The 144179-nt window shown below is 46.0% G+C and overlaps 2 protein-coding genes and 1 pseudogene across 2 annotated transcripts; 1 reads left to right on the plus strand and 2 right to left on the minus strand.

Moving 5' to 3' along the window:
- Positions 1-4814: 4814 nt before the first annotated feature.
- Positions 4815-103390, plus strand: LOC125553474 (anthocyanidin 3-O-glucoside 6''-O-acyltransferase-like; annotated as a pseudogene).
- Positions 103391-104877: 1487 nt separating this feature from the next.
- LOC125550471 (malonyl-CoA:anthocyanidin 5-O-glucoside-6''-O-malonyltransferase) lies at positions 104878-106494 on the minus strand. The gene has a single exon (XM_048713470.2). The coding sequence runs from the start codon at positions 106400-106402 to the stop codon at positions 105032-105034; it is 1371 nt and encodes a 456-aa protein (XP_048569427.1). The 5' UTR covers positions 106403-106494; the 3' UTR covers positions 104878-105031.
- Positions 106495-109890: 3396 nt separating this feature from the next.
- Positions 109891-111543, minus strand: LOC125550470 (phenolic glucoside malonyltransferase 1). Its single transcript, XM_048713469.2, has one exon. The coding sequence runs from the start codon at positions 111476-111478 to the stop codon at positions 110099-110101; it is 1380 nt and encodes a 459-aa protein (XP_048569426.2). The 5' UTR covers positions 111479-111543; the 3' UTR covers positions 109891-110098.
- Between the last annotated feature and the right edge of the window lie 32636 nt (positions 111544-144179).

A 144179-nucleotide genomic window follows, 5' to 3' on the forward strand; every position in this document is an offset into this window, starting at 1 on the left:
TCCCCTTGGCAACCGCCAAGCTTGGGGGAGTGCCCCGGTATCGTATCACCATCACCTTTATCTTTACCGTTTTCTTAGTTCGATCCTTTTGATAATATCTTGATCTACTAGAATAAAGTTTTAGTATGATCTAGTTGTGGGTTTTGCTTTATGATCCTTCTATGTAATCGAGTCCGTGAGCTATATATAATAAATATTAGTGTTGAGTCAAGGGCTTGATTATCTTGCTATGATCATGAGGGAATAAATAAAAGACAAAGAATAAAAGAAATAAATAGATCATATGGATCTTATGGAAAGTAATGAGCTCACATATAAAGATTAGGATGAATAAAAGTTGTTGAGAGTTGACAAACATAGTTTTGGTTATCGTTGCAATTAATAAGAAGTAATAAAGAAAGAGAGGTCTTCACATATAAATATACTATCTTGGACATCTTTTATGATTGTGAGCACTCATTAAAGTATGATATGCTAAAGAGTTGATGTTGGACAAGGAAGACAACATGATGGGTTATGTTTTCTTACATCTGAGATAAATTATATTGTCATGGATCATCCAACATGTTGATCTTGCCTTTCCCTCTCATGCTAGCCAAGTTCTTTGCACCAAGTAGAAATACTACTTGTGCTTCCAAATATCCCTAAACCCAGTTTTGCCATGAGAGTCCACCATACCTACCTATGGATTGAGTAAGATCCTTCAAGTAAGTTGACATCGGTTCATGCAATAAAAATTGCTCTCTAAATATTTATGACCTATTAATGTGGAGAAAATAAGCTTTATACGATCTTGTGATGTGGAAGAAATAAAACGACGGATTGCATAATAAAGGTACACATCACACGTGGCAATGTAAAGTGACGTTCTTTTGCATTAAGATTTTGTGCATCCAACCATAAAAGCGCATGACAACCTCTGCTTCCCTCTGCGAAGGGCCTATCTTTTACTTTTTATCTTCTACCTTATATAAGAGTCATGGTGATCTTCACCTTTCCTTTTACATTTTATCCTTTGGCAAGCACAATGTGTTGGAAAGATCCAGATATATATAACTATTTGGATGTGAGTTTTCATGAACTATTATGGTTGACATTACCCTTGAGGTAAAAGGTTGGGAGGCAAAACCATAAGCCCCTCTCTTTCTCTATGTCCGGCTAAAACTTCATAACCATAAATATCGCGTGAGTGTTAGCAATTGTGGAAGACTAAATGATAGTTGAGTATGTGGACTTGCTGAAAAGCTCTTATATTGACTCTTTCCTATGTTATGATAAATTGCAATTGCCTCAATGACTAAGATTAGAGTTTGTTAGTTTTCAATGAAATTTATGATTCATACTTGAAATTGTGATTGAATTGTTACTTTAGCATAAGAGATCATATGACAATATCTAAGAGTGATCATGATGCCATCATGTCAGCATTTTATTTTTATCGACACCTCTATCTCCAAACATGTGGACATATTTTTCGATTTCGGCTTTCGCTTGAGGACAAGCGAGGTCTAAGCTTGGGGGAGTTGATACGTCCATTTTGCATCATGCTTTTATATTGATATTTATTGCATTATGGGATGTTATTACATATTATGTCACAATACTTATGCCTATTCTCTCTTATTTTACAAGGTTTACAAGAAGAGGGGGGATGCCGCAGCAGGAATTCTGGGCTGGAAAAGAAGCAAATATTAGAGACCTATTCTGCACATCTCCAAAAGTCCTGAAACTCCACGGAAGCACTTTTCAGAATATATAAAAAATATTGGGCGCAAGAAGTACCAGAGGTGGGCCACCCACCAACCACGAGGGTGGGGGGCGTGCCCTACCCCCTGGGCGCCAGAAAATAGTCTTGATAACCCACAAGTATAGGGGATCGCAACAGTTTTCGAGGGTAGAGTATTCAACACAAATTTATTGATTCGACACACGGGGAGCCAAAGAATATTCTCAAGTATTAGTAGCTGAGTTGTCAATTCAACCACACTTGGAAACTTAGTATCTGCATCAAACTGTTTAGTAGCAAAGTAATATGATAGTAGTGGTAACGATGGTAAAAGGTAACGATAGCAAAAGTAATATTTTTTGTGTTTTATAGTGATGAGAACAATAGCAACAGAAAAGTAAATAAGCGAAGAACAATATATGGAAAGCTTGTAGGCAATGGATCGGTGATAGAAAATTATGTCGGATGTGATCGATCATGTAATAGTCTTAACCTAGGGTGACACAGAACTAACTCCAATTCATCAATGTAATGTAGGCATGTATTCCGAATATAGTCATACGTGCTTATGGAAAAGAACTTGCATGAAATCTTTTGTCCTACCCTCCCGTGGCAATCGGGTTCTATTGGAAACTAAGGGATATTAAGGCCTCCTTTTAATAGAGTACCAGACCAAAGCATTAACACATAGTGAATACATGAACTCCTCAAACTATGGTCATCACCGGGAGAGTTCCCGACTATTGTCACTTCGGGGTTGCCGGATCATAACACATAGTAGGTGACTATAGACTTGCAAGATAGGATCAAGAACTCTCATATATTGATGAAAACATAATAGGTTCAGATCTGAAATAATGGCACTCGGGCCCTAGTGACAAGCATTAGGCATAGCAAAGTCATAGCAACATCAATCTCAGAACATAGTGGATACTAGGGATCAAACCCTAACAAAACTAACTCCATTACATGATAAATCTCATCCAACCATCACCGTCCAGCAAGCCTACGATGGAATTACTCACGCACGGCAGCGAGCATCATGAAATTGCTGATGGAGGAAGGTTGATGATGATGATGGCGATGGATTCCCCTCTCCGGAGCCCCGCACGGACTCCAGATCAGCCCTAAATCCTTCTAGCTACCTCTTGAGCACTGCGTTTGTTTTCCCTTGAAGAGGAAAGGGTGATCCAGTAAAGCAGCGTAAGTATTTCCCTCAGTTTTTTAGAACCAAGATATCAATCCAGTAGGAGACCACGCGCGAGTCACCTCGTACCTACACAAACAAATAAGAACCTCGCAACCAACGTGATAAAGGGGTTGTCAATCCCTTCACGGCCACTTGCAAGAGTGAGATCTGATAGAGATAATAATAATAAGGTAAATATTTTTGGTATTTTTATGATATAGATTGAAAGTAAAAGATAGCAAAATAAAGTAGATGGGAAACTTGTATGATGGAAAATAGACCAGGGGGCCATAGGTTTCACTAGTGGCTTCTCTCAAGATAGCATAAGTATTACGGTGGGTGAACAAATTACTATCGAGCAATTGATAGAAAAGCGAATAATTATGAGAATATCTAGGCATGATCATGTATATAGGCATCACGTCCGCGACAAGTAGACCGAAACGATTCTGCATCTACTACTATTACTCCACACATCGACCGCTATCCAGCATGCATCTAGAGTATTAAGTTCATAAGAACAGAGTAACGCCGTAAGCAAGATGACATGATGTAGAGGGATAAACTCATGCAATATGATATAAACCCCATCTTTTTATCCTCGATGGCAATAATACAATACGTGTCATTTCCCCTACTGTCACTGGGATCGAGCACCGCAAGATTGAACCCAAAGCTAAGCACTTCTCCCATTACAAGAAAGATCAATCTAGTTGGCCAAACCAAACTAATAATTCGAAGAGACTTGCAAAGACAAACCAATAATACATAAAAGAATTCAGAAAAGAATCAAATATTGTTCATAGATAATCTGGATCATAAACCCACAATTCATCGGATCTCGACAAACACACCGCAAAAGAAGATTACATCGAATAGATCTCCAAGAGAATCGAGAAGAACTTTGTATTGAGATCCAAAGAGAGAGAAGAAGCCATCTAGCTACTAGCTATGGACCCGAAGGTCTGAAGTAAACTACTCACACATCACCGAAGAGGCCATGGAGTTGATGTAGAGGCCCTCCGTGATCAATGCCCCCTCCGGCGGAGCTCCGGAAAAGGCCCCAAGATGGGATCTCTCGGGTACAGAAGGTTGCGGTGGTGGAATTAGGTTTTCGTGGTGCCCCTAGATGTTTGGGGGTACGTGCATATATATAAAGGAGGAAGAAGTACGTCGGTGGAGCAACGAGGGGCCCACGAGGGTGGAGGGCATGCCCAGGGGGGTAGGCGCACCCCCTGCCTCGTGGCCTCCTCGGTTGTTTCTTGACGCCTACTCCAAGTCTCGTGGATCACGTTCGTTGAGAAAATCACGTTCCCGAAGGTTTCATTCCATTTGGACTCCGTTTGATATTCCTTTTCGGCGGAACTCTAAAATAGGCAAAAAAATAGCAATTTGGGCTGGGCCTCCGGTTAATAGGTTAGTCCCAAAAATGATATAAAAGTGTAAAATAAAGCCCATTAACATCCAAAATAGATAATATAATAGCATGGAGCAATCAAAAATTATAGATACGTTGGAGACGTATCAAGAGTCAAGAGCAGGTTCGAATGGCTAGCTAGCTAAGCTAGTTTGTTTTTTCTCACATCAGGCAAATAGGGCATCGTAACCACTGGAAAACTCGAAATCTACAGTCCCGAAATTCACTAGCAGTAGAATTTTCTCAAAAAGAAACTAGCATTGGAAAAGTCATACATACTGTATTTACCAGCTCCGCAGAGCACCGCCACCAAACTGGCACGTTATCATCGGAGATGGCGCCATGCAAGGCCTTGGCTAGCCTGGGTCTGGGAGTATTAAGATGGTGTCAGTACTTGAGCAGGACATACAACACGACGAAGCTAGCTAGCCCATATATAGCTGCTCTGCTTCATCACCAAGTACACATACCTAACAACGGCAATGGCGCCAGTGCAGCAAGCCTCGCCACCCCCGATTCTCAGCGTCCTCGACACCACTCTCGTAGCGCCCTCGATGAGCACCGGCGCAGCCCTGCTGGAGTCCTCCCTCCCGCTCACCTTCTTCGACGTCTTCTTCCTCGACCTCCCACCCGTCGAGTGTGTCTTCTTCTACCACCTCGTCGCCGATGCCGACATCCCCGCCATCCTCTCCAACCTCAAGGCCTCAATCTCCCAAGCCCTCCACGCCTACTACCCGCTTGCCAGCCACCTCCGACTCGTGCCCGGCACGGCTGACCGCTACGAGATCCACTACCAGCCGGGCGATGGCATCACCTTCACCGTCGCCGAGCATTGCGACCATGGTGACGTCGACAACCTCGTTGCTGACAAGCCGAGGGAGATCACCAGGATTGCGCCGCTCGCATCGCCGCTCCCTGATAACCCAGAAGTATAGGGGATCAATTGTAGCCTCTTTCGATAAGTAAGTGCGTCGAACCCACCGAGGAGCTAAAGGTAGAACAAATATTCCCTCAAGTTCTATCGACCACTGATACAACTCTACGCACGCTTAACGTTCTCTTTACCTATAACAAGTATGAAACTAGAAGTACTTTGTAGGTGTTATTGGATAGGTTTGCAAGATAATAAAGAGCACGTAAATAAAAAGTAGGGGCTGTTTAGATGAAGACACAACTAAGTTAGTTTTAGTAGAGAGCTTGTTGTCACACAAGAAAGTTATTTGTCCCTAGGCAATCGATAACTAGACTGGTAATCAGTATTGCAATTTTATTTGAGGGAGAGGCATAAGCTAACACACTTTCTCTTCCTGGATCATATGAACTTATGATTGGAACTCTAGCAAGCATCCGCAACTACTAAAGATCATTAAGGTAAAACCCAACCATAGCATTAAAGTATCAAGTCCTCTTTATTCCCATACGCAAACAACCTACTTACTCGGGTTTGTGCTTCTGTCACTCACGCCACCCACCATAAGGAAATCATGAACATATTACAAACCCTACAACGGGGATCCCTCACGCTTGCGCAACATGGAGAGCACCACAGGACAACACCAATAATAAAACATGCAACTCAAACCAATCACGATCATCAATTAACCCATAGGACAAAACAGATCTACTCAAACATCATAGGATAGCCATACATCATCGGGAAATAATATATAGCATTGAGCACCATGTTTAAGTAGATATTACAGCGGGTAAAAGAGGGGTTACACCGCTGCATAGAGGGGGAAGATTTGGTGATGACGGCGGTGAAGTTGTTGGTGTAGATCGTTGTCGCGATGATGGCCCCGTCAGCGTTCCGGCACCACCTGGAGAGAGGGAGAGAGAGCCCCCCTTCTTCTTCTTCCTTAATATTCTCCCTAGATGGGAGAAGGGTTTCCCCTCTGGTCCTTGGTCTCCATGTAATGGGAGGGGCGAGAGCCCCTCCGAGATTGGATCTGTCTCTCTATCTCTCTTTGTTTCTGCGCTCCCAGATCTGGCCTTTCACCATTTCTTATATTCCCAGAGATCCATAACTCCGATTGGATTGAAACTTGAACACGATTTTTATCCGATATTAGCTTTCTTGCGGCGAAAGAAGGGCAAAAACCACCTTACGGGGTTTCCACGAGGGTCAGGGGCGCGCCTGCCCCCCTGGGGCGTGATAACCCACAAGTATAGGGGATCGCAACATTTTTCGAGGGTAGAGTATTCAACCCAAATTTATTGATTCGACACAAGGGAAGCCAAGGAATATTCTCAAGTATTAGCAACTGAGTTGTCAATTCAACCACACCTGGAAACTTAATATCTGTAGCAAGGTATTTAGTAGCAAAGTAATATGATAGTAGTGGTAACGGTAGAAAAAGTAATATTTTTGGGTTTTGTAGTGGTTGAAACAATAGCAACAGAAAAGTAAATAAGCGAAGACCAATATATGAAAAGCTCGTAGGCATTGGATCCGTGATGGAGAATTATGTCGGATGCGATCGATCATGTAACAGTCATAACATAGGGTGACACAGAACTAGCTCCAGTTTATCAATGTAATGTAGGCATGTATTCCGAATATAGTCATACATGCTTATGGAAAAGAACTTGCATGACATATTTTGTCCTACCCTCCGGTGGCAGCGGGGTCCTATTGGAAACTAAGGGATATTAAGGCCTCCTTTTAATAGAGTACTGGACCAAAGCATTAACACATAGTGAATACATGAACTCCTCAAACTACGATCATCACCCGGAGTGGTCCCGATTATTGTCACTTCGGGGTTGCCAGATCATAACACATAGTAGGTGACTATAGACTTGCAAGATAGGATCAAGAACTCACAGATATTCATGAAAACATAATAGGTTCAGATCTGAAATCATGGCACTCGAGCCCTAGTGACAAGCATTAAGCATAGCAAAGTCATAGCAACATCAATCTCAGAACATAGTGGACACTAGGGATCAAACCCTAACAAAACTAACTCGATTACATGATAAATCTCATCCAACCCATCACCATCCAGCAAGCCTACGATGGAATTACTCAGGCACGGTGGTGAGCATCAAGAAATTGGTGATGGAGGAAGGTTGATGATGACGATGGCGATGGATTCCCCTCTCTGGAGCCCCGAACGGACTCCATATCAACCCTCCCGAGAGAGTTTAGGGCTTGGCGGCAGCTCTATATCGTAAAACGCGATGAATCCTTCTCTCTGGTTTTTCCCCGGACACGAATATATGGAGTTGGAGTTGAGGTCTGTGGAGCGTCAGGGGGCCCACGAGGCAGGGGGCGCGTGATACGTCTCCAATGTATCTATAATTTTTGATTGCTCCATGCTATTATATTATCTATTTTGGATGTTAATGGGCTTATTTTTACACTTTCATATTATTTTTGGGACTAACCTATTAACCGGAGGCCCATCCCAAATTGCTGTTTTTTGCCTATTTCAGTGTTTCGCCGAAAAGGAATATCAAACGGAGTCCAAACGGAATGAAACCTTCGGGAACGTGATTTTCTCAACGAACGTAATCTAGGAGACTTGGAGTGGGCGTCAAGAAACAATCGAGGAGGCCACGAGGCAGGGGGCGCGCCGACCCCCCTGGGCGCGCCCTCCACCCTCGTGGGCCCCTCATTGCTTCACCGACCTACTTCTTCCTCCTATATATATCCATGTACCCCCAAACATCCAGGAGCACCACGAAAACCTAATTCCACCGCCGCAACCTTCTGTACCCAAGAGATCCCATCTTGGGGCCTTTTCCGGAGCTCCGCCGGAGGGGGCATTGATCACGGAGGGCCTCTACATCAACTCCATGGCCTCTCCGATGATGTGTGAGTAGTTTACTTCAGACCTTCGGGTCCATAGTAGTAGCTAGATGGCTTCTTCTCTCTCTTTGGATCTCAATACAAAGTTCTCCTCGATTCTCTTGGAGATCTATTCGATGTAATCTTCTTTTGCGGTGTGTTTGTCGAGATCCGATGAATTGTGGATTTATCATCAAGTCTATCTATGAACAATATTTGAATCTTCTCTGAATTATTTTATGTATGATTGGTTTATCTTTGCAAGTCTCTTCGAATTATCAGTTTGGTTTGGCCTTGTAGATTGATCTTTCTTGCAATGGGAGAAGTGCTTAGCTTTGGGTTCAATTTTGCGGTGCTCGATCCTAGTGACAGAAAGGGAAACAACACGTATTGTATTGTTGCCATCGAGTATAAAATGATGGGGTTTATATCATATTGCATGAGTTTATCCCTCTACACCATGTCATCTTTCTTGAGGCGTTACTCTGTTCTTATGAACTTAATACTCTAGATGCATGCTATATAGCGGTCGATGTGTGGAGTAATAGTAGTAGATGCAGAATCGTTTCGATCAACTTGTCACGGATGTGATGCCTATATACATGATCATGCCTAGATATTCACATAATCATTCGCTTTCTATCAATTGCTCGACAATAATTTGTTCATCCACCGTAATACTTATGCTGTCTTGAGAGAAGCCACTAGTGAAACCTATGGCCCCCGGGTCTATTTTCCATCATATTAATCTTCCGTCAACAAGCTATTTTTGGCACCATTTATTTTGCTTTATTTACTTTCAATCTATATCATAAAAATACCAAAAATACCTATCTTATTATTATCATCTCTATCAGATCTCACTCTTGCAAGTGGCCGTGAAGGGATTGACAACCCCTTTATCGCGTTGGTTGTGAGGTTCTTATTTGTGTGTGTAGGTACGAGGTGACTCGCGCGTGGTCACCTACTGGATCGATACCTTGGTTCTCAAAAACTGAGGGAAATACTTACGCTGCTTTACTGCACCACCCTTTCCTCTTCAAGGGAAAACCAACGCAGTGCTCAAGAGGTAGCAGCGCGCCCCCACCCTCGTGGACAGGGTGTGGGCCCCTGATGTGGATTCTTCTTCCAGTATTTTTTATATATTCCAAAAATAATCTCCGTTGATTCTCAGGTCATTCCGAGAACTTTTATTTCTGCACAAAAATAACACCATGGCAATTCTGCTGAAAGCAGCGTCAGTCTGGGTTAGTTCCATTCAAATCATGCAAGCTAGAGTCCAAAACAAGGGCAAAAGTGTTTGGAAAAGTAGATACGATGGAGACGTATCAACTCCCCCAAGCTTAAAACTTTGCTTGTCCTCAAGCAATTCAGTTGATAAACTGAAACTGATAAAGAAAAACTTTTACAAACTCTGTTTTCTCTTGTTGTTGTAAATATGTAAAGCCAGCATTCAAGTTTTCAGCAAAGAATATGAACTAACCATGTTCACAATAACATTTAGGTCTCATGTTTACTCATATCAATGGCATAATCAGCTAGCGAGCAATAATAACAAATCTCGGATGATAACACCTTCTCAAAACAATCATGATATGATATAACAAGATGGTATCTCGCAAGCCCTTTCCAAGACCTCAAAACATAAATGCAGAGCACCTTTAAGGATCAAGGACTGACTAGACATTGTAATTCATGGTAAAAGAGATCCAGTCACAGTCATACGCAATGTAAACTAACAGTAATGGATGCAAATGATAGAGGTGCTCTCCAACTGGTGCTTTTTAATAATAGGATGATGACTCGACATAAAAGTAAATAGATAAGCCCTTCGCAGAGGGAAGCAGGGCTTTGCAGAGGTGCCAGAGCTCGGTTTTGAAATAGATATGAATAATATTTTGAGCGGTATACTTTCATTGTCAACATAACAACCGAGAGATCTTGTCGGAGTAATGGGCCACGGGAAGGCCGACCCGAGCCCCAGAACCTTTCAAGACATCGGGGCAGGATGCGCCCCTCAAGACCCCAGGACGTAGAGCCGCCTTCTGAGGAAGCAACGGCAAAGGTGGCCGACTGACCACTCACGGCCGAGTCCCAGGGACGACTTCAAGGAGAGCCGACTTCCAGAGAAGCCGGCTTCGGGGAGTCGGCCTGCGACTCCAACACCCCCCATGACCTCATCAAGTGGGACAGGGCAGGGGAGTGGCGATAATGAAGCCCGCTCCTGCCCCTTACCAAGGCCAGGCATGGCTACAGCACGCCGTACCCCAGAAGATCTCCGTGCGGCGTGGCACTGTTGCCATGCCAGCCCTAACATCAGCACCGCAGGACCGAATCCTGCACCCACGGCGGCTTGTCTGTACGGCCTAGAGGCAGCAGGTCCCACCAGTCGGTGAGACCCCAGGAGACGGCAAGAGGACCACCAGTCGGACCCGTCGGGAGTCGGCCCGGGGGAGTCGGCCGAGCCCTTCCCCGGGGCCCACGTGCCATTTAATCAAGATGTGATGGGGAGTGGCGACAGTGATCGCCCGCCGGGCGGCGGGGCTGTTGCCACGACCTCATGATCAAACCCACATCATTAGAAGCACGGCTACAGTAATCAGCAGCCGGAAAGACCCGCCCGCGGCGGACGTGGCCTGTCGGCTCCGTACCAGGCCAGTTGGCGGGCCCCAGCGGTCGGTAGAGAAGACGGAGGCCAGAGGCACTGACGACTAGGCCCGCGTTTAGCCGGATTACCATTGTACCCCTGGGGGTAGGCCTATATAAACCCCCCAGGGCACCCATGCAAAGGGTTGGAACCCATTAGCTCTAGACCAGATCATATAGAAGGGAGAGAGCTAGCCTTGCCCTCTCCTACCTCCAAGAAACAGCTCAAGGAGCAACCGTGTAAACACTTTGCCATAGTGATCATGCAGAGACCCCGCAGAGCAGCAATAGGGGTATTATCTCCTCGGAGAGCCCTGAAGCTGCGTAAGATTCGCCGGCGTGCATGTCTTCGCCTCATCCCGTTTCCAGGCACCAGCGACATTCTACTCGCCCCCACCATGATAAGCCATCCTTTGGCATATGTCGCACCAAACCCCCGACATTTGGCGCCCACCGTGGGGCCTGGTGCACTGCCGTCCGGAGATCTGTTCTAGACGGGAACCCTTTTCCTCCCTGGCGAGCGCAGCCAGCCAGGCATGCCAGACGGAGTTTGCGCCGACGCGCTAAGCGGCATTGAGATCGCTTGCGCGGCTAGCTCCTTGGCCGAACTTGTCGGCGAGGTCCGCCTCTCCGATGAACCTGCATCCAACGCAGGCACGGGCGGCCCCGAGAACCTCCTCGCGGGCCTCCTCGATCAACTCCACGTTTCCGGCGAGCCTGCCATAGACTTGGAGTCCGTAGGCTCCACCGACCCGATGCTGGTCGACTCTGACACCGTGTCGCTCGACGCGTTCCCCACCAATGTGGTGGTCTACGACGAACCTCTCCCCCGTGCAGAGAGCAACGGAAGCACCGTCACCGAGGTGCTAGTCATCAGTCATGGCGAGCTCCCCGGCGGAGGAGCGCACAACTCACTCGGCGCGGTGCTGCAAGACCTAACTGCGCCCATTCGGCAAGACGCTGACGCAGAGACATTGGAGGCGCGCCGCCTTCAGCTCGTTGAAGGCGCAAAGAAGCTGGCCAGCATGAGGCGCTTGTCAGAAGCCTACCAGCGGGAGATGGATCGCACCGTCGGCGGCTCGCCGGCCCCGGCGGGGCCCAGCCGCTTCGGCACGGTCTAGCAGCGCGGCGTAGCCATCGCCAACCTGTTTGGGGCAAGCCGCCCTATGTACGCTACACCAGCGGAGAACATCCGAGCCGCCGAGGCAGCGGCGGATGAGCTGGACAATTTCGAGGGCGAAGAGCGCCGCCTCATGATGGAGCGAGTCCAGCGCCTCCTCGACGCGGCTGCCATGCAGAACGAGGCCGGCTGCCGCACGGAGGCGCCGCAGCGGCAAAACAACGACCTTAACCGAGATCAAGGCACGACATCTTGGACGCCGACTGGCGGCGCCCGAGGAAGAAGAGACAAGGAGCCGGCTGTCAGCCACAGTCGGACTCGCATTACCATAGAGCGCGACCAAGACGGCCGCCCAAGAGCAGTGGAAAGACGGGACGACTGTCCGCCTCCCCCTCCCCGCAAGGAGAGGCGAGTCTCCCCGCCGCCTGTTGACCATCCGACTCTCGGTTACCGCCTTGGCCGCCGAGAGGGAGTTGGAGAGAATGACGCCCACCACCGGATCGACCGACTTCACCGGTCCTTAGCGCTGGAAGAAGGCGAGATGGGTCCGCCTTGTTTCGGGCCCCGCATTCGGGACGAGCCCTTTCCCAGAGGGTTCACGCTCCCAAGAGACACGCCCAAGTATACCGGCTCCGTGAAGCCGGAAGACTGGCTAGTTGACTACTCCACGGCTGTCAGCATAGCAAACGGCAACAAGCGTGTCGCCGTAAAGTATGTTCCGCTCATGGTCCAGGGCACGGCCCGGACATGGCTGAACAGCCTAAAGCCCCGCAACATCAACAGCTGGGTCGACTTCACCGAAGCATTCGTCCGCAACTTCACCAGCACATACAAGCGTCCTCCCAAGCCTCGTCAGCTCTCCTTGTGCGTGCAAGGCCCCGACGAGTCGACTCGCGATTACCTCATGCGTTGGGCCGAGCTCCGGAACTCCTGCGAGGGCGTGCATGAGGTGCAAGCCATCAAGTACTTCACAGCCAGGTGCAGAGAAGGCACCCTCCTCAAGCACAAGCTCCTTTGCGACGAGCCAGAAACCCTCGACGAGCTGCTGATCATAGCGGACAAGTATGCCACGGCCGACTCCTCCATGAAGGCGGAGATTCAAATCAGCACAACTGGCAAATGGCCCCTCAAGCTCCAAGAACTCCGGCGGCAGACGCCAGCCGACGACAACAGCAGGGCGACCACAAGCACAAGGGCCCGCAGCCGGCTTCCAGCAGCTAGCAGGTCGCGACCGTTGAAGCCCAGCAGCCAGATGAGCAGCCCCCGCCCAAGCGACAGAAAGGCGGCAAGCCAAATTGGTTGTCGGCCTTCTCCTATGAGCAGACCCTGGATGGACCTTGCAAGTTCCATAGAGGCGCGAAGCCGTCGAATCACACCACCCGGAAGTGTCCTGCCTCCCCCACCTGCTGGGCAGCCGCCTCCGCCTCCGCCCCAGCAGCCGGCTGTCAGGCCAGTCGGCGCAGTACAAGATGAATACCCTGAAGAGCACGGAGCCTATGTGGTGTTCACTAGTGTGGCTGATGATCGACGCAGCAGGCGGCTGCAGCGACAAGAGGTGAATGCAGTAGCGTCGGAGACGCCAGAGTTCATGCACTGGTCTGAGAAGCCCATCAGCTGGAGCAGGGCTGACCACCCAGAAGTGATGCCGAGTCCGAGCTCCTATGCCATGGTCCTGGACGCCACCTTTTCCACAGACAGATGAGCCGCACGTTTCTCGCGAGTTCTGATAGATGGAGGCAGCAGCATCAATATCCTGTACCAGGACACCATGGAGAAGTTAGGAATCAAGCAAAGACAGCTTCAGAACAGCCGGACTGTGTTCCACGACATTGTTCCTGGGCTTTCCTGCTCACCAATCGGCAAAATCCTGATGGACGTCCTCTTTGGAGACAAATATCACTTCCGCAGAGAATCTGTTTGGGTTGAGGTGGTGGACCTTGAGAGCCCATACCATGCACTACTTGGCCAAGTTCATGGCGGTCCCCCACTACGCCTACCTCAAGATGAAGATGCCCAGTTCCAAGGGAATTCTGACTGTGGCTGGCGACTACCGGAAGTCGTCTGCTTGCGCGGCTGAGAGCAGTCGGCTGGCCGAGTCCCTGGTAATCGCGGCCAAGAAGCGGCTCCTCACGCGAGTTGTGGCGATGGCCGGCAAGCAGCCTGAGGTGCCGCCCAACCCAAAAGAGTCGGAGGCTGAGGGTTCGTTCAAGCCAGCCAAAGAGACAAAGAAGATACCCTTGGATTCGGAGCACCCAGAGAGGTACGCCGTCGTAGGTGCAAACCTCGACAGCAAATAGGAAGGCGAGCTCGTCGATTTCCTCTGTGAGAATCGGGACATCTTCGCATGGTCCCCCAAAGACATGCTAGGTGTACCGACGGAATTCGCCGAGCACAAGTTACATGTCCGATCTGATGCAAAGCCAGTCAGGCAGCCCCTGCACCGCCTGTCAGAAGAAAAGAGAAGAGTTGTCGGAGAAGAGATAGCCCGACTCCTAGCAGCCGACTTCATTATGGAAGTGTTCTTTCCAGAATGGCTAGCAAATCCGGTCCTGGTACTAAAGAAGAACAAGCAGTGGCGAATGTGTATCGACTACACGAGCCTCAACAAGGGCTGCCCCAAGGACCCATTTGCTCTACCAAGAATCGATCAGGTGATAGACTCCACAGCCGGATGCGAGCTGTTGAGTTTTTTGGATGCATACTCAGGATATCACCAGATCAAGCTGAACCCGGCTGACAGACTGAAGACCGCCTTCATCACGCCGTTTGGAGCCTTCTGCTACCTCACCATGACGTTCGGCTTAAGGAATGCCGGCGCCACCTTTCAGCGTTGTATGCAGAAGTGCCTCCTCAAGCAGCTCGGCAGGAACGCCCACGTCTATGTGGACGATGTGGTGGTGAAGACGGAAAAGCGTGGGACACTGCTGGAAGACCTCAAGGAGACCTTCGAGAACCTGCGCCGATTCCAGATTAAGCTCAACCCCGAGAAGTGTGTCTTCAGAGTACCAGCCGGCCAGCTCCTTGGCTTCCTGGTCTCTGAACGCGGCATAGAATGCAACCCAGTAAAGATCAAGGCCATTGAGAGAATGGAGGTACCCAGCCGACTGTTGGATGTGCAGAAGTTCACCGGCTGCTTGGCGTCCATCAGCCGATTCATCAGTCGGCTGGGCGAGAAAGCTCTCCCCTTATACCAACTCATGAAGAAGACCACTTTTTTCGAGTGGAACCATAAGGCGGACGAAGCTTTTCTCCAGTTGAAGAAGATGCTGACTACTCCACCGGTCCTGGCGGCTCCGACTCCAAAGGAACCGATGCTCCTGTACATCGCTGCCACCAGCCGGGTAGTCAGCATGGTCATTGTAGTGGAACGCAAGGAGGAAGGCAAGGCGCTACCTGTACAGAGACCGATATATTACCTGAGCGAGGTACTGTCGACCTCCAAGCAGAACTACCCCCACTACCAGAAGATGTGCTATGGCGTACACTTTGCTGCCAAGAAATTGAAGTCTTACTTTCAAGAGCATCCAATCACGGTGGTCCGCACGGCCCCACTTGCCGAGATCATCGGTAGCCGAGATGCTTCTGGTCAAGTGGCCAAGTGGGCCATAGAGCTGGCTCCTTACACCATCCACTACCAGCCCTGCACCGCTATCAAGTCACAAGCACTGGCCGACTTCCTCATCGACTGGGCCGAGACCCAGTACCTACCTCCAGCGCCTGACTCCACCCATTGGCGGATGCATTTCGACGGCTCCAAGATGCGCACCGGCTTGGGAGCCGGCGTCGTCCTCACCTCTCCCAAAGGTGATAAGCTCAAATACATGCTGCAAATCCACTTTTCCGCCTCCAACAACGTCGCCGAGTACGAGGCGCTCATTCACAGGCTCCGGCTTGCCAAAGAACTTGGCATCCGCCGAATCTTGTGTTATGGCGACTCGGACTTAGTGGTTCAGCAATCATCTGGCGACTGGGACGCGAAAGATGCAAACATGGTGAGTTACCGTTTCCTCGTGCAGCAACTCAGCGGGTATTTTGAAGGGTGCGAGTTTCTCCATGTGCAAAGAAATGACAACGACCAAGCAGATGCCTTGGCGCCAATCGGCTCCACCCGCCAAGCAATACCATCTGGCGTCGCCCTTCAATGCCTCCTCAAGCCGTCTGTCAAGCCTTCACCGGAATCAGACTCCATTTTTGTGCCGGCTCCTCCCGAAGATGTCGGATCCGACTCCAGAGCTCCGGCAGTCGGTACGGGGATTTTGGCGGATGACTCCAAAGCCGCCACAGTCGAATCCGGCCCGGGGACTGCGGTGGCGGACTCGAAGACTCCAGAACTTGGCCCAAGGACCGCGCCAGTTGGCCTGGGGATTTCATTAACCCAGCAAGCGGTTGTTGACTCCATCCCACCGCCTCCCAGCCCAACCGCCCTCGTCCAAGTCGCAGTTCTGGCAGTTGAAGAAATAGCAGCACCGTCATGGGCCTAGCCCATCCTCAAATTCCTGGTGAACAAAGAGCTGCCGACTGAAGAGACCTTAGCTTGGCAAATACAACGCCGGGCGGAAGCCTACACCATAGTCAACAGAGAGCTGGTCAGGCGCAGCGTCACTGGTGTCTACCAGCGCTGCGTAGAGCCAGAGCAAGGCCAAGCGATTCTCAAAGACATCCATCAAGGCAAGTGCGGCCACCATGCGGCTTCAAGAGCACTCGTCGCCAAAGCCTTTCGACACGGTTTCTTCTAGCCAACTGCCTTGGAAGAGGCCAAGGAGTTGGTCCAAAAATGCAAAGGGTGCCAGAAGTTCAGCTCCAAGCCGCACCAGCCAGCTTCTGCACTCAAGACCATCCCCATTGCCTGGCCTTTCGCAGTTTGGGGTCTAGACATGGTGCGACCATTCAAGATAGCACGAGGTGGTTTAACTCACTTACTTGTCGCAGTGGACAAGTTCACCAAGTGGATAGAAGCAAAGCCAATCAAGAAGCTGAACGGTCCGACTGCCGTAACTTTCATCTCCGATATCACAATTCGGTACGGCATACCACACAACATCATCACCGACAACGGCACAAATTTTGCCAAAGGCGCCTTGGCCCGTTTTTGCGCAACACGGGGCATCCGACTGGACCTAGCGTCCGTCGCCCATCCACAGTCAAACGGCCAAGTGGAGCGAGCAAACGGCCTCATCCTGTCCGGCATCAAGCCTCAGCAGATCGAGCCTCTGGAGCGCTCGGCTGGCTGCTGGCTCGACGAGATGCCAGCCGTCCTCTGGAGTCTGCGCATGACTCCAAACAAGTCAACCGGCTTCACGTCCTTCTTCCTCGTCTACGGTGCCAAAGCCGTCATCCCAACGGATATAGAGTTCGACTCCCCACGAGTCACCATGTACACCGAGGAGGAAGCAGAAGAAGCACGACAAGACGGCGTCGATCTGCTGGAAGAGGGCCGGCTGTTGGCACTCAGTCGGTCCAGCATCTACCAGCAGAGCCTGCACCGATACCACAACAGGAAGGTCAGGCCAAGATCTTTCCAAGAAGGCGACCTTGTGCTCCGGCTGATCCAGCGAACAGCCGGCCAGCACAAGCTGTCGGCGCCTTGGGAAGGCCCTTTCATCATCAGCAAAGTACTGGGCAACGACTCCTACTACCTGATTGACGCTCAGAAGCCTCGAGCATGCAAGAGGGATGACTCCGGCAAGGAGACAGAGCGGCCATGGAATGCAAATCTCCTCCGAAGATTTTACAGTTGATGCAAAGCCGCAGCTCGCAGACCGACTGTACGGTGGGCAGAGGTAAGGTAGAATGGGCGTTCGCATGAAAAATGGTTAAGAACTCAAAGCATAAAACATAGCTCAAGACTGCTTCCAGCTTTTCTCGCAAACCGACTCTCGGATAGTCGGATTGCCGCCTACTATTCAACTTGCTCAAAAACTCTTAAAAACGGCTAAGTACTTGCTTTCCCAAAGTAGCCAAGCACTTGATCCCGCGACAGTCCGCAGAGCGGCTGTCCAATTGGCAAGGCAGGCAACTAAGAGAAAGCGGCAAAGGAAAAAAAGCCAAAAGAGCAATGAGCAAGAAAAGATAGAACTCGGATAAATATATTTACATAACATAGGCCCTTGGCCGAATTTTTGAGCAGAGGTTCAAAATACACCCCGCGGGTGGAATTGTGTGAATTAACAAGTTCTTCAAAGACTACTGAAGCAGATAAAAATAAAGCGGCAGCTTAGGAAGCAGCAGACGGATTCGGAGGGTCGGAGGAGGCGGCAGCATCAGGCGTCGGGGCGGCCGGCTGGCTAGTCTCGGCTTGATCGCCTCCGGCAACAGTCGGGTCAGTCGCACGGGGCTCGTTGCTGGAGGCGCGGTCGAGTTGAGGCTGGCCGTCTGCTCCGTCTTCTGGTGCCTCCGCCTCGCCTCCGTCCTCCGCCTCGCCTTCCTCCTCGACGCTGGAGCCAATCACCTCCGCCGAGTCCTCGCCGTAGTCTGGGTTCATCCCAAACCACTCTGGCGGTACCTCCTTGCCATCTTCGGACCGCTCTGGGACGAAGAAGCTGGTGTCGGTGTACTCGGCGATCGCCGCAGCACGCTTGACGAGGGCGTCTTCCACAACCGCCAGCTCCGGCTGGGCCTCCGACCGAAGTGTGGCTAGCCGGTCTAGATCTAGCCCCGGATACCATGCCTTGATGAACTCCAAGGCCCGGCGCGCTCCAGCTCGGGCCGAAGAGCCGTTCCAGGCCTCAAGACGACCAGCCGCGACCTCTAGCCAGTTGGCCGTCAGGCTGGGGGTGCACGGAGCCTGCATATCCGGCCACAGGGTGGCAATCTCCTGGGCACCAACACGCTGAAGCCGGCGCAGCATCCGGTGAGCCGGCCGAAGGCGAGCCTCGATGCTCAGGATGTGCTTGTCAAGAGTTCGGGGGGCGTCGGCTGCAATCTCTGCGCCCTCCGCCCTCCGACCTTGACGGTCAGCCTCGATGGCTTGGATAGCGGCCTACGACTGCCCAGGAAAGAAGTCTGCAAAGACAGGAAGAAACGAAGAAGCAAGTCAAAAACCAGGAGTCGGCACGACTTAAATCGGCAGCTCGAAGAAAGAAAATAAAGAAACTCACCATCAACGATGTCTTCAATCTCGTGGAAGCCGGAGGACAGTAGCGCCTCCTTGTCAGACCAGGAGGAGCGCTCGCTCGCGAACTCGGCCAGGAGGGCGGTTTCCGTCTCCTCCGCCTCCCTCTGCGTCTTCACAAGAAGCTCCTTCTGCTCTGCCAATTGAGTGGCCAGCAGATCGCGCTCTGTGGCGAGCTTGCTGCACTCCTCCTCTTTGGCGCGCAAAGCGGAGTTGGCGTCGCTCAGCTGCTGTTGAAGAGCAGCGTTGGCCCCTGAGAAGAAGAAAGAAAGAAGGCGTTGAGTCATCAGGAAAAGATGGTCGCCAGGGAGATCCGACCCGACTGCTCAGCAGTCGGCCCGAATCTCGGGGACTACAGCCCGCGGGTGCGCCAGCGCGCCCCCGGGAAGAAGGAAAAGGACTTACTCCGGCTCTCCGATAGATCAGCGGTCCGCTTGCCCAGCTCTTCAATGTTACGGTTGAAGGAAGTGATGCGGAGGTTGTGGTAATCCTGCGACGAACGTTTCAGACAAAAAGTTAATACCCAGAGTTCATCAATTGGAGTTCCGGCCTGCCTGCTCAGCAGCCAGCCCAATACTCGGGGACTACACCCAGTGGGTGCGCTGGCGCGCCCCCACAGAGAGGAACAAGAAAAACAAAGACCAAAGGGAAAAAAACATAACCGGACGGCTGCCCGTGACGCCAGGAACGCCTTGGTGCAACTCTGGAGAGCGTCGCCCTCAGCGTGAAGCTTCGCCTGGACGTCCAGGAGCGCCTGGTTCAGCGGCCCGGTGCCGCCTCCTCGCACCCACCCAATGGGAGCGGCGCTTGTCGCTTCGGCGTCTCGGATCGCCGAGGTGGCGGTGCCGGCTTCCAGGGGGCGGGGTGCCGAAGTCGCCTTCTCCAGACGGCGGTGCATTGGCGAGCCGACTTGGAGGAGTAGCCTCGCCATGGCCTTGTCTTGCGGAGTAGCACCGGAGGGTCCGCTGTCTGCTTGCCTTGCGCACCTTCAGACGACGGCGGAGGCGGCGGCGGAACGTTCACGTCCGGCGTAGAGGGGTCGCCGCCTTCCCTCTCCACAACGGGTTTCTCCCCGCCGGCTTCCCCAGTCTGCCCCGTGAACTCGGGAGGCGGCGGCGCAGAATTCAACGGGGTGACGAGCACCGTCGACTGGCGGCGTGCGGCTTCCTTAGCCTGCCGCTTCGTCGCGGCGGCGGCTTCGGCCTCCGCCAGTTTTTTCTTGGCGGAGGCCTCTGCCCTGTCGGCCTCCGCCTTCTCCAGGCGGAGGGCCTCTTCTTCGTTGCGCTTCTCCTGCGCATTCCGCTCCGTCGCCTCCCGGAGGTCAGCAGCGGGGTCAATCCGCCGAGTGGTGGCGGACGTCTCCGCTGACCCCATGACGGAGGCGGCGGTGACCCTCTCAAGAGTGAGGGGAGCCCTGAAGCAAGAGGAGCAAGCGAAGACTCAGACAAAGTCACAAAGAAAGAATAAAACTTTGAAGACAGAATACTCACGCGGAGACCAATGGCGGCTTCTTCACTTCCTTACGGAAGCGGATGGCCTTCGCAGCCGCCTCGTCCCGCCGAGTCGCCGCAGCCGAGCCCTTGGGCTTCTTTGGCTGACTGCTGAACAAGGTCGGCACGGCCCTGCGCTTCTTCCCGCCGCCTAGAGCGCCCGGCGCGGCAGAAGAGCCTGCGCCTGGCTGGCTGGCTCCTGGCCGATGGCGAGGGGTGATTTCGCCCTCGGCGTTGTCGTCAGGCCAGTCGGCAAAAGTGGCCGAAGGCCTGAAGTCGCCTGCCGTTCCTCCTCCTCCCTCGGTGTCGTCCTCCAAAGCCGCCGCCCCCAGATCAGGGTCATCGACGTTGCTCTTCGCCCGGTCGGCGAGGAACTCGCGGGCCGGCCCCGAGGTGCCGGCTAGTGGGTGGAGGAGGGGATTCTGACCAAAGCCGACTGGTCAAAACAAAACTCGGCAAGAAAGAAGACAATCCAAAGAAAGAAAGGAAAGGCGACTCACCACGGGCGGGGGGTTGGCGCGGGAGTACGGCTCCTTGCCGAACCACCAATCCTCCAGGAGCTTGCTGTCCGAGAGGTAGTTCACCATGAAGGACACCTCTTCATGAGGCATGTCCTTGGTGCACATCCGACTCGGGTCGCGGGGCCCGCTCATCTGGCATATCATATGGGGGAGGCCTTGGAGTGGGAGAACTCGGCGCGCCACGAAGGCGGCCAGCAGGTCCGGACCAGTCAGACTCTCCGACTGCGTCAGCACTCGGAGTCGCGTGATGGCGCCGGCACCCGCAGGCGTCAGCGACTTGGCCCGGTATGACCAGTTGGGCAGTCGCCCAGCCGGCGGGCCGGCTTCGAAAGCCGGCAGGTTGACCCAGTCCCCCCTCGCGGAGGCGTTCCTAACATAGAAGTAGGATCTCTGCCACATCTTCACCGACTTTATCAGCGAGATGGAGGGGAAGGGATTGTCGGCCCCCGACCTTCGCACAACGATGAAAGCGCCGCACTGAGCCGGCACGCCCGCAGCCTGGGTGCCGAGCTTGGAGAAGAAGAACTCCCCCCAGAGCTTGAGGGTGGGGAGGACTCCGAGGAAGCCTTCACACATGGCCACGAAGGCGGACAGCAGCACCACTGCGTTGGGGGTGAGGTGGTGCGGCTGGAGGCCGTATAACTCCAGGAAGGATCGGAAGAAACTGCTCGCCGGCAGCCCCAACCCGCGCAGGCAGTGCGAGCGGAAGATAACCCGCTCGCCCTCCTGCGGTGCGGAGGAACTGGATGTGGTCTTCATGAACTTCGGAGCCGTCCCAAGTGCCAGAACGCACCGGGGGAGGCGCGGCGGCGGAGGAAGAACTCATCGCGAGCTGTCGCCGCGGCGTTCGCCGTAGCTTGGGCGTGCGGCGGAGCGAAGAAGAAGAAGAAGGAGGAGAGCGAGGAGCAGTGAGAAAGGAGAGAACGAGGAGTGGAGGGAAGGAGGGGCGCGCGTGCCCCCCTCTTCCCCCTACTTATAGCCTCGTGGGCTGCGAAGCCAAGGGGGCGGACATGGGGATTTACTGCGCCCACGGCCCCACGTCCCCCTCTTTCCACGATAAAGTTACTGCGTGCAGTAACTCCACGGGAATCCCAACCGTCCACCGGGGCCGCAGCGGATCCGCTCGGGCGCCGAGGCGCGGTAGTGGCTGGCCCCGCCTATGGGCCTGTCCCGTCGCTCGCGTAGGCTGGCAGGACGGCCCGGCCACGTGCCATCGCGTGACAGGCCTAGAACGGGCGGCGGCCTGGAGTCTTAGCCAGCACGCCACTTGGATCCCGCCGCGACGTTCGAAATATTGTGCGAGTCAGAAATTGAGTGAGTCCGAATCGAGCGAGTCCGACTCCTCCTAGTCGGCTCGGGAGAAGTCGATCAAAGACCATGTGTTGAGCACCCGGAAAGAGAAACTGTTGAGGCTTCTCGGCCGATCGTCCGCGGCGCCTCACTAGCTTCGGGGACTACTGTCGGAGTAATGGGCCACGGGTAGGCCGACCCGAGCCCCGGAACCTTTCAAGACATCGGGGCAGGATGCGCCCCTCAAGACCCCAGGACGTAGAGCCGCCTTCTGAGGAACCAACGGCAAAGGTGGCCGACTGACCACTCACGGCCGAGTCCCAGGGACGACTTCAAGTAGAGCCGACTTCCAGAGAAGCCGGCTTCGGGGAGTCGGCCTGCGACTCCAACACCCCCCACAACCTCATCAAGTGGGACAGGGCAGGGGAGTGGCGATAATGAAGCCCGCTCCTGACCCTTACCAAGGGCAGGCATGGCTATAGCACGCCGTACCCCGGAAGATCTCCGTGCGGCGTGGCACTGTTGCCATGCCAGCCCTGACATCAGCACCGCAGGACCGAATCCTGCACCCACGGTGGCTTGTTTGTACGGCCTAGAGGCAGCAGGTCCCACCAGTCAGTGAGACCCCAGGAGACGGCAAGAGGACCACCAGTCGGACCCGTTGGGAGTCGGCCCGGGGGAGTCGGCCGAGCCCTCCCACGGGGCCCATGCGCCATTAATCAAGATGTGATGGGGAGTGGCGACAGTGATCGCCCGCCGGGCGGCGGGGCTGTTGCCAGGACCTCATGATCAAACCCGCATCATCAGAAGCACAGCTACAGTAATCAGCAGCCGGCAAGACCCGCCCGCGGCGGACGCGGCCTGTCGGCAGGGCCCGCCAGTCGGCGGGCCCCAGCGGTCGGCAGAGAAGACGGAGGCTAGAGGCACTGACAGCTGGGCCCGCGTCTAGCCGGATTACCATTGTACCCCTGGGGGTAGGCCTATATAAACCCCCCAGGGCACCCATGCAAAGGGTTGGAACCCATTAGCTCTAGACTAGATCATATAGAAGGGAGAGAGCTAGCCTTGCCCTCTCCTACCTCCAAGAAACAGCTCAAGGAGCAACCGTGTAAACACTTTGCCATAGTGATCATGCGGAGACCCCGCAGAGCAGCAGTAGGGGTATTATCTCCTCGGAGAGCCCTGAAGCTGGGTAAGATTCGCCAGCGTGCATGTCTTCGCCTCATTCCGTTTCCAGGCACCGGCGACGTTCTACTCGCCCCCACCATGATAAGCCATCCTTTGGCATATGTCGCACCAAACCCCCGACAGATTTCGATATCTTCCATGCTACACACATTATAGGCAGTTCCCAAGTACAATGGTAAAGTTTATACTCCCCCACCACCAACAAGCATCAATCCATGGCTTGCCCGAAACAACGGGTGCCTCCAACTAACAACAATCCTGGGGGAGTTTTGTTTGCATGTATTTTGATTTGATTTGCTTAAAGCATGGGATGGGCATCCCGGTGACCAACCATTTTCTCGTGAGTGAGGAGTGGAGTCCACTCCTCTTGAGAATAACCCGCCTAACATGGAGGATGCAGACAACCCTAGTTGATATTGTTGGAAATATGCCCTAGAGGCAATAATAAATTGGTTATTATTATATTTCCTTGTTCATGATAACCGTTTATTATCCATGCTAGAATTGTATTGATAGGAAATTCAGATACATGTGTGGATACATAGACAACAACATGTCCCTAGTAAGCCTCTAGTTGACTAGCTCGTTGATCAATAGATGGTTACGGTTTCCTGACCATGGACATTGGATGTCGTTGATAACGGGATCACATCATTAGGAGAATGATGTGATGGACAAGACCCAATCCTAAACCTAGCACAAAGATCGTGTAGTTCGTATGCTAAAGCTTTTCTAATGTCAAGTGTCATTTCCTTAGACCATGAGATTGTGCAACTCCCAGATACCGTAGGAGTGCTTTGGGTGTGCCAAACGTCACAACGTAACTGGGTGGCTATAAAGGTACACTACAGGTATCTCCGAAAGTGTCTGTTGGGTTGGCACGAATCGAGACTGGGATTTGTCACTCCGTGTAAACGGAGAGGTATCTCTGGGCCCACTCGGTAGGACATCATCATAATGTGCACAATGTGTTCAAGGAGTTGATCACGGGATGATGTGTTACGGAACGAGTAAAGAGACTTGCCGGTAATGAGATTGAACAAGGTATCAGGATACCGACGATCGAATCTCAGGCAAGTATCGTACCGATAGACAAAGGGAATTGTATACGGGATTGACTGAATCCTTGACATCGTGGTTCATCCGATGAGATCATCGCGGATCATGTGGGAGCCAACATGGGTATCCAGATCCCGCTGTTGGTTATTGACCGGAGAGTTGTCTCGGCCATGTCTGCATGACTCTCGAACCCGTAGGGTCTACACACATAAGGTTCGATGATGCTAGGGTTATAGGGAAAGTATGTACGTGGTTACCGAATGTTGTTCGGAGTCCCAGATGAGATCCCGGACGTCACGAGGAGTTCTGGAATGGTCCGGAGGTAAAGATTGATATATATATATGAACTATGGTTTTGGCCACCGGAAGTGTTCCGGGCATCACCGGTAGTGTACCGGGACCACCGGAGGGGTCCAGGGGTCCACCGGGAGGGGCCACCAGCCTCGGAGGCTTGCGTGGGCCATAAGTGGGAAGGAACCAGCCCCTATGTGGGCTAGGGCGCCTCCCACCAAGGGCCCAAGGCGTCCTCAAGAGGAGAGGGGGCAAACCCTAGGCGCAGATGGGCCCTAAGGCCCACCCTAGGTGCGCCCCCTCTCTCTCCCCCTTGGCCGCCTCCCAGATGGGATCTGGGGGCTGCCGCCACCCCTAGGGAGGGAACCCTAGGTGGGGGCGCAGCCCCTCCCCTCCCCCTATATATACTTGAGGTATGGGGCTGCCCAACACACGTGATTTGCTCTCCCTGTTGGCGCAGCCCTACCTCTCTCCCTCCTCATCTCTCGTAGTGCTTGGCGAAGCCCTGCTAGAGTCCCGCACTCCTCCACCACCACCACGCCGTCGTGCTGCTGCTGGATGGAGTCTTCCCCAACCTCTCCTTCTCCCCTTGATGGATCAAGGCGTAGGAGACGTCACCGGGCTGTACGTGTGTTGAACACGGAGGTGCCGTCCGTTCGGCACTAGGATCATCGGTGATTTGGATCACGACGAGTATGACTCCATCAACCCCGTTCACTTGAATGCTTCCGCTTAGTGATCTACAAGGGTATGTAGATGCACTCTCCTTCCCCTCGTTGCTAGATTACTCCATAGATTGATCTTGGTGATGCATAGAAAATTTTGAATTTCTGCTACGTTCCCCAACAGTGGCATCATGAGCTAGGTCTATGCGTAGTTTCTATGCACGAGTAGAACACAAGTTGTTGTGGGCGTCGATTTTTTCAATTTGCTTGCCGTTACTAGTCTTATCTTGATTCGGCGGCATCGTGGGATGAAGCGGCCCGGACCGACCTTACACGTACTCTTATGTGAGACTGGTTCCACCGACTGACATGCACTAGTTGCATAAGGTGGCTAGCGGGTGTCTGTCTCTCCCACTTTAGTCGGATCGGATTCGATGAAAAGGGTCCTTATGAAGGGTAAATAGAAATTGGCATATCACGTTGTGGTTTTCGCATAGGTAAGAAACATTCTTGCTAGAAACCTATAGCAGCCACGTAAAAACTTGCAACAACAATTAGAGGACGTCTAACTTGTTTTTGCAGCATATGCCTTGTGATGTGATATGGCCAAAAGGATGTGATGAATGATATATGTGATGTATGAGATTTATCATGTTCTTGTAATAGGAATCACGACTTGCATGTCGATGAGTATGACAACCAGCAGGAGCCATAGGAGTTGTCTTAATTTATTTATGACCTGCGTGTCAACATAAACGTCATGTAATTACTTTACTTTATTGCTAAAGCATTAGCCATAGTAGTAGAAGTAATAGATGACGAGACAACTTCAAGAAGACACGATGATGGAGATCATGATGATGGAGATCATGGTGTCATGCCGGTGACAAGATGATCATGGAGCCCCAAGATGGAGATCAAAGGAGCTATTTGATATTTGGCCATATCATGTCACTATTATTTGATTGCATGTGATATTTATCATGTTTTTGCATCTTGTTTACTTAGAACGACGGTAGTAAATAAGATGATCCCTCACTAAAATTTCAAGAAAGGTGTCCCCCCTAACTGTGCACCGTTGCGAAGGTTCGTTGTTTCGAAGCACCACATGATGATCGGGTGTGATAGATTCTAACGTTCGAATACAACGGGTGTAAGCCAGATTTACACAGCAAAAACACTTAGGTTGACTTGACGAGCCTAGCATGTACAGACATGGCCTCGGAACACGGAAGACCGAAAGGTCGAGCATGAGTCATATAGAAGATACGATCAACATGAAGATGTTCACCGATGTTGACTAGTCCGTCTCACGTGATGATCGGACACGGCCTAGTTGACTCGGATCATGTTTCACTTAGATGACTAGAGGGATGTCTATCTGAGTGGGATTTCATTAAATGAACTCAATTATCATGAACATAGTCTAAATTGTCTTTGCAAATATGTTGTAGATAAATAGCTCACGTTGTAGCTCCCTGTTTCAATACGTTCCTAGAGAAAGATTAAGTTGAAAGATATTGTAAGCAATGATGCGGACTAGGTCCGTAGTCCGAGGAGTGTCCTCACTGCTACACAGAAGGCTTACGTCTTTGATGCACCGCTCGATGTGCAAACCCCTACAACGTCGTCTGTGGATGTTGTGAACACCTGACAGACACATCCTGATGACTACTTGATAGTTTAGTGCACCATACTTTACGGCTTAGAATCGGGATTCCAATGACGTTTTGAACGCCATAGAACATATGAGATGTTCCAAGAGCTGAAATTGGGATTTTAGGCTCATGCCCGTGTTGAGAGGTGTGAGACCTCTGACAAGTTCTTTTGCCAACAAGATGGAGGAGAATAGCTCAGCTAGTGAGCATGTGCTCAGAATGTCTGGGTGCTACAATCACTTAAATCAAGTGGGAGTTAAACTTCCAGATAAGATAGTGATTGATAGAGTTATCTAGCCACTATCACTAAGCTACTAGATCTTCGTGATGAACTATGACATGCAAGGGATGGAGTTGATCCCGGAGCTGTTCGCGGTGCTTAAGACCGCAAAAGGTAGAAATCAAGAAGGAGCATCAAGTGTTGATGGTTTAACAAGACCACTGGTTTCAAGAAGGGCAAGGGCTAGAAGGGAAACTTCATGGATGGCAAACCAGTTGCCGCTCTAGTGAAGGAACCCAAGGTTGAACCCAAACCCAAGACTAAGTGCTTCTATTGTAAGGGGAACGGTCACTGGTAGCGGAATTACCCCAAATGCATGGTAGATAAGAAGGCTGGCAACTTCAACAAAGTATATACGTGTTATTAATGTGTACCTCGCTAGTACTCCTGGTAGCACCTGGGTATTGGATACCAGTTCAGTTGCTATTACTGGTGACTTGAAGCAAAAGCTACGGACTAAACGGAGACTGGCTAAGGGCGAGGTGACGATGTGTGTTGGAAGTGTTTCCAAAGTTGATGAGATCACCATCGCACGCTCCATCTGCCTTCGGGATTAGTATTGAACCTAGATAAATGTTATTAGGTGTCTACATTGAGCATGAATATGATTAGATCATGTTCATTGCAATACGGTCATTCATTTAAGTTAGAGAATAATGGTTATTCTGTTTGCATGAATGATACCTTTCATGGTGATGCACCCTATGTGAATGGTTCATTGAATCTCGGTCGTGGTAATACACATGTTCACACCAAAAGATGTAGAGTTAATAATGATAGTACCACTTTCTCGTGGCACTGCCGCTTAGGTCATATTAGCGTAAGATGCATGAAGAAACTCCATATCGATGGATGTTTGGAGTCACTTGATTTTGAATCACTTGACACATGCGAGCCATGCCTCATGGGCATGATGACTAAGACCCCGTTTTTAGGTACAATGAAACGGGCAAGTGACTTGTTGGAAATCATGCATGCTGATGCGTGTGATCCAATGAGAATTGAAGCGTGCGGTGGATATCGCTATTTTCTCATCTTCACCGACGATTTGGGTAGATGTAGGTATATCTACTTAATGAAGCACAAGTCTGAAACGTTTGAAAAGTTCAAGCGATTTCAGAGTGAAGTTAAGAATCATCATAACAACAAGATCATGTTCCTACGATCTGATCAAAAGGGGATTTTCTGAGTTATGAGTTTGGCAATCACTTAAGACATTGTGGAATTGTTTCACAGTTGAAGCCACCTGGAACACCACAAGGTAATGGTGTGTCCAGACGTCGTAATTGAACCCTATGAGATATGGTGCAATCTATGATGTCTCTTACCAATCTACCGTTTTCATTTTGAGGTTATGCATTAGAGACAACTGCATTCACTTTAGATAGGGCACCATCTAAGTTCGTTGAGACGACGAATGAACATTGGTTTGGCAAGAAACCAAAGTTGTCATTTCTTAATGTTTGGGGATGCGATGCTTAAGGCTTCAGCCGGAGAAGCTCGAACCCAAAAGTGGACAAACACATCTTCATAGGATACCCAAAGGTGACAAGTTGGGTATACCTTCTATCTCAGATCCGAGGGCAAATTGTTTGTCGCTAAGAACGGGTCCTTTCTTGAGAAGGAGTTTCTCTCGAAAGAATTGAGTGGGAGGAAGATAGAACTTGATGAGGTTGTCAAACCTTTACTTCAACCAGAGAGTGATGCAACATAGAAAGATGTTTTCTGTGAAGCCTACGTCTGTTGAATAGGAAGTTAATGATAGTGATCATGAAGCTTCGGATCAAGTTGCTATCGAACCTCGTAGGTCGACAAGGATATGTACTACTCCTAAGTGGTACGGTAATCCTGTCTTAGATATCATGTTGTTAGACAACAATGAACCTACGATCTATGGAGAAGCGATGGTGGGCCCGTATTCCGACAAATGGTTAGAAGCCATGAAATCCGAGATAGGATCCATATATCAGAACAAAGTATGGACTTTGGTGGACTTGCCCGATGATCGGCAAGCCATTGAGATAAATGGGTCTTTAAGAAGAAGATGGACATGGGCGGTAATGTTACCGTCTATGAAGCTCGACTTGTGGGAAAGAATCTTTTCACAAGTTCAAGGAGTTGACTACGATGAGAATTTCTCACCCGTAGCGATGCTTAAGTCTGTCGGAATCATGATAGCATTAGCTGTATTTTTCGATTATGAAATATTACAGATGGATGTCAAAACAAGTTTTCTTACCAGTTTTCGTAAGAAAAGTTGTATGTGATACAATAAAAGGTTTTGACGATCCTAAGGATGCTAAAAGGTATGCTGGCTCCAGCAATCCTTCTATGGACTAGAGCAAGCATCTCGGAATCGGAATATATGTTTTGATGGAGTGATCAAAGCTTTTAGGTTTATACAATGTTTGCTAGAAACTTGTATTTACAAGAAAGTGAGTGGGAGCACTACAACATTTCTGATAAGTATATGTGGATGACATATTGTTGATCCGAAATAATGTAGAATTTCTGGAAAGCATAAACGGTTTGTTTGAAGAGTGATTTTCAAAGGAAGACCTGGATAAAGCTGCTTACATATTGGGCATCAAGATCTATAGAGATAGATCAAGATGCCTGATGATACTTTCAAAGAACGCACACCTTGACATGTTTTGAAGGAGTTCAAAATAGATCAGTCAAGGAAGGGGTTCTTACCTAAGTTGTAAGGTGTGAAGTTGAGTAAGACTCAAAGATTGACCACGGCAGAAGAAAGAGGAAGGACGAAGGTCGTCCCCTATGATCTTGTCATAGGATCTATACGGTATGCCATGCTGAGTACCACACCTGATGTGTGCCTTGCCACATGTCTGGCAAGAGGGTACAAAGGTGATCTAGGAGTAGATCACCAGATAGCGGTCAAAATTGTCCTTAGAGGAATAAGGAAATGTTTCTCGGTTATGGAGGTGATAAAGAGTTCGACATAAAGAGTTACGTCGATGCAAGCTTGACACCTATCCGGATAGCTCTGATTAGAGATACCGGATACGTATAATGGAGCAATAATTTGGAATAGCTCCAAGTGGAACGTGGTAGCAGCATCTACGATATAAAGTTTTGCGAAATACATAGGGATCTGAATGTGGCAAGACCCGTTGACTACAACCTCTCTCACGAGCATAACATGATCAAACCCAGAACTCTTTGAGTGTTTATCACATAGTGATGTGAACTAGATCATTGAGTCTAGTAGACTCTTGGATGTTGGTCACATGGCGATGTGACCTGTGAGTGTTAATCACATGGCGATGTGAACTAGATTATTGACTCTAGTGCAAGTGGGAGACTGTTGGAAATATGCCCTAGAGGCAATAATAAATTGGTTATTATTATATTTCCTTGTTCATGATAATCGTTTATTATCCATGCTAGAATTGTATTGATAGGAAACTCAGATACATGTGTGGATACATAGACAACAACATGTCCCTAGTAAGCCTCTAGTTGACTAGCTCGTTGATCAATAGATGGTTACGGTTTCCTAACCATGGACATTGGATGTCGTTGATAACGGGATCACATCATTAGGAGAATGATGTGATGGACAAGACCCAATCCTAAGCCTAGCACAAAGATCGTGTAGTTCGTATGCTAAATATTTTCTAATGTCAAGTGTCATTTCCTTAGACCATGAGATTGTGCAACTCCCGGATACCGTAGGAGTGCTTTGGGTGTGCCAAACGTCACAACGTAACTGGGTGGCTATAAAGGTACACTACAGGTATCTCCGAAAGTGTCTGTTGGGTTGGCACGAATCGAGACTGGGATTTGTCACTCCGTGTAAACGGAGAGGTATCTCTGGGCCCACTCGGTAGGACATCATCATAATGTGCACAATGTGATCAAGGAGTTGATCACAGGATGAAGTGTTACGGAACGAGTAAAGAGACTTGCCGGTAACGAGATTGAACAAGGTATCGGGATACCGATGATCAAATCTCCGGCAAGTATCGTACCGATAGAAAAAGGGAATTGTATACGGGATTGACTGAATCCTTGACATCGTGGTTCATCTGATGAGATCATCATGGATCATGTGGGAGCCAACATGGGTATCCAGATCCAGCTGTTGGTTATTGACCGGAGAGTTGTCTCGGCCATGTCTGCATGACTCCCGAACCCATAGGGTCTACACACTTAAGGTTTGATGATGCTAGGGTTATAGGGAAAGTATGTACACGGTTACCGAATGTTGTTCAGAGTCCCAGATGAGATCCCGGACGTCACGAGGAGTTCCGGAATGGTCCGGAGGTAACGATTGATATATAGGAAGTATGGTTTTGGCCACCGGAAGTGTTTCGGGCATCACCGATAGTGTACCGGGACCACCGGAGGGGTCCGGGGGTCCACCGGGAGGGGCCACCAGCCCCGGAGGCTTGCGTGGGCCATAAGTGGGAAGGAACCAGCCCCTATGTGGGCTAGGGCGCCTCCCACCAAGGGCCCAAGGCGTCCTCAAGAGGAGAGGGGGCAAACCCTAGGCGCAGATGGGCCCTAAGGCCCACCCTAGGTGCGCCCCCCTCTCTCTCCCCCTTGGCCGCCTCCCAGATGGGATCTGGGGGCTGCCGCCACCCCTAGGGAGGGAACCCTAGGTGGGGGCGCAGCCCCTCCCCTCCCCCTATATATACTTGAGGTATGGGGCTGCCCAACACATGTGATTTGCTCTCCCTGTTGGCGCAGCCCTACCTCTCTCCCTCCTCATCTCTCGTAGTGCTTGGCGAAGCCCTGCTGGAGTCCCGCGCTCCTCCACCACCACCACGCCGTTGTGCTGCTGCTGGATGGAGTCTTCCCCAACCTCTCCTTCTCCCCTTGCTGGATCAAGGCGTAGGAGACGTCACCGGGCTGTACGTGTGTTGAACACGGAGGTGCCGTCCGTTCGACACTAGGATCATCGGTGATTTGGATCACGACGAGTACGACTCCATCAACCCCGTTCACTTGAACGCTTCCGCTTAGCGATCTACAAGGGTATGTAGATGCACTCTCCTTCCCCTCGTTGCTAGATTACTCCATAGATTGATCTTGGTGATGCGTAGAAAATTTTGAATTTCTGCTACGTTCCCCAACAGATACATGAGCTATTCGAGCATACAAAACAGAATGTTTATTTGAAGGTTTAGAGTTTGGCACATAGAAATTTACTTGTAACGGCAGGTAGATACCGTATATAGGTAGGTATGGTGGACTCATATGGAACAACTTTGGGGTTTATGAAGTTGGATGCACAAGCAGTATTCCCACTTAGTACAAGTGAAGGCTAGAAAAGACTAGGAAGCGACCAGCTAGAGAGCGACAACAGTCATGAACATGCATTAAAATTAATCAATACCGAATGCAAGCATGGGTAGGATATAATGCACCATGAACATAAATATCATAGAGGCTATGTTGATTTCGTTTCAACTACATGCGTGAAAATGTGCCAAGTCAAGCCACTCGAATCGTTCAAAGGAGGATACCACCCTATCATACCACATCACAACCATTTTAATAGCATGTTGGCACGCAAGGTAAACCATTATAAGCTCCTAGGTAATTAAGCATGGCATAAGCAACTATAATCTCTAATTGTCATTGCAAATATGTTTCTTTCATAATACGCTGAATCAGAAATGATGAATTAATCATATTTACAAAAACAAGAGAGGTCGAGTTCTTACTAGCTTTCCTCATCTCAATAAGTTCATCATATAATCATCATTGCTGCCTTTCACTTGCACGATTGAACGATGTGGATAATAATAATAATAATAATAATAATAATAATAATAATAATAATAATAATAATAATAATAATAATAGTGCACGTGCATTGGACTAAGCTGGAATCTGCAAGCATTCAATTCAAGAGAGAAGACAAGGTAATATATGATCTTTGTTAGATCAACAATAATGCATATAAGAGCCACTCAACAACTTCATCATGGTATTCTCCTATCGACCCCCAAAGGAAAGAAAAGAAACAAAACTATTTACACGGGAAAGCTCCCAACAAGCAAAAGAAGAACGAGAAATCTTTTTGGGTTTTGTTTTTAATTACTACTACTACAGGCATAGAAGGTAAACTAACTAAAAGCTACAACTAATTTTTTTGGTTTTTCTTAAGGTTTTTCAAACACAAAAGAAGAAAGCTTTAAAGGAAAATAAACTAGCATGGATGATACAATGAAAGAGTATGAGCACCGACAACTGGCATGAGTGTGTGAACATGAATGTAATGTCGGTGAGAGATACGTACTCCCCCAAGCTTAGGCTTTTGTCCTAAGTTGGTCTATGCCCATGTATGGCCTGGTGGATATCCGAAGTTGAAGCTGGGGTCGTACTGGGATGCATCAGCTACTGCCTGAAGAGCTGCAGCATGGAGGCGGGCTACCTCCGCCCTCCTCTCGTACTCGGTCGCCTCCTCCCTGGTTATAACATATCTCCCTTTTGCCTGAAAGTCAAAGAAAGTAGGAGCAGGGAGAGCGACGTGATAGGTGCGTCGTCTGTCAAAGATTAGTCGGTACTAGAGGAACTGATTGTTCCTCTCAACAAACTGATGACGAACCATGTCATTATAATCTAAATAAGCAGGAGGCAACTCAATATCATCTCCATGTATGGGTATCTCAAGAAAATCAGCTAAACGGGTTGCATAAATTCCACCAAAGAAATCTTCATTAATTTTGTTATTATGCAACCTGCGTGCAACAATGGCCCCCAAGTTATATTGTCTATATCATACTACAACACTCTTGAGAACACTAAGACCTGGCACACACATGTGACATGCCTCATCCTTACCATTTATGCATCTACCTATAAAGAGAGCAAAATAATGTATAGCAGGAAAATGAATGCTCCCTATGGTAGCTTGCGTGATTTCCCTAGATTCCCCCACAGTTATTGAGGGAGTCCTTGATTAGGGGGTCTCCGGACAGCCGGACTATCTCCATTGGCCGGACTGTTAGACTATGAAGATACAAGATTGAAGACTTCGTCTCGTGTCCGGATGGGACTCTACTTGGCGTGGAAGGCAAGCTAGGCAATACGGATATGGATATCTCCTCCTTTGTAACCGACCTTATGTAACCCTAACCCTCTCCGATGTCTATATAAGCCGAAGGGTTTTAGTCCATAGGACAACAACCACAACATACAATCATACCATAGGCTAGCTTCTAGGGTTTAGCCTCTCCGATCTCGTGGTAGATCTACTCTTGTACTACCCATATCATCAATATCAATCAAGCAGGACGTAGGGTTTTACCTCCATCAAGAGGGCCCGAACCTGGGTAAAACATTGTGTCCCCTGCCTCCTGTTACCATCCGACCTAGACGCACAGTTCGGGACCCCCTACCCGAGATCCGCCGGTTTTGACACCGACATTGGTGCTTTCATTGAGAGTTCCTCACCGTTAGGCTTGATGGCTCCTACTATCATTGATAGCGATGCGGTCCAGGGTGAGACTTTTCTCCCCGGACAGATCTTCGTATTCGGCGACTTTGCACTGCGGGCTAATTTGCTTGGCCATCTGGAGTAGATTGAAAGCTACGCCCCTGGCCATCAGGTCAGGTTTGGAAGTTTGAACTACACAGCCGACATCCGCGGAGACTTGATCTTCGACGGATTCGAGCCACAGCCGGGCGCGCCGCACTGTCACGATGGGTATGACCTAGCTCTACCGCCGAACAGTACCCCAGAGGCCGCGCCCGCATCAGCTCCGACCCTTAGCCCGGAGTCCACTACGCCAATCGACGACGGGTGGTTAGACACCGCCTCAGTGGCTACAGTCTCAATGGCGATCGAGCCGAACACCAGCCTAACCCTCTGCGCAGCCCGTGACTCCAAGGTGCCGGACTCTTTTTCTGACTCCGAACCGCCCGCGCCCCTGCCAATCGAATCCGATTGGGCGCCGATCATGGAATTCACCGCCGTGGATATCTTTCAGCACTCGCCCTTCGGCGACATTTTGAATTCACTAAAGGTCTCTCTCTTTGTCAGGAGAGCCCTGGCCGGATTATGGCCAACAGGATTGGGATGCGGACGACGAAGAAATTCGACGCCCACCCACCACCCACTTCGTAGCCACTGTCGATGATTTAACCGACATGCTCGACTTCGACTCCGAAGACATCAACGGTATGGACGACGATGTAGGAGACGAACATGAACCAGCGCCTATAGGGCACTGGAAAGCCACCTCGTCATATGGCATATACACGGTGGATACACCCAAAGAAGGAAATGGCGACGAGATAGCGGAGGATGACCCCTCCAAGAAACAACCCGAGCGCCGACATCACCGGCGCCGCTCTAAGTCCCGCCAAAGCAAAAGTGGTGATACCGGCACAGGAGATAATAACACTCCGGATAGTGCCGAAGACAACAACAATCCCCTCCAGCATGATTTAGAGCAGGAGGATGGAGGAGCCAGCTCTCCTAAGAGAGCGGCAGACAGAGAGGCAAGCCTCGGCGACGGTGAATCTGCCGTACCAGAGGATCCCGTTGAACAAGAGCGCTTCAAGCATCGGCTTATGGCCACGACAAATAGCCTGAAGAAAAAGCAGCAACAGCTTCAAGCTGATCAAGATCTGCTAGCTGACAGATGGACTGAAGTCCTCGCGGCCGAGGAATATAAACTCGAGCGCCCCTCCAAGAATTACCCAAAGTGCAGGTTACTACCCCGACTTGAGGAAGAAGCGTATGATACAGTTGATCGGCCACCTCGTGGCCGCGATAGAGAGGCATTCCAGCCAAAAGCTCAGCCTCCACCCCGACGCCATTCAAATAAAAAGGCATGGGGAGATACACCAGACCTGCGAGATATATTGGAGGATAAAGCAAAGCATGCAAGATCGATCTACGGATCACGACGGCGTACCACTCTGTGAGACGATAAATGTCATGCCGGATACAGTAAAAGCAAATCCGGCCGGGCCGAACACAGCGGGCAAGACCCATTCGAGCTGCGTCGCGATATAGTCCAATACAGAGGCGCCGCACACCCCTTATGCTTCACAGAGGAAGTAATGGAACATCAATTCCCAGAAGGTTTTAAACCTGTAAATATTGAATCATACGACGGCACAACAGATCCCGCAGTATGGATTGAGGATTTCCTCCTCCACATCCACCTGGCCCGCGGTTATGACTTACACGCCATCAAATACCTCCCACTAAAGCTCAAAGGACCAGCGCAACATTGGCTTAACAACTTGCCAGCGGACTCCGTCAGCTGTTGGGAAGATCTGGAAGCCGCATTCCTCGACAACTTTCAGGGCACTTATGTGCGACCACTAGACGCCGATAACTTGAGCCACATAATTCAGCAGCCAGAAGAGTCGGCCAGGCAATTCTGGACTTGGTTCCTTACAAAGAAAAATCAAATCGTCGACTGTCCGGATGCGGAGGCCTTAGCGGCTTTCAAACACAACATCCGAGACGAGTGGCTAGCCCGGCACCTTGGTCAGGGAAAGCCGAAATCTATGGCAGCTCTCACGACGCTCATGACCCACTTTTGTGCGGGAGAAGACAGCTGGCTGGCTCGCAGTAATAACATATCAAAGAACCATGGTACCTCAGATACCAAGGATGGCAATAGCAGGTCACGTCGCAACAAACATAAGCGCCGCATTAACAACGAAAATACTGAGGATACGACAGTCAATGCCGGATTCAAAGGCTCTAAACCCGGTCAGCGGAAAAAGCCATTCAAACAAAGTACGTCGGGTATGTCCAGCTTGGACCGTATACTCGATCGCTCGTGTCAAATACACGGCATCCCAGACAAGCCAGCCAATCACACCAATAGGGATTGTTGGGTGTTCAAGCAGGCCGGCAAGTTAATTGCCGAAAACAAGGACAAGGGGCCGCGTAGCGATGACGAGGAGGAGCCCCGGCAGCCGCACACTGGAGGACAGAAGAGGTTTCTCCCGCAAGTGCGTACGGTGAACATGATATACGCAACCCACATCCCCAAAAGGGAGCGGAAGCGTGCGCTCGGGGACGTATATGCGTTGGAGCCAGTCGCCCCAAAGTTCAACCCTTGGTCCTCCTGCCCGATCACCTTCGATCGCAGGGACCACCCCACTAGTATCCCTCATGGCGGATTCGCCGCACTGGTCCTAGACCCAATCATTGACGGATTTCACCTCACTCGAGTCCTTATGGATGGCGGCAATAGCCTGAACCTGCTTTATCAGGACATAGTGCGCAAAATGGGTATAGACCCCTCAAGGATCAAACCCACAAAACGACCTTTAAGGGCGTCATTCCAGGTGTAGAGGCCCATTGCACAGGCTCAATTACACTGGAAGTGGTCTTTGGATCCCCGGATAACTTCTGAAGCGAAGAGTTAATCTTCGATATAGTCCCGTTCCGCAGTGGTTATCACGCGCTGCTCGGGCGAACCGCATTTGCTAGATTCAATGCGGTACCGCATTATGCATACCTCAAGCTCAAGATGCCAGGACCTCGCGGAGTTATTACAGTCAATGGAAACACAGAGCGCTCTCTCCGAACCGAGGAGCACACCGCAGCCCTCGCAGCAGAAACGCAAAGCAGCCTCTCAAGGCAATCAACCAGTTCGGCGCTTCACAGCCCGAACACCTTCAAGCGCGCTCGGGCAATCGGAAAATAGACCGCCTGGCGCGATCTGAGCTCGTGTAGCAATACGACGGCCACCCCAATCCCATCCCAGCGGTAAAACTCGTGCCGCGCGTACATAATTATGCATTAAAAATACCATGGGCACAGGTGGGGAGGGGGTACAACTGCGGCACGCCCCAAGACGCGGCCTAAACCGCACTAAGGGCTTCCCGTTTGGTTATTTTTCTTTTTCTTTCAGGACCTTAATCTCTGGAAACACTGTCCGGCAGCATTATTGCCGAACACATGATGCAGCAACCAAGGAGGCAGACAGCTACGTTATACCACGGAATTCCCAGGTTCATTATAGTAACAAGTGAAATATTCAATTTAATATCATTCTTCAGCTTGCCCTTGGAAGGGACATAGTCCTACTCTTTGCTTATCGCACTATCTGTGATGAATTAAGACCATGTATTTCTTCAACAGGAGGTAAACTCTTAACATCTTCAGCTTTTATACCATTCTCTTTCATAAATTTTTTGCTTCTTGCATATCTTTAGGACTGAGAAATAGAATACCCCTTTTCTTCGGAGTTGGTGTAACATCCCAAATTTTCAATTTGGAATGTTATACATAGTGATCCATGCATATCATATTTTATTCGCATTTCGTCTCGCGATCCTCGAAATCCTAAGCAACTCAAGGACCCTCGGAGAGAGTTGGGGATTTCCCGGTTTTCAAATTTGATCTCTATCAAATCTTGAAAACGAGGATTTTTGGTTTTAATTATTTTCTCTCCAAAAATATTTCACACTAAAATATATGAGAGGAGATAATATGACTTCTCCAAGATAAATGAAATATTGGAGGAAAAATATTAAAACCAAATAAATGTTTTATTTGGATTTTATTGCAATTTTGTTTGCATTAGAAAAATTGCACTTTTTCCAAAATTGCATTTTAGGGCCAAGAAAATGTTCATCTCGTTCTAAATATTTTATTTAGACAGTGAAAATTTATTTTGGCATTTTTAGATTTATTTTTTTTAGGATTTATTTCGGTCGGCGAAATTCTTATTTAAAAAAAGAGATTCCCGCGCTGACTGGGCCTAAGGCCCAGCCACGCCAGGCCGCCGCCGCCGCCTTCCCTGCGAGCGCCGCCGCCGCCGACTCGGACTAGGAGTCCGAGCCGGACTCCTCTCTGCCGCCGCGTCTTGCCCCCTCCTCCAAGCCGCCCCGCCCCACCCTTATATACGCTGCCACCCCCGCCCCAACACCCCACCACACCACCGCCGCCCGCGCCGCAGCCAAGCCGCCGCCGCCTACCGCCGCCGCCGCCTGCTGCCGCCGCCGCCGCTGTCCGCGCCGCCGCCGAGCATCGCCGCCCCCTAAGCCGCCGCCCCGCCGGACCTCTCGCCGGAGGTAGCCGCCGCGCCCCGCCGCCGGTTTTTTTATAAAGACCGACCGGTTTTTTAGAACCCTAGATCCATTTTTTTAGGATTCGCCGGTTTTTCTCAATTCTTCTATTTGGCGGACGTTCGTCCGAATGATCGTTTTAACGAACGGTTCTTCGCCGTTAGAAACAGCCAACGAACGCTCGTTCGTTAGTCTGTTCGTCAGTTTTCTTTTATCAGATTTATTCCGCGATTTTCTCTGATCGCGATTTCTGATCCGATCTTAGTTTCTATTTTTCTTTTCGCTCGTTAGTCGGAATCAGGCGATTCAAGCGCCTGGAGTTTCATCTCGAAACCCTCTTTCCTCTTAACCAACTCAAACAAGTTTTCTCTACTGTAAAATTTGACCTAGTTTCAGATTAGTAAACGAAGCTTTTTTTCTTTCACCGTTTGAGTTTCGTTGCTCCATTTGATTTGATTCTTTTTGCGAACCAGAGTTCTTAAGTTGAAACTTCTGGTCAAGCTCTTTTGTTTGAGTTTTGCTTGTGCATCGTTGCTTGTTACTTATGTATGCTATTGTTTGCTTACGATAGAACACCCGGAGTGCGAAGCATGCTACTACGAGTCCCTAGGTTTCACAGATCGTCAGCAAGGCAAGTAACACTTTGATCATATCCCTTTGATCACCCAGTTTTTATGCATTAGTCTCAATCCTCAAACATTGCATTGATTAGGATGTCATTAACTTGTGGGTTGGGAAGTAGTCGATGAGGTAGAACCTATTGCCCTGTTATATTCAAACCCTTGGGAGTTACCTCTACGCGTTGCTTATATATACTATGCTATGCTATGCTCGTAGGCGTGGTTTGGGTTTGAGTGAAATACATGACAGATGTGAGCTTGTTAATTAATGGTTCAACTTAAGGTGGCAACTTAATCAAACATCTGGGTGGATTGAGGCACCTGGAGTACCCAGTGTTGCCTGTATTTTTTGGAAATCCCGGAGTACCCGTGTGATCTTCCTATGGACCGCCACCCGGGCTCAAAGGGAACTAAGATGATTCATGCTAGAAATTTCCGTGTGCAGCCACAAGCTATTATGGGCTCTAGCATAGTTGAGTAAGTTACGTGAAGCTCTTGAAGAGACAGATCAGTAGGTAGTGGGATGTAGGTTTGGTATGGTCTGTCCGGAGTAGAGAGTTAATGTTTCTGAAAGACTGTGTCTCGGTCATCCGTTTCTCAAACACCATGTAGTGCGAGAAATCAAATGGAGGCGATCGAGTCTTGTGGGGAAAAGTGCGCAAACCTTTGCAGAGTGTACAATCTAATCATGGTTAGCCGTGTCCCCGGTTATGGACAATTCTTGAGTATCTAGTACTTGGATTATCACAAGAATCTCATCACTCTTAATTAATATTGTTGGGTTGTTAATCACTTTAATTGGGATTGAGTTGGAGGAACCTTCTCAATGATGTTTCAACTACCATGATAGTTAAATAAAATCTATTCCTTTGTTGTCGGGAAAAATTGGCTTTTCACAAAACTGTAACCATAGAGCTTTCCACCAGCCAAATATGCATGTAGTGATAGCATTATTCTGTTCTTGCTCTACTGTGTTACATTGCCAGCATATTCCATGTGCTGACCCGTTTTCAGGCTGCAACGTATTATGTTGCAGACTTTTCAGACGAGGAGTAACGTTCGTTAGGTCGTTGCCGTGCAGCTCAGCTATGCCGTTCGAGTTGATGGACTCACTTTATCTTCCAAGCCTTCCGCTGTTATCGTATTAGATGGCCTTAAGCCATATTATAGTAATAAGTTCTCTCTTGAGACATTCGATGTAATAAGTGTGTGATTGCTACTCTGTTATAAATCCTTCGAGTACTGTGTGTGTCAGCATTACTGATCCAGGGATGACACTGAAGCACAGAGACTTGACCATCTGAGGTCGGGTCGCTATAGTTGGCTTAGGAGTTGGTTCAGGAAGTGTCCAGTTATTTTCATTAGTCAACATATTATTCAATAGAATTTCAACTTGATCAACTGTTCTTTCCCCGAAAACACAACCAGCACAACTATCCAGGTAATCTCTGGAAGTATCGGTTAGTCCATTATAAAAGATATCAAGTATTTCATTTTTCTTGAGAGGATGATCAGGCAAAGCATTAAGTAATTGGAGAAGCCTCCCCCAAGCTTGTGGGAGACTCTCTTCTTCAATTTGCACAAAATTATATATTCCCTTAAGGCAGCTTGTTTCTTATGAGCGGGGAAATATTTAGCAGAGAAGTAATAAATCATATCATGTGGACTATGCACACAACCAGGATCAAGAGAATTAAACCATGTTTTAGCATCACCCTTTAATGAGAACGGAAACAACTTAAGGATAAAGTAATAGCGAGTTTTCTCATCATGAGTAAACAGGGTGGCTATATCATTTAATTTAGTAAGATGTGCCACAACAGTTTTAGATTCATAGCCATAAAAAGGATCAGATTCAACCAAAGTGATTAACTTAGGAGCAACAAAGAAATCATAATCCTTATCAGTAATAAAGATAGGTGAAGTAGCATAAGCAGGATCATATTTCATTCTAGCATTCAAAGGCTTTTCTTTCAGCTTAGCTAATAGTTTCTTAAGATCACTTCTATCATTGCAAGCTAAGAAGTCTCTAGCAGTTTCTTCATCCATAACATAACCCTCAAGAACAACGGGCAATTCATATCTAGGGGGAGAATCTTCATCATCACTTTTATCAATATTATCAGTTTCAATAATTTCATTCTCTCTAGCCCTTGTGGACAGGGTGTGGGCCCCCTGACGTGGATTCTTCTTCCAGTATTTTTTATATATTCCAAAAATAATCTCCGTTGATTTTCAGGTCATTCCGAGAACTTTTATTTCTGCACAAAAATAACACCATGGCAATTCTGCTGAAAATAGCATCAGTCTGGGTTAGTTCCATTCAAATCATGCAAGTTAGAGTCCAAAACAAGGGCAAAAGTGTTTGGAAAAGTAGATACGACGGAGACGTATCAGGGCGCGCCCCCTGCCTCGTGGCCCCCTCGGGCATCGTCTCGCATTGATTCCACTCCCCAAAATTAACATATATTCCAGAAAAAATCTCCATCAGTGTTTATCCCATTTGGACTTCGTTTGATATGGATTTTCTACGAAACAAAAAACATGCAATAAACAGGAACTGGCACTGGGCACTAGATCAATATGTTAGTCCCAAAAATAGTATAAAATGTTGCCAAAAGTATATGAAAATTGTATAATATTGGCCTAGAACAATAAAAAATTATAGATACGACGGAGATGTATCAGCATCCCCAAGCTTAATTCCTGCTCGTCCTCGAGTAGGTAAATGATAAAAAAGATAATTTTTGATGTGGAATGCTACCTAGGATAATCTTGATCATGTAATCTAATCATGGCATGAATATTAAGACACGAGTGATTCAAAGCAATAGTCTATCATTTGACATTAAGACAATAATACTTCAAGCATACTAATAAAGCAATCACATCTTCTCAAAATAACATGGCCAAAGGAAGTTATCCCTACAAAATCATATGGTCTGGCTATGCTCCATCTTAACCACACAAAGTATTCAAATCATGTACAACCCCGATAAGCCAAGCAATTGTTTCATACTTTTGACGTTCTCAAACCTTTTCAACTTTCACGCAATACATGAGCGTGAGCCATGGACATAGCACTATGTGTGGAATAGAATATGATGGTGGAGGTTGTGTGGAGAAGACAAAAAGGAGAAAGTCTCACATCGACGCGGCTAATCAACAGGCTATGGAGATGCCCATCAATTGATCTTAATGTGAGGAGTAGGGATTGCCATGCAACGGATGCACTAAGAGCTAGAAGTGTATGAAAGCTCAAACTGGAAACTAAGTGGGTGTGCATCCAACTTGCTTGCTCATGAAGACCTCGGGCATTTGAGGAATCCCATCATCGGAATATACAAGCCAAGTTCTATAATGAAAATTCCCACTAGTATATGAAAGTGATAACTCAAGAGACTCTCTACATGAAGAAGATGGTGCTACTCTGAAGCACAAGTGTGGTAAAAGGATAGTAATATTGCCCCTTCTCTCTTTTTCTCTCATTTTTTTGTTTTTTTGTTCCTTTTTTTGGTGGGCTTATTTGGCCTCTTTTTTTGTGGGCTTCTTTGGCCTCTTTTTTTTGTAAAGTCCGAAGACTCATCCCAGCTTGTGAGGGAATCATAGCTTCCGTCATCCTTTCCTCACATGGGACAATGCTCTAATAATGATGATCATCACACTTTTGTGTACTTACAACTCAATATTACAACTCGATACTAGAACAAAAATATGACTCTATATGAATGCCTCCGGCGGTGTACCAGGATGTGCAACGATCTAGCGTAGCAATGACATCAAAAAAGGGACAAGCCATGAAAACATCATGCTAGCTATCTTACGATCATGCAAAGCAATATGACAATAAATGCTCAAGTCATGTATATGATGATTATGGAAGTTTCATGGAAATATATCTCGGAATGGCTATGGAAATGCCATAATAGGTAGGTATGGTGGCTGTTTTGAGGAAGATATAAGGAGGCTTATGTGTGATAGAGCGTATCGTATCACGGGGTTTGGATGCACCAGCGATGTTTGCACCAACTCTTGAGGTGAGAAAGGGCAATGCACGGTACCGAAGAGGCTAGCAATGATGGAAGGGTGAGAATGCGTATAATCCATGGACTCAACATTAGTCATAAAGAACTCACATACTTATTGCAAAAATCTATTAGTCATCGAAACAAAGTACTACGCGCATGTGATACGTCTCCAACGTATCTACTTTTACAAACACTTTTGCCCTTGTTTTGGACTCTAACTTGCATGATTTGAATGGAACTAACCCGGACTGACGCTGTTTTCAGCAGAATTACCATGGTGTTATTTATGTGCAGGAGCAAACGTTCTCGGAATGACCTAAAACTTCATGGAGACACTTTTCAGAAAATAAGAAAAATACCTGCCAAAGATGAAGGCGAGGGGGAGCCACCACCTTGCCACGAGGGTGGGGGCGCGCCCCCTACCTCGTGGGCCCCCTGTTGCCTCTCTGACTCCAACTCCACCTCCATATATTGAGTTTCAGGGAGAAAAAAATAAGAGAGAAGAAATCATTGCGTTTTACGATACGGAGCCGCCGCCAAGCCCTAAAGCCTCTCGGGAGGGCTGATCTGGAGTCCGTTCGGGGCTCCGGAGAGGGGAATCCGTCGCCATCGTCATCATCAACCATCCTCCATCACCAATTTCATGATTCTCACCGACGTGCATGAGTAATTCCATCGTAGGCTTGCTGGACGGTGATGGGTTGGATGGGATCTATCATGTAATCGAGTTAGTTTTGTTAGGGTTTGATCCCTAGTGTCCACTATGTTCTGAGATTGATGTTGCTATGACTTTGCTATGCTTAATGCTTGTCACTAGGGCCCGAGTGCCATGATTTCAGATCTGAACCTATTATGTTTTCATCAATGTATGAGTGTTCTTGATCCTATCTTGCAAGTCTATAGTCACCTATTATGTGTTATGATCCGTTAACCTCGAAGTGACAATAATCGGGATACTTACTGGTGATGTCCGTAGTTTGAGGAGTTCATGTATTCACTATGTGTTAATGCTTTGTTCCGGTTCTCTATTAAAAGGAGACCTTAATATCCCTTAGTTTCCGTAAGGACCCCGCTGCCACGGGAGGGTAGGACAAAAGATGTCATGCAAGTTCTTTTCCATAAGCACGTATAACTTTGTTCGGAATACATGCCTACATTATATCAATGAACTGGAGCTAGTTCTGTGTCACCCTAAGTTATGACTATTACATAATGAACCGCATCCGGCATAATTCTCCATCATCGATCCATTGCCTATGAGCTTTCCATATATTGTTCTTCGCTTATTTACTTTTCCATTGCTATTGCTATCATCACTACAAAATACCAAAAACATTATTTTTACCATTGTTACCTTTTGCTACCGTTACCACTACTATCATATTACTTTGCTACTAAACACTTTGCTGCAGATATTAAGTTTCCAGATGTGGTTTAATTGACAACTCAGCTACTAATACTTGAGATTATTCTTTGGCTCCCCTTGTGTCAAATCAATAAATTTGGGTTGAATACTTTACCCTTGAAAACTGTTGCGATCCCCTATACTTGTGGGTTATCAAGACTATTTTCTGGCACCGTTGCTGGGGAGCATAGCTCTATTCTTTGAGTCACTTGGGATATATATATCTGCTTATTATTATGAAGAACTTGATAGATCCAAAAACCAAGATCTATCCCTCAACTACGAGGGGAGGTAAGGAACTGCCATCTAGCTCTGCACTTGATTCACCTTCTGTTTTGAGTAAGCTTGCGACACCTACACCTGCTTCTGCTATTCGTTCTAATATGTCGCATGTTATTGATGATGCCACTTCTGCTATGCATGATACTTATGATGAAACTACCTCTATGCCTGATACTACAATGCCACTTAGTGCTTTTCTTGATGAACAACTTGCTAGGGCTAGAGAAATTGAAAATATTGAATCTGATGATACTGATGAAAGTGATGATGAAGAACAACTTGCTATTCCTAAGGGTTATGTTTTTGACCAAGATGCTTCTTTAGCCATTTTAGCTTGCAGAAATAGAACTGGACTTAAAAAATTATTAACTAAATGGAGTAAGCAATCTCTAAATGCTAGAATGAAACCTGAACCTGCTTTTGATACTTCACCTATCTTTGTTACTGATAAGGATTATGAATTCTCTATTGATGCTGATATAATTACTTTGGTTGAATCTGATCCTTTTCATGGTTATGAATCTGAAACTGTTGTGGCACATCTTACTAAACTGAATGATATAGCCACCCTATTCACTAAAGATGAGAGAACTCGCTACTTTTACATCCTTAAAATATTTCCGTTTTCATTAAAGGGTGATGCTAAGATATGGTTTAATTCTCTTGATCCTGGTTTTGTGCATAGTCCCCGGGATATGATTTATTACTTCTCTGCTAAATATTTCCCTGCTCATAAGAAACAAGCTGCTTTAAGGGATATATATAATTTTGTGCAAATTGAAGAAGAGAGTCTCCCACAAACTTGGGGGAGGCTTCTCCAATTACTTAATGCTTTGCCTGATCATCCTCTTAAGAAAAATGAAATACTTGATATCTTTTATAATGGACTAACCGATGCTTCCAGAGATTACCTGGATAGTTGTGTTGGTTCTGTTTTCAGGGAAAGAACACCGGATGAAGCTGGAATTCTATTGAATAATATGTTGACAAATGAAAATAATTGGACACCTCCGGAGCCAATTCCTGAGCCTATTCCTAAACCAACTCCGAAGAAGAGGGGTATTCTATTTCTCAGTCCTGAAGATATGCAAGAGGCAAAGAAATCTATGAAAGAAAAAGGTATTAAAGCTGAAGATGTTAAGAATTTACCTCCTATTGAAGAAATACATGGTCTTAATTTACCGCCTGTTGAAGAAACATATAATCCAAATCCTTTACCTATTGAAGAAACTCATGGTCTTGATAACCCGACACAGGTAGTAAAGGTAAATTCTCTCTATAGATATGATAAAGCTGTAATCCCCTTTACTAAAATTGCTAGCCCATGCTTAGATGAGTTTGATAAATTTATGGCTAAGCAAGAAGATTTTAATGCTTATTTTGGTAGACAACTAAAATATAATTAAAATATGCTTGGACACCAGGGTGATTATATGGCTAATGTCAAAGGTGAACTTAAACTTATTAGTAAACATGCTTCTATGGTTACCACTCAAGTAGAACAAGTACTTAAAGCTCAAAATGATTTGCTCAATGAATTGAATAGTAAAAATAATGATAATGTTGTTAGAGTGGCTACTAGAACTGGTAGAATGACTCAGGAACCTTTGTATCCTGAAGGCCATCCTAAGAGAATTGCGCAAGATTCTCAGAGAAATAATATAAATGTACCTAGTTCTTCTAAAAGAGGAAAAAGAAAAATGATAGGACTTTGCATGCTTCTAGTGATCCTATTGTTGAAACACCTGAGAATCCAAATGATATTTCTATTTTTGATGCTGAAACACAATCTGGTAATGAACCTGAAATTAGTGATAATGTCAATAATAATGTTCATGATGATGCTCAACCTAGTAATGATAATGATATAGAAATTGAACCTGCTGTTGATCTTGATAACCCACAATCAAAGAATCAACATTATGATAAGAAAGACTTTGTTGCTAGGAAACATGGTAAAGAAAGAGAGCCTTGGGTTCAGAAACCCATGCCCTTTCCTCCCAAACCATCCAAGAAAAAGGATAATGAGGATTTTGAGCGCTTGGCTGAAATGATTAGACCTATTTTTTGCGTATGCGATTAACTGATATGCTCAAAACTAATCATTATGCTAAGTACATGAAAGATAATATTACAAATAAAAGAAATATACCGGAAGCTGAAATTTCCACCATGCTTGCTAATTATACTTTTAAGGGTGGAATACCAAAGAAACTTGGAGATCCAGGAGTACCCACTATACCATGCTCTATTAAAAGAAACTATGTTAAAACTGCTTTATGTGATCTTGGAGCCGGTGTTAGTGTTATGCCTCTCTCTTTATATCGTAGACTTGATTTGAATAAGTTGACACCCACTGAAATATCTTTGCAAATGGCTGATAAATCAACTGCTATACCTGTCGGTATTTGTGAGGATGTGCCTGTTGTAGTTGCACACGTTACTATTTTAACGGACTTTGTTATTCTTGATATTCCCGAGGACGATAGTATGTCTATTATTCTTGGAATACCCTTTTTGAATACTATAGGGGTTGTTATTGATTGCACTAAAGGCAATGTCACTTTTCATGTTAATGGTAATGAGCACACGGTACACTTTCCGAGGAAACAACCTCAAGTTCATAGTATCAACTCTATTGGAAAAATTCCATCGATTATATTTGGAGGTTTTGAATTTCCTCTTCCTACTGTCAAGAAGAAATATGATATTCTTATTATTGGGGATGTGCATATCCCCGTTGAGGTAACATAGTGTTATTCGAAATTTCTCCGGTTCCATGTTATTCGGAATGAGTTCGTTAACAAGACTTGATCAACCTTGTTAGTGGATTCCTTTTGATGACCATGAGATGGATGAAACTAGAAGGCACAACCTTCTGTATCCCACTTTTACTTTCTGTTATTTATATTAAATAAAATAAAATAAACATTTGTCTGTCTGTTATCTGATTATTCGTGCAATATAAAAATACCTCGAAAATAAAAGTTCTCCAAATGCCCTGAAATTTAAATATGATTTTTTCTAGAATATTCGAGGATTTATGGAACAGAGAACACACTAGGGGGGCCAACCACCTGCCCACGAGGGTGGAGGGCGTGCCCCCCTACCTCGTGGGCCCATGGTGGCCCTCCTCCACTCATCCTTTCACCCATACACTTCATCTTCCTCCCCCAAACACGAATAACCAGCTCAAACCCGAGTCCAAGCTCGATTTGCTGCCATTTTCGATCTCCGTGCTCAAAGCACCTCTCACAAAACTGCTTGGGGAGATTGTTCCTTGGTATGTGACTCCTCCATTGGTCCAATTAGTTTTTGTTCTAGTGCTTTATTCATTACAAAATTGTGTTGCTTAGGTGACCCTGTTCTTGAGCTTGCATGTCAAATTTATATGGTCAAAAGTAGTTTTGAACTTTTGATGCATGATGTAGGCCCTAGGCACTTGTAGGAGTAGTTAGTATCAATATTATTGAATTTTTTAGAAAATGATGAGGAGACTTTTGAGGGGCTCATTGAGCCAGAGCTCAAAGGAAAAGGCACCGAAGCCTAAGTATAATCTGCCCCGCACCGCGGAGGTTCGGGCGTGTGAATGGCCTTCCGAGGATTTCTTAAGAGCAGCCGGGATTTATGAAGATTTTCATGAGTTGGCTCAGACTGCATGCCTTACCGCTTTCCTCCACGACCAATGCGATCAGTATCTCTTGCTCACAAATACCTTTGTGCAAAACGTTCATTTTCATTCTAGGAACTCACCACCTACGGTGGAGTTTCATTTATATGATGAGCATAAGGAGATGTCACTTTATGATTTCTATCAGATTTGTTTAGTCCCTTTTGAGGGCAATACAGAAGAACCACATCGTGATGATGTGGAGGGATTTATTGACACTATCACTGTAGGGAAACAAGGAAGGTTTCCGATGCACGAATCACTAGCATACACTTTCCTGTTTTACGTTATTTTGCATTATTTTTTAGTCGCTGCTTAATTGGTCGCGGAAACTGTGGAAACCTGAGTATCCCTGATATTATTATTTTGCACCACGGTTTATACGGTGATAACTCTTTTAGTATGGGCGGCATTATTGCCAAACAGTTAAGTCTGAACCGTACCAAGGGCCCCATCTTTGGAGGCATCTATGCTACACGCCTAGCTGCACATTTTAACATACCTATTAGGCATTCTGAGAAGGAAGAAAAAGTGCTGCCTCGTGTTTATTTAGATTACAAAAGTATGGTGGCACATGATTTTATTGTTAAGAATAGGGAAGGAGAACTTAAATATCAATTGTTCTTTAACAAACATCATCCTGAGACTATTACCTTGCCTGCTCCTTGTTTGTTTGATTTGACTGTAGGCACGTACCTTGTTCCGTTGACGGCTATTCACGCCTACCAGAACCCTGCACCAGCCGAGGAGCCAGAGACGGAACCACAATTTGATCCTTCACGACAGTGTAATTACCAGTGGGATCCGGAGATGATTGTCAGCCAGTGGCAATCGAAGTCTTCCTCGTCTGCATCACAGTACGACCCCAACTATTATTATGGATATCCGCCAGGCCAGCCATGGCCATAGACCAAGTTAGGCCAAAAGCCTAAGCTTGGGGGAGTACGTATTTCCCACCGACATTACATTTATGTTCACACACTCATTGCTAGATGTTGGTGCTCATACTTTTCCATTGTATCATCCATACTAGTTTATTTTCCTTTTATTATGCTTTCTTCTTGTGTGTTTAATAAACCTTAAGAAAAACCAAAAAAATAGTTGTAGCTTTTAATTAGTTTACTTTCCATACTTGTAGTAGTAATTAAAAAGAAAACCCAAAAAGATTTCTTGTTCTTCTTTTGCTTGTTGGGAGCTTTCCCGTGTAAATAATTTTATTTCTTTTCTTTTCTTTGGGGGTTGATAGGAGAAGACCATAAATAAATTGTTGAAGTGGCTCTTATATGCATTATTTTTGATATGACAAAAGAGCCCATATTGCCTTGTCTTCTCCTATTTATTGAATGCTTGCAGATTCCAGCTTAGTCCAATGCATGTGCACTATTATTATTATTCACACTATTTGGTCGTGCAAGTGAAAGGCAATTATGATGATATATGATGGACTGGCAGAGATGAGAAAAGCTGGTATGAACTCGACCTCTTTTGTTTTTGTAAATATGATTAGTTCATCGTTCCTGATTCAGCCTATTATGAATAAACATGTTTGCAATGACAACTAGGGATCGTAGTTTCTTGTGCCATGCTTGATTAGCTATGAGTTATAATGGTTTACCTTGCGTGCCAACATGCTATTAAAATGGTTATGATTGAATGAAATATGCCCTAGAGGCAATAATAAAGTTATTATTTATTTCCTTATTTCATGATAAATGTTTATTATTCATGCTAGAATTGTATTAACCGGAAACATAATACATGTGTGAATACATAGACAAACAGAGTGTCACTAGTATGCCTCTACTTGACTAGCTCGTTAATCAAAGATGGTTATGTTTCCTAACCATGGACAAAGAGTTGTTATTTGATTAACGGGATCACATCATTAGGTGAATGATCTGATTGACATGACCCATTCCATTAGCTTAGCACCCGATCGTTTAGTATGTTGCTATTGCTTTCTTCATGACTTATACATGTTCCTATGACTATGAGATTATGCAACTCCCGTTTGCCGGAGGAACACTTTGGGTGCTACCAAACGTCACAACGTAACTGGGTGATTATAAAGGAGCATTACAGGTGTCTCCAAAGGTAGATGTTGGGTTGGCGTATTTCGAGATTAGGATTTGTCACTCCGATTGTCGGAGAGGTATCTCTGGGCCCTCTCGGTAATGCACATCACATAAGCCTTGCAAGCATTGCAACTAATGAGTTAGTTGCGAGATGATGTATTACGGAACGAGTAAAGAGACTTGCCGGTAACGAGATTGAACTAGGTATTGGATACCGACGATCGAATCTCGGGCAAGTAACATACCGATGACAAAGGGAACAACGTATGTTGTTATGCGGTCTAACCGATAAAGATCTTCGTAGAATATGTAGGAGCCAATATGGGCATCCAGGTCCCGCTATTGGTTATTGACCGGAGACGTGTCTCGGTCATGTCTACATTGTTCTCGAACCCGTAGGGTCCGCACGCTTAAGGTTACGATGACAGTTATAATATGAGTTTATGCATTTTGATGTACCGAAGGTTGTTCGGAGTCCCGGATGTGATCACGGACATGACGAGGAGTCTCGAAATGGTCGAGACGTAAAGATTGATATATTGGAAGCCTATGTTTAGATATCGGAAGTGTTCCGGGTGAAATCGGGATTTTACCGGAGTACCGGAAGGTTACCGGAACCCCCCGGGAGCCATATGGGCCTTAATGGGCTTTAGTGGAAAGGAGAAAGGGGCTGCCCAAGGTGGCTGCGCACCTTCCCCCTCCCCTAGTCCTATTAGGACTAGGAGAAGGTGGCCGGCCCCCCTCTCCCTCTTTCCCCCTCGGGGAATCCTAGTCCAACTAGGATTGGGGGGGGGGAGTCCTACTCCCGGAAGGAGTAGGACTCCTCCTGGCCGGCGCCCCCCTCCCCCTTGGCTCCTTTATATACGGAGGCAGAGGCACCCCAGCAACACACAAGTTGATCCACGTGATCTATTCCTTAGCCGTTGCGGTGCCCCCAGCCACCATAGTCCTCGATAATACTGTAGTGGAGTTTAGGCGAAGCCCTGCTGCTGTAGTGCATCAAGATCGTCACCACGCCGTCGTGCTGACGGAACTCTTCCCCGACACTTTGCTGGATCGGAGTCCAGGGATCGTCATCGAGCTGAACGTGTGCTCGAACTCGGAGGTGCCGTAGTTTCGGTGCTTGATCGGTTGGATCGTGAAGACGTACGACTACTTCCTCTACGTTGCGTCAACGCTTCTGCAGTCGGTCTGCGTGGGTACGTAGACAACACTCTCCCCTCTCGTTGCTGTGCATCACATGATCTTGCGTGTGCGTAGGAAATTTTTTGAAATTACTACGTTCCCCAACAGTGGCATCCGAGCCTAGGTTATTTATGTTGATGTTATATGCACGAGTAGAACACAAGTGAGTTGTGGGCGATATAAGTCATACTGCCTACCAGCATGTCATACTTTGGTTCGGCGGTATTGTTGGACGAGACGACCCGGACCAACCTTACGCGTACGCTTACGCGAGACCGGTTCCCCCGACGTGCTTTGCACACAGGTGGCTTGCGGGCGATTGTCTCTCCAACTTTAGTTGAACCAAGTATGGCTACGCCCGGTCCTTGCAAAGGTTAAAACGGAGTCTATTTGACAAACTATCATTGTGGTTTTGATGCGTAGGTGAGATTGGTTCTTACTTAAGCCCGTAGCAGCCACGTAAAACTTGCAACAACAAAGTAGAGAACGTCTAACTTGTTTTTGCAGGGCATGTTGTGATGTGATATGGTTAAGGCATGATGCGGAATTTCATTGTATGAGATGATCATGTTTTGTAACCGAGTTATCGGCAACTGGCAGGAGCCATATGGTTGTCGCTTTATTGTATGCAATGAAATCGCGATGTAATGCTTTACTTTATTACTAAGCGGTAGTGATAGTCGTGGAAGCATAAGATTGGCGAGACGACAACGATGCTACGATGGAGATCAAGGTGTCGCGCCGGTGATGATGGTGATCATAACGGTGCTTCGGAGATGGAGATCACAAGCACAAGATGATGATGGCCATATCATATCACTTATATTGATTGCATGTGATGTTTATCCTTTTATGCATCTTATCTTGCTTTGATTGACGGTAGCATTATAAGATGATCTCTCACTAAATTATCAAGATGTTTTCTCCCTGAGTATGCACCGTTGCCAAAGTTCGTCGTGCCCAGACACCACGTGATGATCGGGTGTGATAAGCTCTACGTCCATCTACAACGGGTGCAAGCCAGTTTTGCACACGCAGAATACTTAAGTTAAACTTGACGAGCCTAGCATATGCAGATATGGCCTCGGAACACGGAGACCGAAAGTTCGAGCGTGAATCATATAGTAGATATGATCAACATAACGATGTTCACCATTGAAAACTACTCCATCTCACGTGATGATCGGTTATGGTTTAGTTGATTTGGATCACGTAATCACTTAGAAGATTAGAGGGATGTCTATCTAAGTGGGAGTTCTTAAGTAATTTTGATTAATTGAACTTAAATTTATCATGAACTTAGTCCTGGTAGTATTTTGCAAATTATGTTGTAGATCGATAGCTTGCGTTGTTGCTTTCATATGTTTATTTTGATATGTTCCTAGAGAAAAATTGTGTTGAAAGATGTTAGTAGCAATGATGCGGATTGGATCCGTGATCTGAGGTTTATCCTCATTGCTGCACAGAAGAATTATGTCCTTGATGCACCGCTAGGTGACGGGCCTATTGCAGGAGCAGATGCAGATGTTATGAACGTTTGGCTAGCTCAATATGATGACTACTTGATAGTTTAGTGCACCATGCTTAACAGCTTAGAATCGGGACTTCAAAGACGTTTTGAACGTCATGGACCATATGAGATGTTCCAGGAGTTGAAGTTTCAAGCAAATACCCGAGTTGAGAGATATGAAGTCTCCAACAAGTTCTATAGCTAATAGATGGAGGAGAATCGCTCAACTAGTGAGCATGTGCTCAGATTGTCAGGGTACTACAATCGCTTGAATCAAGTGGGAGTTAATCTTCCAGATAAGATAGTGATTGACAGAATTCTCTAGTCACCATCACCAAGTTTGTAGAACTTCGTGATGAACTATAATATGCAAGGGATGAACAAGACTATTCCCGAGCTCTTCGCGATGCTGAAAGCTGCGGAGGTAGAAATCAAGAAGGAGCATCAAGTGTTGATGGTTAACAAGACCACTAGTTTCAAGAAAAGGGCAAAGGGAAGAAGGGGAACTTCAAGAAGAACGGCAAGCAAGTTGCTGCTCAAGTGAAGAAGCCCAAGTCTGGTCCTAAGCCTGAGACTAAGTGTTTCTACTGCAAAGGGACTGGTCACTGGAAGCGGAACTACCCCAAGTGATTGGCAGATAAGAAGGATGGCAAAGTGAACATAAGTATATTTGATATACATGTTATTGATGTGTACTTTACTAGTGTTTATAGCAACCCCTCAGTATTTGATACTAGTTCAGTTGCTAAGATTAGTAACTCGAAACGGGAGTTGCAGAATAAACAGAGACTAGTTAAGGGTGAAGTGACGATGTGTGTTGGAAGTGGTTCCAAGATTGATATGATCATCATCGCACACTCCCCTATACTTTCGGGATTAGTGTTGAACCTAAATAAGTGTTATTTGGTTTTTGTGTTGAGCATGAATATGATTTGATCATGTTTATTGCAATACGGTTATTCATTAAAGTCAGAGAATAATTGTTGTTCTGTTTACATGAATAAAACCTTCGATGGTCATACACCCAATGAAACAAGTTCATTGGATCTCGATCGTAGTGATACACATATTCATAATATTGAAACCAAAAGATGCAAAGTTAATAATGATAGTGCAACTTATATGTAGCACTGCCGTTTAGGTCATATTGGTATAAAGCGCATGAAGAAACTCCATGCTGATGGGATTTTGGAATCACTTGATTATGAATCACTTGATGCTTGCGAACCATGCCTCATGGGCAAGATGACTAAGACTCCGTTCTCGGGAGCGAGCAACTGACTTATTGGAAATAATACATACTGATGTATGCGGTCCGATGAGTATTAAGGCTCATGGCAAGTATCGTTATTTTCTGAACTTCACAGATGATTTGAGCAGATATGGGTATATCTACTTGATGAAACATAAGTCTGAAACATTTGAAAAGTTCAAAAGAATTTCAGAGTGAAGTGGAAAATCATCGTGGCAAGAAAATAAAGTTTCTACGATCTGATCACGGAGACAAATATTTGAGTTACGAGTTTGGTATTCAATTAAAACAATGTGGAATAGTTTCACAAACTCATGCCACATGGAACACCACAGCATAATGGTGTGTCCGAACGTCATAACCGTACTTTATTGGATATAGTGCAATCTATGATGTCTCTTACCGATCTACCACTATCGTTTTGGGGTTATGCATCAGAGACAGCTGCATTCACGTTAAATAGGGCACCATCTAAATCCGTTGAGACGACACCATGTGAACTATGGTTTGGCAAGAAACCTAAGCTGTCGTTTCTTAAAGTTTGGGGTTGCGATGCTTATATGAAAAAGTTTCATCCTGATAAGCTCAAACTCAAATCGGAGAAGTGCGTCTTCATAGGATATCCAAAGAAAACTATTGGATACACCTTCTATCACAGATCCGAAGGCAAGACTTTTGTTGCTAAATTCGAAAACTTTCTGGAGAAGGAGTTTCTCTCGAAAGAAGTGGGTGGGAGGAAAGTAGAACTTGACGAGGTAACTGTACCTGCTCCCTTATTAGAAAGTAGTACATCACAGAAAAATGTTTCTGTGACACCTACACCAGTTAGTGAGGAAGCTAATGATGATGATCATGAAACTTCAGAACAAGATACTACTGAACCTCGTAGATCAACCAGAGTAAGATCCGCGCCAGAGTGGTACGGTAATCCTGTTCTGTAAGTCATGCTACTAGATCATGATGAACCTACGAACTATGAAGAAGCGATGGTGAGCCCGGATTCCGCAAAGTGGCTTGAAGCCATGAAATCTGAGATATGATCCATGTATGAGAACAAAGTATGGACTTTGGTTGACTTGCCCGATGATCGGCAAGCCATAGAAAATAAATGGATCTTCAAGAGGAAGACGGACGCTGATAGTAGTGTTACTATCTACAAAGCTAGAATTGTCGCAAAAGGTTTTCGACAAGTTCAAGGTGTTGACTACGATGAGATTTTCTCACTCGTATCTATGCTTAAGTCTGTCCGAATCATGTTAGCAATTGCCGTATTTTATGAAATCTGGCAAATGGATAAACAAAACTGCATTCCTTAATGGATTTACTAAAGAAGAGTTGTATACGATGCAACTAGAATGTTTTGTCGATCCTAAAGGTGTTAACTAAATATGCAAGCTCCAGCGATCCATCTATGGACTGGTGCAAGAATCTCAGAGTTGGAATATACGCTTTGATAAGTTGATCAAAGCATATAGTTTTATACAGACTTGCGGTGAAGCCTGTATTTACAAGAAAGTGAGTGGTAGCACTACAACATTTCTGATAAGTATATGTGAATGACATATTGTTGATCGGAAATAATGTAGAATTATTCTGCAAAGCATAAAGGAGTGTTTGAAAGGAGTTTTTCAAAGAAAGACCTCGGTGAAGCTGCTTACATATTGAGTATCAAGATCTATAGAGATAGATCAAGACACTTGATAAGTTTTTTCAATGAATACATACCTTGACAAGATTTTGAAGTAGTTCAAAATGGAACAGTCAAAGAAAAGGTTTCTTGCCTGTGTTACAAGGTGTGAAGTTGAGTAAGACTCAAAGCCCGACCACGGCAGAAGATAGAAAGAGAATGAAAGTCATTCCCTATGCCTCAGTCATAGGTTCTATAAAGTATGCCATGCTGTATACCAGATCTATTGTATGCCCTACCACTGAGTTTGGCAAGGGAGTACGATAGTGATCTAGGAGTAGATCACTGGACAGCGGTCAAAATTATCCTTAGTGGAATAAGGATATGTTTCTCGATTATGGAAGTGGAAAAAAAAGGGTTTGTCGTAAAGGGTTATGCCGATGCAAGTTTTGACACTAATCTAGATGACTCTAAGTCTCGGTCCAGATACATATTGAAAGTGGGAGCAATTAGCTAGAGTAGCTCCATGCAGAGCATTGTTGACATAGAAATTTGCAAAATACATGCGGATCTGAATGTGGCAGACCCGTTGACTAAGATTCTCTCACAAGCAAAACATGATCACACCTTAGTACTCCTTGGGTATTAATCACATAGCGATGTGAACTAGATTACTGAATCTAGTAAACCCTTTGGGTGTTGGTCACATGGCGATGTGAACTATGGGTGTTAATCACATGATGATGTGAACTATCGATGTTAATCACATGGTGATGTGATCTAGATTATTGACTCTAGTGCAAGTGGGAGACTGAAGGAAATATGCCCTAGAGGCAATAATAAAGTTATTGTTTATTTCCTTATTTCATGATAAATGTTTATTATTCATGCTAGAATTGTATTAACCGGAAACATAATACATGTGTGAATACATAGACAAACAGAGTGTCACTAGTATGCCTCTACTTGACTAGCTTGTTAATCAAAGATGGTTATGTTTCCTAACCATGGACAAAGAGTTGTTATTTGATTAACGGGATCACATCATTAGGTGAATGATCTGATTGACATGACCCATTCCATTAGCTTAGCACCCGATCGTTTAGTATGTTGCTATTGCTTTCTTCATGACTTATACATGTTCCTATGACTATGAGATTATGCAACTCCCGTTTGCCGGAGGAACACTTTGGGTGCTACCAAACGTCACAACGTAACTGGGTGATTATAAAGGAGCATTACAGGTGTCTCCAAAGGTAGATGTTGGGTTGGCGTATTTCTAGATTAGGATTTGTCACTCCGATTGTCGGAGAGGTATCTCTGGGCCCTCTCGGTAATGCACATCACATAAGCCTTGCAAGCATTGCAACTAATGAGTTAGTTGCGAGATGATGTATTACGGAACAAGTAAAGAGACTTGCCGGTAACGAGATTGAACTAGGTATTGGATACCGACGATCGAATCTCGGGCAAGTAACATACCGATGACAAAGGGAACAACGTATGTTGTTATGCGGTCTAACCGATAAAGATCTTGTAGAATATGTAGGAGCCAATATGGGCATCCAGGTCCCGCTATTGGTTATTGACCGGAGACGTGTCTCGGTCATGTCTACATTGTTCTCGAACCCGTAGGGTCCGCACGCTTAAGGTTACGATGATAGTTATAATATGAGTTTATGCATTTTGATGTACCGAAGGTTGTTCGGAGTCCCGGATGTGATCACGGACATGACGAGGAGTCTCGAAATGGTCGAGACGTAAAGATTGATATATTGGAAGCCTATGTTTAGATATCGGAAGTGTTCCGGGTGAAATCGGGATTTTACCGGAGTACCGGGAGGTTACCGGAACCCCCCGGGAGCCATATGGGCCTTAATGGGCTTTAGTGGAAAGGAGAAAGGGGCTTCCCAAGGTGGCTGCGCACCTTCCCCCTCCCCTAGTCCTATTAGGACTAGGAGAAGGTGGTCGGCCCCCCTCTCCCTCTTTCCCCCTCGGGGAATCCTAGTCCAACTAGGATTGGGGGGGAGTCCTACTCCCGGAAGGAGTAGGACTCCTCCTGCGCCCTCCTCCTGGCCGGCGCCCCCTCCCCCTTGACTCCTTTATATACTGAGGCAGAGGCACCCCAGAAACACACGAGTTGATCCACGTGATCTATTCCTTAGCCGTGTGCGGTGCCCACAGCCACCATAGTCCTCGATAATACTGTAGCGGAGTTTAGGCGAAGCCCTGCTGCTGTAGTGCATCAAGATCATCACCACGCCGTCGTGCTGACGGAACTCTTCCCCGACACTTTGCTGGATCGGAGTCCGGGGATCGTCATCGAGCTGAACGTGTGCTCGAACTCGGAGGTGCCGTAGTTTCGGTGCTTGATCGGTTGGATCGTGAAGACGTACGACTACTTCCTCTACGTTGCGTCAACGCTTCCGCAGTCGGTCTGCGTGGGTACGTAGACAACACTCTCCCCTCTCGTTGCTGTGCATCACATGATCTTGCGTGTGCGTAGGAAAATTTTTGAAATTACTATGTTCCCCAACAATGATGTGGTATGATAGGGTGGTATCCTCCTCTGAATGATTTAAGTGACTTGACTTGGCACATGTTCACGCATGTAGTTGAAACAAAATCAACATAGCCTTCGATATTTATGTTCATGGTGGATTATATCCTACTCATGCTTGCATTCAGTGTTGATTAATTTTAATGCATGTTCATGACTATTGTCGCTCTCTAGCTGGTCGCTTCCCAGTCTTTTGCTAGCCTTCACCTATACTAAGAAGAAATACTGCTTGTGCATCCAATCCCTTAAACCCCAAAGTTATTCCACATGAGTTCACTATACCTACCTATATACGGTATCTACCTGCCGTTCCAAGTAAATTTGTAAGTGCCAAACTCTAAACCTTCAAATAAATATCATGTTTTGTATGCTCGAATAGCTCATGTATCAACTAGGGCTGTCTGTATCTTCCATGTTAGGCGGGTTATTCTCAAGAGGAGTGGACTCCACTCCTCACTCACGAGATAAAGGGCTGGTCACCGGGATGCCCAGTCCCATGCTTTATGCAAACTAAATCAAAATAATTGCAAACAAAACTCCCCCTAGGACTCTTGTTAGTTGGAGGCACTCGTTGTTTCAAGCAAGCCATGGATTGATGCTTGTGGTGGAAGGGGAAGTATAAACTTTACCATTCTGTTTGGGAACCACCTATAATGTGTGTAGGATGGAAGATATCGCCATCTCTTGGTTGTTATGTTGACAATGAAAGTATACCGCTCAAAATATTGTTCACCTCTGATTCAAAACCGAGCTCTGGCACCTCTACAAATCCCTGCTTCCCTCTATGAAGGGCCTATCTATTTACTTTTATGCTGAGTCATCATCCTCTTATTAAAAAGCACCAGTTGGAGAGCACCGCTATCATTTGCATTCATTACTGTTAGTTTACATTGAGTATGACTTGACTAGATCTCTTTTACCATGAATTACAATGTCTAGTCAGTCCTTGGTCTTTAAAGGTGCTCTGCATTTATGTTCTGCGGTCTTAGAAAGGGCTAGCGAGATACCATCATGTTATATCATATTATGATTGTTTTGAGAAAGTGTTGTCATCCGAGTTTTATTATTATGGCTCGCTAGTTGATTATGCTATTCATATGAGTAAACTTGAGACCTATGCGTTATTGCAAATGTGGTTAGTTATAATCTTTGCTGAAAACTTGAAAGATGGCTTTACATATTTACAACAACAAGAGCAACCAGAGTTTGTAAAAGTTTTTCTTTATCACTTTCAGTTTGTCAACTGAATTGCTTGAGGACAAGCAAAGGTTTAAGCTTGGGGGAGTTGATACGTCTCGAACGTATCTACTTTTCCAAACACTTTTGCCCTTGTTTTGGACTCTAACTTGCATGATTTGAATGGAACTAACCCGGACTGACGTTGTTTTCAGCAGAATTACAATGGTGTTATTTATGTGCAGGAGCAAACATTCTCGGAATGACCTGAAACTTCACGGAGACACTTTTGAGAAAATAAGAAAAATACCTGCCAAAGATGAAGGCCAGGGGGCCACCACCTTGCCACGAGGGTGGGGCCGCGCCTGCCCCCCTAGGGCGCGCCCCCTACCTCATGGGCCCCCTGTTGCTTCTCCGACTCCAACTCCACCTCCATATATTGAGTTTCGGGGAGAAAAAAATAAGAGAGAAGAAATCATCACGTTTTACGATACGGAGCCGCCGCCAAGCCCTAAAACCTCTCGGGAGGGCTGATCTGGAGTCCGTTCGGGGCTCCGGAGAGGGGAATCCATCGCCATCATCATCATCAACCATCCTCCATCACCAATTTCATGATTCTCACCGCCATGCATGAGTAATTCCATCGTAGGCTTGCTGGACGGTGATGGGTTGGATGGGATCTATCATGTAATCGAGTTAGTTTTGTTAGGGTTTGATCCCTAGTGTCCACTATGTTCTAAGATTGATGTTGCTATGACTTTGCTATGCTTAATGCTTGTCACTAGGGCCCGAGTGACATGATTTCAGATCTGAACCTATTATGTTTTCATCAATATATGAGTGTTCTTGATCCTATCTTGCAAGTCTATAGTCACCTATTATGTGTTATGATCCGTTAACCCCGAAGTGACAATAATCGGGATACTTACCAGTGATGACCGTAGTTTGAGGAGTTCATGTATTCACTATGTGTTAATGCTTTATTCTGGTTCTCTATTAAAAGGAGAGCTTAATATCCCTTAGTTTCTGTAAGGACCCCGCTGCCACGGGAGGGTAGGACAAAAGATGTCATGCAAGTTCTTTTCCATAAGCACGCATGCCTATGTTCAGAATACATGCCTACATTATATCAATGAACTGGAGCTAGTTCTGTGTCACCCTACGTTATGACTATTACATAATGAACCGCATCCGGCATAATTCTCCATCATCGATCCATTTCCTACGAGCTTTCCATATATTGTTCTTCACTTATTTACTTTTCCATTGCTATTGCTATCATCACTACAAAATACCAAAAACATTACTTTTACTATTGTTACCTTTTGCTACCTTTACCACTACTATCATATTACTTTTCTACTAAACACTTTGATGCAGATATTAAGTTTCCAGGTGTGGTTGAATTGACAACTCAGCTCCTAATACTTGAGAATATTCTTTGGCTCCCCTTGTGTCGAATCAATAAATTTGGGTTGAATACTTTACCCTCGAAAACTGTTGCGATCCCCTATACTTGTGGGTTATCAGCATGCTCCTGGGGGGATAGATTGGTAGGAAAAGACCATCGCTCGTTCCCGACCGCCACTCATAAGGAAGACAATCAATAAATAAATCATGCTCCGACTTCATCACATAATGGTTCACCATACGTGCATGCTACGGGAATCACAAACTTCAGCACAAGTATTTCTACAATCCACAACTACCCACTAGCATGACTCTAATATCACCATATTTATATCGCACAACTATTGCAAAGAATCAAACATATCATATTCGGTGATCTCCAAGTTTTATGTAGGATTTTATGACTAACCATGTGAATGACCAGTTCCCGTCATCTCTCTAAATAGATATAAGTGAAGCAAGAGAGTTTAATTCTTTCTACAAAAGATATGCCCACACTCTAACAAATATAAGTGAAGAAAAAGAGCATTCTACAAATGGCGGTTTTCTATGTGTAGGGAAACAGGCAATCCAAACTTCAAATGATATAAGTGAAGCACATGAAGCATTCTATAAAGCCATACTCAAAAGATATAAGTGACGTGCAATGAGCATTCTATAAATCAACCAAGGACTATCTCATACTAGCATGATGCATAAAGAAAAGTGAAAACTGAATGCAAAAGACACTCCAAGATTTGCACATATCGCATGAACAAAACGAATCCAAAAACATATCGATATTTGTTGAAGAAATATGGGATGCCTTTCGGGGCATTCCAAGCTTAGACACTTGAGCCTCCTTGAATATTTACTTGGGGTGCCTAGGGAATCTCCAATCTTGAGCTCTTGCCTCTCCTCCTTCTCCTCACATCGAGACCTCCTCGATCTTCGAACACTTCATCCACACAAAACTCAATAGAAAACTCGGTAAGATCCGTTAGTATAATAAAGAAAATCACTACTCTAAGTACTATTGCAAACCAATTCATATTTTGTTTTTGCACTGTAGCTACTGTAATATAACTTTTCCATGGCTTAATCCACTGATAGAAATCGATAGTTTCATCAAAACAAGCAACTATGCATCAAAAACAGAATCTGTCTTAAACAGGACAGTCTGTAGTAATCTGAATATTCACCATACTTCTGTTACTCCAAAAATTCTGAAATAATTAGGAAAAATAAACAATTTGTATAGAAAGACAGTGCAAAATGTTTCAGAACCGTTTGATGTTCCAGTAAAAATGTAAAATCACGCACTACAGCCAAAGTTTCTGTCTTGCACAGCACAAACCAACAAGCAATGTAAACATCCTAAAGGCAAATCTTGGTACATTATTTTTATTTTTTAAATTTTATAAAAGCACATGATGTCTACTACACAACCTTCTTATTGTAGACGTTGTTGGGCCTCCAAGTGCAGAGGTTTGTAGGACAGTAGCAAATTTCCATCAAGTGGATGACCTAAGGTTTATCAATCCGTGGGAGGCGTAGGATGAAGATGGCATCTCTCAAACAACCCTGCAACCAAATAACGAAGAGTCTCTTGTGTCCCCAACACACCCAACACAATGTTAAATTGTATAGGTGCACTAGTTCGGCGAAGAGATGGTGATACAAGTGCAATATGGATAGTAGATAATGGTTTGTGTAATATGAAAATATAAAAACAGCAAGGTAACTAATGATAAAAGTGAGCGTAAACGGTATTGCAATGCTAGGAAACAAGGCCTAGGGTTCATACTTTCACTAGTGCAAGTCCTATCAACAATAATAACATAACTGGATCATATAACTATCCCTCAACATGTAACAAAGAGTCACTCCAAAGTCACTAATAGCGGAGAACAAACGAAGAGATTATGGTAGGGTACGAAACCACCTCAAAGTTATCCTTTCTGATCGATCTATTCAAGAGTCCGTAGTAAAATAACATGAAGCTATTCTTTCTGTTCAATCTATCATAGAGTTCGTACTAGAATAACACCTTAAGACACAAATCAACCAAAACCCTAATGTCACCTAGATACTCCAATGTCACCTCAAGTATCCGTGGGTATGATTATACGATATGCATCACACAATCTCAGATTCATCTATTCAAACCAACACAAAGTACTTCAAAGAGTGCCCCAAAGTTTCTACCGGAGAGTCAAGACAAAAACGTGTGCCAACCCCTATGCACAGGTTCATGGGCAGAACCCGCAAGTTGATCACCAAAACATACATCAAGTGGATCAATAGAATACCCCATTGTCACCACGGGTATCCCACGCAAGACATACATCAAGTGTTCTCAAATCCTTAAAGACTCAATCCGATAAGATAACTTCAAAGGGAAAACTCAATCCATTACAAGAGAGTAGAGGGGGAGAAACATCATAAGATCCAACTATAATAGCAAAGCTCGCGATACATCAAGATCGTATCACCTCAAGAACACGAGAGAGAGAGAGAGAGAGATCAAACACATAGCTACTAGTACATACCCTCAGCCCCGAGGGAGAACTACTCCCTCCTCGTCGTGGAGAGCGCCGGGATGATGAAGATGGCCACCCGAGAGGGATTTCCCCCTTCGGCAGGGTGACGGAACGGGTCTAGATTGGTTTTTGGTGGCTACGGAGGCTTCTGGCGGCAGAACTCCTTATCTATTCTGTTCCCCGAAGTTTTTAGGGTATATGGGTATATATGGGAGGAAGAAGTACGTCGGTGGACCCCCGGGCTGTCCACGAGGCAGGGGGCGCGCCCCCACCCTCGTGGGTAGCCCGGGACTCCTCGGTCCATCTCCGAAACTCCGTGGGCTTCTTTTGGTCCAAAAATAAGTTCCGTGAAGTTTTAGGTCAATTGGACTCTGTTTGATTTTCCTTTTCTGCGATACTCTAAAACAAGGGAAAAACAAAAACTGGCACTGGGCTCTAGGTTAATAGGCTAGTCCCAAAAATCATATAAAATAGCATATAAATGCATATAAAATATCCAAAGTTGATAATATAATAGCATGGAACAATCAAAAATTATAGATACATTGGAGACGTATCAGCACACAACAGAAATAAATGGCTCTCTAAAACTTCCGGGTTGTCTCCCTGGCAGCGCTTTCTTTAAAGCCATTATGCTAGGCATATAGTGCTCAAGTAATGGATCCACCCGGATCCCAAGGTATATCAAAGCCAATTTTAATTAACAATGATCTGTGATTTAGTAGTGAGCACAACTAACATATATCATGTAATGATGAAGTCTAACTCTTCCTATGCATCGGCATGTCATAAAAGAACAATTCATGGACACAAAGTAAAGGCCAATGCATAGTATAAATATTTTCTTGCAATTTTATCATATTGGACACATGCAGAGGTAGAGATGTAGTTCCTCTCTCATAATAATCGCAAGTAGGAGCAGCAAGCACATGCATATTGTATCTAACAAAATCATCATGTTTAGTAGTGAAATGCAACCCATCAATATAATCCCTAATAAGGGCAAACTTCTTCGATATAGTGTGGTCGGGAGAATTCAAATAGATAATAGGACTATCATGCGTGGGTGCAATAGCAACAATTCATGTTTAACATAAGGAACTATAGCAAGTTCATCTCCATAAGCATAATTCATATTGGCATCTTGGCCACAAGCATAGCAAGCATCATCAAAAAGGGATATTTCAAAAGAATCAACGAGATCATAACAATCATCATAGCAATCATCATTCGGTAAGCACGAAGGGAAATTAAACAATGTATGAGTTGAAGAGTTACTCTCATTAGAAGGTGGGCCCGGGTAGCTAATCCGCTCTTCCTCCTTTTGTTCTTCTCTCTTCTCATCATCTTTTTCATCCAATGAGCCCACAGTTTCATCAATTCCTTCTTCCATAGACTCCTGCAAAATTAGTCTCTTCTTGGACAGTGGAGGAGTCCTCGATATATGGTTTAACATAGGAATTAGAAGCATAATTATCATAACAATATTTAAGTATGGCCAAATTTTTAGATTTGTAGAGGGTAGTATCACACTCTTCAATAAAAGAAACAATTTCACAAGTACCCCTAAAAGCAACAAATTCTTCAGTTTGTTGAACATCATAGTAATTATAAACACCCTTAGTATATGAAGATATGATTCCATTATCACTAAACTCACATTGGTAAGGAAGGTGTTTCTCAGGGTCTTTAGAACAACAAGTACAATCATATATTTCACATAAATTCCAAGCATAGCATTGCAAACGATGAATTTGATCCAGTAAAAGTTTCCCTTTTTCAGATATGCGGTGTCGCACATAACAAGCATGTGATACGTCTCCAACGTATCGACTTTTCCAAACACTTTTGCCCTTGTTTTGGACTCTAACTTGCATGATTTGAATGGAACTAACCCGGACTGGCGCTGTTTTCAGCAGAATTACCATGGTGTTATTTATGTGCAGGAGCAAACGTTCTCGGAATAACCTGAAACTTCACGGAGACACTTTTCAGAAAATAAGAAAAATACCTGCCAAAGATGAAGGCCAGGGGGCCACCACCTTTCCACGAGGGTGGGGGCGCGCCTGCCCCCCTAGGGCGCGCCCCCTACCTCGTGGGCCCCCTGTTGCCTCTCTGACTCCAACTCCACCTCCATATATTGAGTTTTGGGGAGAAAAAAATAAGGGAGAAGAAATCATCACGTTTTACGATATGGAGCCACCGCCAAGCCCTAAAACCTCTCGGGAGGGCTGATCTAGAGTCCGTTCGGGGCTCCGGAGAGGGGAATCCGTCGCCCTCATCATCATCACACTACAAAAAAATACACTTCTATGATGATACGTGTTTGTCAGAGTAGGTCACGTTTTTTGTCATGCATGTACATCCATGAAAAATTTATGACAGAATCAAGATAGTCATACCTGTGCTGTCGTAGAAGTGTTCCATAACATTACCAAAATTATCATCACGGAAGTGTCCACTTCCATGACGATAAATCGCGCTTCACAAAAGTGCTTTCGTCAAGGGTGACCGACACGTGGCATCCACCGTAACGGAACGCCGTTAAGCTATCGTGTCGGGTTTTGGATCCGATAACCCATTAACAGCCCCGACCAATGGGAAATTTCCACGTGTAAAATTCTTATTGGCCGGATGAAACATGTGTCAGCTCGTCAGTGGGTCAGATACCTATGATACATCGACACATGGCACGGCCCCAATAGAGGCCCATTCCTGTGAAAAGGCCGGCCTGTTTGACTTGGTCAAAAGGTGGTGGGCCGGCCCATGGAAAGCCTGTTAACGACCTGTTCGCATATAGCCCATTTACAACCCGCTAACCCAAGGCCTGTTACACCCTATCCGAATTAGGCCCAGTAGCATCATCTGGGCCATCCAATATGATTCCAGTCCGTTTTCACTTCTGGCCCATGTATGGCCCATGACGTCTTTCGGCCCATATGAGGCCCTATGTAACTCTTGGCCTATTAACGACCCGTCGTGAAACTGGCCCGTAATGAACAGTGTATCACTTTATACACATTAACAGCCCGTTATTCCATTGGGCCGTTTCCAGCCCATGCATCTTTCGGCCTTCTCAGAGCCCATTTATTCTTGGGCTCATTTCTAGCATTCGTTTACTTACGGCCCGTTATTATCATTTTCTGCTTGTGGGCCAAATTCAGCCCGTGGTTACAGTCGGCCCGTTTGTGGTCTGTCAATACGTTGGGCCGTTTTCATAGCGTCATCAAATATGGCCTATTAATGATGGCCCGTTACGGTCGGCCCATGAACGGACGATTCCAACTCTAGCCCGTTTACGGCCATAATGCGGCCTGTTATTGGCCCATGTTTGGCCAATCGATCATACGGCCCGTATAAGGCCCATTGATGATACGGCCCGTAGAAGGCCCATTGTTTCTACGGCCCGTAGAAGGCCTACTGTTTCTACGGCCCGTAGAAGGCCCACTGTTTCTACGGCCCATAGGAGGCCCCGTGTCACTACAGTAAATATTACCCCATGGTTATTGTGGCCTAGTTTTAAAAAATAGGTTATTGCATCCACTAGTTAATCGTGGAAAAAGAACTGCAATGACTACAAGCAAACAAATAAACAAGACAACAAGGAAATAAATAAGCAAACAACTAGCGCTAGGCTATCACGGCTATTACACATATTACATCCACTGGGCATCAAAGTTCGCCACCAGTGCAAATATAGGGAACAAAGCAGCATATCATATACACTGGCCGTCAAAATTGGCCACCAGTGCAAATAAACACGGCAGCAAAACAAGAGCATAACTGAAACAACTTTAGAAGAGCTCAAGAAACGTTATCCTGGGTATCCACCATGCTGGTAATAAGCTTAGCAAGCTGATTAGCTTTGTCCTATTTGGCGCTAAAATCCTCCAACGCTTGCTGTTGCACCAGAAAGTATGCATCTGAATGCACCAGGGACTTCCGCAGTCCTTCCGCTTCTTGTCGCAGCACATCTGATCGATGTCTTTCAGCTTGTAGTTGAGACTCAAGAAACCGAACTGATTCGGACAGTGAGTTTGAATAGCTTGTGCAAGCGGTAGTGGCCAGTAACTCCAACACTAAACCAAGACAGGATGTGTCACTATCCTGAACCTTATCTGCATTACTTCCTTTACCGTTGCTTAATAAGGCACTCTTCCTCAATATTCTGTCAGCATTCTAAAAGAAGAAACAAGCAGACACATAACAAGTTTAGCATGTACTAGTATATGAAACTCATTTCGGTGAACCAGTTCATTAGTAAGGTGGACAGGATTAAACTACCAAGTCTTCTATTGCCAAGTACTAGTACATAATAAAAGCATCAAACAAACATATATCTATGTCCTATGGTAGCAATGGAATCTTAAATTAGAACAGCTGTTCTTCAGGTTTAGGCACTTGTTCTACATGAACAGAGTACAGTAAGACGCAAGAATATAATACTTAAAAATATAAAATGAGCTTATAGACCTTACCACATTCTTGGTTCGGGACCAGTATAGAACAAGGCATTCCCAGTCATCGTCCAGTAAATGTGTCTCAGGAGAACTTAAGGGAATTTGATAAGTTTCTTTGCCGGTGAAGTATGTTTTCTTCAGGTAATTCTAATACTGCCACCAAGCATTCTTGAAGATAGCAGAGGTATTAGCACAGGTTACCTCATCCTGAGTTTCCAAATCGGTCCTTCTCTATAGAGAAAAATGGGAAAATTTGCTATATTATAACCATCATGGAGGTAGGATGTATGGGACGAAGCAAAGTAATTGCCATGGATAACATTACTTACACATAACTCTTGGACAAACACCTACAACTGACATTTTCCTTCATCTTCAGTATAATATTTCCAAGATGGGAAGATACGCACATACGATTTAACAACATCAAATGTGATAGATGCTAAACTACGACTAGCTGGTTGTGCTTCCTCCATAGGAATAGGCGTACTAACTGGTGGAGTTAGGGTTCGCCGTGATAGTACTGGCCCTTTGGGCACTGGAGCTGCCTTACTAACTGCTCTTGTTTGGGAGCTCTGTGGTGGAAATGGTGTTGTGTCAACAGGAACTGGGTTACTATCGGCTGGGGTTGGGGTTAGATTGGGTGAAGCTGGTTCTTTGTCCATCGTAGTAGGGGTACAATCTGCGAGAGTTTGGGTTATGTGTGGTAGGGCTGGTTCTTGTGCATGTACAACCGGGGTGCTATCTCCACCAAGAGGTAGCACTATTTTATTTGAAGATCGTGTTTTTAGTCCGCTAGATACTTGCATCACCCGCTCCAATTCAAATGGCTGATAAACAGGAAATATATTTGAATGTACAGACATTGTATGAGAGACAGATGCAATAGATAGTGTGGAAAAAAGAGGGCATGAAATAGTTGACATGTATATTGTTTAACTAAAATGGATAGCATGACATAATTTCACATATATGATGTCTATCTAAACTGGATAGCATAGCATAACATAATTCAAAGATATGATGAATAACTAAACAGGATCGCATGACATAATTCACCTACATGTTATGTAAGTAATCAGGATCACATCATTTAATTCACATATGTGATTTATATGCTAAACAAAGGGCATTCGATATGATGTCTGAACTAAGAACATGGTGTTGAATATTGTGTATATGATGTCTAAACTATGCAATGCAAGACACCGTATGCATGATATGAGCAGTATAACCATGCCAAGTTAGAGCATACACCTCAGTGGGGGAATAGGACTGGTCATCTTTCTCCGAATCCATCTCTGAGGAGCTATCGGGACCCAACAAGAGATCTGCTTCGACAGGTAGCACTGTCTGCTCTGAAGGCCTTGTTTTCACTCCAGATTTTTCCATCTCCCACCCAAATGGCTGATTCACAGGAAGAGTAGTTTAATGTACAAACATTGTCGACAAATGAAAATGTAATGAAGAAAAGGATGGGCAAGATATCATTCAAATATATGATGCCTGGTTAAACAGGATGGCATTGCACATTTCACATATATTATGGCTGGCTAAAAGACATGAGACTGCATAATTCCCATATATGATATAAAAACTAAACAGGTGGCATTACAGAACATGTCTAAACTAAGCAGATGACATATATGATGTCAAAAGTAGGCACTTCAAGGCAACATATGCATGATATGACTAACATCATCATGCCAAGGTAGAGCAAACACCTTGGGGGGTAAATAGGAGTGGTCAGCGGCGTCCGAATCCGCCTCAGAACAAATATCTTCCTCTGGATTACAATCTGGAGAGGGGTGGGGAGGGTTTGCCATTGAACCCACCATGGAGCGATGTCTGCATGACATTGTATTGCCGCGCAAAACTCTTCTCTTCTTCTCTACATGTTCAGCATGACTGTGTACAATATCTGACATGCATACGAAAAAAAATATGGTGAGATTATGTAAGGAGAGCATGCAGAAATTTAGAGTGATGGTAACAACCAGTGGATCAATGTTTTTCCGTTGAACCAAAATAGCCCTAATGGATCGACGTGAATGTATAGTAATAAGTGATGCAACAAGTGTACAACCTCTTTGCCGTAGCCGTGTCGACCTCAGCATCATTGGCTTGGTCGCTGAAGCAGTTGAGGTAGCGGAGGCTGTCGGAGGTGTGGAGGAAGATCTGAGGAAACTCTAGACGGCGTCCAGGGCACTACTCTGTTGTGATGGATCGTTCTGTCGTTGGAGCAGCTCCGGTGAGCCGTAAGACGTCAAGGCTGAAGCAGCACAAGACAGACATCATCAATCTCAAGTGGGATTCTAATAGCATCTCCAATAGATGATGTAAAATGGATGTAAAATTAACATCACCAAAAACCACCTGACTACAACAGATGAGGTAAAAATTGTTGACTCTGAACTTAACTGTCGAAACTGAAATTTACTGTGGAATCTGAATGCTACTGTCGAAACTGAACGCAATGGTAGCAAAGAGGCACTTGACATGTAGTTTAGGGAGGGCCTGTAGTTCATCTTCAACCAGCACCCCCCTGAGCCGCCAGTCACCACCGGTCGAACCGCCGGCCCCAGCGCCGCCTCGCCGCCCCGAAACAACTCGCCACCGCCGCCCCGGCCAGCCCCCTAGCCCCCCCTCCCCACCCTGAACCCTAAGATAGATAGTGGGGTACCTCTCCGGCGAGCCCCCGTCCCCGCTGCGGGTGGTTCTTCCTTAACTCCGACGAGCCTCCCCAACCCCTGAAAATCGACTGACCCAAAAGTCGATTCAGTCGACTGAAGTGTGGCTTAATCGGAGCAGAGCAGCAACACAAGCGAGGGGGAGAGCAGCGACAGCAGCTGGGCGAGCGAGCAATCGAGCGAGAGCCGGAGCAGCAGCAGTAGATCCGACTGGTATGAACACCGCTGCCGAAGGGGCCTCGCACTGAGGGAGAGCCACCATGGGGATGTCGCCCGCGGTGCCGGCTTCAAGGTAGCCACTCCATGGGGGTGCGTGATGGAGCACCGTCGGCGCCGGGAGGTCGAGTTAAGGAGAAGGTGCGATGCGATGAGTGTACAACCTCTTTGGTGGCACCGAGTAGGCCTCAGCTTCGTCCGAGGAGTCAGTGAGGATGCTGCGGTTCCGGTGGAGCAGGTTAAGGCGGCGCTATGGGGATGGAGCAGCCGCGATAGACGAGGCGATCGTCGGAGCAGCTCCTGGGAGGTGGAGGATGGGGCCGCTGAACCGGCGGGACGGCGAGATGGATGACAGATCCTCATCCGGGGAGGTGGACGAGGGACGTCGAGCTGTTGCGGTGGACGACGTCGTCAGGGAAGAGGCTCCGGCCGGGCATCGGTGATGTGGCGGACGAAGGAGGATGGGGTTTCGCGGTTGGAGCGGAGAGGTTATGGCGGCCTAGGATTTTGAATGGCAAAAAGGGGGCGATGGGAGGGGGTGAAGCATGACTTAGGAACACGCTTGTCCAAAATGTAGGGTGTGTTACAAAAGTACCCCCCACCGATTTGAACTAGAGGCCCTTTTAGCTCAGGTTTAGAAGGGGGATTTCGCGTGTCAGGATTTGGCAGCTGGAGGGAGTTTTCGCGCGCGTTGTAATTTCGGGATAGCAAGGCGCGGGTTGTGAAGGCGCCAGTTTTGGGAGCACGATATCTGAATTTTTGGGATATAACAAGACGCGGGTTGAATTTTAGGGACAAGCCTAACGTGTAGTAATATTGTACTTGTACGTACCAAATCAATTCTCACTTCCCTCAACCAAAAAGAAAACGAAAAAGATAAAACTATTCACACCACACAAAGAGAGAGTCTTGCCCCGTTTTACTATACAAATGCTATTCAAAGCTACTCCCTCCTTACATCTATATAGGGCCTAATGCATTTTTCGATGCTAACTTTGACCAAATATTAGAGCAATGATATATGACATGCAACTTACACAAAGCACACTATTAAATTCGTCTGTGAAAGGTTCTTTCAATGATATAATTTTCACATTGTGCATGTCATGTACTATTAATCTTGTCAATAGTCAAAGGCGGTCTTAAAAATCTCATTACGCCCTATATAGATGGAACGAGGGAGTATGAATCCATGTTATGTCCGATTAAATTTTTTCGCTTGCTATATAATGCATGTAACCTACTCATACCAACATTTTAGTGCATTCCAAATGTCTATACTACCGCTGCAATTCGAACTAAATTTGAATTCGTTTCTCTATTTCAATAAGAATCTACAATCATGATTGTTCCCAACTTCAACCATCATAGTTTCCTTGCTATCCACCAGATATAAATCAGACGACTTATAATGCAGGATGGCAGGCACACCATCATCAACAACTCCGTTTTTTATAAGAGTAGAGATAAAATATATTTAAATGTAGTATACCATGTTCATAACCACACCATGTGTATCACCATTATATATATTCACACATCCGTCGATTTGAAACACTATGATAAATTCTTCAAATATCCGAATTCGCTTTTTATAATAAAGTATATATGATCTATATTCGTCTTTTACACCCACACAACCCTCTTATCTTTGTAGCTAGCGCTAACTTTATCTTGTGCATGCACACGCCCGCATCCCTCTCACCCTCCCTCAGCATTCTCTAGCTTCATCACGCAAATTCGTCTTTTCACTTTAGGTCATTCACCCACGGTGTGTGTAGGCCCCCCAACTCCTTCTTTATGGCACACGTTGATCGATATGCCTCTCTAGCCAGGTGTGCCTAGTACAAACACAAGCTTCCCCTCTTCTCTTGTCACCGTCCATGCCTCACTCCCACCACTCTTTTCATCGTTCTCATACTCGCACACTCCTCCCCCTCGATATAGTATGCCTCTCGTACCACCTCCTACATGCATCCCTCTCTCTCTATCCTTCTCCTCATGCCTCATTTGCTTCTAACACACACATGCATGTATACCGATCGATCTCCCAACATATACCTAGATCGACTTTAACTACCCCCCCCCCATCGATCGACGTACCTCACAAGTTATGTCTCTCCTTTCTCTTACAAAGGGCGATTGATCTTCCAATGTAGTTACATCTTCTTACCACAGCCACATCATCCCCCCTCATCATTCGTGCATGCCTCCTGACTCGTCTCTCACACGCACGTGCACAGACAACAAGCAGCCATCTCCTCTCTTATTGATATTGCGGGTGTGCCCTCCATTTGTCTAGCAAGCCTATCCCACCATTTGTTAGAAGCAACTCCACTACCACCCCCTCCAACACTCTAGCTCTGTCTCTCTCCCAACCTTATTCATCTCCTGCACATATGCATGGATGCCGATCGATCTCCCTTAATACATGAGGCAGATCGATCTCCTTAATACATGAGGTAGGCCTCTCTCCTCCTCCACACATATACCAGCCATTGTACCTCTATAGTTAATTGGGCCTCCCTCTTCCCCCACCACACACCGATAGTCGAGCGCTGCAGGTAGGTATCCATGCCACAGAGACAAACTGCACATGTCCCATCTCACGTTCCAGTAGGCCAGCCACTCTATATCTTTGACGTGGGCACACACAAATTCTATGGCACTCTTTATCGATCGCGCGCGCACACACACACACATCATCCCTCTCTTCGATTCCATGGACACCTCAAGCCGATGATACCTCCACTCTCTTCTCGTGGATCGCCCCCTCTATATATATGTTATATCTAGGACTCTATTTCACACATATTGCATATGTTAAATATTTTTATTGACCCCCCCCCCACAAAAAAAACTCTCAAGAACCCACACACTATATCTCTCTAGGTTTGTATCTCTCGCACACAACCCCACATAGGTGGTGTACATATACAAGAAGATAATAGGTGCACCGTGCACGTACTCACGCTTCGTGCCCAGCCACACCCGCGCGGGTACACGGTGGAGCTCATTTCTTTATGAAATGGCAGCCCACATGCTAATTTGAATGCCTGTAGCAGTTGTTTACCTAGGAAGGTCCTGTACCACGCGTGCACGAAACAAAGTTCGACTTGACGCATTGCTGCGTTATTTTTAAATAAAGTTATAGCGCTCAATGGCACGTACACAAAATATAAAACAATTTTTATGGAGGAAAAGGTAGTCCGCTCTTCAGAGTATCTCACACAAGGCTCCGGTGGCCTCTCTCTCTCTCTCACCGTTGGTCACTGATCCGGCCGCATCCCATCCGCCGGGGGAAAGGGAGTGCGGTGGCCTCTCTCTCTCTCACCGTTGGTCACTGATCTGGCCGCATCCCGTCCGCCGGGGGAAAGGGAGGAAGTGCATCGTTTCTCCGTTCGACAGCGTCGAGGCAACCTGTCCCGATCTGCGGTACATGTCGTTCTCTCTGACCAAGCTCCGGCGCGGTAGCGCATACGCCACCTGCTCGCAGATTCCGCCCGCTACCGCTCACCTAGTTACATCCCGACGACCTCCACGTATCCCCTCCGGCCTTGCTCCACTGCCTGTTTTCCCACGTCGCTGCATCTGGATCTTCCATAGTTCTTTGCCCCAAACGTAGCTCGTCCGGCGTACTTTCCATATTGCATTCTCGTCCTCACACCGTTTTAGACAAACACAACCGTGTTGTTATCTTCCCTTAGGACAAGGAATATTCTTCTTTTTTGTCGTCGCATGTGTCATCAACTGTTATTGGCCAGTAATTGTTTCCTTTCTACCTCTTTTTTGCAAACAGGGCTATCCATTTCACCTCGTTGCTATTGCGACCTTTTGGTGAACTGCACAAATCACTTTTTTCTTAAGAGTGTTTTGTGCAGTTGTACTAAAATGTCACACGGGCAACGTCTCTACATTTCAGTGCGACTGCACAAAGGGAGATTGGTTTTGCTCTATCCTCCTCATCCAACTCTGAGCCTAATCTTCTCCAACTAGTTAGTCTTAAGAGAGACTGCAAAGGTGACCGGCTTCTATTTGTGTGTTTATTGTTTCATCAGCAGTCCTCTATTATCGTAATCACACTTGATATCTTTGGAACAGGGACGCTCAGCTCTATTTTAGTGGAACTGCACAAAATGATCGGAATGTTGCATGCTCCAGACAGCTACTTTTTTCCCCAACATGCCTTGTTGATTTAGACAGAGCTGGGGGGACGTTGCTGCCAATGAAATCATGGATCAATTTTAATTTAACACCTTCTCACAACTTTGTCTTCAATTGTGATGTAATTATTAGCTCTTATCTGCTAATAATTGACATGCATTAGCAAGGAAGTTATTTTTTTATTGTTTCCGAAAGAGCATCGATGGCAAGACACGCGAAACAAAAGCTGGAAGCTCACACCATTGAACAATTTCATGTCGCTGGAAAATTATTTGTATAGTACGTCAATTATGTAAACAAATGATGGAAGCTTGATAGCATTGCCAGAAGCCTCTTCATCATCCGGGTCCATGTGCCATGCACAAAATTATACTCCTTTGTTCCTAAATATTTGTCTTTTTACAAATTTCAAACGGGCATATTTTAGAGTGTAGATTCACTCATTTTGCTTCGTATGTGTACTCCCTCCGTTCCTAAATATTATATTTGTCTTAACAGAGATTTCAACAAGTGACTACATACGGAGCAAAATGAGTGAATCTACACTCTAAAATATGTCTATATACATCCGTATGTGTCAGTCCATTTGAAATCTCTAAAAAGACAAATATTTGAGTAGTCACTCGTTGAAATCTCTAGAAAGACAAATACTCCGGAGTATATTTAAGAACCGAGGGGGTAGTGCACAACCGCATGGGAGACTCAGCCCGGTCGTTGCGCCGCATTAATAGTGAGTAATGAGCAGTCAAATCATAAGCCCCACCTTTTCCCACTGTAAGTTGCTTTGAAGAAGCAACCATCAATACGCTCTTCTCTGTATCCGCTCATACTACTCCATCCGTCACTGTTTATACAGCGTGCTTCAGAAAAAAGAAAAAAACTCTGTCGGACCAAGGTGACTAGCGATTGGCCTGAAAAATAGCATTGGTAGTTATAGCACGGCGTCTATTACTAGAGGGAATAATGCGTACACACATGCATGCAGTGCTTCCACCCCGGGTACACACATGCATGCACTCCGTAGTAGTATAATACATGGAGAGAAAATTGTGGACTTGATTGCGGTTACCATGCCCTAATTAATTGAGCATTAAACCAAACGCGTCTAAAGTCTCTCTGGTGGTGGAAATGCATTGAGAGAAATGCATCATAATGAAGTGCGCCCTGTAAACTGTGACGGAGGGTGGAGTAGTATGAAGGTGCAAAACCAAGTACGCGTACTACTGCGCTTGGCTCTTCGCCCCTTCGTGAAGTCGAACAATGATGGTACTCCGCATGTTGGGTACTACAGAGTATGCCTCTGATAATCTGACACCGAATGGACTGATGCATGTCCACCGAGGGTAGGTTGCATTAGTCAAAAGGCGTAAGTGAGCTTCACCTTGTCCTGCAAGCTTCTCCTCGTTCTGCGAGTTGATGGGACACACCAAAAAGTAGTGCTAGTCCATAGTCCCTCCTTTCTGGTTAATATGGCTTAATCTTTTTTGCGGGTAAATGAGAGAGCTTTATTCATATCTAAGCATTCTTAGGACAATCAGCCAAGACACTGGTCACTAGGAAGCGAGGTACCCCAAAAAAAAGAAGTAGGAAGCGAGGTGTTTCATCAAGCCAGCTCTCGGCCACATTCAAAGTGCAGCAAGCACGGTTTGCATGAAGATGCGCCGCAAGGTTTGCTGACCTGTTTACATGCTGAATAACAAAAAAAGAGGAAATATTACTGAGCGCTACTATTTGTAACAGGATATGAGCCAGAATTAAGCGAGAATTGTGGCGAGTGTTCCATGCAATCGACTTCCATTATCACATGCGAGAACCCTCGAAGAGAACCAAATGTGTTGAAGATTGCTTTATCACATTTTAAAATTATAATAAGAGTGTAGACGCTCCTTCATCCGGTTCCTAGTACTAGTATAGTACGTACCTTTATGGACTATAGTAGTAGTACTAGTAAACTTTGCGCTTGGCTGTTCGGGAAGTCGAACAAAAATAGCACTACTAGTATAGTGTATGCTTCTGGCAATCTGACACCGAATTAATTGTTGCACGTCCACCGCCTGAGCGAGGGAGAGCTTGCATTAGTCAAAAGTTTCTCCTTGTCCTGCGAGCCACCGCGCGCAAGCTTCTCCCGTCCTACAACCTTCTCCTCATTCGGCAAGTTGACGGAACACAGCAAAGTAATGCTAGTCCATGCTACCACCTCCCGGGTTAATATGGCTTAATTTCAAACGAGATAAATACACTGTCTGTCACTGTATATTTATAAAAATACGGTCAGTGGACTTCATAATACGCTCATTGCGCTCAATATATATATTTTCTGGTGTTCATACAGTCACTAGCTCACCCTGACTGAGTGTGTGTGTGCATGCACGTGTAGGTGGAGCACTTGAGCGTGACCGTGTGTGTTCCGTCGTGTGCTCGGACATGCATGCATTAGGGCGTCGCGCGCGTTTTTGCGTCCATGTGTACGTGTGACTGTTGCATACACGTAGGGGGAGTACGTGTTGTTGGGTTTCGTAGTAATTTCAAAAAAATTCCTACGCACACGCAAGATCATGTGATGCATAGCAACGAGAGGGGAGAGTGTTGTCTACGTACCCACGCAGACCGACTGCGGAAGCGTTAACACAACGTAGAGGAAGTAGTCGTACGTCTTCAGGATCCAACCGATCAAGCACCGAAACTACGGCACCTCCGAGTTCGAGCACACGTTCAGCTCGATGACGATCCCCGGACTCCGATCCAGCAAAGTGTCGGGGAAGAGTTCCGTCAGCACGACGGCGTGGTGATGATCTTGATGCACTACAGCAGCAGGGCTTCGCCTAAACTCCGCTACAGTATTATCGAGGACTATGGTGGCTGGGGGCACCGCATACGGCTAAGGAATAGATCACGTGGATCAACTTGTGTGTTTCTGGGGTGCCTCTGCCTCAGTATATAAAGGACTAGAGGGGGGGAGGCTGGCCGGCCAAGCTTGGCGCGCCAGGAGACTCCTACTCCCTCTGGGAGTAGGATTCCCCCCCCCCAATCCTAGTTGGAATAGGATTCGCGGAGGGGGAAAAGAGAGAGGGGGGGCGGCCACCTCTCCTTGTCCTAATAGGACTAGGGGAGGGAGGGTGGCGCACAGCCCATCTAGGGCAGCCCCTTCTCTTTTCCACTAAGGCCCACTAAGGCCCATATAGCTCCCGGGGGGTTCCGGTAACCTCCCGGTACACCGGTAAAATCCCGATTTCACCCGGAACACTTCCGATGTCCAAATATAGGCTTCCAATATATCAATCTTTATGTCTCGACCATTTCGAGACTCCTCCTCATGTCCGTGATCACATCCGGGACTCCGAACAACCTTCGGTACATCAAAATGCATAAACTCATAATATAACTGTCATCGTAACCTTAAGCGTGCGGACCCTACGGGTTCGAGAACAATGTAGACATGACTGAGACACGTCTCCGGTCAATAACCAATAGCGGGACCTGAATGTCCATATTGGCTCCTACATATTCTACGAAGATCTTTATCGGTCAGACCGCATAACAACATACGTTGTTCCCTTTGTCATCGGTATGTTACTTGCCCGAGATTCGACCGTCGGTATTCCAATACCTAGTTCAATCTCGTTACCGGCAAGTCTCTTTACTCGTTCTGTAATACATCATCCCGCAACTAACTCATTTAGTTGCAATGCTTGCAAGGCTTAAGTGATGTGCATTACCGAGAGGGCCCAGAGATACCTCTCCGACAATCGGAGTGACAAAACCTAATCTCGAAATACGCTAACCCAACATGTACCTTTGGAGACACCTGTAGTACTCCTTTATAATCACCCAGTTACGTTGTGACGTTTGGTAGTACCCAAAGTGTTCCTCCGGTAAACGGGAGTTGCATAATCTCATAGTTATAGGAACATGTATAAGTCATGAAGAAAGCAATAGCAACATACTAAACGATCGGGTGCTAAGCTAATGGAATGGGTCATGTCAATCAGATCATTCTCTTAATGATGTGATCCCGTTAATCAAATAACAACTCATTGTTCATGGTTAGGAAACATAACCATCTTTGATTAACGAGCTAGTCAAGTAGAGGCATACTAGTGACACTTTGTTTGTCTATGTATTCACACATGTATTATGTTTCCGGTTAATACAATTCTAGCATGAATAATAAACATTTATCATGATTATAAGGAAATAAATAATAACTTTATTATTGCCTCTAGGGCATATTTCCTTCAGTCTCCCACTTGCACTAGAGTCAATAATCTAGATTATACCGTAATGATTCTAACACCCATGGAGCCTTGGTGCTGATCATGTTTTGCTCGTGGAAGAGGCTTAGTCAATGGGTCTGCAACATTCAGATCCGTATGTATCTTGCAAATCTCTATGTCTCCCACCTGGACTAGATCCCGGATGGAATTGAAGCGTCTCTTGATGTGCTTGGTTCTCTTGTGAAATCTGGATTCCTTTGCCAAGGCAATTGCACCAGTATTGTCACAAAAGATTTTCATTGGACCCGATGCACTAGGTATGACACCTAGATCGGATATGAACTCCTTCATCCAGACTCCTTCATTTGCTGCTTCCGAAGCAGCTATGTACTCCGCTTCACATGTAGATCCCGCTACAACGCTTTGTTTAGAACTGCACCAACTGACAGCTCCACCGTTTAATGTAAACACGTATCCGGTTTGCGATTTAGAATCATCCGGATCAGTGTCAAAGCTTGCATCAACGTAACCTTTTACGACGAGCTCTTTGTCACCTCCATATACGAGAAGCATATCCTTAGTCCTTTTCAGGTATTTCAGGATGTTCTTGACCGATGTCCAGTGATCCACTCCTGGATTACTTTGGTACCTCCCTGCTAGACTTATAGCAAGGCACACATCAGGTCTGGTACACAGCATTGCATACATGATAGATCCTATCGCTGATGCGTAGGGAACATCTTTCATATTCTCTCTATCTTCTGCAGTGGTCGGACATTGAGTCTTACTCAATTTCACACCTTGTAACACAGGCAAGAATCCTTTCTTTGCTTGATCCATTTTGAACTTCTTCAAAATTTTGTCAAGGTATGTTGTTTGTGAAAGTCCAATTAAGCGTCTTGATCTATCTCTATAGATCTTAATGCCTAATATGTAAGCAGCTTCACCGAGGTCTTTCATTGAAAAACTCTTATTCAAGTATCCTTTTATGCTATCCAGAAATTCTATATCATTTCCAATTAACAATATGTCATCCACATATAATATCAGAAATGCTACAGAGCTCCCACTCACTTTCTTGTAAATGCAGGCTTCTCCAAAAGTCTGTATAAAACCAAATGCTTTGATCATACTATCAAAACATTTATTCCAACTCTGAGAGGCTTGCACCAGTCCATAAATGGATCGCTGGAGCTTGCACACTTTGTTAGCTCCCTTTGGATCGACAAAACCTTCTAGTTGCATCATATACAACTCTTCTTCCAGAAATCCATTCAGGAATGCAGTTTTGACATCCATCTGCCAAATTTCATAATCATAAAATGCGGCAATTGCTAACATGATTCGGACAGACTTAAGCATCGCTACGGGTGAGAAGGTCTCATCGTAGTCAATCCCTTGAACTTGCCGAAAACCTTTCCCGACAAGTCGAGCTTTGTAGACAGTAATATTTCCGTCAGCGTCAGTCTTCTTCTTGAAGATCCATTTATTCTCAATTTCTTGCCGATCATCGGGCAAGTCAACCAAAGTCCATACTTTGTTCTCATACATGGATCCCATCTCAGATTTCATGGCTTCAAGCCACTTTGCGGAATCTGGGCTCACCATCGCTTCTTCATAGTTCGTAGGTTCATCATGATCTAGTAGCATGACTTCCAGAACGGGATTACCGTACCACACTGGTGCGGATCTTACTCTGGTTGATCTACGAGGTTCAGTAGTATCTTGTTCTGAAGTTTCATGATCATCATCATTAGCTTCCTCATTAACTGGTGTAGGTGTCATAGAAACAGTTTTCTGTGATGTACTACTTTCCAATAAGGGAGTAGGTACAGTTACCTCGTCAAGTTCTACTTTCCTCCCACTCACTTCTTTCGAGAGAAACTCCTTCTCTAGAAAGTTTCCGAATTTAGCAACAAAAGTCTTGCCTTCGGATCTGTGATAGAAGGTGTATCCAATAGTTTCCTTTGGATATCCTATGAAGACACATTTCTCCGATTTGGGTTCAAGCTTATCAGGTTGAAGATTTTTCACATAAGCATCGCAGCCCCAAACTTTCAGAAACGACAACTTTGGTTTCTTGCCAAACCACAGTTCATAAGGCGTCGTCTCAACGGATTTTGATGGTGCCCTATTTAACGTGAATGCGGCCGTCTCTAGAGCGTATCCCCAAAATGATAGCGGTAAATCAGTAAGAGACATCATAGAGCGCACCATATCCAGTAAAGTACGATTACGATGTTCGGACACACCATTACGCTGAGGTGTTCCGGGTGGCGTGAGTTGCGAAACTATTCCACAATTTTTCAAATGTACACCAAACTCGTAACTCAAATATTCTCCTCCACGATCAGATCGTAGAAACTTTATTTTCTTGTTACGATGATTTTCAACTTCACTCTGAAATTCCTTGAACTTTTCAAATGTTTCAGACTTATGTTTCATCAAGTAGATATACCCACATCTGCTTAAATCATCTGTGAAGGTGAGAACATAACAATATCCGCCACGAGCCTCAATATTCATCGGACCACATACATCTGTATGTATGATTTCCAACAAATCTGTAGCTCTCTCCATAGTACCGGAGAACGGCGTTTTGATCATCTTGCCCATGAGGCACGGTTCGCAAGTACCAAGTGATTCATAATCAAGTGGTTCCAAAAGTCCATCAGAATGGAGTTTCTTCATGCGCTTTACACCGATATGACCTAAACGGCAGTGCCACAAATAAGTTGCACTTTCATTATCAACTCTGCATCTTTTGGCTTCAACATTATGAATATGTGTGTTACTACTATCGAGATTCAACAAGAATAGACCACTCTTCAAGGGTGCATGACCATAAAAGATATTACTCATATAAATAGAACAACCATTATTCTCTGATTTAAATGAATAACCGTCTCGCATCAAACAAGATCCAGATATAATGTTCATGCTTAACGCTGGCACCAAATAACAATTATTTAGGTCTAATACTAATCCCGAAGGTAGATGTAGAGGTAGCGTGCCGACTGCGATCACATCGACATTGGAACCGTTTCCCACGCGCATCGTCACCTCGTCCTTAACCAATCTTCGCTTGATCCGTAGTCCCTGTTTCGAGTTGCAAATATTAGCAACAGAACCAGTATCAAATACCCAGGTGCTACTGCGAGCATTAGTAAGGTACACATCAATAACATGTATATCACATATACCTTTGTTCACCTTGCCATCCTTCTTATCCGCCAAATACTTGGGGCAGTTCCGCTTCCAGTGACCAGTCTGCTTGCAATAGAAGCACTCAGTTTCAGGCTTAGGTCCAGGTTTGGGTTTCTTCTCTTGAGTAACAACTTGCTTGCCGTTCTTTTTGAAGTTCCCCTTCTTCTTCCCTTTGCCCTTTTTCTTGAAACTAGTGGTCTTGTTGACCATCAACACTTGATGCTCCTTCTTGATTTCTACCTCCGCAGCTTTCAGCATCACGAAGAGCTCGGGAATAGTCTTGTTCATCCCTTGCATATTATAGTTCATCACGAAGCTCTTGTAGCTTGGTGGCAGTGATTGAAGAATTCTGTCAATGACGCAATCATCTGGAAGATTAACTCCCAATTGAATCAAGTGATTATTATACCCAGACATTTTGAGTATATGCTCACTGACAGAACTGTTCTCCTCCATCTTGCAGCTATAGAACTTATTGGAGACTTCATATCTCTCAATCCGGGCATTTTCTTGAAATATTAACTTCAACTCCTGGAACATCTCATATGCTCCATGACGTTCAAAACGTCGTTGAAGTCCCGATTCTAAGCCGTAAAGCATGGCACACTGAACTATCGAGTAGTCATCAGCTTTGCTCTGCCAGACGTTCATAACATCCGGCGTTGCTCCTGCAGCAGGCCTGGCACCCAGCGGTGCTTCCAGGACGTAATTCTTCTGTGCAGCAATGAGGATAATCCTCAAGTTACGGACCCAGTCCGTGTAATTGCTACCATCATCTTTCAACTTTGCTTTCTCAAGGAACACATTAAAATTCAACAGAACAACAGCACGAGCCATCTATCTACAATCAAACATAAACAAGCAAGATACTAATCAGGTACTAAGTTTCATGATAAATTTAAGTTCAGTTAATCAAATTAATTAAAGAACTCCCACTTAGATAGACATCCCTCTAATCTTCTAAGTGATTACGTGATCCAAATCAACTAAACCATAACCGATCATCACATGAGATGGAGTAGTTTTCAATGGTGAACATCATTATGTTGATCATATCTACTATATGATTCACGCTCGACCTTTCAGTCTCCGTGTTCCGAGGCCATATCTGTATATGCTTGGCTCGTCAAGTATAACCTGAGTATTCCGCGTGTGCAACTGTTTTGCACTCGTTGTATTTGAACGTAGAACCTATCACACCCGATCATCACGTGGTGTCTCAGCACGAAGAACTTTCGCAACGGTGCATACTCAGGGAGAACACTTCTTGATAATTTAGTGAGAGATCATCTTATAATGCTACCGTCAATCAAAGCAAGATAAGATGCATAAAAAGGATAAACATCACATGCAATCAATATAAGTGATATGATATGGCCATCATCATCTTGTGCTTGTGATCTCCATCTCTGAAGCACCGTCGTGATCACCATCGTCACCGGCGTGACACCTTGATCTCCATCGTAGCATCATTGTCGTCTCGCCAAGCTTATGCTTCTACGACTATCACTACCGCTTAGTAAAAAAGTAAAGCATTACATCGCGATTTCATTGCATACAATAAAGCGACAACCATATGGCTCCTGCCAGTTGCTGATAACTCGGTTACAAAACATGATCATCTCATACAATAAAATTCAGCATCATGTCTTGACCATATCACATCACAACATGCCCTGCAAAAACAAGTTAGACGTCCTCTACTTTGTTGTTGCAAGTTTTACGTGGCTGCTACGGGCTTAAGCAAGAACCAATCTCACCTACGCATCAAAACCACAACGATAGTTTGTCAAATAGACTCCGTTTTAACCTTCGCAAGGACCGGGCGTAGCCATACTCGGTTCAACTAAAGTTGGAGAGACAGTCGCCCGCAAGCCACCTATGTGCAAAGCACGTCGGGGGAACCGGTCTCGCGTAAGCGTACGCGTAAGGTTGGTCCGGGTCGTCTCGTCCAACAATGCCGCCGAACCAAAGTATGACATGCTGGTAGGCAGTATGACTTATATAGCCCACAACTCACTTGTGTTCTACTCTTGCATATAACATCAACATAAATAACCTAGGCTCGGATGCCACTGTTGGGGAACGTAGTAATTTCAAAAAATTTCCTACGCACACGCAAGATCATGTGATGCATAGCAACGAGAGGGGAGAGTGTTGTCTACGTACCCACGCAGACCGACTGCGGAAGCGTTAACACAACATAGAGGAAGTAGTCGTACGTCTTCACGATCCAACCGATCAAGCACCGAAACTACGGCACCTCCGAGTTCGAGCACACGTTCAGCTCGATGACGATCCCCGGACTCTGATCCAGCAAAGTGTCGGGGAAGAGTTCCGTCAGCACGACGGCGTGGTGACGATCTTGATGTACTACAGCAGCAGGGCTTCGCCTAAACTCCGCTACAGTATTATCGAGGACTATGGTGGCTGGGGGCACCGCATACGGCTAAGGAATAGATCACGTGGATCAACTTGTGTGTTTCTGGGGTGCCTCTGCCTCAGTATATAAAGGACTAGAGGGGGGGAGGCTGGCCGGCCAAGCTTGGCGCGCCAGGAGACTCCTACTCCCTCTGGGAGTAGGATTCCCCCCACCCCAATCCTAGTTGGAATAGGATTCGCGGAGGGGGAAAAGAGAGAGGGGGGGCGGCCACCTCTCCTTGTCCTAATAGGACTAGGGGAGGGAGGGTGGCGCACAGCCCATCTAGGGCAGCCCCTTCTCTTTTCCACTAAGGCCCACTAAGGCCCATATAGCTCCCGGGGGGTTCCGGTAACCTCCCGGTACTCCGGTAAAATCCCGATTTCACCCGGAACACTTCCGATGTCCAAATATAGGCTTCCAATATATCAATCTTTATGTCTCGACCATTTCGAGACTCCTCATCATGTCCGTGATCACATCCGGGACTCCGAACAACCTTCGGTACATCAAAATGCATAAACTCATAATATAACTGTCATCGTAACCTTAAGCGTGCGGACCCTACGGGTTCGAGAACAATGTAGACATGACCGAGACACGTCTCCGGTCAATAACCAATAGCGGGACCTGGATGTCCATATTGGCTCCTACATATTCTATGAAGATCTTTATCAGTCAGACCGCATAACAACATACGTTGTTCCCTTTGTCATCGGTATGTTACTTGCCCGAGATTCGATCGTCGGTATTCCAATACCTAGTTCAATCTCGTTACCGGCAAGTCTCTTTACTCGTTCTGTAATACATCATCCCGCAACTAACTCATTTAGTTGCAATGCTTGCAAGGCTTAAGTGATGTGCATTACCGAGAGGGCCCAGAGATACCTCTCCGACAATCGGAGTGACAAAACCTAATCTCGAAATACGCCAACCCAACATGTACCTTTGGAGACACCTGTAGTACTCCTTTATAATCACCCAGTTACGTTGTGACGTTTGGTAGTACCCAAAGTGTTCCTCCGGTAAACGGGAGTTGCATAATCTCATAGTTATAGGAACATGTATAAGTCATGAAGAAAGCAATAGCAACATACTAAACGATCGGGTGCTAAGCTAATGGAATGGGTCATGTCAATCAGATCATTCTCTTAATGATGTGATCCCGTTAATCAAATAACAACTCATTGTTCATGGTTAGGAAACATAACCATCTTTGATTAACGAGCTAGTCAAGTAGAGGCATACTAGTGACACTTTGTTTGTCTATGTATTCACACATGTATTATGTTTCCGGTTAATACAATTCTAGCATGAATAATAAACATTTATCATGATTATAAGGAAATAAATAATAACTTTATTATTGCCTCTAGGGCATATTTCCTTCACGTGTAGGGGCCACTATGGAGCAGTCAAATCACCCAGTAAGTTAGTTGGAAGAAGCAACCATCATTCACTCTTGAATGACACGTACGCAATATAAAATGGTTGATATGGAGAAAAAAAGAAAACCACTATATATACACTAGCAAGAGCCCAAGCTACAAGCCTGCTTGCTTAGGTTGCTCTCTTCACAAGCATAGAATGACGGGCCTGATCCCGCAGCTGGGGGAAGGGAACAATGTTCTGCGTAGATGCGGTCGACATCGGCAAGGGAGAAAACCCACAGTCGGTGCATCCCAATCGGGGGTCACCGTGGTATGGGCCGATGCCGCGTCCCAACCGCCCTTCTAGCTACAGCCCGACGTCCCACGTAGTCCATCTTCCTTTTGGAGCCGGCTTGCTCCACTGCCGTAGCTCCATATCCATGTCGATCTTTCTCTACTTCTACCGGCTTCTACTTGTGATGAGTTTATGTCTCATGAACTAGTGCCAGTACTATTATTCTAATCACACTTCTTCAATATCTTTGCCATCAGGGATGGTCAGGTCGATTTTAGTGGAACTGCACAAAGGCATCGTATGATCCGAGGGTGCCAGTCGTCTTTCCTTCGACAGGTTCTACCTGGCCAGGAAATTAAATCATGTTTAGGGTTTAGGGTTTAAGTCGTAGTGACCCCATGAGTAGTTTTCCTATCGTACATGCTCTCACAACTTTTTTCTTTAGTTGTGAAGTAAATATTGGCTATGATCTGTGAATCATTGAGATGCATCAGCATGCGTGTTAGTTTTCCTTTGTATTTGATGGAATGTTTTAACGGGGCAACCTTGGAATAGGAATGAAAATGGAGTGGAAAAGTTTCTGTTTTTCCGGAGAAAAAATGGAAACGGAGAGAAACCAACGTTTCGTTTCGTTGGATCACGCCATCGAGCAAAACCAACATTTAAATCACGTCTGTCGTGTTCGTGTCTCACCCTCCTCCATGGCTCGACCACACACGGTCGCTCGGCATGCCACTCACCGCAAACCGAGTAGTATACCATAACTTTCCCACCTGCTTGTCGATGGATCGCGCCATGGAGTACTAGCACTACTGGAAGAGATTGATGAGTTGGGGGAGGACAGCTAGCTGTAGCACGGACTCCCAAGAACTTACTACTGGAAGAGATCGCGCATGTTGTAGCTGGCTATTGCGACCTTTGAACGCGGAGCAGCCGTGTGCACCCGGAAGCGGCGCAGGCGACGCTCTCTCGGCCGGCGCGCCGCTTCAATGCCGGCGCCAGTGAGAGGTCGTGTCTGCTCTGGCCGGGCATGAATGCGGCACTGACCGTTTCGGGCGGGAAGCACGCGCGGGTGATGAAGAGGGTTCGGGTTGGTCAGGACCGGCCGTGGCAGCGGTCCGGACGTGCGCAAATAAGAGATGTTGTACATTAATATTGCTGTGTATATAATTAACAACGTAAATAATGTGCCAGTTGGACAAATATGATTGGAGATGGAGATGGAAATGGAATTTTACATAAACACGGATATGCATGTCTATGTCTATGTGTGTGTGTGCGCGACGACTCTCGCGACCTGGAAGCGGGGTCGTGTTTTTGATCAAGTTTTCTTTCTTGGTATGTTAGAAAATCGGTTTGTCTAATTCACATCTAGATGTTATTTAAGGATATCACATCTAAGCTCCCACAAGTATATAATGTAGCAACAAGAAACAAAAAAATTAGGAAAAGACCACAAACAGAGTGGACATCAACTTATGTGACATAACTATGTCACATCTAGATGTGTCCTAGACAGACCCTTAAAAATTGTCCGCCAGTTTTTGTTTCTTTTTTCCGGGAACACGCGTATTCTATTTAAAACCACTGCTATGGAGAGATTCTTTTACTCCATTATAGCCTCTTGTTTGATAGAGTTTCTCGCGTCTCGCTCTCTCACCCTCTCCATATCAAAACAAGATGACAGTGTCCACTCTATCTCTCTCCTCACCAGTGGTCACAGATCCGGCCGAATCCCGTCCGCTCCGGGAGGTGAGGAGGTGCAGAGTTGACGTTGTTGTCGTCGGCGACGGAGGAAGCCGATGCGCACCATCCTCTCGGAGCCGGCGCTGGCGCGGACGAAGATCCTCCACGCCCTTGTTCGCTGCCGTCGTGTGGGAAGATCCCGCCCGCCCGCCTAAATGACATCTCGCCCACCTGAGGTATAACTTCTTGTACTGGTCCAGCTCCCCAGGTCGCTGCGTGCGGGTTTTCTTCTATGCGACTACTCCCCAGCTCCCCATGCATAGTAGCTAGGGTTCGTCGACTGGTCCAACATCACCTACTAGTACTATTATAGAGGAAATGCCACTCAAAAAGTTGTCCTGATTTATGCCTCGGTGGAGGTATACATGTTGTTTCGACAAAAAGTACATGGTAGTTGTGCGGTCATTGTCCATTTGGTGGTAGTACTATCACTGGTTAAATGAAGAAATGTTTTTTCTCGGGTATCCTGGTTTAGTTCCCATCAAGATAATTATGATGCTTCTGTTTGTTGGTGTACTTTTCATTAATTCTTATTGACAATTGAGATGTCATTGCTAACTCTTTTTTATATTTTTGGAAACAGCGATGCGTGTCTCCATACCCGGGCATGTCTTCCTCAATTTTAGTGGAACTGCACAAAATTGGATGGCCATTGTTGTTCCGCCTCATTGTCCTCTGCCACGTGGTTATTCCTTCCTCAAGCTTGATTACTAAGAAGAAACATACCACAGTGAGGATTTGTCGAACTTCTTAGGTGCCTGACCCAAACTTGATGCCAAATGGATGATGCATCACCACGATGACCTATCGATGCTCATGGTTGCGCCTCATGGTTGCGTCGGCTGGTGAAGCTGATCGATTTTCAACGAAAAACAAGGTGTCTTCCATCAGTGCTCTTTGCTTGTTACGCACAAAGATGATATCCTTCGTCAGTTCACCTTGGCTGCATTGGAGACGCAGTCGTCTTTCACGTTGGTGCAATTTTATCACACAATTGGCTATGAACCAAATGTTTCCTCGAAGAAGGATCGACGTTGGTACTAAGAGAATAAGTTTTGTATTGATTTCTAAGCCTTCTCACAACTTTGTCTCCAGCTCCCCTGTAATTTCATTTGTCCAGCTATTAACTTTGATTTAAAAGATGGTGTGGACTAAAAACCCGGATGGACGTAGTAGCCCTCCATTTTTATTTACTCCGTATATTAGATTTGACTGAAGTCAAACTTTGTAATACTCTCAAACCTTTCTGATAATTGAAATTAAATTTCTTTATTTGTACACACTCTCACACGTTTCCGATAATTTGGCGCATGTGTGGTTGTTCACTTAAGGGAGGGTAGTGTACCACATGTGAAGGACAGGAAGTGCGACCAGGACGCGTGGGCGTGGATCGTTAGTTCATCGGAAGTAGTACTAGTTTTCTTCACTGTACATTAAATAAAGAGTTTTGTTTTGTACTTAGACAATTTAAAACGATTTTTATGGAGAGAATAAGAAAACCACTCCACTATATTTTAGTCGTATACACGAGAGTACTATATGGACGCAGCTTCATTGACTTAGTGCACCTGCCTTTGGATTTACGACAGGTGGGCCCAAAATGTGGCTGGCTCACCTGTCATACAGCCAAAAGCAGGTGCAGTGAAGGCACCGGAGCTTAGTCCGTACTACAGTAGTATATATATAAGCGGGAGCCTTAGCGCTTGTTCGCTAGGGTTTGCACTCTCCACACGCTCGCCGCACTACATATATGTTACACGCTGGAGGCTCGGCATTCATTCGCTAGGGTTTGCTATATTCACAGTCTCTCACCCTCTCTTCACCAGATCTAAACAAGACTGTGTTGTCCTCTTGTCTCTCTCTCCCCCCTCACAGCTAGTGAAGGAGGCGTCCGTATCCCGTCGCACCGGGAAGGGGAGGATGTGCAGCGTTCACTCTATCGCCTTCGGTGAGGGAGGCAATCCACTACCGGCTGCGTTGTTCTCTTTCACCCAGCGCCTGTGTGGGAGGGCCACCGACCCCTTCTTCCTCGCTGCCGTACGTAGTGTGGTTAGATCCGGCCTCCCGCCGCACGCCTTGCCACATCCCGACGACCCTAAGGTATAAGTTTCTTTGAAACCGTCCTTGCTCTAGCTGCATGTGGATCTTTTTCGATCTGTAGTCGAATCTAGGTCTTGGTTCAAAGAGGAAAGAAGGGTGCGGCGGGCTGGAGCAAGAATCTAGGGCGTGGTTCAATGAGGAAAGGAGGGGCGAAAAGTATTATAGTCTGGCTATCCAGCCTCTTTATAGGTCGAAAAGGGAAAAGGGGGGTAACCCAGTACACACATCTGTAAGGAACCGATCTCTTTGTTGAAAAGGGAAAGAAACTTGGGGGCCGGGTAGTTTGTGCACGACTAGATTTACTGCCCTCACATAGGAAGAAGGTTCAAAGAGAACAAATATGGGACCAGCGCATATATGCCGCTTGGCTACATACTCTGCATCACCCATTTATAAGTGTGGACGCACATGGTGCTGGCATGTCCCATGCAGCTATTTTGTTGTTGTTAATCTCAGAATTAACTACTGATCTGTTTTAAAAGAATTTCTCTGTTAATATGAATCAATGCAACCGTTTTAGAAATGCTACTGTCCTATACTTTGTTTTCCATCAACATAAGGTAGATGCTTCTTTTTGTGGCCGCATGTTTCATCCTCCTTTATTGGCCAGTAATTGTTTTCTTTTTTGCCTCTTAAAACAAGGATATCTATTCAACTTATTGCTATAGAAAACTTAAATATCACACCGGCAGCTTTGCTTGATTTCAGTGCAACTGCACAAAACTTGATTGGATTTCCTATTCGTGTTGGTAGATTCGTATTTTATGTTGGTTGTCTCATGAAAGGTCAATACAGGCCTTCATCCACATGATTGTGCAGTGTGCTTTGAGATGCTGTGCTACTTGTATTGGTACTATTTTAAATAAATGATGAATTGAAGCTATTGTATTGCTGTCTTTTCCCATTAAGTAGTGAACAAAAATGGGACCAACCCAGACATGATGCTTGTTGCTTTGTTACAACAAATTCAGCATCACCCCCTTTATAAGCCAGTAATTGATGCCACTCTCAGAATTAGCTACTGAATCTTATTTCAAAACTGCAACACTTGTTAGGGATTGGCGGGATTACCATTTTTGTGGCCGCATGTTTCATCCTCCTTTATTAGCCAGTAATTGATTCCTTTTTTGCCTCTGTTTGTATAGGGATATCTATTCAACTTGTTGCTATTGCGACATTTTGCTTCGCTACGCGAAACACTTTGCTTGATTTCAGTGCAACTGCACAAAACGAGATTGGATTTTCTATTCGTGTTGGCAGATTCGTATTTTATCATTGTCGGTCTCATGAAAGGTCAGTACAGGCCTTCATCCACATGATTGTGCAGTGTTGTGCTACTTGTATTGGTACTGTTTTAAATAAATGTTGAATTGAAGCTATTGTATTGCTGTCTTTTCCCATTAAGTAGTGAACAAAAATGGAACCAACCCAGACATGATGCTTGTTGCTTTGTTACAACAAACTCTGCATCACCCCCTTTATAAGTAGATGGAAGCACATACTGTTGTTGCGCCCACTCTACCCTGGAACTGAATCTTAGTTCAAAACTGCAAACACTTGTTAGGGATCGGCAGGAGTACCATTTCTGTTAGGGATCGGCTGGAGTACATGTTTAAGAAATGTATTGTTTAGATAATGTCTTTGTTATTATATATCAGTTACAGACTTACAGTGTTTTACAAATGGTACTATCCTGCTTTGTAGTTCTTTCTACATGTTTAACCAAGGTATTGTTAAGATAATATCTCTGTTAAAATGAATCAGTCGCATTGTTTTAGGAATGATGCTTTTCTGCTTTTTCGTTCTTTATACATCTTGAAACAAGGCATTGTTAAGATAATGTCTTAGTTAATATGAATGAATCATAATGATTGAGAATTGCTACTCTCCTGCTTTGTTTCCCATTAAGATAAGGTAGATCAGTAGATGTTTTTCTTCTAGGAGTACAAGTCATCAACCGTTATTTCTCAGTAATTGTTTCCCTTATACCTTTTGTTGCTTACAGGGATATCAAAATTAAAGCTCGGTTCTATTCCGACTTCGATTTTAGTTCAACTGCACAAAAGGAGCCAATGTGTCCAAGGAAAACTGCTGCATTACTGGGTCCAGTTGGTCGTTCCACTTTGCAGAAAGAAGCAGTCATTGTTTGCGCTACATTACAGAAGGAATGGCCGAGAAGCTTTACAAAGTATTAGGCCTTCCACTATGTAGGCCAAAAGAGGTGCCAATTTCACCTTTTCTTAGTTTGGCACCGAATCCCTCCATTTCTACAGCCGGTGCCATAAATATTAGACACCGGTGACATGACTAGTCTGCAGAGACCATTGGCAATTTAACAACACGTGGAGTGCCCTGGGCAAGAAGTGCCCAAACAAGTATAAGAAGCGACAGGACTCCACGATCATAGGCATTACATATTTTGAATGGGAAAAGCTTGTCAAAGTTTAATCATTGATGTTAGCAAGAAGCGACAGGACTCCACGATCATAGGCATTACATATTTTGAATGGGAAACGCTTGTCAAAGTTTAATCATTGATGTTAGCAAGAAGACGTTAGTTTAATATATTGGAATTGGAAAACCTTGTCAAAATTTGCTCATTGATGTTAGCCAGAAGACATGCATTTGATATTTTTGAGTGGGACACCCTTGCTGTGAGCAGCGTCGAGTATTTTTTCCTATTCCTGTGTTCAGTTTAGAAGTAAATAATTACTCTGCTGAGATATTCCTGTGTTAAGATTTTGTTCTGAATATTGTCTATGTAATGCCAGGCCTTGTGTTTGATTGCAAAGTTGAGCTTGGAATGTTGTGGCATGCGGCATCACGAGCTGTTCACCGTGCCTCCTGAGAATAATGCTTCGTATTGTTTTGCATGTCGATCTAATGCCAGTGATTTGCTTGTTAAGAAGATCATCCTCTTCTGTTGTTTCCGTGCTTAAGAAGTTCATCGTCTGATGTTTCATTCATAGCCTATACGACAAGTCGGGTAGGTTAGATATGAAACCATATGATCTTTCGACCAACTCATGATATTAGGCCATGATTGGATCGTCGTTTTCCAACCAAAACCGCTTGTAAAACTGACGCTTGTAAATTAAAGCAGATGGTCTCGGGCGAAGGCGCTTGGTTGGTCGATTTCGACTAGTAAAATATCGGAAGTACTTGACACACGATAAAAACGTTGAACGACACTCGGACGATTGCTAATCCAGCCGTTAGCTGTTGTTTCAGCCTTGCCCATGGATGGCATGATACGCACGTCGTGCATGTATCGTCTGGTAATGTCGTCCATATAGCAGTGCTCATAAAATATACACTGGTCTCTCAAATGACACGCGTAACCCGCCGGTTTTACTTACAGACCCCGGGCCCTCGGTTTCATTACGCCTGTATTTTACGCGTTGTTTTCGATGACGAGTAAATTACACTTGTATGTTAATACAGGTTTGAAATAAACCAGAGCTCCCAAGCGCGGCCTTACTGTTTCATGTCGTGCTTCTTCTTCAATCTCGGATATCCGAGATTGAAGAAGAAGCATGACATCCCTGACAACGGATGTCATGCTTCTTCTTCAATCTCGGATATTCTTAGCTTCGGCCACCCAAAAAATGATTCCTCTCCCCCTGACATCTGGGGCGCACCGTTTCGAAGGCTGGCCTATGGGCCTACTAAGTTGGAGCGTACCAAGGGCTTTGTCAACTTAGTCAATAATAAATGTTTCTAGCTTCAGTGACCGTAAGATGTCCATCCAACGGTCGTAGTGCTTCTTCAACCTCTAGTCTTCTTGGTCCAGCCGCCCAAAGCAGCGCCGGTCGTGCCGCCTGCTCCTGCCTCCCGTGGCCGGCTGTGCTGCCGCGGAGGCCTCACCGCCCCCATACTACTCCCACGGCTGGCCAGACCATCCCTCCACTCACCCACATCCCCTGTTATTCTGCGGCGACGGCAGCCTCACACCGCAGCCGAACCAGTGAACCCTCATACTCCTCTCCACGCGGGATTCCACTGCTGCGTCTTCCTCGGCTCCGTGTCATCCCCTTCCTAGGCCTCACCGTCGTCCAGACCACCGCCGTGGTGCTCTCAGCACGGTGTGGTCAACGTGGTCAATGACCGACTTCCATAGGAAGAGTACTGTACGTGGAGAGGCTGACAGTTGGGTCCAGGCGGCCGCAAGGAAGTGCCTCCTTATTACGTGAAAAATAATTATTCCTCCAACTTACAGCGGGGACCCACCGGACGGGCCACCTTATTTCGCGAAAAAAACGTTCCCCCCTGACTGCTCGGACCCACCGGACGAGCCAGCATATTTCGCGAAAAAAACGTTCCCCCCACTGTCAGCTCGTACCCACCAGAAGTGCCTCCTTATTACGCACAAAAAAATTAATACTCCCCCTGCTAGCTGGGACCCACCATGATGGGAGGCTGACTTGTGGGTCTACTAAGTTGACTGGGACGGGGGCCTTTGTCAACTTTAGTCAATATGAACGATTCTAGCTCCAGTGACCGTACGATGTCCATCCAACGGCCGTAGTGCTTCTTCAACCTCTGGTCTTCTTGCTCCAGCCGCCCAAAGCAGCGCCGGTCGTGCCGCATGCTCCTGCCTCCCGTGGCCGGCTGTTCTGCCGCGGAGGCCTCACCGCCCCCTACTATTCCCACCGCTAGCCAGGCTCTGCGGCGACGGCAGCCTCACACCGTAGTCGAACCAGTGAACCCTCGTACTCCTCTCCGTGCGGGCTTCCACTGCCGCGTCTTCCCCGCTCCCCGTCGTCCCCTTCCTAGGCCTCGTCATCGTCCACCGCCCTGGTGCTCTCGGCGCAGCGTGTTCAACGTGTTCAAGGAACGACTTCCATCGGACATGGACTGTACGTGGAGAGGCTGACATCTGGGTCCACGGCCGCAGCAAGGAAGTGCCTCCTTATTACGTGCAAAATAATTATTCCTCCACCTGACAGCGGGGACCCACCGGACGGGCCACCGTATTTCGCGAAAAAAACGTTTCCCCCCTGACTGCTGGGACCCACCAGCTACACCTTCGCACGCAAGGAAGTGCGTCCGGGCAAAAAAACAAAACGATTCGCCCCCCTAACAGCTGGGACCCAGCAGCTACATCTTCGCACGCAAGGAAGTGCCTGACAGTCGGGACCCACCTGGTCGAAGCATACGTAGCGTTGTCATTCTGGTCGCGAACGTGTACGTACATATATACTGGTCGATGTAGAGGCGCGCACGTGTCGTAGTAGAGGCGCGCACGTAGCATGTACACGTACGTACAACGGTCAGGGTGCAAGAAAAAAATACGGCCATGTATGTGTACATATGGGCGGGGTCTCGAACGCCTACTCGCGCATACGTACGGCGAGGGCTCCTGTACATGGCTGGGTCGGAACAGAGAAACAGCGTCGTCGTGTTCATGGGGAGGCAACGGAATGCGTCGTGTTCATGGGGAGGCAACGGAATGCGTCGTGTTCATGGGGAGGCAACGGAATGCTCGTGTTCATCGGGAGTGCTTGGACGGAACAGGCGATGGAAACGAGGCCTGGCGTACCGCAGAACGGAGGAAACGGCCTTGTGTTCGACCGGCCACGTTCGAAATGGGATCCTGTTCATCAGGGGGGTGTGGCGTACCGCAAAACGGAGGAAATGGACCTCCTGCGGTCGAAACGGGGGTCCTGTTGATCGGGAGGGGTGTGGCGTACCGCAAAACGGAGGAAACGGACCTCCTACAGTCGAAACGGGGGTCCTATTGATTGGGAGGGGTGTGGCGTACCGCAAAACAGAGGAAACAGACTTGTGTTGGAGCGCTACGGTCGAAACGAGGGTCCTGTTCATCGGGAGGGGTGTGGCGTACCGCAAAACGGGACTCCACGGGATACTGTTCATCTCCACCGTCGACCTCCTCCAGCCTCCACGGGCTCCTGTTCATCCAGCCTCCACGGGCTCCTGTTCATCTAGCCTCCACAGGCTCCTGTTCATCCAGCCTCCACTGCGCGCTACTCCACCGGCTACTGTTCAACCACCCCTCCACCGTCTACTATTCATCCAGCCCTCCACACCACGGGGTCCTGTTCAACCACCCCTCCACGGGCACCCATCCACCGTCTAATGTTCATCCAGCCCTCCACACCACGGGGTCCTGTTCAACCACCCCTCCACGGGCACCCCTCCACCGTCTACTGTTCATCCAGCCCTCCACACCACGGGGGCCTATTCATCCACCCCTCCACGGGCACCCCTCCATCGTGTACTGTTCATCCAGCCCTCCACTACACCACGGGGTCCTGTTCATCCAGAGGCAACGCCACCGCTCACTGTTCATACACCCCCCCCCCCCCGCAATGCTCACTGTTCATCCCATCGATCGGCTTCAGTTAGCAGCAATAGCGAAGGAATCGCTCGATCGGTTCAGTTAACAGCCATCGATCGATCGCTCGGATTCAGTAACGCGTAGCCTGCAGTGGAATCGCTCGGGTTCAGTTAGAACCCAACGCCTCGCTCGGGTTCAGTTAGAGCCAACGCCTCGCACACATGCGCGTACGTGTACAAGAGAAACGCGCATCGCTCGGCCCCGACCTCCCACCGTAACCGGGAACTCCCCGAAATTTTCCTCCCCCTCGCTTCTACCATGGTTTTTTATGTCACGGACGGCCCAAAGAATGTCATGCAGCTGTGTCTCCGGCCCGTCCAGGACGAAAAGCCCATTTTCTGTCATGATTTTTTGTCATAGAAGTAGGAGCCCACCACATCTATGATGATACCGGGTTTTGTCACAATTATCGTCATAGAAGTGTCATATGTATGACAGAAAAAATTTCGTTTGGCCCAAAATGTCACGGATGTGTCTTTTTTTGTAGTGTCAACCATCCTCCATCACCAATTTCATGATGCTCATCGCCGTGCGTGAGTAATTCCATCGTAGGCTTGCTGGACGGTGATGGGTTGGATGGGATCTATCATGTAATCGAGTTAGTTTTGTTAGGGTTTGATCCCTCGTGTCCACTATGTTCTGAGATTGATGTTGCTATGACTTTGCTATGCTTAATGCTTGTCACTAGGGCCGGAGTGTCATGATTTCAGATCTGAACCTATTATGTTTTCATCAATATATGAGTGTTCTTGATCCTATCTTGCAAGTCTATAGTCATCTATTATGTGTTATGATCCGTTAACCCCGAAGTGACAATAATCGGGATACTTACCGGTGATGACCGTAGTTTGAGGAGTTCATGCATTCACTATGTGTTAATGATTTGTTCCGGTTCTCTATTAAAAGGAGACGTTAATATCCCTTAGTTTCCGTAAGGACCCCGCTGCCACGGGAGGGTAGGACAAAAGATGTCATGCAAGTTCTTTCCCATAAGCATGTACGACTATGTTCAGAATACATGCCTACATTATATCAATGAACTGGAGCTAGTTCTGTGTCACCCTAGGTTATGACTGTTAAATGATGAACCGCATCCGGCATAATTCTTCATCACCGATCCATTGCCTACGAGCTTTCCATATATTGTTCTTCGCTTATTTACTTTTCCGTTGCTATTGCTATCATCACTACAAAATACCAAAAACATTACTTTTACTATTGTTACCTTTTGCTACCGTTACCACTACTATCATATTACTTTGCTACTAAACACTTTGCTGCAGATATTAAGTTTTCAGGTGTGGTTGAATTGACAACTCAGCTGCTAATACTTGAGAATATTCTTTGGCTCCCCTTCTATCGAATCAATAAATTTGGGTTGAATACTTTACCCTCGAAAACTGTTGCGATCCCCTATACTTGTGGGTTATCAGCATGCTCATCTAAAGAATTGTCCTCAACTAAGCTAGTTGGGGTTTCAGCACGAGCACATAGGGATCAAAGATAATCCAAGTAAAAAGCTTTAGGAGTGTGATAGATTTTGAATGGTTCTTCAACCATTGGTGTAGTAGCTACAACTAACTTTTTTGGTATTTTGCGTTTCCTACCCATAACTAAAGATAGAGAACAACTTAGAACAGAAAATAAAAATTACTTAGTGATAAAGCAAGCAAGCACACACGAGAATATTCACCCCACGCTATAACTCCCCCGCAACGGCGCCAGAAAAAGATCTTGATAACCCACAAGTATAGGGGATCAATTGTAGCCTCTTTCGATAAGTAAGAGTGTTGAACCCAATGAGGAGGTAAAGGTAGAACAAATATTCCCTCAAGTTTTATCGACCACCGATACAACTCTACACACGCTTAACGTTCGTTTTACCTAGAATAAGTATGAAACTAGAAGTACTTTGTAGGTGTTGTTGGATAGGTTTGCAAGATAATAAAGATCACGTAAATAAAAAGTAGGGGGTGTTTAGATGAAGACACAACTAAGTTAGTTTTAGTAGAGAGCTTGTTGTCGCACAAAAAAGTTATTTGTCCCTAGGCAATCGATAACTAGACTGGTAATCAGTATTGCAATTTTATTTGAGGGAGAGGCATAAGCTAACACACTTTCTCTTCTTGGATCATATGCACTTATGATTGGAACTCTAGCAAGCATCCGCAACTACTAAAGATCATTAAGGTAAAACCCAACCATAACATTAAAGTTTCAAGTCCTCTTTATTCGCATACGCAAACAACCTACTTACTCGGGTCTGTAATTCTGTCACTCACGCCACCCACCATAGGCAAATCATGAACATATTGCAAACCCTACAGCGGGGATCCCTCACGCTTGCGCGACACGGAGAGCACCATAGGACAGCACCAATAATAAAACATGCAACTCAAACCAATCACGATCATTAATTAACCCATAGGACAAAACGGATCTACTCAAACATCATATGATAGCCATACATCATTGGGAAATAATATATAGCATTGAGCACCATGTTTAAGTAGATATTACAGTGGGTAAAAGAGGGGTTACACCGCTGCATAGAGGGGGGGAGTTGGTGATGACGGCGGTGAAGTTGTTGGTGTAGATCGTTGTCGCGATGATGGCCCCGTCGGCGTTCCAGCGCCACCGGGAGAGAGAGCCCCCTTCTTCTTCTTCCTTGACCTTCTCCCTAGATGGGATAAGGGTTCTGGTCCTTGGTCTCCATGGCATGGGAGGGGCGAGAGCCCCTCCGAGATTGGATTTGTCTCTCTGTCTCTTTTTGTTTCTGCGCTCTCAGATCTGGCCTTTCACCGTTTCTTATATTCTCGGAGATCCATAACTCCGATTGGATTGAAATTTAAACACGATTTTTATCCGGATATTAGCTTTCTTGCGGCGAAAGAAGGGCACCAACCACCTTACGGGGTGTCCACGAGGGTCAGGGGCGCGCCTGCCCCCTGGGGCGCGCCCCCTGCCTCGTGGCCCCCTCGGGCATGGTCTCACGTTGATTCCACTTCCAAAAATTCGCATATATTTTAAAAAAATCTCCGTCAGTTTTTATCCCGTTTGGACTTCGTTTGATATAGATTTTCTGCGAAACAAAAAACATGCAATAAACAGGAACTGGCACTGGACACTGGATCAATATGTTAGTCTCAAAAATAGTATAAAAAGTTACCAAAAATATATGAAACAATCAAAAATTATAGATACGACGGAGACGTATCACTCCCGAAGGGCAGCGCGGTGCTCGCTCTGCAGGCCACCGTGATGCGCCGTGGCCTCGCCATCGGCATGGCCGTGCACCACACCGCCTGCGACGGGGGCACCTCCACGGGCTTCCTGCACACCTGGGCGGCGGCCAGCACCGGCGCCGTCAGGCCACCACGCCCTGTCATCAACAGAACTCTTGTAAAGGACCCAACGGGTCTCTACGACGTCTTTGTCAAAGCCAAGCCGACCGCCGGCGAGATGGATCAAGTCAAGACGTGGGAGCACCGACTCCTCGCCACGTTCACGCTCTCCAAAGACGACATACAACGCGTCAAGGACGTGATAGCAAGTGAGGCGCGGCGCCGCCCCGATGTTCCTCGCTGGTGGCCACCTTCGGCTTCATGTGGTCATGCCACCAGCGAGCCAAAGATGCAGGAAGCACCGGCGGCGACCCGACATACTTGCTCTTCCCCGTCGACCACCGCTCACGTATGAAGCCCCCCGTCCCGGATGAGTACCTCGGCAACTGCGTCGGCATCGCCACGCATGCCGCACCCATGGACCAGCTCGCAGCAGCCGGCGCCGGCGGCCTCTTCGTCGCGTGCACTGCGATAGCTGCGGCGATCAAGGAAGCGGTGCGCGGCATTGGGTCACCTAAGACGATTGCGTTGTGGATGCACCTGGTCAGGGAGGCTGGCGTCGCCGGCATGTGGACCGTGGCCGGGTCGCCGAGGTTCCGCGTGTACGAGGTGGACTTTGGGTTCGGGCGGCCGGCCAAGATGAAGAACGTGTCCGTGGCGAGAACCGGCGCGATGGCGGTGGCAGAGGGCCGGAGCAGCCGCGGCGGCATCGAGGTGGGCATCTCTCTGCCGGCTGCTGGCATGCAGAGCTTCCAAAAGTGCTTCCAAGATGCCATTGACTGGCTTCACCAGTAAACAAGTGATGCATATCTTTTTTTTGGTAAATCAAGCGATATTATATATATCTTTTTGCATTCATATTATATACAATTTGCAATTATGCATACCCTTAAGGCTGTAAGATAAGCACGAAGTTCATCATGTAATACGTACGGTGTTTTGAGGTTGATACGTACACTTGACTTGAGGTTGAGGTCTTCTGAGGAGCGATATAGCATTGCGCTGGTTGTGTTGGTTTAGATACGTGAAGTGGTGGCCATGCAATGCAACTCACATGACGCATATGCCAGTGATGTATTTTGGTTTAATTTCATTTTGGAGATATATAATGTCTACAAATTTCTCTGCGGCACGTAACAGCTGTCCAAGTCGTGACCGTTCACACAATTAGTGAACGCTCTCCACAACACGGCGATGAAGTTCCAAGATGCACCAAAAAGATCAAGGTCACCAGCCAGTCGTGAAACACGTACGTAGTACAGAATTTCCTTCTCCTATTCGTAGATAAAAATGGCCAATAGACGACGACGCACCAGTACCATACGGATCACTTTCGGAGGCTACACGCGCATGCATGCATGCCGAAGATAGTCATCACTCCATGTGCACTGTTGGCCACGGAACGGCAACCCAAAATTAAGATGCTCGATGGAAACCTTTCCGCTTGTGGACTTGTGGTCACTAGCTTGCACCGTTTATTCTTCTTCTTCTATACAAAGCGACACGACAAGCCTTCTTTCGTGCACTGAGTCTTCGCATCCGATCTGAATTCTGTGCATGTACGTAACCTCGCATGTCCTTAGCCATTTGCAGGTTAGCCGCGAGACAGTTCTAGTGCTCTAAGCTTAGCTAGCAGACGTGCATTCTACAACCCTTCCATTGCTAGTCTGGCCAAGTTTGTGCACACGTCCACACAGATGTCACCATCTTATTCGTTATTGTTTGTCTTTATTCAAGTCACATTATTATAGATGCGTTGAAGACGTATTAGCGGTCATGCCGGACGCAGACTTGGCAGAGCAGGAGGCGCTGCTTGAGTCATAACGCTCCGCCCACGAGGCGAACAGTACCGGCAACGGGTGTCAGAGGTGGTTGCCGCCGGCAAGGAGAGCGACGCCGACATAGGCGAGAGGGTGTTCGGCGAGACCGATGAGGAGGAGGAGGACAACGTCGAGACCGCGCCAGGCCGCCACCATGAAGAAGCCGACACGTCTGCGGGCGTTGCCGGCATCAAGGAAGAGTAGTGCATGGTGGGACGCCGCCGCTCTGGTCCCAGGAAGGCCACCACTCCTCCCCTCCCATCGACGCCAAGTTTGGTGGGTTGGGCATCTTCAATCGATTAGTCGCTTGGCGGCAATGTGGAGGCGGACAGCTTCACTTCCCGGGTCTCGGGAGAAGGAGGTCACGGAGGCGGAGCTAGAAAAGGCGAAGCTTCAATTCTCTTGGTTCATGGCCGAACACCGGAAACGGGCACCAGTGGCCATTTATACCTCGTCGGACGAGCTCCGCTTAGTTGATGTAAATGTAATGAAATCCGTCTTGTTTAAATGAAATCCGAACGTGTTTATATGAAATCCGTCATGTTTGATCGAATTTCATATAGTTAGTTTGAGTTATTGTGAAAATGTATGCAGCTATGACTGGATGGCTGCTTCCCACATCCATGTCCGCGGACTGGGTCCCCTATCCACGGACGGATGCGGAAGGAAATTTTCGAATTGCCGTTGAAAATGCCTAAATGGACTACAAATGATGTCAGATAGTTGTGTGATGTTGAATAGGCCACGTCCTATTGTCAAGACGGCAGGGTGTGGTGCTAAAGGACTGCAAATGATGTCAGTTATAAATTGAATTATTAATGGAACGAATGAGAAGGCTAAATAACATCAACATTGACAGAAGCATTCAGAGTGCAAAGAGAGTCAAATTTCCAATCAATATGGTAATGCATTTCTTACCGGACGGGGAAGGTACAATGAATCCAACTTGGATAAAGACAAATAATAACGAATAAGATGGTGACACCTGTGTGGACGTGCGCATAAACTTGGCCAGACACGGCATGGAAGGGTTGTAGAATGCACGTCTGCTAGCTAAGCTTAGAGCACTAGAACTGTCTCGCGGCTAACCTGCAAATGGCTAAGGACATGTGAGGTTACGTACATGCACTGATTTCAGATCAGATGCGAAGACTCAGTGCACGAAAGAAGGCGTGTCGTGTCGCTTTGTATAGAAGAAGAAGAAGAAACGGTACAAAGCTAGTGAGCACGAGTCCACAAGCGGAAAGCTGAGCCTGTTAATTTTGGGTTGCCTTTCCGTGGCCAGCAGTGCACATGGGGAGATGACCCATCCTTCGCATGCATGCGCGTGTAGCCACCGAAAGTGATATGTATGGTACTGGTGCGTCGTCGTCTATTGGCCATTTTTGTCCACGAATAGAAGAAGGAAATTCTGTACGTACGTGTTCCACGACTGGCTGGTGACTTTGATCTTTTTGGTGCATCCCGAACTTCGTCGCCGTGTTGTGGAGAGCGTTCACTGATTGTGTGAACGGTCACGACTTTGGCAACTGTTACGTACCGCAGAGAAAATTGTAGACGTTATGTATCTCCAAAATGAAATTGAACCAAAATACATCACTGCCCATGCGCATATGCATGGCCACCACTTCACGTATCTGAACACAACCAACGAAATGCTATACTCGAGACCTCAACCTCAAGTCAAGTGTACGTATCAATTCACACTAACACCGTACGTATCACATGATGAACTTCGTACTTATCTTACGGCCTAAGGGTATGCATAATTGCAGATAATATGGAGTAATATCACTTGATTTACCAAAGAAAAATAGATGTGCATCACTTGTTTACTGGTGATGAAGCCAGTCAATGGCATCTTGGAAGCACTTTTGGAACCTCTGCATGCCGGCCGCCGGCAGAGAGATGCCCACCTCGATGCCTCCGCGGCTGCTCCGGCCCTCTGCCGCCGCCATCGCGCCGGTTCTCGCCACGGAGACGATCTCCACCTTGGCCGGCCGCCCGAACCCAAAGTCCACCTCGTACACGCGGAACCTCGGCGACCCGGCCACCGTCCACATACCGGCAACGCCAGCCTCCCTGACCCGATGCATCCACAACGCAACCGTCTCAGGTGACCCGATGCCGCGCACCGCTTCGTCGATCGCCGCAGCTACCGCCGTGCACGCGACGAAGAGGCCACTGGCGCCGGCTGCCGCGAGCTGGTCCATGGGTGCGGCATGCGTGGCGATGCCGACGCAGTTGCCGAGGTACTCCTCCGGGACGGGGGGCTTCATCCGCGAGCGGTGGTCGACGGGGAAGAGCAAGTATGTCGGGTCGCCGCCGGTGCTTCCTGCATCGTCTTTGGCTCGCTGGTGGCATGACCACATGAAGCCGAAGGTGGCCACCAACGAGGAGCATCGCGGCGGCGCCGCGCCTCGCCGCCCGGCCTCGCTGGCTACCACGTCCTTGACGCGTTGTATGTCTTCTTTGGACAGCGTGAACGTGGCGAGAAGTCGGTGCTCCCACGTCTTGACGCGATCCATCTCGCCGACGGTCGGCTTGGCTTTGACGAAGACGTCGTAGAGAGCCGTTGGGTCCTTCACGAGGATTCTGTCGATGACAGGTGGTGGTGGCTCGACGGCACCGGCGCTGGCCGCCGCCGCCCAGGTGTGCAGGAAGCGCGTGGAGGCCGCCCCGTCGCAGGCGGTGTGGTGCACGGCCATGCCGATGGCGAGGCCACGGCGCATCACGGTGGCCTGCAGCGCGAGCACGGCGCCGCCCTTCGGGAGTGGCGGCGCGAGCGGCGCGATCCTGGTGATCTCCCGCGGCTGGTCGACGGCCAGCTCGTCGACGTCGACGTCACCACGGTACTCGGCGACGGTGAAGGTGACGCCGTCGCCCGGCTGGTAGTGGATCTCGTAGCGGTCAGCCGTGCCAGGCGCGAGGCGGAGGCGGCCGGCGAGCGGGTAGTAGGCGTGGAGGGCTTGGGACAGTGAGGCCTTGAGGTTGGAGAGGATGGCGGGGACGTCGGCATCGGCGGCGAGGCGGTAGAAGAAGACGCGCTCGACCGGTGGGAGGTTGAGCCAGAAGATGTCGAAGAAGGTGAGCGGTAGGGAGCACTCCGGCGGGGCGGCGCCGGTGCTCGTCGAGGGCGCTACGAGAGTGGTCTCGCGGACGGTGAGAATCGGGCGTGGCGAGGCTTGCTGCGGTGGCGCCATTGCCGCTGTTAGGTATGTGTGCTTGGTTGGTGATGCAGAGCAGCTATATATAGCGGCTTCGTCGCGTTGTGTATATGGCGGTACGTCGCGTGAGGAGGCCTTGACAGTTTTCGTACATGGAAGATGCTCCTACTATGTGAAAACAGTCATGCATGGTTCTGCATGCTGCTGTAAATAAAATGATGACGATGGTAAGCTAGTAAAGGAGGATTTTTTTTTAAGAGTACGTCAATGGCGTACCTTATTTTTATAGAAGAGAAGAATGAGTCAAGTACAAAGAATTTATGATGGAAGCGGACTTCCATCGAGGACGCACACCTTACCACACCCTAAAAATTACCCTATTCCTACACTCTCACAAAACATAGCAAAACCTCTACCTCCCAAGCCTGCCAACCTCCACTCTTTGATCTCCCCTAGGATGGCAAGCGCAAGGTCCGATGCCGCCTTCTGTTGCTGGGTCCGGTGGAACACTCGAGCGTTGCGTTGCTTTCAGAGAGCCCAGGTTGTGGCAATGATGACCGTGTCGAAGCCACGCTTGGCGCCTTCGAAAAAAGAGCTCTCCTAACCAACCACCAGTCCAACAGACAATCGCTCGGCTCCGGGATGGTGCCTTGCACCTTCAAAGCTTTGAAAATGTAGTGCCAAACCTCTCTAGCGTAGACGCGTTGGACAAGGATATGTTCCGCGTTATCCTCCTCTTGAAGGCACGTATAGCAGGCGGAAGGAGAGTCCTGAAGGCCATGCCTAGCCCTTCTATCAGACGTCCAGATCCGATGTTGAACTGCCAACCACACGAAATTTTTGCATTTGAGCAAAGCCCAGCTCTTCCAAATACAAGCGCCAAACGGAGCCCTCTCGCCACCCATGCAGAGCCTGAAGTAGGTGGATTTTGCAGTGTACTTGCCCGACGGGTCCGACGGCCAGGAGGAGTCATCTTCGGATGGATGGCGAATGACCGTGCTAATCGCTAGATTAAGGTGCAGGAGTTGCATGTGGGCACCGAAGTTTACATCGCCAACGATGTCAAGCAACCATCTTGCGTTCTCCAATCCCTCCTCCACCATGCGGCGATTGATCGTTCTAGTATCCACCAAAGCATGGATGCTTGGTGCAATGTCTTTAGCCGCAAAGCCGTGGATCCATCGATCTCTCCAGAACAAGACTTTGCTACCTCCACTAGGCTATCAAAGACTTCACGAGCCTCCTTGTCCACAATCATGGGTAGGCCTTGCCAAGGTCTGTCGGGATCTGTCCGTCTCAACCATTCCCACCTCACTCTCAACGCCAATCCTTGCATCTGGAGGTTGCGCAATCCCAGACCACCAAGCCAGGTGGGCTTACACACCGCGGACCAAGCCACCAAGCATTGACCACCGTTCACTTTATCTTTGCCCGCCCAGAAAAAGGAGCGCATCCATTTCTCAATCTCTTCGAACACCCAATTAGGGGCCTCCAAGACCATGAAGTGGTGGATGGGCTTGGCCGCGATCACGGACTTGACCAACACAAGGCGTCCTGGGCGGTGCAGCAGCCCTCTTTGCCAAGCCGGGGCACATTTTTTAGCATGACCAATCATGGGCTGCCACTCGGGCCTCGTGAGCTGCCTAATAGCCAATTGGAGGCCCAGGTACTTGCAAGGAAAATTGCCCAGCTGACAATTCAAGATGGATTCAACCCGCTCCCGATCGGAGTTGTCACCGTGGATCATAATCGCGAGAGACTTCTGGTAATTGACCCTCAAGCCCGAGGCCACCCCAAAGGCATGTAACATAGCTCGGACGAAGGCTAGATCCGGCGCCCGAGGTTTGACGAACAAGGCAACATCATCCGCATATATCGAGACCGATTGATGTGCCGTGATGCCCGTGAAACTGCTAACAACACCCAGGCTCTCGGCCTTGATCATAATTCTAGATAGCACGTCCATGGCGATCACAAATAGTAACGGTGAGACCGGGTCCCCCTGCCTGAGCCCCTTGGCATGGATGAAACTTCTACCAGGCACCCCATTAACAATCACCCTAGTATTAGCGGTCCTGAGCAGGATCAAAATCCAAGTGCACCACTTAAGACCGAACCCTTTTTTCCTCATCACCTCAAACAGAAACGACCAGTTGAGCAAGTCAAAAGCCCTAGAGATATCAAGCTTGAGAAACACACTGGTCTCTTTGCGGGCGTGGATCTTTCTGGCCACCTGCCTATCTCCGGTTGAAAAAGTAAATAGCATAAAACTATTAGTATAATTGAGGCTTCCCTTCCAAAAAAACTACTACAATTTAGATACCTAACAAAATGCCATCACTTTTAGGGCATTTTTTCGCAAATCACTACCGATCCAAGTTAGTTGCCGCTTCGGCACGTTTATGACAGAGCAGGCCCACCCGTTAGCTAGGGCTGACGTGGCACAAATAGTCAGCTCCATTACTTTTGAGTTTTAGCCATTATGACTTTCTAGGAGGGCCCACATGTCAGCAACCGGGTGGGTCCCACCTGATAGTGAAATAACACTTCGAATGAAAAATGGCCAAAACCGGGGTTTGAACCGGTGACCTGTAGTTAAACAGACGAGGGTCGACGTCAGCATTAGCATAAATTGCCTTCTTGGCCGCATCACTATTTTCATCCATGCCAATGCCACAGTCGAAGAAATAACTCCTTTCTTAATAACAAAGCAGAAGTTCCTTCTATCATGGTTTCTCTGTTTATGCAAAGCCTCTATTTTAGATATTTATTTACATAACTGCTACTATCGATCCATGATTGTGATTGCATATGTTTGCATTTATTTACATATATGCTATAAGTTGCTACTATTGATCAAAATATGGATGGCGAATGGAGGCGGCCTGACCGGGGCGAATATTTTTTTACTTTATTTTTGCGAGAAAACTTCCAATCTATTCTTCTTCAATCATGGCAATACAATGAACACCAAAAATAATAAAAATTACATCCAGGTCCGTAGATCACCTAGCGACGACTACAAGCACTGAAGCGACTGAAGGCGTGCCGCCATCATCGCTCCTCCCTCATCGGAGCCGAGCAAAACTTGTTGTAGTGACAGTCGGGAAGTCGTCGTGCATTTGATGCATCAGGTTAAATGGCCGCCCCCTATCCGCTGTCCACGGACATTTCGGATGTGTCCTTGGATGTTTTACGTGTACATTTTGATAGATGACGTTGAAGATGCCCTTATCTTTCACATGCATGCAGGTGTGGTTTTCGAATGAGGAAGAAAAAGGGGTGGCACCGCTAGAGAAAGAAGGAGGGGGTTCGGATATTCGATTGAAACTGAAAAACGATCGGTTTATTATGGAGTATGTGCTCCCAAATAAAGTTCATTGTCCAGAACTTGTCAGCCACGGCCACTAACCATTCAACTTTTGATCTTTTTCGGTGTATTTCGAACTTCATCGCAGGTGTTGCGGAGAGCATTCACCACTTGTGTGAACGGTCATGATTTGACAATTTGGGTTTGTGCCGAAGAAAATTTGGATTACATACATAAAAATAAAATTTTACCAAGAAAATTAATGTGCCAACATCACTAGCTATGGATATGCATGATGGATTCACTGACCATTCTGATATCTCAGTATCTGAACAAAACCGACTAGACGCTGCATAGCTCCTCGAGATCAAGTCTACCTATTAATTTCACCTGATATTGCACAGCAAAAAATAATCACTTGTCTACCGGTGAAGCGAGTCAATGGCATCTTGGAAGCACTTTTGGAACCTCTGCATGCCAGCCGCCGGCAGAGAGATGCCGACCTCGATGCCGCCGGCGCTGCTCCGCCCTTCTGCCACCGCCATGGCACCGGTCCTCGCCACGGACACGATCTCCACCTTGGCCGGCCGCCCGAACCCAAAGTCCACCTCGTACACGCGGAACCTCGGCGACCCGGCGACAGTCCACATCCCGGCCATGGCAGCCTCCCTAAACTTGTCCAACCACAACGCGATCGTCTCGGGTGACCTGATGCCGCGCACGGCTTCGTCAATTGCTGCAGCTACCGCCGTGCACGCGACGAAGAGGCCGCCGGCGCCGGCTTCGGCGAGCTTGTCCATGGGCGCGGCGTGCATGGCGCCGCCAACGCAGTTGCCGAGGTACCCGTCCGGGACGGGAGGCTTCATCCGCGTGCGGTGGTCGACGGGGAAGACCAGGTACGTCGGGCGGTCGCCGCCGTTGCTTCCTGCATCATCGTCTCTGGCTCGTTGGTAGCAGGACCACATGAAGCCGAAGGTGGCCACCAGCGAGGAGCATCGCGGCGGCGCCGCGCCTCGCCGCGCCGCCTCGCTGGCTACCACGTCCTTGACGCGCTGTATGTCTTCTTTGGACAGTGTGAACGTGGCGAGGAGCTTGTCGTCCAACACCTTGACGTGCTCCATCTCGTCGGCCGACGGCATGGCTTTGAGGAAGACGTCGTAGAGACCCGTGGCGTCCTTTATGAGGGTTCTGTCGATGACAGGAGGCGACGGAGCGACGGCGCCGGTGCCGGCCGCCGCCCAGGCGTGCAGGAAGCGCGTGGAGATGGCGCCGTCGCAGGCAGCGTGGTGCACGGCCATGCCAACGGCGAGGCCGCGACGCAGCACGGTGGCCTGCAGCGCGAGCACCGCGCCCCCCTTGGGAAGAGGCGGTGCGAGCGGCGCGATCTTGCAGACCTTCCTCGGCTTGTCAACCACGAGCTCGTCGAAGTCAACATGGTCGCGGTAGTACTGGGCGACGGTGAAGGTGACGCCGTCGCCCGGCTGGTAGTAGATCTCATGGCGGTCAGCCGTCCCGGGCGTGAGGCGGAGGCGGCCGGCGAGCGGGTAGTAGGCGCTGAGAGCTTTGGCCAGCGAGGTCTTGAGGTTGGAGAGGATGGCGGGGACGTCGGCGTCGGCGGCGAGGCGGTAGAAGAAGACGCGCTCGACGGGCGGGGAGGTGAGCCAAAGGACGTCGAAGAAGGTGAGCGGGAGGGAGCACTCCGGCGGGGCGGCGCCGGCGCTGGGCGAGGGAGTAACGAGGGTGGTCTCGAGGACGCTGAGAATCGGGGGTGGCGAGACTTGCACTTGCTGCGCTGGCGCCATTGCTGCTACGTATTTGGTCGTAGGAGTATGCACTTGGACTTCGAGATGAAGCAGAGGCAGAGCGGCTTAATAGAAGGCATGTAAGGCAGAGCGGCTTACATCATCTCTGACGGCAACGTACCAATTCTGAGCGTGGGAAGCGTGCGTGGGAGGTCGCCCATTGCTGCCCGATACGTGTTTCCGTAAAGTAGCTAGCGAACACGTTCTTGACTTCTTCTGGACAGATCCTGCAGCGAAGCTGCTTCCTAAGTGAAAGATATTTGAAAGGATCCTGCATGCTTCTAGATGCTGGAGTAGTCATTTATCTATTATATTTTTTGGTATATATATATATACAAGTACTCTGCATATGATCCTTTCACATAGTAGCTGTCGGCGTGCAGGATCCTTTCACATAGTAGCTGTCGGCGTTTCATAGCCATTCTCTAATTATTTCACAAAGATCTCGTATATATATTCTTTTACTTACACGAATCTCAGCTATTAAATGGAATGGTCCATAGGATCGACCTAGAATTTGTTACTGTATATCCCAGTCGGCAGAGAAACATCAAAACAGAATGAAATAAACAAGGCAACAGTAAAACAACACAATTCACAAATATGAAATATTCATTGTAAAAAACACATTTTTTTCCTTGCAGATAACAAATGATAAGCATTACATTTGACAAGGGTAAGTCATTTGGGATGGCAAATTCACCTAATTTCAAAACATTCCATTGTAGTTGTTGTTCTTAGAAACTAGCAAATTGGCCCGCGTAAATGCACGGGCAACGTCTTAAGTGGTTTAAAATTGTGTACCATTTTATTTTAAAATACTTATGTTGAGAGTTTTATCTTTTGTTGAATGATTTTTAGTTGAACCAAAATAGTGTTACCGCTAAATACCATTGGATTTGTAATGAAAATTACGTTCATAATATAAAATTCATAATTACCAGTTAATAAAATGTGTGAAAAGTAATTGTCACAAATAAATATAAGAAAACGTGACGACGTTTAAAACATCATCTACTTCCTATTTGAAGGACTATAATGCTTATATAATAGATAAACGGGCACTCTAGAGTTGGTCTTCAACTTTTATCCTTTAAAGTTAAGAAGAGCGAGAACTTTTATCCTTTAGAGTTAAGGACTAGAAGGGTTGACCGTGCTTCGCTGCCCCATCAGTGTTGTTGGGATTTCGTTTTTTCGTTTGTTATTTGGTTTGCCGTGTGGGGGAAATGGTGTTTTATTTAATAATGTGGTGTTTTGGTGGGATTCTTGACAGTGCGGTTCTCGGTTATCTGCTAGTCAACTCATATTTATGTGCGAACGTTTCTTGTACAAGTGGCCTCAAGTGTTTTTGTATTATATGGGTGCTATAGTGTCACGCGGGGGTCAAGCATACTGTAGATGAACAAGTTGGCAATACAATGATCGATGTATTGATGGGGTGCCGGTGCATGTATATATAAGTACAGGGCAGGCCTCAACCTTAACTATACACAACTAGGAGGTGGGCCACAATACAAAATACATGCAACACAAATATATACTCAGCACCCCCCGCAGTCGAAGCGTCACCGGAGACACAATGACTGGACCGAAACTCCTCGAAGACAGGAGTAGGCAATCCCTTAGTCATCACGTCAGCATACTGTTGCAACGTCGGAACGTGGAGAACCCGAACACGGCCAAGGGCAACCTGCTCTTGCACGAAGTTGAAGGAAATATGCCCTAGAGGCAATAATAAAGTTGTTATTTATATTTCCTTATATCATGATAAATGTTTGTTATTCATGGTAGAATTGTATTAACCGGAAACTTGATACATGTGTGAATACATAGACAAAACAAAGTGTCCTTGGTATGCCTCTACTTGACTAGCTCGTAAATCAAAGATGGTTAAGTTTCCTGACCATAGACATGTGTTGTCATTTGATGAACGGGATCACGTCATTAGGAGAATGATGTGATGGACAAGACCCATCTGTTAGCTTAGCATAATGATCGTTAAGTTTTATTGCTATTGCTTTCTTCATGACTTATACATATTTCTTTGACTATGAGATTATGCAACTCCCGAATACCGGAGGAACACCTTGTGTGCTATCAAATGTCACAACGTAACTGGGTGATTATAAAGATGCTCTACAGGTGTCTCCGAAGGTGTTTATTGGGTTGCCATAGATGAAGATTAGGATTTGTCACTCTGAGTATCAGAGAGGTAGCTCTGGGCCCTCTCGGTAATGCACATCACGATAAGCCTTGCAAGCAATGTGACTAATGAGTTAGTTGCGGGATGATGCATTACGGAACGAGTAAAGAGACTTGCCGGTAACGAGATTGAACTAGGTATGAGGATACCGACGATCGAATCTCGGGCAAGTAACATATCGATGACAAAGGGAATGACGTATGTTGTCATTGCGGTTTGACCGATAAAGATCTTTGTAGAATATGTAGGAACCAATATGAGCATCCAGGTTCCGCTGTTGGTTATTGATCGGAGATGTGTCTCGGTCATGTCTACATAGTTCTCGAACCCGTAGGTTCCGCACGCTTAACGTTCGATGACGATTTGTAATTTGAGTCATGTGTTTTGGTGACCGAAGATTGTTCGGAGTCCCGGATGAGATCAGGGACAAGACGAGGAGTCTCGAAATGGTTGAGAGGTAAAGATTGATATATTGGATGATAGTATTCGGACACAGGAATGGTTCTAAAGTGTTTCGCGCCCCCCATGGGCGGTCCGAATTGGACAAGGGGAGGGGGCGCCCCCCTTTCCTTCTCCCTCTCCCTCTCCCTCTCCTTCCCTTTCCCCCCTCCAAAAGAAAGGAAGGGGGCGACTAGGACTAGGAGTCCTAGTCGGTTCCCCCCACTTGGCGCGCCCCCTTGGGCCGGCCTCCTCCTTCTCCTCCTTTATATACGGGGGCAGGGGGCACACCAAAGCACATCAGTTGTTCTCTTAGCCGTGTGCGGTGCCCACCTCCATAGTTTACTCCTCCGGTCATATTGTCGTAGTGCTTAGGCGAAGCCCTACGCAGATCACATCACCATCACCCTCACCATGTCATCGTGCTGACAAAACTCTCCCTTGACACTTTGCTGGATCAAGAGTTCGAGTGATGTCATCGAGCTAAATGTGTGCTGAACTCGAAGGTGTCATACATTCAGTGCTTGATCGGTTGGATCGCGAAGATGTTCGACTACATCAACCACGTTAAGTTAACGCTTCCGCTTTCGGTCGACAAGGGTACGTGGACAGACTCTCCCCTCTCATTGCTATGCATCTCCTAGATAGATCTTGCGTGATCATAGGAATTTTTTTGAAATTGCATGATACGTTCCCCAACAGTGGTATCCGAGCCAGGTTTATGCGTGGATGATATGCACGAGTAGAACACAAAGAGTTATGGGCGATCATAGTCATACTGCTTACCACCAACGTCTTATTTTGATTCGGCGGTATTGTTGGATGAAGCGGCCCGGACCAACCTTACATTACCATGTTCATGAGACCGGTTCCACCGACAAACATGCAACTTGTTTTGCATAAAGGTGGCTGGCGGGTGTCTGTTTCTCTAACTTTAGTTGAATCGAATTTGACTACGGCCGGTCCTTGTTGAAGGTTAAAACAGCACACTTGACTAAAAATTATTGTGGTTTTGATGCGTAGGTAAGAACGGTTCTTACTAGAAGCCCATAGTAGCCACGTAAAACTTGCAACAACAAAGTAGAGCACGTCTAACTTGTTTTTGCAGAGCATGTTGTGATGTGATATGGTCAAGACATGATGTGATATACGTTATTGTATGAGATGATCATGTTTTGTATAAGTTATCGGCAACTGGCAAGAGACTTATGGTTGTTGCTTTATTGTATGAAATGCAATCGCCATGTAATTGATTTACTTTATCACTATGCGTTAGTGATAGTTGTAGAAGCAATAGTTGGCGAGATGACAACGACGCTATGATGTAGATCAAGGTGTCAAGCCGGTGACGTTGAAGATCATGACGGTGCTTTGGAGATGGAGATCAAAGGCACAAGATGATGATGGCCATATCATGTCACATATTTTGATTGCATGTGATGTTTATCTTTTATGCATCTTGTTTTTCTTAGTACGACGATAGCATTATAAGATGATCCCTCACTAAATTTCAAGGTATAAGTGTTCTCCCTGAGTATGCATCGTTGCGACGGTTCGTCGTGCCAAGACACCACGTGATGATCGGGTGTGATAAGCTCTACGTTCACATACAGCGGGTGCAAGACAGTTTTGCACACCCGGAATACTCGGCTTAAACTTGACGAGCCTAGCATGTACAGACATGGCCTCAGAACACTGAGACCGAAAGGTCGAACGTGAATCATATAGTAGATATGATCAACATAGAGATGTTCACCATTGAAAACTACTCCATCTCACGTGATGATCGGACATGGTTAGTTGATATGGATCACGTAATCATTTAGATGACTCAAGGGATGTCTATCTATGTGGGAGTTCTTAAGTAATATGATTAATCGAACTTAAATTTATCATGAACTTAGTCCTGATAGTTGTTCCATATCTATGTTGTAGATCAATGGCCCGTGCTACCGTTCCCTTGAATTTTAATGCGTTCCTAGAGAAAGCTAAGTTGAAAGATGATGGTAGCAACTACACGGAATGGATCCGTAACTTGAGGATTATTCTCATTGTTGCATAGAAGAATTACGTCCTTGATGCACCGCTAGGTGCAAGACCTGCTGCAAGAGCAACTCCGAACGTTATGAACGTCTGGCAAGATAAATCTGATGACTACTCGATAGTTCAGTGTGCCATGCTTTATCGCTTAGAATCGGGACTTCAAAGACGTTTTGAATGTCATGGAGCATATGAGATGTTCCAAGAGTTGAAGTTCATATTTCAAGCAAATGCTTGAGTTGAGAGATATGAAGTTTCCAACAAGTTCTATAGATGCAAGATGGAGGAGAACAGTTCTGTCAGTGAACACATACTTAGAATGTCTGGGTACCATAACCACTTGACTCATCAGGGAGTTAATATTCCAGATGATAGTGTCATTGACAGAGTTCTTAAATCACTGCCACCGAGCTATAAAGGCTTCATGATGAACTATAATATGCAGGGGATGAACAAGACGATTCCCGAGCTCTTCGCAATGCTCAAGGCTGCGGAGGTAGAAATCAAGAAGCAGCATCAAGTGTTGATGGTTAACAAGAGCACTAGTTTCAAGAAAAAGGGCAAAGGAAAGAAGGGGAACTTCAAGAAGAATAGCAAGCAAGTTGCTGCTCTCGGAAAGAAGCCCAAGTCTAGACCTAAGCCTGAAACTGAGTGCTTCTACTGCAAAGGGACTGGTCACTGGAAGCAGAACTGCCCCAAGTATTTGGCGGATAAGAAGGATGGCGAAGTGAAATGTGTATTTGATATACATGTTATTGATGTGTACCTTACTAATTCTCGTAGTAGCGCCTGGGTACTTGATACTGGTTCTGTTGCTCATATTTGCAACTCGAAACAGGGGCTAAGGATTAAACGAAAATTGGTGAAGTACGAGGTGACGATGCACGTCGGAAATGGTTCCATGGTCGATGTGATCGCCGCCGGCACGGTACCTCTACATCTACCTTCAAGATTAGTTTTAGACCTGAATAATTGTTATTTGGTGCCAGTGTTGAGCATGAACATTATATCTGGATCTTGTTTAATGCGAGACGGTTATTCATTTAAATCAGAGAATAATGGTTGTTCTATTTATATCAGTAATATCTTTTATGGTCATGCACCCTTGATGAGTGGTCTATTTTTTCTCGATCGTGGTGATACACATATTCATAATATTGATGCCAAAAGATGAAAAGTTAATAATGATAGTGCAACTTATTTGTGGCACTGCCGTTTAGGTCATATTGGTGTAAAGCGCATGAAGAAGCTCCAGGCAAATGGGCTTTTGGAATCACTTGATGCCTGCGAACCATGCCTCATGGGAAAGATGACTAAGACCCCATTCTCCGGAACAATGGAGCGAGTCACTGACTTATTGGAAATAATAGACACTGATGTATGCGGTCCGATGAGTGTTGAGGCTCGCGGCGGGTATCGTTATTTTCTAACCTTCATAGATGATTTGAGCAGATATGGGTATATCTACTTAATGAAACACAAGTCTGAAACATTTGAAAAGTTCAAAGAATTTCAGAGTGAAGTGGAAAATCATCGTAACAAGAAAATAAAGTTTCTACGATCTGATAGCGGAGGTGAATATTTGAGTTACGAGTTTGGTCTTCACTTAAAACAATGTGGAATAGCTTCATAACTCACGCCACCTGAACACCACAGCATAATGGTGTGTCCGAACATCGTAACCGTACTTTATTAGATATATGGTGCGATCTATGATGTCTCTTACCGATTTATCACTATCGTTTTGGGGTTATGCATTAGAGACAGCTGCATTCACGGTAAATAGGGCACCATCTAAATCCGTTGAGACGACACCATATGAACTGTGGTTTGGCAAGAAACCTAAGCTGTCGTTTCTTAAAGCTTCAGCCTGATAAGCTCGAACCTAAATTGGAGAAGTGTGTCTTCATAGGATACCCAAAAGAAACTATTGGGTACACCTTCTATCACAGATCCGAAGGCAAGATATTTGTTGCTAAGAATGGATCCTTTCTAGAGAAGGAGTTTCTCTTGAAAGAAGTGAGTGGGAGGAAAGTAGAACTTGATGAGGTAGTTGTACCTTCTCTCGAATTGGAAATTAGTTCATCACAGAAAATTGTTCCAGTGATGCCTACACCAATTAGTGAGGAAGCTAATGATAATGATCATGAAACTTCAGATCAAGTTACTACCGAACCTCGTAGGTCAACCAGAGTGCGTTCCGCACCAGAGTGGTATGGTAATCCTATTCTGGAAGTCATGTTACTATACCATGACGAACCTACGAACTATGAGGAAGCGATGATGAGCCCAGATTCCGTGAAATGGCTTGAGGCCATGAAATCTGAGATGGGATCCATGTATGAGAACAAAGTATGGACTTTGGTTGACTTGCCTGATGATCGACAAGCCATAGAGAATAAATGGATCTTCAAGAAGAAGACTGAAGTAATGTTACTGTCTACAAAGCTCGACTTATTGTGAAAGCTTTTCGACAAGTTCAAGGAGTTGACTATGATGAGACATTCTCACCCGTAGCGATGCTTAAGTCTGTCCGAATCCGAATCATGTTAGCAATTGTTGCATTTTATGATTATGAAATTTGGCAAATGGATGTCAAAACTGCATTCCTTAATGGATTTCTTAAATAAGAGTTGTATATGATGCAACCAGAAGGTTTTGTTGATCCTAAAGGTGCTAACAAAGTGTGCAAGCTCCAGCGATCCATTTATGGACTGGTGCAAGCCTCTCGGAGTTGGAATATACATTTTGATAGTGTGATCAAAGCATATGGTTTTATATAGACTTTTGGAGAAGCCTGTATAATAGAAAATGGCACTGGGCTCTAGGTTAATAGGTTAGTCCCAAAAATCATATAAAATAGCATATAAATGCATATAAAATATCCTAGATTGATAATATAATAGCATGGAACAATCAAAAATCATAGATACGTTGGAGACGTATCAAGCATCCCCAAGCTTAATTCCTGCTCGTCCTCGAGTATGTAAATGATAAAAACATAATTTTTGATGTGGAATGCTACCTAACGTATTTATCCATGTAATTCTCTTTATTGTGGCAAGAATATTCAGATCCGAAAGATTCAAGACAAAAGTTTAATATTGACATAAAAAATACTTCAAGCATACTAACTAAGCAATTATGTCTTCTCAAAATAACATGGCCAAAGAAAGCTTATCCCTACAAAATCATATAGTTTGGCTATGCTTCATTTTTGTCACACAAAAATGCTCTCATCATGCACAACCCCAATGACAAGCCAAGCAATTGTTTCATACTTTAGTAATCTCAAACTTTTTTCATCTTTCGCGCAATACTTGGGCGTGAGCCATGGACATAGCACTATGGGTGGAATAGAATATAATGATGGGGGTTGTGTGGACAAGACAAAAAAGGATAAAGTCTCACATTGACGCGGCTAATCAACGGGCTATGGAGATGCCCATCAATTGATGTCAATGCGAGGAGTAGGGATTGCCATGCAACGGATGCACTAGAGCTATAAATGTATGAAAGATCAACAAAAGAAAATAAGTGGGTGTGCATCCAACTTGCTTGCTCACGAAGACCTAGGGCATTTGAGGAAGCCCATTGTTGGAATATACAAGCCAAGTTCTATAATGAAAAATTCCCACTAGTATATGAAAGTGACAAAACAAGAGACTCTCTATCATAAAGATCGTGGTGCTACTTTGAAGCACAAGTGTGGAAAAAGAGGATAGTAGCATTTTCCCTTTTTATTTATTTTTTGGGCCTTTTTTGGCCTTTCTCCCTTTTTTGGGACAATGCTCTATTAATGATGATCATCACACTTCTATTCATTTACAACTCAAATATTACGATACTAGAACAAAATATGACTCTATATGCATGCCTCCGGCGGGGTACCGGGATGGGCAATGAATCAAGAGTGACATGTATGATAAATTATGCATGGTGGCCTTGCCACAAATACGATGTCAACTACATGATCATGCAAGGCAATATGACAATGATGATGTGTGTCATGATAAACGGAACGATGGAAAGTTGCATGGCAATATATCTCGTAATGGCTATGGAAATGCCATAATAGGTAGTTATGGTGGCTGTTTTGAGGAAGATATAAGGAGGTTTATGTGTGATAGAGTGTATCATATCACGGGGGTTGGATGCACCGGCGAAGTTTGCACCAACTCTCGAGGTGAGAAAGGGCAAAGCACGGTACCGAAGAGGCTAGCAATGATGGAAGGGTGAGAGTGCGTATAATCCATGGACTCAACATTAGTCATAAAGAACTCACATACTTATTGCAAAAATCTACAAGTCATCAAAAACCAAGCACTACACGCATGCTCCTAGGGGGATAGATTGGTAGGAAAAGACCATCGCTCGTCCCCGACCGCCACTCATAAGGAAGGCAATCAAAGAAACACCTCATGCTTCAAATTTGTCACACAACGGTTACCATACGTGCATGCTACGGGACTTGAAAACCTCAACACAAGTATTTCTCAATTTCACAATTACTCAACTAGCACGACTATAATATTACCATCTTCATATCTCAAAACAATTATCAAGTATCAAACTTCTCATAGTATTCAATGCACTTATATGAAAGTTTTTATTATACCCATCTTGGATGCCTATCATATTAGGACTAGTTTCATAACCAAAAGCAAACTACCATGATGTTCTAAAGACTCTCAAAATAATAGAAGTGAATCATGAGAGTTTAACAATTTCTTCAAAATAAAACCACCACCATGCTCTAAGAAGATATAAGTGAAGCACTAGAGCAAATGACAAACTGCTCCAAAAGATATAAGTGAAGATCAATGAGTAGTTGAATAATTATGTAACTATGTGAAGACTCTCTAACATTTAAGAATTTAAGATCTTGGTATTTTATTCAAACATCAAGCAAAAAAAAATAAAATAAAATGGCGCTTCAAGAAAAACACATATCACGTGGTGAATAAAAATATAGCTCCAAGTAAAGTTACGATGAACGAAGACGAAAGAGGGGATGCCATCCGGGGCATCCCCAAGATTAGGCCCTTGGTTGTCCTTGAATATTACCTTGGGGTGCCTTGTGAATCCCCAAGCTTAGGCTCTTGCCACTCCTTATTCCATAGTCCATCGAATCTTTACCCAAAACTTGAAAACTTCACAACACAAAACTTAACAGAAAACTTGTAAGCTCCGTTAGTATAAGAAAATAAATCACCACTTTGGTACTGTTGTGAACTCATTCTAAATTCATATTGGTGTAATATCTACTGTATTCCAACTTCTCTATGGTTCATACCCTCCAATACTACTCATAGATTCATCAAAATAAGCAAACAACACATAGAAAACAGAATCTGTCAAAAACAGAACAATCTGTAGTAATTTGTATCAAAAGTATACTTATGTAACCCAAAAATTCTGAAATAAATTGGTGGACGTGAGGAATTTTTCTATTAATCATCTTCAAAAAGAATCAACCTAATCGCACTCTCCAGTAAAAAATGGCAGTAAATCTCGTGAGCGCTAAAGTTTCTGTTTTTTACAGCAAGATCACAAAGACTTCACCCAAGTCTTCCCAAAGGTTCTACTTGGCACAAACACTAATTAAAACATAAAACCACATCTAAACAGAGGCTATATTAATTATTTATTACTAAACAGGAGCAAAAAGCAAGGAACAGAAATAAAATTGGGTTGCCTCCCAACAAGCGCTATCATTTGACGCCCCTAGCTAGGCATGATGATTTCAATGATGCTCACATAAAAGATAAGAATTGAAACATAAAGGGAGCATCAAGAAGAATATAACTAGCACATTTAAGCCTAAGCCACTTCCTATGCATAGGTATTTTGTGAGCAAACAACTTATGAGAACAAGAATCAACTTGCATAGGAAGGTAAAACAAGCGTAACTTTAAAACTTTAAGCACATAGAGAGGGAGCTTGATATTATTACAACTCCTACAAGTATATATTCCTCCCTCATAATAATTTTCAGTAGCATCATGAATGAATTCAAAAATATAACCATCACATAAAGAATTATTTTCATGATCTATAAGCATAGAATTTTTATTACTCTCCACATAAGAAAATTTCTTCTCATGAATAGTAGTGGGAGCAAACTCAACAAAATAACTATCATGTGAGGCATAATCTGATTGAAAATTAAAATCAAGATGACAAATTTCATGGTTATCATTGTTCTTTATAGCACACATGTCATCACAATAATCATCATAGATAGCAACTTTGTTCTCATAATCAATTGGAACCTCTTCCGAAATAGTGGATTCATCACTAAATAAAGTCATGACCTCTCCAAATCCACTTTCATAATTATCACAATAAGATTCAACACCCTCCAAAATAGTGGGATCATTACTTCCTAAAGTTGACACTCTTCCAAACCTACTTTCATCAATATAATTATCATAAATAGGAGGCATGCTATCATCATAATAAATTTGCTCATCAAAACTTGGGAGACAAAAAATATCATCTTCATCAAACATAGCTTCCCCAAGCTTGTGGCTTTGCATATCATTAGCATCATGGGTATTCAAGGAATTCATACTAGCAACATTGCAATCATGCTCATCATACAAAGATTTAGTGCCAAACATTTTAATACATTCTTCTTCTAACACTTTGGCACAATTGTCGGAATCCTTATTTTCATGAAAGATATTAAAAAGATGAAGCATATGAGGTACCCTCAATTCCATTTTTTTGTAGTTTTCTTTTATATACTAAATAGTGATAAACAAGAAACAAAAAGATTCAATTGCAATATCTAAAGATATACCTTCAAGCGCTAACCTCCCCGGCAACGGCTCCAGAAAAGAGCTTGATGTGTACTACACAACCTTCTTCTTGTAGACGTTGTTGGGCCTCAAAGTGTAGAGGTTTGTAGGATAGTAGCAAATTTCCCTCATGTGGATGGCCTAAGGTTTATCAATCCGTGGGAGGCATAGGATGAAGATGGTCTCTCTCAAACAACCTGCAACCAAATAACAAAGAGTCTCTTGTGTCCCCAACACACCCAATACAATGGTAAATTGTATAGGTGCACTAGTTCAGCGAAGACATGGTGATACAAGTGCAATATGGATGGTAGATATAGGTTTTTGTAATCTGAAAATATAAAAACAGCAAGGTAACTAATGATAAAAGTGAGCGAAAACGGTATTGCAATGCTAGGAAACAAGGCCTAGGGTTCATACTTTCACTAGTGCAAGTTCTCTCAACAATAATAACATAATTGGATCATATAACTATCCCTCAACATGCAACAAAGAGTCACTCCAAAGTCACTAATAGCGAAGAACAAACGAAGAGATTATTGTAGGGTACAAAACCACCTCACAATTATTCTTTCTGATCGATATATTCAAGAGTTCGTACTAGAATAACACCTTAAGACACAAATCAACCAAAACCCTAATGTCACCTAGATACTCCAATGTCACCTAGATACTCCAATGTCACCTCAAGTATCCGTGGGTATGATTGTACGATATGCATCACACAATCTCAGATTCATCTATGCAACCAACACAAAGAACTTCAAAGAGTGCCCCAAAGTTTCTACCGAAGAGTCAAGACGAAAACGTGTGCCAACCCCTATGCATAAGTTGACGGGGTCACGGAACTCGCAAGTTGATCACCGAAACATACATCAAGTGAATCACATGATATCCAATTGTCACCACAGATAAGAACATGCAAGACATACATTAAGTGTTCTCAAATCCTTAAAGACTCAATCTGATAAGATAATTTCAAAGGGAAAACTCAATTCATCACAAGAGAGTAGGGGGGAGAAACATCATAAGATCCAACTATAATAGCAAAGCTCGAGATACATCAAGATCGTGCCAAATGAAGAACACGAGAGAGAGAGAGATCAAACACATAGCTACTGGCACATACCCTCAGCCCCGGGGGTGAACTACTCCCTCCTCATCATGGAGAGTGTCGGGATGATGAAGGTGGCCACCGGAGAGGGATTCCCCCTCTGGCAGGGTGCCATAACGGGTCTAGATTGGTTTTCGGTGGCTACAAAGGCTTCTGGCGGCGGAACTCCCGATCTAGGTTCCTTTCTGGAAGTTTCAGTATATATAAGAGGTTTTGGCGTCGAGAACAAGTCAGGGGGGTCTCCGGGCTATCCACGAGGTAGGGAGGCGCACCCAGGGGGGTGGGCCCGCCCCCACCCTCGTGGGCAGCCCGGGACTCTTCTGGCCCAACTCGTTTACTCCATGGCCTTCTTCTGGTCCAAAAATAAGTTCCGTGAAGTTTCAAGTCAATTGGACTCCGTTTGGTTTTCCTTTTCTGTGATACTCAAAAACAAGGAAAAACAGAAACTGGCACTGGGCTCTAGGTTAATAGGTTAGTCCCAAAAATCATATAAAATAGCATATAAATGCATATAAAACATCCTAGATTGATAATATAATAGCATGGAACAATCAAAAATTATAGATACGTTGGAGACGTATCAGACGACACGGACGAATGTTAATTAAAAGGGTGGCGGTGGCGAGAGCATCGGGCCAAAACCGAGCAGGACGTTAGAGTGAAAGAATAATGTGCAAACGCAGTCATTAAGAGTGCTAATGATGCGCTTGGTGCGGCCGTTCTATTGTGATGTGTAGGGACAAGTCAGACGAAAGATGGTGCCGTGAGAGGCAAGAAGTGTGCGAAGAACGATGTTGTCAAACTCTTTTCTGTTATTAGTTTGGAGTGCAAGTGTGGGGCGACTGAACTGGTTGGTGACGTAGGAATAAAAGGCGGTGAGTGTGGCTAAAGCATCGAATTTACAAAGAAGAGGAAAAGTCCGCACATAATGAGAATAATCATCTAAAATCACCAAGTAGTATAGATAGCGCGTGTTACTTGCAACCGAGACGTCCAAACATCACTATGAAGTAATTGAAATGGAAAAGTGGAAACTTTAGTAGACACACTAAAGGGAAGACAAACGTGCTTGCCTAAATGACAAGCCTCACAAGTATGCTAGTTGAGCTTATTACATGAGAAAGAAAAACTCCTAAGAATCTGACGCAAAACGGTGGGGTTGGGGTGGCTGCTACCTCTTGAGCTTGCATTGGTTTTTCCCTTGAAGAGGAAAGGGTGATGCAGCAAAGTAGAGTAAGTATTTCCCTCAGCTTTTGAGAACCAAGGTATCAATCCAGTAGGATACAACGCACAAGCCACCGAATACCTGCACAAACAAACACCAACTTGCATCCAACGCGACAAAGGGGTTGTCAATCCCTTCACGGTTATTTGCAAAGTGAGATCTGATATAGATGGATAAACAGACTCTAAACCTTCAAATAATAATTTGTTTTGTATGCCTAAATCTCTCATGTAGAGACTGGGGGCTGTTAGTATCTTCCATGCAAGGTGGGTTATTCTCACGATGAGTGGACTCCGCTCATCATTCACGAGAAAGTAGCTGGTATTTGGGATGCCCAGTTCCGTGCTCAAATCAAATCAAAATATAACTTCGAACAAAACTCCCCCAGGATTGTTGTTAGTTGGACGGTACCCATTGTTTCAGACCAGCTGTGGAATATGCTTGTTGGTGGAGGGGGAGTAAAAACTTTACCATTCTGTTTGGGAACCGCCTATAATGTATCTAGTATGAAAGATACCGAGATCTCTTGGTTGTTATGTTGACAATGAAAGCATACCGCTCAAAATTATATTCATATATGTTTTAAAGCTCGAGCTCTGGCACCTCTGCAAATCCTTGCTTCCCTCTGTGAAGGGCCTATCTATTTACTTTTATTGCTGAGTCATCATCCTCTTATAAAAAGCACCAGTTAGAGAGCACCACCATCATTTGTATGCATTGTTATTAACTGATATTGCGTATGACTGTCACTGGATCTCTTTTACCATGAATTATAATGTAACACCCTCGATGCGGCTATATCTCCCACGTGTCGAAGCACGACTTAGAGGCATAACCGCATTGAAAGCAATGTCGCAAGTGAGGTAATCTTCACACAACCCATGTAATACATAAGGGAAAGATACATAGTTGGCTTAGAATCGCCACTCACACAACTACATGAATAAAGCATTACATCAACCAAATACAATCAAGGTCCGACTACGGAACCAAAATAAAAGAAGAACCCCAAATGCGACAAAGGTCCCCGATCGACCCCAACTGGGCTCCACTACTGATCAACTAGAACGAAACAACACAAAGGACAAGATCTTCATCGAGCTCCTCCTGAGCTTGGTTGCGTCATCTGCACGGACTCATCGGCACCTGCAAGCTGGTTTTGGAAGTATCTGTGAGCCACAGGGACTCAGCAATCTCGCACCCTCGCGATCAAGACTATTTAAGCTTATGGGTAAGGTAAAGGTATGAGGTGGAGCTGCAGCAAGCGACTAGCATATATGGTGGCTACCATACGCAAATGAGAGCGAGAAGAGAAGGCAAAACACGTTCGAGAAAGTATGATCAATAAGTGATCCTAAACAACCTACGTCAAACATAACTCCAACACTGTGTTCACTTCCCGGACTCCGCCGAAAAGAGACCATCACGGTTACACACGCGGTTGACTCATTTTAATTAAATTAAGATTCAAGTTATCTACAACCGGACATTAACAAATTCCCATCTGCCCATAACCGCGGGCACGGCTTTCGAAAGTTCAAATCCCTGCAGGGGTGTCCCAACTTAGCCCATCACAAGCTCTCACGGTCAACGAAGGAATAGACCTCCTCCCGAGACATTCCGATCAGACTCGGTATCCCGGTACAACAAGACATTTCGACAGGGTAAAATTAAACCAGCAACACCGCCCGAATGTGCCGACAAATCCCGATAGGAGCTGCACATATCTCTTTCTCAGGGCACACTCAGATGAGCCAGACGTCGGGTAGGCCAGCCCAGAGTTGCCCCTGGTAGACCCGGACATCGCTCAGTTGGACCAACACTCAGAGGAGCACTGGCCCGGGGGGGGGGGAGTAAAATAACGATGACCCTCAGGAGCGCGACTCCCAAGGGAAAAGAAAAGGCTAGGTGGCGAATGGTAAAACCAATGTTGGGCATTGCTGGAAGAGCTTTACTTAAGGCGAACTGTCAAGGGGTTCCCATTATTACCCAACCACGTAAGGAACGCAAAATCCGGGAACATAACACCGATATGACGGAAACTAGGGCGGCAAGAGTGGAACAAAACACCAGGCATAAGGCCGAGCCTTCCACCCTTTACCAAGTATATAGATGCATTAATTAAAAAAAGATATATTGTGATAGCCCAACAAGTAAATATGTTCCAACAAGGAACAACATCTCCATGTTCCAATAGGGAACAAACTTCAATCTTCACCTGCAACTAACAACGCTATAAGAGGGGCTGAGCAAGGCGGTAACATAGCCAAACAACGGTTTGCTCGGACAAGGTGGGTTAGAGGCTTGGTTCAACAATGTGGGAGGCATGATAAGCAAGTGGTAGGCATCGCAGCATAGGCATAGCAAAAGAGCGAGCAACTAAGCAAGCAAAGATAGAAGTGATTTCGAGGGTATGATCATCTTGCCTGAGATCCCGCAAGGAAGAAGAGCGAGTCCATGAAGAAGACAAACGGACGTAGACGAACGGGTCCTCACAAACGCGACATTATCGGAACCAACCCGAAGAAGCAAACACCGGAAAAGAAGCACACAACGTAGTAAACAATCAACACATGAACATGGTATGAAATGCGGGATGCGGTATGCGATGCATATGCATGATTGGACAAGGAATGCATGAACCTTGTCTCAAATTGGGAATCCAAGTGTGCCACTGGAAAGATGAGATGAAATCTCTTGAAAACGATATAAAGAACACCGGAATCGGAGTTACGGTTTGAAAATGGCAAGCGATTCAAATATGGCACCGGTCTGCGATTTACAGCAAGTAGCCATCTAAATGCAATGAGATGAATATGCTACAGCACCCAAACATAACAAAAAAATACATGGCAGGGATGCATTCAAGATGCTTAACAAAAGTCTAGCTCTGAGCAACGGCCAAATCATCCATTAACAGGTTCAAACAAGCATGGCAAAAATGCATATGACAAGCAGATCTCAGACTTAGTGAAATTAACACTTGTCTGGAATTTCAGATCAGGTAGCACTCTTCGGAGCAACAAAACTACATGCTACAGGATCTGAACATGGCAAAGTAAAGCATGGCATGGAGCTACTCAAAGAGCTTAACAAAAGTCCCTTAGTGACCTTGAGCCAAAAGGGATCAGAAAATACAATTGCAAGCATGTGAACATGGCAAAAATATAATCAGATAACAGACTTAGTGAAAACTGACACATGCTGAAACATAACTCAAGTAGGCATGTTTACAAGCTCGATGCACTCACTGCGGTGCAAGTCATGACAAGCTAAGCATACATCCATCAAGAACACACAAAATTCAAGCTAGACATGGCAAGAACAATAGCATAGCATGCACAGATCAACCACAACATCATCGGCAAAATTGCAAACAAGTTGACAATCTGCCCAGATTCACAAAGTAGCAAAAGTAGAGCTCGATTGACTCAATCTAGGGTGCTCCATAATTGCAAAAAAGACATGTATGGATAGAGCACTACAATATTAACAAAACATCCTTACTGATCATCCTCAAAAGAGGTACGGATCACTAGGAAACAGCATGAACATATGGCATCATGAGATAAACAGCTCAAGGACTTAGTGGAATTGCTAAGTCCCTGAAAACAGAATTAGCAAGTGCACCGCTTTGCAAGCTTGCACTAGACACCACACACATCACAAAAATACATGGGTTGCACCTCTGGAAAGATGACAAAACCCTTAACAAAACATATGTAGAGCATCAGGGCATATCATGCACACAATAATCATGACAAAAATGACAAAAAGCTAAACGGAGTAGCAGATCTGACAATTAACTCAAGTAGCCCTCTTCTAACAGCATTTGGGGCATCAAGATGAACTCAAATGAAAATGATGCAATGGAATGAAATGATGTACTCTCTGAGATGAACATTTTGATATGCTATATGCATGAATCGGAGCTACGGATGCAAAGTTACGAGGCCAAGAACATGAGCACTTGGATCTGGAATTTCGGGGACTTAGTGAAAATTATACCTCCGGAATAGTCAAACCGGGACGAAGTGGTACGGGACGGAGGGATCCGGATTTGGACGGGGCGTTTGGATCGGGGGAGTGGTGGATCTGATCCCGCTTCATGGATCTCGCCGGAGAAGTTCGTCGGAGACGGGTGAGACGGCCGGAGAGGAGGAAGAAGGCAACGCGGAGGCCGGAGGACGACGCAGGCGAGGCAGCGGCGGAGGACGCCGGCGAGCGAGCTGGCGGCGCACGTCGACCGAGGCGGCTGGCGGCGAGGAGGCGTGGCGGCGAGGCGGTGCAGGCGCGGGGAGGCGAGCCCCGGGCGGCGGCGGCGACTGACAGGCGGTGGCGGATCCGATCGGGCGGCGGCATGAGGAGATGGGCCCCGCGGGCCCGATCCGGGCCACGCGGGCCGGCGGCGGGGCTGAGGAGAGAGAGGGAGCGGCTGGGCTGAGGTGGCGCGCCGCGGTTGGCCCGGAGCGGTGGCGCGGCTGATGTGGTGGCTGCCCATTGGGCGGGGTGAGGTGAAGGGCGAGCGGACATGTCCGGGCGCGGTGGGAAATTGTCCGGCGGCGCGCGGCGGAGGAGGTTAGGGTTCATCTGCGCGAAAATTCCGGGAGGGACACATATTTATAGGTAGAGGGAGCTAGGAGAGTCCAAATGAGGTGCGGTTTTCGGCCACGCGATCGTGATCGAACGCTCTAGATGATGGAGCAGGTTTAGGTGGGTTTTGGGCTAAATTGGAGGGGTGTTGGGCTGCAACACACACGAGGCCTTTTCGGTCCCTCGGTTAACCGTTGGAGTATCAAACGAAGTCCAAATGGTACGAAACTTGACAGGCGGTCTACCGGTAGTAAACCAAGGCCTCTTGACAAGTCTCGGTCCAATCCGGAAATGTTTAATCCCCACACACGAAAAAAGGTAGAAATGACCACCGGAGGAGAATGAAGCGCCGGAATGCAAAACGGACAACGGGGAAAAAGCTCGGATGCATGAGACGAACATGTATGCAAATGAAATGCACATGATGACATGAAAAGATGCAACACGCAAGCAAATGACATGGCAACAACAGCGAATAACTAGAGGACACCTGGCACATCGGTCTCGGGGGTGAAGAGTGACGAACTTGAATCTCCGTTAGAATCTTCATGAGAATCACCGGATAAGGATATTTATTGAAAAGAATGGAGAGACTTCACATCAGTAAAATGGATAGTTGATTAAGAAATTTGAGTCCTCGAAGAAAAAGGGTGGGTGGGCGGGAAAACAAAGGCAACTTGGGGACGGATGAAACAAACACCGTTCAGAAGAAACTGATACTTGATCTTGCGGATGTTGAAATGATCGAATCCACTTGAAGAGAAACACACCGGTGAAAAGAAATTGAAACGACAAACTCGATGATCGAGAAGGATTAGTATTCACATAGGAGTATGAGAACACCATTTAGGAAAGGTATGGAATCAACATTTGACATTGAAGCAACTCGAATACCACAACTCAAAACAAAAACAAAGGATTGGCTTGCAGAACAAGCCAGAACAAACATATGATAGAGATTTCATCCGAAGTTTTCGTGGTGGGGCCTACACGGGCTCGATCGTACATCACCATCATGTACAAGGCAGTGCACATGACATACAAAGCGTCCCCGAGTCGGCATAGCCAAGGACTCTTTAAGACACAACGAGACCACTGTAAAACCGACCGTGAATAGGCGGACCACTAGACGTCAAACCCCAATTTCATATCATACGTTTGTCGGAAAGATATCCTAAGAGCTACTTGAATTCCCACCTATGAAACTCCCGAACCTTTCCGGTTATGCAATCAGGTGTTGGGGATACAGGGGAAGCATAATATCTCACCCAAACTAGCAAATCCTACATCCAGCTGTATCCATCCTTCAACACATAACCAAGAAACCTTCGGAAATCATCTATCTCAACCTTCGAAAAGCATCTGTTATACAAGTTATGGTAATACTCCCGAACTCCCGCCCCAGTACTGGGTGGCGTCGAGGTTATCTCACCAACAACTGCATAAAAGAGATTTTCGATGTCGGCGAACTAAACTCAGGTATTCCAGAACTGCAATGATAAAATTATGACGACAACACCTCAGAGCTCAACTCCCCGGGACACTTCCACTAAACCCCTAAAAGGAAGCACCAAGACAATGTTTTCATCATAAAACCATTGGAACGATTCCAAGATACCCGCGTGATCCTAATTTTTTTAGTGAAATTTGAGAAGAGAAGAGTCAAAACTCTACGTCAGGATGCCTTACCAGAGCGATGAGGAGACTGGGAAGTAAAAAGAATTCCTAAACTCTCTGATATATAATTCCTAAATGACTCAAAACATTTTTCTAGACACAACTCGGCCGCTAATAACGATCAAGCAATGGGGCTCCTAAGGTCGGGGAAGGCTCTGATACCAACTTGTAACACCCTCGATGCGGCTATATCTCCCACGTGTCGAAGCACGACTTAGAGGCATAACCGCATTGAAAGCAATGTCGCAAGTGAGGTAATCTTCACACAACCCATGTAATACATAAGGGAAAGATACATAATTGCCTTACAATCGCCACTCACACAACTACATGAATAAAGCATTACATCAACCAAATACAATCAAGGTCCGACTATGGAACCAAAATAAAAGAAGAACCCCAAATGCACAAAGGTCCCCGATCGACCCCAACTGGGCTCCACTACTGAACAACTAGAACGAAACAACACAAAGGACAAGATATTCATCGAGCTCCTCCTGAGCTTGGTTGCGTCATCTGCACGGACTCATCGGCACCTGCAAGCTGGTTTTAGAAGTATCTGTGAGCCACAGGGACTCAGCAATCTCGCACCCTCGCGATCAAGACTATTTAAGCTTATGGGTAAGGTAAAGGTATGAGGTGGAGCTGCAGCAAGCGACTAGCATATATGGTGGCTACCATACGCAAATGAGAGCGAGAAGAGAAGGCAAAGCACGTTCGAGAAAGTATGATCAATAAGTGATCCTAAACAACCTACGTCAAACATAACTCCAACACCGTGTTCACTTCCCGGACTCCGCCGGAAAGAGACCATCACGGTTACACACGCGGTTGACTCATTTTAATTAAATTAAGATTCAAGTTATCTACAATCGGACATTAACAAATTCCCATCTGCCCATAACCGCGGGCACGGCTTTCAAAAGTTCAAATCCCTGCAGGGGTGTCCCAACTTAGCCCATCACAAGCTCTCATGGTCAACGAAGGAATAGACCTCCTCCCGAGACATTCCGATCAGACTCGGTATCCCGGTACAACAAGACATTTCGACAGGGTAAAACTAAACCAGCAACACCGCCCGAATGTGCCAACAAATCCCGATAGGAGCTGCACATATCTCTTTCTCAGGGCACACTCAGATGAGCCAGACGTCGGGTAGGCCAGCCCAGAGTTGCCCCTGGTAGCCCCGGACATCGCTCAGTTGGACCAACACTCAGAGGAGCACTGGCCGGGGGGGGGGGGGTAAAATAACGATGACCCTCAGGAGCGCGACTCCGAAGGTAAAAGAAAAGGCTAGGTGGCGAATGGTAAAACCAATGTTGGGCATTGCTGGAAGAGCTTTACTTAAGGCGAACTGTAAAGGGGTTCCCATTATTACCCAACCGTGTAAGGAACGCAAAATCCGGGAACATAACACCGATATGACGGAAACTAGGGCGGCAAGAGTGGAACAAAACACCAGGCATAAGGCCGAGCCTTCCACCCTTTACCAAGTATATAGATGCATTAATTAAAAAAGATATATTGTGATAGCCCAACAAGTAAACATGTTCCAACAAGGAACAACACCTCCATGTTCCAACAGGGAACAAACTTCAATCTTCACCTGCAACTAACAACACTATAAGAGGGGCTGAGCAAAGCCGTAACATAGCCAAACAACGGTTTGCTAGGACAAGGTGGGTCAGAGGCTTGGTTCAACAATGTGGGAGGCATGATAAGCAAGTGATAGGCATCGCAGCATAGGCATAGCAAAAGAGCGAGCAACTAAGCAAGCAAAGATAGAAGTGATTTCGAGGGTATGATCATCTTGCCTGAGATCCCGCAAGGAAGAAGAGCGAGTCCATGAAGAAGACAAACGGACGTAGACGAACGGGTGTAACATCCCAAATTTTCAGTTTGGAATGTTACACATTAGATCATCATGCATATCATATTTTATTTTGCTTTTGGTTTTGATCCTAGAAAATCCTAAGCAACTCAAGGACCCACGGAGAGAGTTGGGGATTTCGTTATTTACATATTTGAGTTTTCTCAAATTTTGTAAACAGGATCATTTGATTTTATTTATTTTATCATCAATTATTTATATTACAAAAATATGAGAGAGGGAATAAAATGACTTTCCCAAAATATAGAAATATTGAGGATTTAATAAAAAAATCAAATAAGATTTATTTCGGAGTTTTTCGGTATTTTTATTTGAATTTAGGAAAAATGCGCGTTTTTCAAAATTGCATTTAGGGCCCAAATAAATGTTCACTTTATCGGGCTTGATTTTAGAAGCCCGGGAAAATTTATTTCGTGATTTTTGGAGTCCGTTTAGTATTTCTTTTTATTTTTCTTCCGAGCGGATTTGTTTTAAAAAAAAAAGCGCGGAACCGACTATGGGCCGTACTCGGCCAGGACTCCCCTGGCCGGGGCCTTTATAAGGTGCCACCCCGGGGCGAGAGAGCCCAGCCGCCCCAGCCCAAGAGCCCAGCCGGCCGAAACCCTAACCCTAGCCCAGCCCCCCCACCGCCGCCGCCAGCCGCCGGAGCTGCGCGTCGCCCGAGGTTCGCCGCCCTCGAAATCCATGCTGTTTTAAAAAAAAAATTCCGTTCGTCGTTTTTCTTTTTTGTCAGATTTTTCCGCGGTTATTTTCTGATCGCGATTTCTGATCCGATTTTCGTTTTAGTATAACTTTTCGCTCGTTTATCAGAATCAGGCGATTCAAGCGCCTGGAGTTTCGTCTCGAAACCCTCTTTCCGAATAATCAACTTAAACAAGTTTTTTCTACTGTAAAATTTGACTTAGATCCAGATTACTAGAACGAAGTTGTTTTCTTTCGCCGTTTGATTTCTTTTGCTACGTTCGATTTGATTCTTTTTGCAAACCAGGGTTCTTAAGTTGAACTTTCTGGTTAGATCTTCTATTTGAGTTTTACCTGTGCATTAGATGAGTACTTATTGTATGCTTGTTTGTTTGTCTGCGATAGAATACCCGGAGTGCGCCGCCTGTTACTTTGAATCTCTAGGTTTCGCGGATCATCAGCAAGGCAAGTAACACTTTGATCATACCTTTTTCTACAACCCAGTTTTATTGCATTAGATCAATCCTCACACATTGCATGATTAGGATCTAATTAAATTGTGGGATGGGAAGTAGATGAGGTAGTACCTATTACCTGTTTATCATCAAACCTTTGGGAGTTACTTCTACGTTGCTTATTATGCCATGCTATGCTAGTAGACGTGGATTGGGTGAGTGAAATCCATGACAGATGTGAGAATTTTTAATTAAGGGTTTATCTAAGGTGGCAACCTAACACACATCTGGGTGGATTGAGGCACCTGGGTATTCCCGGACTTGCTTGTTTTTATTTTGGACCGCCACCCAGGCTCAAAGGGATCATGAGATTATTCATACTAGAAACTTCCGTGTGCAGCCACAAGCCATTATGGGCTCTAGCAAAGTTGAGTAAGTCATGCGAACTCTTACAGGGTAGACTAGCAGATGTAGGGGAAAGTAGGTGTACCGGTCTATCCATCGTAAGGTGCTAGCGCTTCTGAAAGACTGTGTCTCGGTCATCTGTTTCTCAAACACCATGTAGTGCGAGAAATCCAACGGAGGCGATCGAGTCTTGTGGGGAAAAGTGCGCAAACCTCTGCAGAGTGTAACAAACTAATCATGGTTAGCCGTGTCCCCGGTTATGGACATCTTGAGTATCTAGTACTTGGATTATCATGTGAATCTCAACATGTTACTCTAAAGTTAATTTTGTGGGGTTTTAATGATGATGATTAATTGGGATTGAGAATGTTGTCAACCATTCTCAATGTTTAACAACCACCATAATAGTAATTAATTTTATTCCTTTGCAGTAGGGAAAAATTGGCTTTACGCAAAAACTGTAACCATAGAGCTTTCCACCAGCCAAATATGCATATAGTATAGCTGTTGCATTTCATTACTCTCTATGTGTTACCTTGCCAGCATATTCCATGTGCTGACCCGTTTTCGGGCTGCAACGTTAATGTTGCAGACTTTTCAGACGACGATTAAGGAGTTTTAGGTCGTGGTTGTATACTCAGTGATGCCGTTGGAGTTGATGGTCTCACCTATCTTCCAAGCCTTCCGCTGTTATCGTTATTAGATGGCCTTAAGCCATATTTATTGTAATAAGTTCTCTTTTGAGACACTTGATGTAATAAGTGTGTGATTGCTACTCTGCTATAAATCCTCCGAGTACTGTGTGGTGTCAGCATTACTGATCCAGGGATGACACCGGAGCACAGAGATCAGACTTTCTGAGGTCTGCTCGCTACAGAGATGGTATCAGAGCACACGCTGACTGTAGGACACGACCACTAAGCTAAGAGACCTAGATCACTACTCACTCTCCTCTCTTCTGACTTCTCATCTTTTCTACTCTTTAGGATGGCGGATGCAAGGAACAAGTTCACCCAACCAGATGAAGATACACCCTTTGGACGCCACTTGAAGGAAGTCACTAGATACCTGAACACAGGAGTACCAAGCTTCACGGGAACCTACAACGCCACTTTACCAGAAGAAGAGTGCTGGATGATTCAAGTTCAAGTTCCAGGAAGGACGTTCATGCCAGTCACTGAGCCCATAGAGTTTTCTTTTGATGCACCAACTTGGAGTCTAGGAAAGAGTATGGCAGCTCACATCGCCATAGGACGCATTGGAGAAGTCTACCGCAAGGATCTCAAGGATACTATCTACCAGATTTGCGGACGCCGAGATGAACACTGGGAGATGATCAGCACCAGGAAAGATAGATCAATTGCAGCTTTATCCAGGAGTTAAACCAGCACATTCGACGACAGGAGAATCAGATGTGCACCGACATGATAGATCTGAAGAAGGCTAAGACTAGAATCAAGGAACTGGAGGAAGAACTCAAGGCTACACGTGAAGATTATGAAGAAGAAATTTAAGTGTTGGTGGAGAAGAATGACGATCTGATCAAGAAGATTGGAATATTTATGGGAGGCCCGACACGAGTAGATGAAGACGAAGAACCCAAGGAGATTAGCCCGGAAGACTACATCATCATTGACGGCACCGACTCGGAACAAGATAGTAGCAATGATGACTATGTTGATGAAGCAGGAGCAGATATCATGGAGTCTACAACCGTAGAATATTTCTAGTAGACCACCTCATCAGCAGTAGTAGTCCACCATGTAAATATAGTAGTCCGAGCACTTTGCGATAGTTAGATCGATTGTATGCCTTGTTTGATTGAAGTGAATTGTTTGCTTTTGCCTCATGTGCATATGGGTAGTGTTTTCCCCTTAGACCCCCTCTATTCTTATATCTCATCTTTTCTAAACCCTCAGATGCCTCCGAGACGTGACCCCGGATTTACCTTTCCGCCGGAGCTCACTCAGTTGATTCAGTAGAAGAACACCTTGATGCAGTTGCTAGTTCAGAATCAGAATCAGGGGAACAACCACAACAATCCACCACCACCACCACCACCACCTGTTGACCACTTAGCCCGTTTTCTTAGGCTAAATCCGCCGGTGTTTTCCAGTAGCACCGAGCCGATAGTAGCAGATGATTGGCTCCGCAAGATAGCTAGGGAGTTGACCACAGCAGGATGCACAGATGCGGAGAAGGTGAAGTTTGCCGCACATCAGTTAGAAGGACCCGCAGCATCCTGGTGGGAGAATTTCACAGCCAGCTTCCCAGTCGACACTGTCACATGGGACCAGTTTCAGCAGGCTTTTCGTACTGCCCATGTTTCAGCAGGAGCAATGGCCATGAAGAAGCGTGAGTTTTGTAACTTGCGCCAAGGAGGACGGACAGTTGGCCAGTATGTGGAGGAGTTTAGTAAGCTAGCACGTTATGCCCCAGATGACGTTGCTACGGATGCAGCTAAGTAGGAGAAGTTCCTGGAAGGACTGAATGATGAGTTGAGTATGCAGTTGATGGTAGCCACCTTCAACAACTACCAGGAGTTGGTAGATCGTGCTCTTATGATTGAAGGGAAGCAGCAGCAAATTGAGAACCGTAAGAGGAAGTATGGACAAGGAAAGTATAATTCAGGAGCTCAACAGAAGCCACGTTTTACCCCTAGGCCGGGAGGACATTTTCAGCATACCCATGGAGTAGGTAGCTCGCACAATCACAATGGCACCAAGAATGGTAATGGCAATGGAGGAAGCAACGGCCAGAACCGCACCAACCCATCAACCCCAGCCAAGAAGGACTTGAGCCACGTCACTTGCTATAAGTGTTCGAAGCCAGGACATTATGCCAATGAATGTCCTGAAGGCCAAAATGGCAATGGAAGTTCTGGGAAGAAGCCGAACCCTTTCAACAGGGGACAGGTGAACCACGTTAGCGTGGAGGAGGTTGAAGCTCAGCCCAATGCAGTAATAGGTAAGTTTTTGGTTAAGTCATTTACTGCACTCGTTCTTTTTGATACTGGTGCATCGCATTCATACATATCAAGGGGATTTGTGGAAAAGTATAGCTTGCCCACTAGGGTTCTCAAAACACCTATGTTAGTAAGCTCACCAGGAGCAGAGTACATGGCCAGTCAAGGATGTTTTCAAGTGCCATTAAGTATAGGAAGGCATGTTTTCCCTACGGATTTAATTATCCTGGAATCCCAAGGTCTGGATGTGATTCTTGGTATGGATTGGCTGTCGATGTATGGAGGAAACATCGATTGCACCAGTAAGACAATTTTGCTCACAACGCCAGAAGGAAGAAGGATCAAGTATGTATCCCGGCATGCGCCAAACAGGACACAAGTAAATTCCTTATCAGGAGTTGTGCAGGAGGAAGTACCAGTGGTAAAGGATTTTCCTGATGTATTTCCCGAAGAGTTGCCAGGCATGCCACCGGATAGAGACATTGAGTTTTTGATTGAGCTTTTGCCAGGCACTGGGCCAATATCGAAGCGACCATACAGGATGCCCACAAAAGATTTGGTGGAAATTAAGAAGCAGATTAAGGAATTACTGGATAAAGGTTACATTCGCCCAAGTTCTTCGCCTTGGGGATCACCTGTACTACTAGTATAGAAGAAGGATGGATCGTTAAGGATGGTTGTTGACTATCGAGGATTGAACGAAGTAACGATCAAAAACAAGTACCCGCTACCAATGATCAATGATCTGTTTGATCGATTGCAAGGAGCTAAAGTGTTTTCCAAGATCGATTTGCGATCAGGATATCACCAGTTGAAGATTCGAGAACATGATATTCCGAAGACAGCTTTTACCACAAGATATGGAGTGTATGAGTATACCGTTATGTCATTTGGACTGACTAACGCACCTGCCTATTTTATGAACATGATGAACAAAGTGTTTATGGAGTTTTTGCATAAGTTCGTCGTAGTGTTCATTGATGATATCCTGGTTTATTCAAAGAATGAAGAGGGACATAAGGAGCATTTGCGTTTGGCACTTGGAAAGCTCAGAGAACATCAATTATATGCCAAGTTCAGCAAATGTGAGTTTTGGTTGAAGGAAGTAGGATTCCTCGGACACGTTATATCCGGAGAAGGTATAGCAGTAGATCCCGCTAAAGTTGAAACCGTGACCAAGTGGGAAGCCCCAACAACAGTTGGAGAGATCCGGAGTTTTCTTGGACTCGCAGGATACTACCGGAGGTTTATTGAGAACTTTTCAAAGATTGCGAAGCCTATGACGGAGTTGTTGAAGAAGGATACTAAGTTCATATGGACTGATGAGTGTGAGGCAAGTTTCCAGGAATTGAAGAACCGTTTGGTTACCTCACCAGTGTTGATTTTGCCAGATCAAACCAAGGATTATGAGGTGTATTGCGACGCTTCACGTCGAGGACTTGGAGCAGTGCTTATGCAGGAAGGGAGAGTTGTTTCGTATGCTTCACGACAACTGAAGCCTCATGAATTGAATTATGCCACGCATGATTTGGAGTTAGCAGCCGTAGTGCATGCCTTGAAGAAATGGAGACATTTCCTCATCGGAAATCATTGTGAAGTGTACACAGATCATAAGAGTTTGAAGTACATTTTCACACAAAAGGAGTTGAACCTCAGACAAAGGAGATGGTTGGAGCTCATCAAGGATTATGATATGAAATTGCATTATCATCCCGGGAAGGCTAATGTAGTAGCTGATGCATTAAGCCGCAAGAGCCATGTCAATACGTTAATGACGGGAGAAATACCCAAGGAGTTAGCAGAAAATCTTCGTGAACTATGTTTGGAAATAGTTCCTAGAGGCTATGTGGTAGCATTGGAAATTCAGTCAACTTTGATGGAAAGAATCAGGGAAGCTCAGAAAACTGACAAGGAGATTGCTTCCATAAAGGAGAAAATGAAAGGAGGAAAAGCTAAAGGATTTCGTGAGGATGATCACGACACCCTATGGTTTGAAGACCGTGTTTATGTACCCAATGACCCGGAGATCAGAAAGTTGATTCTGCAAGAGGCACATGATTCATCGTATTCGATTCACCCAGGAAATACCAAGATGTATTTGGATTTGAAGGATATTTTCTGGTGGACCGGAATGAAGAAGGATATTGCGGAGTATGTAGCAGTTTGTGACGTATGTCAGAGAGTAAAGGCAGAGCATCAGAAGCCAGCAGGATTGTTGCAACCATTGCCGATACCCGAATGGAAGTGGGATAAGGTAGGCATGGATTTTATCACGGGATTACCAAGGACTCGTTCAGGCTATGAATCGATTTGGGTTGTAGTTGATCGATTGACGAAGGTAGCTCATTTCATCCCAGTAAAGACCACTTACACCAGTGCTAAGTTGGCAAAAATATACATGACCAGGATCGTATGTTTGCACGGAGTTCCGAGGAGCATCGTATCAGATAGAGGAACCCAGTTTACCTCAAAGTTCTGGAAGCAGTTGCATGAGACTTTGGGTACTAGGCTAGAATTTAGTACAGCTTTTCATCCGTAGACAGATGGACAGACCGAGAGAGTCAATCAGATTTTGGAGGATATGCTGAGAGCTTGTGCGCTAGATTATGGATCTAGTTGGGACGATAATTTGTCATATGCAGAGTTCTCTTACAATAACAGTTACCAAACCAGTTTGAAGATGGCCCCTTTCGAAGCTTTGTATGGAAGGAGGTGCAGGACACCGTTGTCGTGGGACGAAGTTGGAGACCGCGAGTTGTTTGGACCAGATCTGATTAAAGAGTCTGAACAGAAGGTGAAGTTGATTCGCGATAGGCTCAAGGTAGCCTAGTCCAGGCAGAAGAGCTACGCAGATTCTAAACGCAAGGAGACAGTTTACGAAGTCGGAGACAGAGCTTATCTTCGAGTATCCCCACTTCGAGGGATTAAGCGCTTTGGAGTTAAGGGAAAGTTAGCGCCACGATTTGTAGGGCCATATCGAGTTTTGGAGCGTATGGGAGAAGTGGCCTACAAGTTGGAATTGCCAGAAGGATTGGCAGGAGTTCATGATGTGTTCCACGTTTCTCAGTTGAAGAAGTGTCACGCGGAGATGGCTGACATACCTTTGAGAGACACAGTGCCATTAGAAGCAATTCAGTTGGATAACAATTTGACTTATGAGGAGAAACCAGTCAAGATTCTCGAGTTTGCGAGCCGAGTCACTCGCAGCAAGGTTATCAAGTTTTGCAAAGTTCAGTGGAGCCACCACACGGAGGATGAAGCCACCTGGGAGCGAGAGGAAGATTTGCTCAAGGACCACCCTCACCTATTTTCTAGCCAACCCGAATCTCGAGGGCGAGATTCATCTTAAGGGGGGTAGGTTTGTAACATCCCAAATTTTCAATTTGGAATGTTACACATTAGATCATCATGCATATCATATTTTATTTTGCTTTTGGTTTTGATCCTAGAAAATCCTAAGCAACTCAAGGACCCACGGAGAGAGTTGGGGATTTCGTTATTTACATATTTGAGTTTTCTCAAATTTTGTAAACAGGATCATTTGATTTTATTTATTTTATTATCAATTATTTCTATTACAAAAATATGAGAGAGGGAATAAAATGACTTTCCCAAAATATAGAAATATTGAGGATTTAATAAAAAAATCAAATAAGATTTATTTCGGAGTTTTTCGGTATTTTTATTTGAATTTAGGAAAAATGCGCGTTTTTCAAAATTGCATTTAGGGCCCAAATAAATGTTCACTTTATCGGGCTTGATTTTAGAAGCCCGGGAAAATTTATTTCGTGATTTTTGGAGTCCGTTTAGTATTTCTTTTTATTTTTCTTTCGAGCGGATTTTTTTTTAAAAAGCGCGGAACCGACTATGGGCCGTACTCGGCCAGGACTCCCCTGGCCGGGGCCTTTATAAGCTGCCACCCCGGGGAGAGAGAGTCCAGCCGCCCCAGCCCAAGAGCCCAGCCGGCCGAAACCCTAACCCTAGCCCAGCCCCGCCGCCGTCGCCGCCGCCGGAGCCGGGCGTCGCCCGAGGTTCGCCGCCCTCGAAATCCGTGTTGTTTTAAAAAAAAATTCCGTTCGTCGTTTTTCTTTTTCATCGGATTTTTCCGCGGTTATTTTCTGATCGCGATTTCTGATCCGATTTTCGTTTTAGTATAACTTTTCGCTCGTTTATCGGAATCAGGCGATTCAAGCGCCTGGAGTTTCGTCTCGAAACTCTCTTTCCGAATAATCAACTTAAACAAGTTTTTGCTACTGTAAAATTTGACTTAGATCCAGATTACTAGAACGAAGTTGTTTTCTTTTGCCGTTTGATTTCTTTTGCTTCGTTCGATTTGATTCTTTTTGCAAACCAGGGTTCTTAAGTTGAACTTTCTGGTTAGATCTTCTATTTGAGTTTTACCTGTGCATTAGATGAGTACTTATTGTATGCTTGTTTGTTTGTCTGCGATAGAATACCCGGAGTGCGCCGCCTGTTACTTTGAATCTCTAGGTTTCGCGGATCATCAGCAAGGCAAGTAACACTTTGATCATACCTTTTTCTACAACCCAGTTTTATTGCATTAGATCAATCCTCACACATTGCATGATTAGGATCTAATTAAATTGTGGGATGGGAAGTAGATGAGGTAGTACCTATTACCTGTTTATTATCAAACCTTTGGGAGTTACTTCTACGTTGCTTATTATGCCATGCTATGCTAGTAGACGTGGATTGGGTGAGTGAAATCCATGACAGATGTGAGAATTTTTAATTAAGGGTTTATCTAAGGTGGCAACCTAACACACATCTGGGTGGATTGAGGCACCTGGGTATTCCCGGACTTGCTTGTTTTTATTTTGGACCGCCACCCAGGCTCAAAGGGATCATGAGATTATTCATACTAGAAACTTCCGTGTGCAGCCACAAGCCATTATGGGCTCTGGCATAGTTGAGTAAGTCATGCGAACTCTTACAGGGTAGACTAGCAGATGTAGGGGAAAGTAGGTGTACCGGTCTATCCATCGTAAGGTGCTAGCGCTTCTGAAAGACTGTGTCTCGGTCATCCGTTTCTCAAACACCATGTAGTGCGAGAAATCCAACGGAGGCGATCGAGTCTTGTGGGGAAAAGTGCGCAAACATCTGCAGAGTGTAACAAACTAATCATGGTTAGCCGTGTCCCCGGTTATGGACATCTTGAGTATCTAGTACTTGGATTATCATGTGAATCTCAACATGTTACTCTAAAGTTAATTTTGTGGGGTTTTAATGATGATGATTAATTGGGATTGAGAATGCTGTCAACCATTCTCAATGTTTAACAACCACCATAATAGTAATTAATTTTATTCCTTTGCAGTAGGGAAAAATTGGCTTTACGCAAAAACTGTAACCATAGAGCTTTCCACTAGCCAAATATGCATATAGTATAGCTGTTGCATTTCATTACTCTCTATGTGTTACCTTGCCAGCATATTCCATGTGCTGACCCGTTTTCGGGCTGGAATGTTAATGTTGCAGACTTTTCAGACGACGATTAAGGAGTTTTAGGTCGTGGTTCTATACTCAGTGATGCCGTTGGAGTTGATGGACTCACCTATCTTCCAAGCCTTCCACTGTTATCGTTATTAGATGGCCTTAAGCCATATTTATTGTAATAAGTTCTCTTTTGAGACACTCGATGTAATAAGTGTGTGATTGCTACTCTGCTATAAATCCTCCGAGTATTGTGTGGTGTCAGCATTACAGATCCAGGGATGACACCGGAGCACAGAGATCAGACTGTTTGAGGTCTGGTCGCTACAACGGGTCCTCACAAACACGACGTTATCGAAACCAACCCGAAGAAGCAAACACCGGAAAAGAAGCACACAACGTAGTAAACAATCAACACATGAACATGGTATGAAATGCGGGATGCGGTATGCGATGCATATGCATGATTGGACAAGGAATGCATGAACCTGGCCTCAACTTGGGAATCCAAGTGTGCCACTGGAAAGATGATATGAAATCGCTTGAAAACGATATAAAGAACGCCGGAATCGGAGTTACGGTTTGGAAATGGCAAGCGATTCAAATATGGCACCGGTCTGCGATTTACAGCAAGTAGCCATCTAAATGCAATGAGATGAATATGCTACAGCACCCAAACATGACAACAAAATACATGGCAGGGATGCATTCAAGATGCTTAACAAAAGTCTAGATCTGAGCTATGGCCAAATCA

The sequence above is a fragment of the Triticum urartu genome, chromosome 4A (genome assembly GCF_056163025.1).
Source record: "Triticum urartu cultivar PI428250 chromosome 4A, HENAU_Tu73, whole genome shotgun sequence".
Lineage (NCBI taxonomy): Eukaryota > Viridiplantae > Streptophyta > Magnoliopsida > Poales > Poaceae > Triticum > Triticum urartu.

Bases quoted from the DNA above. Each gene is read 5' to 3' on its own strand.
- LOC125550471 (XM_048713470.2), bottom strand. From the start codon at position 106,402: ATGGCGCCACCGCAGCAAGCCTCGCCACGCCCGATTCTCACCGTCCGC.
- LOC125550470 (XM_048713469.2), bottom strand. From the start codon at position 111,478: ATGGCGCCAGCGCAGCAAGTGCAAGTCTCGCCACCCCCGATTCTCAGC.